The sequence below is a fragment of the Canis lupus genome, chromosome 21, assembly GCF_048164855.1.
Source record: "Canis lupus baileyi chromosome 21, mCanLup2.hap1, whole genome shotgun sequence".
NCBI classification, from domain to species: Eukaryota; Metazoa; Chordata; class Mammalia; order Carnivora; family Canidae; genus Canis; species Canis lupus.
In genome coordinates, this window is record NC_132858.1 from 19,053,571 (window position 1) to 19,170,356 (window position 116,786).

Here is a 116,786-nt window from a genome sequence, read left to right on the forward strand (position 1 = left end):
TTAGATCCCTATCTTATATCACTTAGAAAAATTAACTTGAAATGGATGAAAGATTTAAGTATAAAACCTGAAACCATAAAACTGGAAGAAAAATGAGAAAAAAAAATGAGAGAAAACCTCCTTAACATTGGCCTTAGCAAGGATTTTTTTTTTTTTGAATGGGATACCAAAAGCAGAAGCAACAGAAGCAAAAGTTAATAAATGGGACTACATCAAACTAAAAACTTCTGCATAGCAAAAGAAACAATTAACAAATTAAAAAAACATATAGAATGGGAAAAAGTATTTGCAAATCATATAGGATTAGAATCTAAAATATATAAAGAATTCATACAATTCAACAGCAAAAAAGAAAGAAAACAATCAATCTGATTTAAAAATGACAGAGGAACTGAAGATATTTTTCCAAACAAGACATACAGATGGTCAACAAGTACATGGAAAGTGCTCAACATTAATAAGCATCAGAGAAATGCAAATCAAAACCACAATAAGACATCACTCAACACCTGTTAGGATAGCTATCATCAAAAAGACAGAGATAAATGTTGACAAGGATGTGAAGAAAGAGAAAGCCTTGTGCACTGTTGGTGAAAATATAAATTCAATCAGCCACTCTGGAAAACAGTATAGAGATTCCTCAAAACATTAAAGATAGAACTATCATGTGATCCATCAACCCCATCTCTGGGTACAGATCCAAAGGAAATAAAATCAAGATCTCAAAGAAATATCAGCACACCCATGTTTATCGCAGCATTTTTTACACTATCCAACACAAGGAAACAATCTAAGTGCCATCAATGGATAGATAAGTGATTAAATATATGTATATATAAGCAAACACACATACACACACGCTGGAATATTTCAGCCATATTAAAGAAGGATATCTTGCCATTTGTGATAACATGGATGGATCTTGAGAGCACTAAGCTAAGTGAAATAAATCAGACAGAGAACGAAATACTATATCTCATTTATATGAGGAATCTGTACTCATAGAGAGCAAAATGGTGGTTTCCAGGTACTGGGGGATGGGAGAAATGGAGAAATGCTAAAGGGTACAAACTTCTTCCATTTACAGGATGAAAAACTTTTGGGAACCTAATGTACAGCATGGTGGTTATAGTTATCAATACTACATCTTGAAAGTTGTTACGAGAGTAGATTTTAACTGATCTCACCACAAAATAGAATTAGTAATTATATAAGGTGATAGAAATGTTAATACCACAATAATAATTTTGCAATATATAAATGTATCAAGTCAACATATCATAAACCCTAAACATACACAATGATATGTCATTACATCTCAATAAAACAGGTGGGGGGATTGCCTATCTCAAATATACAACTTGTCTCATGCAGTATTTATCTTTGTAGATTAGTTTAATATAATAAAACAAAAACAAAATGGAAAGGCAGGTAAATCCAAACCCATCATTGTTCTAGAAACAGTTGAAGTGCATTCTATATAAAGTCAAGCCATTTAATAAATTGAGTTAATCTTAAGTAACTACTGTCGTTGTGTAGAGAGCTTTACTCACATACTCATCTAGTTGTAACCAAATCAAAAGATACCATATGTGCAGAGTGTAGGAAAACAGGAAGAATGTGCACTCCCCCAAACACCACCTACGTCATGGTTCTCTACACGTAGAAACATACAGCAATATCATGAGACTATGATCATCCTGTGTATAATTAGAAATTGAACTGGTAGCAAAGAATTTTAGGTCCAGTTCTCTTGTAGTTTTTCTGGCAATTTAATTGAAACTTGCTTGTATATAATGTCCTCTGAGCCTTGCAAGTAATGAAAATTGGCCCCTGGTACTCTCTTGGGTACTGCATTTGGCATGTTTTAACAGTGTTCTGATTCAGCTGTGGATAAAGGGATAAATTTCTACTACCACTTCTAAATAATTTGGGCCCTAATCAAAATGTGCCCATCTCTGTGTGTGTATGCATATGCATATCTTGGTAACTTTTTAATAACTCCCATTGCAACTCATCACCACCAGCAGAATCAGGTTCTTGACTTCCACTTCCTTGTCCAATAATATCCCCTTTGCGATTCTTATATTAGGCCTGAAGCTGAGGGATTTGCACATAAGACGGGGATACAATAGAAATTCTTGAAGGTGTGATGCTTTGAATCTGCCCATCTTGAAAGGAGAGCAAAGATACTAAGATTTAGTCTTCCAAAAAGCTTGCCCTTCAGAAACAAAATTTTCAAGAACTAATGTCCCCAAGTGTACTATTCTGCTCTGTACCTAAGAGCATACAGTTTTTGGTTGGAATTTTAGGATCAAAGGAATTCAGTAAAGACATCAAAACTTCTAGCTCAAACTTATGTTATGCATAGTGAAATTGACGTGTTGTTATTTTGATTATGAATAAACAGTCTGACTTTGATATTTCTCAGGTATATTAAACACTTCGGAGCCAAGATGATCTTCCCAGCAACAGAAACAACAAAAGGTGGGTATTAACTGCCAGGCAGAGGGATGCTGTGTTCAAAGGGATTCCAGAAATGTGGTCCCTTCAGCATGAGGGAAGACATCATACATTTGTTGTGATCCTTTGAGTTGCTTATTACTGAGGCCACCTTGGACAAAGGTCAACGTAAAAAAGGTTTCCAGAGCTCTGTTTTGCCAAATTCCTATCTTCAGACAGACTTTATGAAACATTCTTGTTATATAAAATTAGACCCTCTGTAGGAGACTGAGGAGGGGAAAATACCATTATTTCTTCCATCCTATTTCCATCTCTTCCTTCCCTTCACCCAAACATAGACTCATAATATATTCCATATGAATAACAAGAATAACATTAATATCTACTGAAGGATAGGGGTGCACATTAAATGTATCAACCTTTTAGAACTCTTCACACATAGTAAGCATTCATAAAGTAGTAGCTTTTGTAGCTCCTGAAAATCACGATATCTCTACCATATGTCCTCTCTTGCCCAAATCTACCCTTACTTTTCTCATGATACATTTTACATTTTATCATACATTATGTTTATCAGTTTATGCAAGTCACCCATTTTTGTTAGGCTGTAAACACCAAGCAATGTGTTCCAACTTATTTTTATACCTATGAAGATAAATAAATTATACTAAATAGCAAAAAATGTTCACTTGCTACATATAAAGTGGAGCAAATAAAAATTTATAAAAATTCCTCAGAATTACCCATTATACTGTATTTAAAACAGGCATTATTCTAAAGATGCCAACATCTCTTCTTGCTGTGTGCTTGCTCTTGCTCTCTCTCTCTCTCTCTCTTAGCTTTGATCCAAAAAAGAGTAGATCATTCCTCTCAAAATCATGTCATTGTCCTTATTCTCTCCTCTACACTCAAGCAAGGACCACATCACTTATAGAAGATGAAGAAGTTCTAGAAAACTGCTGTACAACACCGTGCACCTAAAAATTTGTTAAGGGGGTAGCTCTCATGTTTAAGGGTTTTTACCACAATAAAAAAAATTAATGTGATTCTTGGAAATTTAGATTTACATGCTGTCTCAATCTGTTTTCCAATAGCAATTTTTAAATATTTTAAAATAATTATTAAACAAATAATCTGATTAGTATAAAGTTATATTCTCAGTAACAAGTTACCTACATGAAATAACAGGCTACAGATTTAAGAAATTCGACCCAAAACAGCCAAGTGCAAGGAAAGTGACTCATGCCATAAGAGCAACACTGCCATAAGAAACAGAACGACAGAGGTTCCTGGGTGGCTCAGTTAGTTAAGTGTCTGCCTTCGCACTGGGCTCTTTCCTCAGTGGGGAGCCTGCTTCTCCCTCTCCTTCTGCCCCTCCCCCAACTGGTGTGTGCTCTCTATCTCTCTTTCTGTCTCTCTCTCTCTGCCAAATAAATATAAAGAAAATAAACGGAAGGACATCCTTTTGTAGCAAGACGAGACCCTCCTGAAGTCAACAGAATATGTGCCAATATGAACATTAAATTTGTAGACCATCGAAAGATGAATGGATAAAGAAGCTGTGGTCTATGTATACAATGGAATATTCCTCAGCCATTAGAAACGACAAATACCCACCATTTGCTTCGACGTGGATGGAACTGGGGGGTATTATGCTGAGTGAAATAAGTCAATCGGAGAAGGACAAAAATTATATGGTCTCATTCATTTGGGGAATATAAAAAATAGTAAAAGGGAATAAAGGGGTAAGGAGAAAAAATAAGTGGGAAATATCAGAAAAGGAGACAGAACATGAAAGACTCCTAACTCTGGGAAACGAACTAGGGGTGGTGGGAGGGGGGTGGGGGTGACTGGTTGGCGGGCACTGAGGTGGGCACTTGACGGGATGAGCACTGGGTGTTATTCTGTATGTTGACAAATTAAACACCAATAAAAAATAAATTTATTTTAAAAATTGTAGACTATAAATCTACAATGGCTGGAAAACACGTCTTACTTTTTAGGCTTCAGACAGTTCCTTATATTCAATCAATTTGTGCAGAATGAAAAAAAATAAAATTTAAAAGCCAAAATTTGTAAAATATGCTATATAGAGGTCACTACTTAACATACATGCTTATTCTTTCTGAAATGAGTTTTATAGGAAAAGAATTATTGAATGACTGCACATGTGATGATTTCATTTGATCACCAAACTGACTGCAATCTTAAAAAATTGGGCAGCTCAACAAATTGCAAGCACTACAGCCACATGGGCAGGATTCTGAATTGCAGTCTCAGTGCTTAGGAGGAAAAACAAAATAAATTGCTGAGTACTTTCATGGGAAGTAGCTTGAAACAAAAGAGAAAAACAAAATGACTCAATGGAGCTGAAAAATTGCACCAGGGTGAAAGAATTTGCTTTCCTTGGCCTAACCCAGAATCAAGGACTGAGCTTGGTCTTATTTCTTTTCCTGCTTCTGGTATATGTGACGACTCTGCTGGGAAACCTCCTCATCATGGTCACTGTCACCTGTGAGTCCCGTCTTCACACCCCCATGTACTTCCTGCTCCGTAATTTATCTGTTGCCGACATCTGCTTTTCCTCCATCACAGCTCCCAAGGTTCTGATGGACCTTCTGTCACAAAGAAAGACAATCTCCTTTAATGGGTGCTTCACCCAGATGTTTTTTTTCCACCTTGTTGGAGGGGTGGATGTATTTTCTTTGTCAGTGATGGCATTGGATCGATATGTGGCCATCTCCAAGCCCCTGCACTATGTGACCATTATGAGTAGAGGCCGTTGCATTGGATTAATAGTGGCCTCCTGGGTGGGAGGCTTTACCCACTCCATTGTACAGATTTCCCTGTTGCTTCCGCTCCCCTTCTGTGGGCCCAATGTTCTTGACACTTTCTACTGCGATGTTCCACAGGTCCTCAAGCTCGCCTGTACAGACATTTTTATGCTTGAGTTGCTGATGATTTCCAATAATGGACTGCTCACCACACTGTGGTTTTTCCTCCTCCTGGTATCATATATGGTCATATTAGTAGTAGTAAAGTCTCAGGCAGGGGAGGGCAGGAGGAAAGCCATCTCCACCTGCACTTCCCACATCACTGTAGTGACGCTGCACTTTGTGCCCTGCATCTATGTCTATGCCCGGCCCTTCACTGCTCTCCCCACAGATAAAGCCATCTCTGTCACCTTCACAGTCATCTCTCCTCTGCTGAACCCCTTGATCTATACTCTGAGGAACCAGGAGATGAAGTCAGCCATGAGGAGATTGAAGAGAAGACTCATGCCTTCTGACAGGGAATAGATGGGTAGTTCACTCCTTCTCATCACCCTTGAAAAATGTGTGTCCATGAAATAAACTGTATTTAGTCAAGGATTCATAATTAATTTTTATATTTCTACTAAGATACAGAGGACCTTCAAAGATTCTGCTCAGCATGCAATAATAATGTCAAAATATGGGTTCCATGTTACAAAAGAAGTCAAATTGTTAGCCGGGGAGATGCATGTTGCTTTTGCAATGCACCCTTGAAGAAATAAGGAAAACAGAATCAAGATATACTCAAACAGTTTTTATCAATTTAGAATTGTCAACTGTATTGAGGTGTAACTGTATGAAAATCAATACAGGAAACCTCATTTAAAATGGAGTGGGGAAGCCCTGAAGGGAGAGCTTTCACACTACCACTGGCTGTAAGAGGTATACCTGGCATTCCCCCAGCAGGGAGAAGCCTATACTACCCCAGCAGGAGGAGGGAAGAATTTCTCCTTGCCCAGCAACAGCGCAGCTATTGAGAACTCAGCAAAAACAGCCGCTCCCAGCTTCCTCCTCTTATTCTCCTTGCCATCACCTGTTTTATATCTAATGCCTAGTTCCAGAATATTGCAAGGATTTACAGATTCCTATATTTATTTCTCAATCTTAAATCCTTACTATTGCTATTATTAAATTAATCTTCCAAACACCAAAATAAATAAATAAATAAATAAATAAATAAATAAATAAATAAATGCCCCCTCTTCCCACTTGCCTATGGATGGCCATGGTTGGTTTATACTAAATAGCAGTTCCTCAATCATTCCCAAATAAACTCATTTTGCTGGTAAAATAACTGGCTCTTGTGTTTTAAGGCCAGTATTGCATGGTGACCACAAAGGAACCTGAAGGAGATGAATCCCTAAGGAACTAATAACCCCCAGAACCTTGCGAGGTACCCAAATTGAGCCCCTGTGCTCTCTGCTTCCCTGAGTCGTCTTTTCCCTTTTGGTTCCAAACGTCTGCTCTTAGATCAGGGTTCCCTCCTTCTGGCTGAGCTCCACAACTCAGTCAGAAGGATATCTGGAATCTGGCTTTGTATATATATAATATATACACACACACACACACACACACACACACACACACACACTTTTTTTTTTTTTTTTTTTTTACACAAAGGCGCTGCCTCTTCTGGTGACTACTCTTCTGTTTACCGAATTTTTGGTTTTGAATAATGGCATGTGAATCCACTAAATTCTCTCAGGAAGGTCCCCCTTCTAGAGCCCAGTCTGGTTTGATGTTTAAAAACTATGGTCCTGGGGATCCCTGGTGGCGCAGCAGTTTGGCGCCTGCCTTTGGCACAGGGCGCGATCCTGGAGACCCAGGATCGAATCCCACGTCGGGCTCCCGGTGCATGGAGCCTGCTTCTCCCTCTGCCTCTCTCTCTCTCTCTCTCTCTCTCTCTCTCTCTCTCTCTCTCTCTGTGATGACTATCATAAATAAATTTAAAAAAACAAAAAACACTATGGTCCGGGGCAGCCCGGGTGGCTCAGCGGTTTAGCACTGCCTTCAGCCCAGGGCGCAATCCTGGAAACCCGGGATCAATCCCACGTCGGGCTCCCTGAATGGGGCCTGTTGTTTTGTGTTTTTTTGTTTGTTTATTTTTTTATGAAAGTCACAGAGAGATTCGATCCGTGGTCTCCAGGATCACGCCCTGGGCCAAAGGCAGGCGCCAAACCGCTGTGCCACCCAGGGATTCCCTGTTTCTCCCTCTGTCTGTGTCTCTGCCTCTCTCTCTCTCTCTCCCTGTTTCTCTCCCTGTTTAATAAATAAAAAAAAAAAATCTTTAAAAAAATAAGAACTATGGTCCCTCCTCAGGAACATTTTAAACTAATTGGACCAACTTAACCAAAACTAATGTAGAACTCCAATGGCCAGTAGGGGGAACTTTTGATCTCCCCAAACTTGATTTTCTTAGAAGACCACAGCTTTAAAAAAACACAAACGGAATGGGATGCCTATTTCAGCTGGTATCTTGAGGTTTCCAAGTGTGTTCAGGACACTAAAATCTCTACAAAATGACATTTCTAAGGTAACGGAGGTAAACAAGCAATTGAAAAAAGATAAGCTTTGGAGGACTCATTCTCCCCTCTCCCATCTTCTTTATTTCCATCCCCTCCACGTCTCTAACTGAACTTCCCATTTTCTCCAAACCTCTCACTGCTTCCTCCTCCTCTGAACCCATTAGAACCTGTCCCTTTAAGATTAGATCCTCTGGGGGCGCCTAGGTGGCCCAGTCAATTAAGCAACTCCATTTCAGCTTAAGTCATGATCTCAGGTGGGACTGAGCCCCACGGGTTAGGCTCTGCACAGAGTCTGCTTATCCTTCTCTCTCTGCTCCTGACCCCACTTGCGCTTATGCTCTCTCTCTTTCTCTCTCTCTCTCTCTCTCTAAAATAAGTAAAATCTTTTAAAAGAATAGAATATATTAAAATAAAATTAGACCCTCTGAGGATCCTAAACAGTAAGCCCATAATTTCCTGTGTTTCCTGGACTAAGGCTGAACTCTGAGCTGTAGTCAAGGATTTTCCTAGAGTTACTAAAGATCCTCATAGATCGGCCAAGGAGTTTAACAGTGGTTCAAACTTACCAACCAATACCAGCTAGTTCACATGCTCCCTGCCAAGCCCAATGCGAGATGAAAGCAGCTAATTGGAATGATCCTGAAATCTCCAGAACTGCAAACAAGAGGCCAAGCCCCTACCTTCTTATGTGATCAAGCTCAACAATCACTAAATGACTTCAGCTGGTAATCCCTAGGCTTTCCCCAAACCTACTGACTTAACATTCAGGCTTGCGCTCAGAAACCCAGGGAACCGGTGCGTGACTATTACTATCAACTACAAACTGGTCTTAAGGAAAATGTTGGCCTTCCTATGGATGTTGAATCCGTGCAGGTAGCCTTCAGCTCTGTGTTCACTGAAAGGCTGAACTCGGACCTTTCCCTTCCAGTTAAAAGGAGCAGGATGGGGCACCTGGGTGGCTCAGTTGGTTAGGCATCTGCCTTTGGCTCAGGTCATGATCACAGGTCTTGGGATTGAACCCCAAGTCAGGCTTTCCTGCTCAGTGGGGAGTCTGCTTCTTCCTCTCCCTCTACTCCTTCATTCTGCCTCTCTCTCAAATAAATAAGTAAATAATTTTTTTTAAAGGAGCAGGATGGAATGAGAAACTATATCCACTCTAGATTTAGTTAATTTAGCAAATCAGCTCACCTGCGTCATTGAGACCCCCAACTAAAAGGAAGACCACTGTAAGATCCTTAGTTTTCAGTTCCAACAAGTGAAGTCCTCTAAACAAAACCCCCTCCTGGCCTCTGCCATTATTGGGAAAAGCCAAGACATTGCAAGAAAGATTGCAGTAAACATGCTCCCCATGTTTTCAGCCCTCTGACCAGCTTTTCCAAAGCCCTCCCGCAGGACTCTGAGGAACTACAAGGGCTTTCCCCAATCCTTCTTTTAACCAGCTTGGAGAGACAACTCTCAGAATGAAAACAAACCTCCAGGCAGCCCTGGTGGCCCAGTGGTTTAGCACTGCCTTCAGCCCAGGGTGTGATCCTGGAGACTCAGGATCAAGTCTCATGTCAGGTTCCCTGCCTGCTTCTCTCTCTCTCTCTCTGTCATGAGTAAGTAAATAAAGCCTTTTAGAAAGAAAGAAAAGGAATCTCTCCCTGATCTTACTGACACCAGAGACACTCTTACCCACTGCATTTTAAAGGAGGTTTCCCGTATTTATTTTCAACCCTGCTGCTGTTAAACCCCTGCCTTAGGTACTGAGATGGTTCAAATGAGGGGGTCTCAGACCTCAACAGCTTCCTATCTCTAAACCTATCTCCCTTGGGCTAGGTCTCCTAAGAGTTATTCATCCTTTTCTCCCTAGAAGTAATCAATACCCTATAAATAAAGAGGCTCTGCAAGGTATCAAGTCCATAATAAAAGATCATAAAGATCAGGACCTCCTCATCCCCTACTCTAGTCTTCGTGATATTTCTATGTTGCCTGCAAGGAAATCCAAAGCCTGCAGATAAAGATAAGTCTGGGATCTCTGAGCCCTGAACAATATTGTTATCCCTCATCACCCTGTTGTTCTAGCCCCCATACGTTATTAACCTGAGTCCCCATTGAAAGCAAATTTTCGCTGTGATTGATTTATATAGCACCTTCTTTAGTATCCCTATGGATAAGGCCAGTTAGATCTCTGCCTCCACTTGGGGATGAAAGCTATATGCCTGGACAGCAATGCCTTGGGGATTTGCCTAAAGTATTTCCTACTTCTCCCAAACCTTAAAAACAAATTTGGATGATATAAAGTTACCCAGAGGTTCTACTTTGTGATAACACATAGATGACTTGCTTCTCTGCTCCATTTCTGAGGCTTCTTCACTGCAAGACAGCAACCATTTGTTAAAACTTTGAGCCTTTGGACACCTGGGTGGCTCAGCGGTTGGTCACCTGCCTTCGGCTCAGGGCGTGATCCCAGGATCTTGGATCAAGTCCTACATCAGGCTCCCTGTGGGGAGCCTGCTTCTCCCTCTGCCTGTGTCTCTGCCTCTGTCTCTCATGAATAAATAAATAAATCTTTAAAATAAATAAAACTTTCAGCCTTAGTGGAACACAAAATCTCCAAGGAGAAACTTCAGTTTGCTTGAACTCAGGTTTGATACTTGGGGTACCTGATTTCATAACAAGGGTTACCCTTAGATCCAAATAAGCTCCATGGCATCTTGAACTTCCCAAACCCAAAACTAAATGCCAGTCACAAAGTTTTCTTGAGCTAGCTGGCTACTGACAAAATTAGTCTCCAAATTCTTTTATGGCCCAATCATATTTTATTTTATTCCCCCCTATATATTTTATTTAAAAGCAACAACCCAACCCTATTATTTGGGAAGATCAGGATGACTTAGTCTTTAAAGCCCTAAAGGAAAGTTTGGTAAGTCCCCATGTCCTTGGACATTCCAATTATCAATTTTTTTTTCCTTTTTGTATTTGAAGAGAAAGGGAACACCTTTAGTGTACTTACCCAAAACATGGGCCCCACCATCGACCCATAGGTTATTATAGCCAACAGCTAGACCCTGTGGCACAAGGACATCCCCCCTTGGCTCAGAGCCATTCCTGCCAACACCCTTTTAGCCAAGACCTCTGAAGAGATAGCCATGGGATCCTCTCTAAAACTTTGTATCCCCAAGGAGTTGAAACCCTCCTGAATGCCTATTACACTCAACACTTTTAAGCCAACTGTCTCACCTATGAAATCCTCTTGCTAACTGTGCTGCATGTAATTCTTGCTATAATAATCTTAACCCTGCCACCCTTCTTCCCTTCCCTACAGATGATGCTCCTCATGACTAACTCTGACAAATCTCCTGATCCCCTGTGATGATACAGGAAACTCTTTTGGATAACACTGACTTTTCATGGTTTACCAATGGTTCTTATTTAAGAAATGAAAATAGTAAATATTATGCTGAGTATGCTCCTGTAACTCCTTTTGAGGTGGTACCTTTGCTCTTGGCTACCTTGACTGAATGGGATGAATTGTACACTCTTGCTCAGGCCTTCATTTTTAGCCAAGGACAAAACTGCAAATATCTATACTAATAGTAGGTAAGCCTTTGGAGTAGCTCATGACTTTGGGACGCTGTGGAGAGAGTGAGACCTCCTCACTCCCAACAGGGACAAAATTTTAAGTGGTCTTTATGTCCAGGAATTATTAGATGCCATACTCTTACCAGTTACTTTAGCCATTATCAAGATCCCTGGGTATCCCAAAATTGATTCCCTGGAAGCTAAAGGAAACTACCTTGCTGTTATTTCCATGAAGAATGTCTATATACCCCAACAGGAGAAAGGAAGAATTTTTCCTTGCCCAGGAATAGCCCAGCCAATGAGAATTCAATGAAAACAGCCCCTCCCAGCTTTCTCTTCTTCCCTATAAAAGCAAGCCCCTCCCCTCTGTTCCCCAGACTTCCTTATTGTTCACCATAATTTGCTTGTCCCAAATTTTAATTCCTCTGCTATTCCCAGATAAACTCATTTTGCTCGGAAAAAAAAATAGCTCCTTTGGTTTTTAAGATCAACAATTGACAAAAATGGCACATATAGGGCAGCCGGGGTGGCTCAGCCGTTTAGCACCGCCTTCAGCCCAGGGTATGATCCTGGAGACCGGGAATTGAGTCCCACATCAGGCTCCCTGCATGGAGCCTGCTTCTCCCTCTGCCTGTGTCTCTGCCTCTCTCTCTGTGTGTGTGTGTGTGTGTGTGTGTGTGTGCGTGTCTCTCATGAATAAATAAATAAAATCTTTAAAAAAAATCCCTGTAAAAAATGGCACATACTAAAATGTGTATAACTCAATGTTTTGATATATGTAAATGATCATAGGGGGAGACTGTATTAAGGTAGGATCTCTGTTATTTCCTACAACTACATGTGAATGTACAATTGTCTAAAAAAATTTTTTTCAATTAAATAAATAAAATATTTTTTTTAAAAAAGCACCTGTCTGCGTATGTACTCAGATTCCCACTATATTCCTGCCCTCTTACCAGGTAGGTTGCTGAGACACATACTAGAGACACAATGCATCTTGGCACTGGAGTTCTATAATATCTTTCATGAGGTAATCACATCTTTCTAAAGTAAACATGTCTGAATTAAGTTAATCCTCTGACTCTATACTGTTGATAAGTTAACTATTACCAGAAGGTCGTTCCACCTAAAGTTCACATTCCAGTGGTTGAGAGTTGGTGCCTTGAAATTAGTCCAGCTTGAATAAGACTATGAACCTCATCAATTATGAGTTCTGTGACCTGTGCAAGGTCCTTACCGTGACTTTCCTCTGAACCTCAGGCCTGTTGGGCACCTGGTGCTTAGCTCAAGCCAGAACTCAAGGTCCTGTGTCCTATCCCCTCTTCTCTTTCTTCCTATCTTCCCCACTAGGTTTACACTTCACTTATTACTGTATCCTCTGCATCAGCATCAAGCAAAATATAGTAAATAGGCATTAAAAATTGTTGAATAAAAACAACTCAATGATTCCACATTGTTTCTCAATCATTTCTGCTCTTCAAATCATTGGAGGATATGGCTAAAAAACCACCGATTCATTTTTACTCTCAGATAACATGACTCCCTAAAATTGATAGAAACCTACAAAGCTGCTTCAGGTCATGCATATATATCAAAAAGACTGGAATGAAGTAGAACACATTATTTAACATTAACTCAGTACGTATTGGTTTACTCATTATGCTATGTAGAGCTGCTGGAAGGTTTTTTTAGAGCTTAGATCTTAAATTTTTTGAGAAAATTTAGAAAAATATTCATATCATAATATAAATCTCAGTCCACAAATCAGATGTTCAAAGACCCTGAGGCAGAGATTTGCCCAGACCCAGAGCATCTAAAAAATAGCCAAGAGGACTTTGTAACTAGATGAGAAGAAGCAAGGAGGAACAAGGTAACAGTTGAGGTCAGAGAGATCATGAGGCCCCAGGACCCAGCATTAGGACCTTTTAGATCATTGTAAGGACTTTGACTTTCCCATTAAGTAAGATAGAGGGTGTCAAAGAGCAGAATAATGATGTTTTAACAGAATTACTGGGGCCACTCAGATGAATAGACTTAAAAGGAATAAGGACAAAAGCAAAGAGACCAATTAAGAGGTTGCTACATTAGAAATTATAAAGACATCACTTAAGGTAGTTAGGGTGGAGTTGGTGAGAAGTTGGAAAAACTCTGAATGTTGAGAAAAGAGGATTTGCCAGTAGATCCAGTGTGTATTCCCTGGCTACATGAGTATTCTATGAGAATTTGGTCATCCAGCTTGGTCATGAGCCCATCAGTTCCTTCACTCCACCTAATAACCCCATCAACTCCAATAATACTTGTATGTCTTATGTCAAGACTCACCCTGCATGGGTGACACTGCCTGAGGAAGTTGTTCAGAATCCCTAAGAATAGATATTTATTTTCCAACAGGAAAGTTATTAAAGAAAACACTAGGGTTAAAGGGCAACTCTGGCTAAACCAACCTAAGGGGATTCTTGCTGAGGTGATAAGACATGGAGGGTGGAGGATCCTGGCTAACCTGACTTTGCAGTATTGTTGCTAAAACTGAACAATGCAGAGATAGACATGGAGGCCCAAAAGTCAAGTCCTGCTTAAAAAGTTCAGGGAAGGGCAGCCCAGGTGGTTCAGCAGTTTAGTGCCATCTTCGCCTAGGGCATGATCCTGGAGACCTGGGATTGAGTCCCATGTCAGACTCCCTGCATGGAGCCTGCTTATGTCTCTCTCTCTCTCTCTCTCTCTCTCTCTCTCTCATTAATAAATAAATAAAATCCTTTTAAAATAAATAAATCTTTAAAAAAAAAAAAAAAGGTTCAGGGGAGCCTGAGTAGAGTTTGGCCAAGGACAGAATTTTTCTCACTGTTAGAAAATTTTAGGCCCTCACGAAAATGTGTGTTCCCAACTGTGTATATCTAATTATGTCCTAATTACTCCCACGGAAACAACCTTACCATCAGCAGACTTTTCCACAGCTACATCCAACTATAACCCCTCTGATAATTCCCACACCAGTTTTGGGATTAAGGAATTGGTAAATAGGATAGGGTACTGTGAATCAGCATGGAAGAAACAAGAAAATACTACTCCCTGAGTCTGCCCTTTTCCACATAAAGACAGAAGAGGAGCCATTGAAATCACTGGCCTTTAGAAGGGTATGTAACACAATTTCCTGAAGCTGAATAGTTCCCAAGGTTCATGTGAACATAATTTAAGATGGCATCCTTGAAAGAAGGTTGGAGATTTTAGGTAAGAAGTATAATTCTACATGAGTGTGCACCTGTAGTGTCTGAATGTCTACAGATAGGAGGGACAAGTGAGAGTGAGGAAAATATAAATCTATTTGTGAAATGTACTCACAAAAACATTTGACTGAAAGTAATATGATGGGTACAGAAGGTGCTGCATTTCAAGGTTAACCTTCAGTGACAGCACAGATAAGGAATATCAACAACAAAAGGCATTGTGATATGAGACACAGAGAAATGAGTTCAGTTTAGAATCAGAGAAAAGGCATTTTTGTTTTCTGGGACCCCTTGAATTGCACAGAGAGATTTCTCACAGGCCCTATTTCCCCTACTTGGATCTCCTCAGCTTGAAATCTATAGAGGTATTTCTTATATTAAATTTAAAACTAGAGGGAAAAATAAAATATTTCAGACCTTCAGAATAGTTGAAAGAGTTGTACAATAAACACCTACATTCCCTTCCTCAGGCTTACTAAAATATAAAAATTTTCTAGCACTGATTTTCTTTCCATGCCTTCATGCTTGCATCCGTTCTTTCCAGCCAATCTTCCCAGCTATAAGCAACTTTTTTAAAAAATTTTATTTATTTGAGAAACAGAGAGAGAGCATGCACACAGGTGGCAGGAACAGCAGAGGGAGAGGGAGAAGCAGATTACCCACTGAGCAGGGAGCCCAATATAGGCTCCCAGAACCCCAAAATCATGGCCTCAGATGAAGGCAGATACTTAATTGACTGAGCCACCCAGGGGCCCTTACAAGCAACTTTTATATAGTCCAGTGATCCCCTAAAGCTAGAGCTCTCTGGTTCTCCATTCCTATGTGCCGCAAACATAAATGTCACTTTCTCCATGCAGATTTCTTGTAGCTTCTAGTGAGAAATCATCCTTTTCTTTCATGCAGCTCATCTGTCATTATCACTCCCATATTACTATCAGACTTCTTTTCCCACTGGTTGTATTTTCTTTCTCTCAGATAACCTAGAAGTCTGCCAATTTCCCATCAATATTTGCTAAACAACTGAATGGATTAAAAATAGGAAAATGATGGGGGCACCTGGGTGGCTCAGTCGGTTGAGCCTCTGACTCTTGATTTCAGCTCAGGTCATGATCTTAGGGTCATGGGATTGAGCCCCGCCTCAGGCTCTGAGCTCAGTGGAGAGTCTTCTTGAGATCCTCTCCCTGCCCCTCCCACTACTCCCCCCCACACACACTCAGGCATGTGCACTCTTGCACATGCGCTTTTTCTCTCTGAAATAAATACGTAAATCTTTAAAAATAATAAAAATAAAAATAGGAGAAAGAAGGAGAAGCTGGTGGACATTATCCGAATCACCAAAAGTAGTTTGTGAATGAATATAAGACATATTCCTTTCTAACAGGCCTTCTTGGGGTTTGAGGTACCTTCTCCCCTTTTGTGTAGATGGTCTATTATTGACACAGGAGTCCCTGTGGAAGACATTCACAACTAGGATAGATCTCCTCAACAACTATTGGGTTGGGATATTCTGATGATCTTTTTTTCTCTCTCTTTAAACTAGTCAGGATTGACAGCTTAGCTATCACTTAGCTCAACATACCCCATTTGCCAATGATCTTCCAGTATTAAGGTTACCCAACATAGTAAAAATTGTAACAGATAACCAACCTGTATGCTGATACCTCTGAATGTGTTAGTTCGCCTAATCCTTATAGCCTCCCTATAAGTTGAGTATCATGAGCCTTATACCATGGATACAGAAGTGAAGCCTCTCACTTGCCCAAATCACAAAGCCAGGACTTGAGCCCAGAAAGCTCTCACTGCAGAGACCATGCACTGGACTTCCCTGGTTTGCTAAGATGATGTCAGACAAGAAGCCAGATCAAACAAGCTCTCTTCTTGCCTTCATATACTGTCACCATGCTCCGGGCCATTCTTACTACCACTGAACAAGAAACATCTCCTATTTTCCTCAAAACAGTATGTTCTGATGAAGCTGTTTTAGAATACATGTTCTGGGAAAAGAATGAAAAGATTGTCGGACTATTTAAAGATGTTGTGTGTCTGTGAGAGTAATTGACCCAGAGTTTTTCTTTAAGATAACAAACATATGATCACAACTTATGAATTATGGATTAGGTAATACTCGAAGTATTGATGCTTCTGCACAGATTAGTTCATGTAATCTTCACAAAAATCATATGAGGGAGATACTATTGTTTCCAAATACTGATGCAGAGACTGAGGCCAAAGGGGTGAAGTAAATTGCCCGCGTTCGAGTAACCAATAAGTGCCCGGTTGGGATTTGAACTGGCAGGTGGTGCCAGAGTCCCCCAGGTACCCACTGTATGCTACGATACCTCTTATAGCTTTTTCAGCTTTCTGTATTATACTTTGGACAAGATCACACACAGATGAATTAAAACTTGATGGGAATGTGAGCTAAGTGAAAAATATCTTCACTGGAACTGAAAAACACACCCAAAAAAGTGAGAGAGAGGTGGTGTTTACCTTTCTTTTGTTTCTGATTATGGTAAGAAAAAGGAGATAAACTGCAAAGAAAGAAATTAAGGCCCATTTCAAGGATTCGTGAAAGAAAAAGAAAGGAATTCAAAAGCAGTAAGATTATACGGTAAGTATACGCCTCACATTTTAAGAAACTGCCAAGCCGTTTTCACACTTTGGTCGTGTCATTTTATGTTCCCCCAGAAAATGCCTCTCCATTTTTGCCTATTCTTGATACATCTGTCTTTGTTATGTTAGCTATTCTAATAGGTGTGTGCTATGATTTTAATTTACATTTCTGCACTGATAAATGATGCTGAGCATCCTCTCGTGTGTTTATTTGTTATCCCTATATCTTCTTGTTGAAGTGCCTGTTCAAACCATTTATACCTTTATGTGTTATTTGGGCTGTTTGTTTTCTTATTATTGAATTTTAAGAGTTACAGCCACTCTACTCCTGGGTACTTTTTACTTAGAAGTAAAAACATATGTCCACATAAAGACTTGTAAATGAATATTTATAGCAGCTTTAATGTGTAATATTTATTTTTTTCATTTGTTTTTTATTGAAGTTTGATTTGCCAACATATAGTATAACACCCAGTGCTCATCCCATCAAGTGCCCTCCTCAGTGCCCGTCACCCAGTTACCCCTTTCCCCCACCCACCTCCTCTTCCCCAACCCTTGTTCCTTTCCCAGAGTTAGGAGTCTCTCGTGGTTTGACTTCCTCTCTGATGCTTTAATGTGTAATAGCCAAAAACCCAAAAGCAATCCAAATGTTCATCAACAAGTGAATGGATAAACAAACTGTGGTATAGCCATACAATTAAAAGGAAGAAAATATTGGTGCACACAAAAACATGGATAAATTTTATGAGTGAACAAAGAAACACAAAGGAAGTCTATATTATAGGATTCAATATAGAGAAAATTCCAAAAAATACATACTAATGTAGAGTGACAGAAAGCAAATCAGTGGTTGCCTGAAGAAAGAGGGGCAAAAGGAACATATAACAAAGGGGTAACAAACACTTCTGGGGTGATAGATAGGGTAACTATCTTAAATATAGTAATGTCATGGGTATATGGTCATGTCCAAACACCGAAGTATACACTTCAACTACGTGAGTCTATTGTATGTCAATGATAGCTCTTATTAAAAATGCTAATAATTTTTAAGAAAAAAACTAGAACAATGGGCAGAAGAGAAGATTTTCAACACAGAGGGCTTTTGTACCTATAAAAATAAAGGTAGAAATAAAGAAGTCTTGTTAAGTGAGAGTAGACCAAATAGAGAAGAACTTCATGTCTTTAAATTTTTCTCATTTTTCATAGAATTAAATTTGCAATTTAAAAAAGGGAGAATGTTTCTATGGAATTCAGTCCAAAGAGGACCATTTTGCAGATAGGGGTTCTTAAATCATTTAAATGGAGCATGCAATGTGGAAAAAAAAAAAAAAAACAGACACATTGCCTTACACACACACCAAACTGACCTCATTTTTACATCCCTCATGCCCCAACAGACTCTTTCTGAATATTTAACATCCAGCTGTTTATCTTGATGCTTACAATTTCTATACTTAGAACATTTTTATGCCACATTTAAAATATATCTAATTTACAGAAGAATAACTAGATGCATGCTTGTGTTAATCAGATGCTGTTTTCTACACGTTAGCAATAACCTCAGAACAGTTTTTCATGTAGTAATAGCAGCTCACTAGTTTTTAGACCTGATACCTGACTCTGTCTGATACATTAAGGGACAATGAACATTTCTGAAATAATATTTTTCATTTTTCCCAAGCTACGCAAAGAAGAGGAAACATGATTCAATGGAGTTGGGAAATAGCACAAGGATAAAAGAATTTATATTTCTGGGGCTTACTCAGTCCCATGACCTGAGCTTGATCTTATTTCTTTCTTTGTGTTTGGTGTACGTGATAACTCTTCTGGGAAACCTCCTCATCATGGTCACTGTGACCTGTGAGTCCCGCCTTCACACCCCCATGTACTTCCTGCTCCGCAACCTAGCCGTCCTTGACATCTGCTTCTCCTCCATCACTGCTCCCAAGGTTCTCATAGACCTTCTGTCAAAGATAAAGACCATCTCCTATACAAGCTGCATGACACAGATGTTCTTCTTCCACCTTCTCGGTGGGGCAGACATTTTTTCTCTCTCTGTGATGGCCTTTGACCGCTACATGGCCATCTCCAAGCCCTTGCACTATGTGACCATCATGAGTAGAGGGCGATGCACTGCCCTCATTGTGGCCTCCTGGGTGGGGGGCTTTGTCCACTCCATTGTGCAGATTTCCCTGTTGCTGCCCCTCCCCTTCTGTGGCCCCAATGTTCTTGACACCTTCTACTGTGATGTCCCCCAGGTCCTCAAACTTGCCTGCACTGACACCTTTGCACTTGAGCTCCTGATGATTTCCAACAATGGCTTAGTCACTACTTTGTGGTTTATTTTCCTCCTGGTGTCCTACACAGTCATCTTGACAATCCTGAGGTCTCAGGCAGGGGAGGGCAGGAGGAAAGCCATCTCCACCTGCACCTCCCACATCACTGTGGTGACCCTGCATTTTGTGCCCTGTATCTATGTCTATGCCCGGCCCTTCACTGCCCTCCCCACAGATAAAGCCATCTCTGTCACCTTCACAGTCATCTCCCCACTGCTGAACCCCATGATCTACACCCTGAGGAACCAGGAGATGAAATCAGCCATGAGGAGATTAAGCAGAAGACTCACACCCTTTGTGATGGAATAGTGTAAGAATCTCCAACCACTTCATCACCAAGGACTCCTTCCATTATTTTTTCCATAGCGTCCTATTTATATTCTTGAATATATTGTCAATAAACCAAACATACTTAATAGATAACAATTTATTTTCCTATTTAAGTTAATAGATTACTAATAACTCAAGCTTCTGGTGAGCATGAAGTAACTAGTATTATAGGATTGAACTAATTGATGTAGTCCTATTCAAGGACAACTATATGGCAGATAAAGAGATGAATTGTTTCTCAAGAGGAAGTTAATAAAGCCTAGATATGAGTGATTTGCTCAATATCTTATATCAAGTGAATTGCAGAAATAAGTCTTCAGACACCTAATTTATTACTCTTCCTCCATATGTATGTAATGTGTTATATTACCAGAACTGTCCATACCAAACTGTAATCTTGCTCTAGAAAAGATCTTATGATCAGTGCTTCTGTAGCACACATATATGGATACATATGGCCTATCACAGATTAAGAGATTTTCCCAGCCTCGTTAAATTCCATACAAGCTCATGACCAATTTTGAGAACCTCAATAGTACATAATGGTTGTCCTCCTGGATTCCTATCAGTAATGAAGAATCTTAGGAAAATTTCCCCATATGGCCTAAAAGGGTTTATCTCATGCAGAACCAGACATGCCAGATTCACATCTTCAAGATAAATTTAGACAAAGGCAGAACCTCAGGGATCATGCTACATGAAGAGTAATCCATTTTCACTACTGAAGAACTGATTTTCCAGTCTCAGATTAGCTTCACCATTTAGGATTTAAATTCTTCCCACCAGAAAGGAAGAGAGGAAGTGTTAAAGAAGGGAAAATTCTAATCAGTCTGTTTTTCAATCTGTTGATATTTGGGAAGAGGTGGTACAGATTAGGGTTTTATCTGGGAAAACCTGGGAAAAAAAAGTTAAGTATAAAGTAAAGCACTGTGACCTGAATCCAAATCCTAATCTCTGCTATCCATTAGCTGTGTGATCTTGAGCAAATTATTTTATCTCTCTACAGGCTATAGTTCACCATACAAAATACTTACACCATGCATCTCATGGAGTCATTCATGAGGTTAAAAGGTATGTGTGAAACATACAATGCCCAGCAGATAGTAAACATTCAGTGGAATATGTTATTCTCAATGTCACCCTTACTGCTCTGCCTAACACACATTCAATCCCCCATTGGCCTGTTACATTCTTCTCTTACATGGCCCATATTCCTCCTTATTAGGGTGGAAAAAACCTAATGGGATAAAAAGCAAATGAATGTACATTGAATTCAAAGCATCTATCGTATTAAAATTTCTAGCTTTCTGTCATTAAAACATGACAATAGGTTTGCTTGCTATTTATACAGCTTAAAGAGATACCGTGCAGCTGATAAGCTATAGCACAGGAGGGTTTCCTATCAAAAGAAGATAATGAGTCAAAGACTCTAGCTTCGACAGTGAGATAATGAGTCAAAGACTCTAGCTTTGGGAATGAGATAAAGGAGCAGACCAAAAAGTCAGACTCAGTAAGATAGAAGAGAGCCCAAGGAGAGTTAGCCAAAGGATGTTGAATGTTGAGGACAAACTTTATTGGGCTTTTTAATTAATTTTTTTATTTAAATTCAACTTGCCAACATATAGTATAACACCCAGTGCTCATCCCATCAAGTGCCCTCCTCAGTCCCCATCACCCAGTTACCCCATTCCCCCACCCACCTCCCCTTCCACAACCCTTTGTTCCCAGAGTTAGGAGTCTCTCATGATTTGTCTCCCTCTCTAATTTTTCCCACTCAGTTCCCCTCCTTTCCCTTATGATCCCTTTCACTATTTCTTATATTCCATGTATCAGTGAAAGCATATGAGGACAAACTTTAGTTATATCTATCATCAGATCTAGACTGGCCCCATAAGCATTCATGAACTAACTGGCTCAATTATTTGCCATTGCCTGTCACTTGATCAATCAGTTCTAACTTTTTATAGTACTAACCTATCTCCTCTAGCATGAAAATTCTGAGAATAATTCATACTTGTCAAATCACCATTCATAGAGTCCTGCTACATTACTCAGGTAGCTTTGGTCTCAACAGTCCTTAGGCTTTTCTTTATGAAATTTGCTATAAAAGATACACGCCATAAGCCACTTTATAGTCCATTTCATGCAAATGTGTACTTTCCTTTCCTTCATATCGCTGATGACTCACTGAAATCAGATTGTTATCTCTATGTCAGAATTGGATGGCACCAAAGATACATGGGATCTGAATCATTGTATTGCAGAAGTATATTCCCAAAGGGCCAGAACCCAGAAACCTCTGCTCCTGACACCAGCTCAAACCAATTCTAAATGCACAATATAACCTGATTGATAATTTAAGGGAAGGGGAAAGCAATAGTACCTGATTCCACGAACATACATCATTTATCTAGATGACATCAAATCACAACTTGGACTGCATTTTTCCCCCATTTAAATCAGTGTTTATTATTTTTTAAGTTTTGCTGCTAAGAACCATAGAAAACTTAACTGACTCTGGGCATATATATATAGCTTTCAAATTACCCTTTCTTGCATTGCTCCCTGAATCAAACACTTTAGTGATTTATCATCTCTAGGTACCCATCAACCAAATAATATAAAATAATGCTGAAGTAATTAAATTGATGAGAATCAAGAACTGTCAATGTGCTACCTCCCTAGGTTTTAAGTGAACTATGGATCACAGAGATAGAGTAGATTAAGGTAATTGCATGGTGGGGAGCAGGGGGTGCCTGGCTGGCTCACTTGGAGGAGCATGTGACTCTTAATCTTGGGCTCACGAGTTTGAGCCCCACGTTGGGTATAGAGATTACTTAAAAATAAAACAGTTTTTAAAAAATAAAATAAAAAATAAGTAATTGTATAGGGGCAACATACATATTGCATTAAACAGAAACTGCACAGATAAATCTACACTGTTCAGTCTCCTAGAGCTGCCCTATCAGTAGCCACAGGGCTTTGATTTTTCCATTGGTACTCTTTTACTTAAGTTTCATTTCCCAGCTGATTGCAAGTAGATTGATTTTGGTCAGGAGGAAGACTGCACAGTCCTTGGTGTGGTTGAACACAATGCTTTCTTGTTGAGTCAAAAAGGATAATGCACTATCTCACAGGCTTCCTCCAGAGGTCCTAAATGTGCACTGGGACCTCTGCATTATGTGTGAAATGGGGGCAGAGAGGAGATGAGGGAGAGAGAAAGGAGAAGGGCTTGGTGACATTTTAATGACTCCCACAGGAACTCCACTGAATTGGCCACTTAGGTTCCATGTTCATAACCAACAATATTCCCTTTGCTCATTCCTATATTGGGTTTGTGGCTGAGGGACTAATCGACGGGGCCGAGAAACTGTAAGGCAAATTTGAAGAGTCAGTAGGATGTGATTCCCTGAGGCTGCCTTTTCCCATTTGAAGGAAGAAAATAACAAAATTGCTAATCCTGGGGTAGGCTTTCCATTAAACAGAGAATTTCCCCAGAACTTACTTCTTCTAAGATGCAGTTGGAGCCTCATAAGATCAATTTCCCACTTGGAGACTGAAGTCAGTTAGTGTTGGTATGTGTGAACTTCTGAAAATGAAAAGCTCTCAGTTTTGATTTTTCAGAAATTCTACAAGTATATAGAATGTTCCTATTGAAAGCAAAACTCTAGTGAAGCAAATAAAAGTGGTGGTTTTTTTCACTCTTAGGAAAAGGGGAAATAGAGTTTACAGAATACAAGAAGGTGAGTTGGCTTCAGGGATGTGTTGTACTGAGTGGGATATTGAGATTCAAGTGTTGAAGGTAGTCAAGAAGCTGTGACTATTCCAGGATATCCACATATCTCAGGAGGGTGACTACCTCGAAAAACATCATCAAGACAACAATTTCTGAATCCAGTGTACGTTTCCTAGCTGGGAATGAAAGTTTGGAGGCTTTGAGTAAGGTGTTTTAATGGCTAGCTTATCTACTCCCTCAGGTGCTAACAAATATGAATCATGCTTCTAAAACATTTAGGGATTCAATTAAGAGTAGAGGCTTTTCAATATTTGGGAAAGAGAAAACTATGATATGAGATATTTAACTCCATGTAGAGAATGGGGCAGCATTTGCTCAGTGGGAAGCCGGAGTACAAGGGTAAACTTCTGGCTTTAGGCTCTGTCCAACGTGTTTGATGACTTTGTTTCCTAAGGACGGTCTCCTTAGGGATGATTTCTAAGAAATTCTTGTGCTCTCTATCTTGACCTTGCAAAGACACATAAGATTGCATTTCTTTGTCCATTCCCCACCTACACTCTGTATTATGTATGTATTTCAACGCAATATGCATAATTCTATATTTTCTTTTTTTTTTTAATTCTATATTTTCAAAGTATCCTTCTCACTTTTTTAAAATTTTTATTCATTTATGATAGTCACAGAGAAAGAGAGAGACAGGCAGAGACACAGGCAGAGGGAGAAGCAGGCTCCATGCACCGGGAGCCCGATGTGGGATTCGATCCCGGGTCTCCAAGATTGCGCCCTGGGCCAAAGGCAGGCGCCAAACCGCTGCGCCACCCAGGGATCCCTCCTTCTCACTTTTTAAAAGATTTTTATTTATTTATTCATGAGAGACACGGAGAGAGAGAAGCAGAGACATAGGGAGAGGGAGAAGCAGACTCCCTGCAGGGAGCCCAATGCAAGATTCGATCTCAGGACCCCAGGATCACGACCTGAGCCAAAGGCAGACACTCAACTCCTGAACCACCCAGGTGATCTTATCCTTCCCAACTCTTTGTAAAAAGACAGCATCCATTGTAACCCACTAGATCCATTATTTCCAAGAGGAGTTTATATTTAAGGTAATGCTACTCAGACCTCATTTCTGCACCTTCCACTGGAGCATTTTGGACCAGAGCAGTGGATGCAGTTGATGCAGGTTCTTGGAGAGGGTGCCTCTGAAGCCTGCAAAGTCTGCTCTTTCAAACTCTGCTTTTTTTTACCTCAGTCACCCTGACATCCTCTCACAGGAGAGGATGTGCAATCTCCTAACACCCACATACTACTTTTGCTTGATTTGGAAAGATTATTTTTTCTTTGCAGCATTTTCTGGGTAGGGCTGATCAACACTGGGAAGAAAAATAGTTGTAGTAGTTAACAGCGTCAGTCTTTGCAATAAGACAAATCTTAGTTTGAGATGTGGCTCTACCAGCTGTGAGACCTTAAGCAAGTTACTTAGTCTTTCTGTGCCTCAGTTTCCTCATCTGTGAGATCAAGATAATATCTACTTCATGTGGATACTATAAGGTTTGGAAGAGATTAAATGAAGCAGTTGGTATAGCACATAAGAATCACTCCATAAATATTTGCTAAAAGCAAGCAAAAAACAAGCAGAGTAGAGTTCCGTTACTCTGCTCACATTTTCATAATGTGAATACCTTGAAAGTTGCATGGACCCCTACCACCACCCCATCCCCTGCCCACAGAGCCTGATACCCAAATGACTGCCTTTCCAATTGAGGATTATAGTTCATTTTGTACCTAGGAGTTTTTTTTTATATGAATGTCTATATTTACAACTGCATACAAATATAAATATATTGGTGTTTATAGGCAGATATGTGATACAATACTCTGAATTATTTTTAAATATTTTATTTATTTATTCTTGAGAGACACAGAAAGAGGCAGAGGGAGAAGGAGGCTCCATTCAGGGAGCCTGATGTGGGACTCGATCCCAGATCTCCAGGTTCAGGCCCTGGGCTGAAGGCAGCACTAAACTGCTGAGCCACCCGGGCTGCTGACCCAATATTCTGAATTTTTTGTATATACACCTTAGCTCAAATCTCTAAGAAAAAAAGAATAATATCACTACAGGAGAGATTGCATTTTACATTTACGCCAAAATGCTGGGAAGAGGACTTTGAACCAATAGCAACATGAGCCACTCTCAGACAAGCCCCCACAGATGGACCTGGCGTGTGTAAGGAAGAAGCACTCACCTGAGGCTGGAGACACTGAGTAGCCATTGGCAGAATCAGCTTCCTCAGCTGCTTTCAGTTTCCAAAACAGACATATAATCTCACCGCCTCCTTAGAAGGAGCCTGCATATGAGGTAGGTCTTATTATCATCATGTTGCATTGTAATGGTGCAGGCTAAGAACTAACTCTAATACCCTGTGAATCTCACATATATTTGTCATAAGTCTGGTACTATTAATAAGTAACTTGCCAAAGGCCACACCAGCTAGGAAGTGGTAAAACCCAAACTGCATAAGTGTTCCAGATGATTCACCCATGAGTATCCCAAATGCAAGTGTGGGGCAATACTGTTCAGCTGAACTCTAGACAGGGTTTACAAACATTACATGCCCAAATGGGACAGGTTTTTGTGTACACCCCCCCCATGATTTTTTTTGCCCCCCATGATTTCATACCCCTTCACTTTTCTTTCCACTGATTCCACAAGCTACAACAGTCTTACTGTGTTAACTGTAAACTTCTTAAAGAAAGGACCGATACTTGAGTTACTTTTCCCTCAAAAAGATCATCTCAAGGGTGCCTGGGTGGCTCACTTGATTAAGCATCTGACTCTTGGGACACCTGGTAGCTCAGTGGTTAAGCATCTATCTGCCTTTGGCTCAGGTCATGATTCTGGGGTCTCGGGATCGAGTCCCACATCAGGCTCCCTGCATGGAGCCTGCTTCTCCCTCTGCCTGTGTCTCTGCCTCTTTCCCTGTGTCTCTCATAAATAAATTAATTAAAATCTTTTTTTTAAAGCATCTAGGAATTTTTATTTCAGCTCAGGTCATGATCTCAGGGTCATAAGATTGAGCCCCAGTCAGGGTCCACACTGGTCATGGAGCCTGCTTAAGATTCTCCTTCTCCCTCTCCCTCTGCCCGTCCCTCCTACCTCATGTATATGCGCTCCTTCTCTAAAAAGAAACCATCTAAATGTAATCATAATGGTTAATTTTATGTGTCTACTTGACTGGCCACAGGGTGCCCAAATTAAACATTATTTCTGAGTGTATCTCTGAGAGTGTTTCCAGATGATATTAGTTTTTGAATCAATGGACTCAGTAGAGCAGATGAATTGCCCTTCCCAGTTAAGGTGGATGTCTTTCAATCTTTTGGGAGCCTGAACAGTTTGACAAAAGGTGGAGGAAGGAGAAATTTGTTCCTTTTCTCCTGCCTCCCTGCTTGAGTCAGAACATCTCATCTCATCATTTATACCATTGGTTCCCTGGTTTTCAGGCCATCAGACTAGGACTGAATCATGCCAACACTTTTCCTGGGTCTGCAGCTTACAGACCACAGATCATGGGACTTCTCAGCCTCCATAATAGTGTCAGCCAATTCTTCATAGTAATTGTCCTTTTATTTCTATATATCTAGGTACAATATGTGCTTTACATGTACATATTATATATATATATTTACATGTACATATTAATATATATATATTTGTATGGATTAGGAGAATCCTAATACAGTCATGGAAATGGTAGATAAGGAAGAAAATGGATATGGTAAAGAAAAACAGGACAGGAGAGAGAAAGAAGAATGGGAGGGAGGGAGAAGACAAGAGCACAGAAAGTTCTTAGGCTTGTTGCAGTGATTTTTTTGAGCAGATCTGAAATCTATTAACTTAGCATTCCAGTATCCAAAAGAAAGATTCTAGAGTGGCTTGCTGTCATCCATTAAAATATGTTTCTGCATTCCAGGTGGATGACACTCCACTCTGAAATGATTTCCCCACCTTCTAGCCATGGTGAGTACAGTGAGGGGGAATTCTTAGTTCTGGGATCCTGGAAACCTGAAGTCTCCTGCAATAATTATTCTGAACATTTATTCTTGTCATTTCATGTCATACTAAACCCCCAAGACAGGGAGACTGAGATGAATCAGAACAAATGATAATAGAATGGGGAGAGAGCTCTTATGTTTCAATGGAAGCAAAAAGGAGAGTACTACTACAGGGAGAGCTGTGGCCAGTTAAGGATTTTTTTCCTAAGATTAGAAGAGCAAAATAAAAAAGAAATGCAGAAATTAAAACCAGAATCAGAGAAAGAACTATAGGGCAGCCTGCATAACACAAGGATTTGAGAGGACCTAAAGTCCCTAAGGGAGAAAAAAGTAAAAGGCAACTCTCAGGTTGTAGCTAGTAAAGGCTTACAACTACAAAACTCTAAAAGTAACCATTATGAAAATGAGTAGTCCATTTAATGTCACTTTCAATGAAATTCATTCTTTAGGCACAAGATTAAAATGTTATAATCACCACATATTTATTATTTTTTTACATTTTATGGAAGTACCAATGTGCATACATACAAAAAATGCCCATGAGGGTACGGCTCAATGAATTTTCACACACGATGAATATGCTTTTAACAATCACCTTGATCAAGAAACAGAGAGAGCATCATCAACATCTCAAAAACCTCCCTCGTTTCCTTTAGTTTTGTATCTTTTTGTCCTTTGTATGAACAAAATAAGAGAGTGTGCACTCATTTGTGCCTGGATTATTTGGCTCAATGTTATAAACATAACGAGGTTCATTTATACTATTCCACATTCTGTAGATCATTCCTACTGAGGTACTGTGTGGATTTAACATGATTTATCTTTCCTACTGTTAATGGGCATTTGTGTCATTCTCCAGTTTGAAGCAATTACAAACGGAGCTGCTATGAACATTTAGGATATGTCTTGTGGTGGATGGGACACGTGTACAGATTTCCTAGGAGTGGAATAGATGTTCTTACATATATATCTCCATCCTGTGTGATACGTATACAGCATTAGCAGATATAACCCAATAGCAAAGTGGCTGGGCCAATTTCACACACCCTCCCACAGTGTGTGAGGGTTCCAGTTGTCCCACATCTTCACCATCTCTTGGTATTTCTCATCAACTTAGCCACATTCATGTGTATGTAGTAGTTTCTTCCTGTAATTTTAATTTGCATTTCCCTGATAACTAATGACATTGAATTGGTATTTGGATATTCTCTTTTGTGCAGTTTTGGTTTATGTCTTCGCCACTTTCTGATTCAGTTGTCATCTCTTTCTTTTACTGATTTGTAGTTTTTTATTTATTCTGGACATGAATATTTTTTCAGATATATATATTGTAAATACCTCATCCCATTTGTGAGTTATCTTTTAATTCTTGTGATGATATATTTTGTGAACAAAATTATTCATGTAGTTGAATTAATGTTTATTATTTATTATTTTAAGTGTCAGGTTGTATAGTGAAAGTACAATTGAATAAGTTCACAGAACTGTCACCTGTATTTCAGTGTCCACAGTGATAGAACCTATCTACTTGGATAACTGAGTCAAAAACCCAGATAATTTTTCACCTACCTGTGGCATGCTGAATTGCAGGCACAGCGCACACATAGAAAAAGAGCTTCCTCCCAAGGCAAACACCATAACTCAAGGCACGGAAAAGACAACAGTAGATTTTATAACACATTCTTTAACTGCTTTGTTATTTCTTCCAAAGATATACTTGAAAAAGAATCTGTGACCCAATGGATCAGGGAAATTATACGAAAGTGAAAGAATTTCTTTTCCTGGGTATTACTCAGTCTCGAGAGCTGAGCTTGGTCTTGTTTGTCTTCTTGTTTACGGTGTATATGACAACTCTGCTGGGAAACCTCCTCATCATGGTCACTGTGACCTTTGAGTCTCACCTTCATACCCCCATGTACTTCCTGCTCCGCAACCTCTCTGTCTTGGACATCTGCTTCTCCTCCATCACTGCTCCCAAGGTCCTAGTTGATCTTCTATCAAAAAGAAAAACCATCTCCTTCAATGGCTGTGTCACTCAAATGTTTTTCTTCCACCTTCTGGGAGGAGCAGATGTTTTTTCTCTCTCTGTGATGGCCTTTGATCGCTACGTGGCCATCTCAAGACCCCTTCACTATATGACAATCATGAGTAAGGAACGATGTACTAGCCTGGTGCTGGCCTCCTGGGTGGGGGGCTTTGTCCACTCCATCGTGCAGATTTCCCTGTTGCTTCCACTCCCCTTCTGTGGACCCAATGTTCTTGACACTTTCTACTGCGATGTCCCCCAGGTCCTCAAGCTCGCCTGTACAGACACCATCTCTCTGGAGATCCTGATGATTTCTAATAATGGATTAGTCAGTTGGCTTATTTTCTTCTTTCTCCTCATATCTTACACGGTCATTCTGATGATGCTGAGGTCTCATGCTGGGGAGGGAAGGAGGAAAGCCATCTCCACCTGCACCTCCCACATCACTGTGGTAACCTTACACTTTGTGCCCTGTATCTATGTCTATGCCCGGCCCTTTACTGCCCTCCCCACAGATAAAGCCATCTCTGTCACCTTCACGGTCATCTCCCCTTTGCTCAATCCTATGATCTACACCCTGAGGAACCAGGAAATGAAGTCAGCCATGAGGAGATTAAAGAAACGACTAGGGCATTCAGAAAGGATTTAAATTCTTTGAGAATGAAATAGCCCCAAAGAGGTAAATATAGCCATTAAATTTCACTTTCTCAAAATGGGAAGAGATCACTTTAATGCCAAAAACAAAGAGGCATCTACGGATGTCACAGAGTCCTTGAAGAAGTTGGTTCTGTAATATAGTATGTGCTAAGGACCTATAGGTGACACTGCTCTAAGGTGAAGCTCATTAATCACTTCCATTACTTACTTTCAATTATTCATTCTGCAAATATTTTATAGAGCATGCATTATATGCCTGACAGTGCTAGGATTCAGATTGCTGCAAAAAGATTAAATACAGTCACTTCCCTAGAGCCATACCCCAAAATGTTCTAATAACGATATGAGCAAAGTGCTGTGGAAATATGGTAGGCACTTTACCTAAGAGCTTCAAAAGGCACTTTACAGTGAGTAGATCTTTTCAAGGGGAAAAGACAGAAAAAAAAAAAAAAGAACAATGAAAGAAACCAGTATTACAAATGGAGAGAATGGTGTAAGAACATGCCACGTTGCACAAGTGCAATGGTGAGCTCAATGTAGCCATGAAGTAGCACACTCATGGACTGAATACCACCAGTTAACATTTATAAGGAAAGTCAGGAAAGCAGAACTCCATTTGTGGCCTCTTAAGAAATTCAAATCCATGATTTCTATTGGGAAGAGAAAATCTTCAAATCACTTTGAGGCCATTGTTTCCCCCTAGACAGAAGGAGGTAATGTGGTGAGTGGGAGCGTTCATCAAGAAATAACAGATGGGTAAAGGCTGTAGACAGCTCACCTGGATCTGTGCAAGGCTTAATCAAATAGAGATGCTAAGCACTCCCCTGGGAGAAAAACTGACTCCTCATTGCATAGTAGGATTATCCCAATCACAGATGAGTCAGCCCCAAATTCTTCATTGTATCTGCATATATGGACCCCACAACTCTTTAACACTTTCCACTCTGTCCATTAAAAGGTAAAGGAAGGGTCATAAAAAGCATGAAGGTTTAATCATTGGATTTGGGAATTTGCTAGTCTTTGCAGTGAAAGGGATGAGAATGATACTAGGAGGTTTACCTAGCAATCCAACTGATGTTTTGCTGGTATCTATTGATTTTATTAGACTGTGTTTCTCTTCATGATAAAGCTCAAGCCACAGAAGCTGGCACTCATCTGTTAATCAAAGTAGATCAAACACTGTGACAAAAACATCTAAAACCAAAGAACTTAATGAGCAGATTAAAAATTTATTTCCTGCTTGTAGCATGGGCCAATGCTGGTCTTTAGAAAGGGCTGTTCCATGCAGGTTTCTTCCACCTTTAGGTCCACCTTTTTCAAGGTCCTTAGAATCTCTCCATTCATCCAGCAAATGGAGAAAGGAAGAGAGGATTAAGAATCATGGAGATGGGGCTGCATCTGGGTGGCTCAGTTGGTTGAGTGTCTGACTCTTGGTTTCAGCTGGGGTTGTGATCTCAGAGTCATGAGATTGAGCCCCACTCAGGGCTTCATGCTCAGCAGGGATTCTGCTTCCCCTCCCTCTCTCTCCCTCTGCCCTTCCCCCTACTCATGCACGTGTGTGATCTCTCTCTCTCTCTCAAATAAATAAATAAATATTTTTTTAAAAAAATTTAGAGAATGATGGGGAGAGGGGAAGGGCCATTATTGGCCAATCCTGGAAGTGGTATGTTCCACTTCTGATCACATTCCATTGGCCAGCCCTTGTTCATATAATCCCAATTTATTGCAAGGGAATCTGGAAAATGTAATCTACTTCTATTCCCAGAAAGAAAAGGAGAACATGAAAAATTGTGAACTCTAATGATCTCTTCTACATCTATGGTTCGTTGCTAAGAAATCACAACTGGATGAGATTACAAAGACTAAGACTTTGTCTCTAAAGGATTCTCTTAATGTATAGATGTGCTGGAAATACTGCTGGACCCTTGGAATGCACAGAAAACTAAACTGAAATGGAAGAAATTTGTGGAAAGGAAATTTAAAGGAAGGGGAAGGTGATCAAGGTAATCGTGGGAGTTAGAGTGACAGTAAACTGGAAGGTCAGATCCCAAAAGATAAAACGCTGGAGTAAAGTGCCCAAAAAAGATTGGCCTGGTAGACACCCTTTATAGAAGACAACCCTCACTTACCCCTGTAGTTGCCATCGGATAATTGTAAACAACTTTTATTAATCCAGAAGCTCCTACAGAGATGAGTATCTTTTTTCTTTGTTGATTGTCCTTTCCTATATTCTGTTCTATTCCCACCACTCAAAATATGTTCTGAATCATTTTCCAATATTAGACATATTTCCCCAAGCATTAAAATAAAGGCATAAATTTGTCTTTGGCTAGATCCATCTGCAGACCAAGTGACCATTTACTACCTGGCTCCATCTTTGCTTTGGTATCATTGTTCTCCAGATTTTAGGTACTTTTCACAATGACACCTTTTTTTTCCTACCTCTATATTGATTCTACCTTGAGCAAAACCTTTGACTGGGTGGAATTTCAGGTAACCAAATATGTTTACAATCAGAGTTTGTGTTCCCAGATGACAACAACCCAGCAAAAGGTGCCCATGAAGCTGCCTCGGACTGCTTACACATGCAAAACAACCCGATCACACACAGTGAGGAAAAGTATTTGAATTCAAGAAAACAGCATTAAATTTATTTCCTTGCAATATGACATTACATAATTACTAGGATTAATCTATATTTTTCTCCAGGTAGAGACATGTCCTTAGGTAACTATTACATATAAACTGATTCTATCTTATCTTACGCAGGTCATGTATACTTGGTCCTACCACCTGTGACTTTTTTCTATATAAGGAAGGTTGATTTTAAATTTCCACAGTATTTTTTAAACAAATAAACATATCTATATATACAAACCAGCTGGTTTAGGAGTGATCCTGCCATTGTGGACTTCTTTGAGAAACTCAAACTCTTTCAAGTTTGGAAGAGTTGTCAACATAGCTCTTATTCAATAAAGAAGACTATTAGTTCAGTACTGTGTTAGTAATCTATTACTCCAAAATTTAGTGGCTTAAAACAACACATTTGTGTATGTTGGGAACCAGGCATGGCTTAACTAAGTCTTCTGCTTCAGGGTCTCTCACAAGATGACAATCAATGTGTCAGCTGAGAGCTGTTGTCTCATCTCAAGGCTCAACTAGGGAAGGATCTGCTTCCAACTTCATTCACATGATTGCTGGCCAGAACCATGAGCTATTGGACTGAGGGCTTCAGTTTCCTACTGGCTGCTGCTGGAGGCCACCCTCAGGTCCTTGCCATGTGAACCTCTCCAGCATGGCAGCTTCCTTCATCAGAGTGAGAAATCAAGGCAAAAGAATGTGCAGCAAAATAGAAGTCAGTCTTTTATAGCCTAATCTTGGAAGTGACATCCTATCACATTTGCTGTACTCTATTCATTAGAAGCAAGTCACTAAATTCAGTCCACACACAAAAGGAGGGGATTGCACAGGAGCATGAATATCAGGTCCAGGACTGGCAAGTTCTAGAAGTAAATTATGAACAATTATTGCAAATTATGAAAGAAACCTAAAATTAATTTGTTCAGAGAAAGCTACAAAGGACAAAAAAAAAAAGGGTAGTAAGAAATGTCCAAGGCAATTCAGATGTATTGGGCCCTTATGACAAGCAGAATAATAGTGCCAGAGACAGCAAGAGAATTATTTATTAATAATAATGATCAAAAATAATAATAATAATAGTAATGATCAGATCAAAATATCAGACTAGATCAACTTTTTTATTTGCTTTAAAATTTTAAGTATTTAAGTAATCTTTATACCAATGCAAGGCTCAAACTCATGACCCCAAGATCAAGAATTGCATGCTCCTCTGACTGAGCCAACCAGGCACACCTCAGATCAACTTTTTTAAAAGATTTTATTTTTAAGTAATCCCTACACCCAACATGAGGCTTTAACTCACAACCCCAAGATCAAGAGTCACATGCTTTACCAACTGAACCAGCCAGGACCTGCTACTATAGACATTTTAAGTTGGAGGTATGCAATAGTCAAGTGAGACCATCCTTAGATCTGTGGTGACAGACAAGGTTTCAAAAATGATACAGGGAACGAGATGAGGAGCAACCTGCAACTCTCCGCTTTCAGGACCTGGAATCATAGGAATCATAGGGCCTGGAACATGGTAGACGCTCAAAAAATACTTTGCAATTGGATATTTAATGAATGATAGTACCAACATATCTTCTATCTGCTTATATTCCCTCTTGGTATGAGAAGTTTGGTGGGAAACAAGGAGAAAATGCATTTCCCAAACTTTATGATGATTCTGATGATGCATATCAATAGGGCAACAAGCAAACCATCTGCCTAGAAAGAAAAAATTGGAATGATCTGAAACACACTCTACCGGGAGTTCTGTTCATTTTCCCTGAGTTCCTACATCTTTTTTTTTTTTAATTTTTTTTTTTTTTTTATTTATGATAGTCACAGAGAGAGAGAGAGGCAGAGACACAGGCAGAGGGAGAAGCAGGCTCCATGCACCGGGAGCCCGACGTGGGACTCGATCCCGGGTCTCCAGGATCGCGCCCTGGGCCAAAGGTAGGCGCCAAACCGCTGCGCCACCCAGGGATCCCATGAGTTCCTACATCTTAAAGAGGAAGACTCCTGTTTGTCCCCTATGAGCCCTTCAGGCAAAGATATTTGGGCTCTAAGCCCAAGGTCTAGGAGGATTCACCTCCTCTCCTACATTAGGAAAACTACAAAGCCAAAGTGTGTGTGTTTGCACACATCCTCCACTGCATGACTTCTTAATAACACTCAAGGGAGCTTCATCCCAAAAGGAAAGTCTGGCTACTCGAGTGAGCAGTCACAGCCAAAAATAATTCCCTTCGGTGAGCTTCTATGGGTCTGAGGCTGGGAGGAGACTGGTATTCATGTCAGGGACACCACAGAGCAGCGTGATAGGACTGTGGTGGGAAGATGCGGAGGCAATTCTTGGAACTGCCTTTTGCCTCTGACAGTAGGAAAGAAACTGACCCAACCCATCCTCAGATGCACGTCTGCCTTAAAGGAGAATATTCCTTGATAACCAGTGTCTCCTAAGGTCAGTATATGCAACCAAATGGCCAGCTCTACTTCTCAGGTAGGTACTTGAGTTTGGGACCTTTAATGAGGTAATTCTGTTATGAGGGCTCTTTGGTGTGTGCTCATATATCTGACTGTGAGTCTGTGCATGTGTGCCCGTGCACAGCCAATTTTGAAACATCACCATGAATTACAGAAGTGTTCTGAATACTGATAATTATGTATATGAAAGCTACAAGTCATGCTAAGAAGGAGAACTCATTCTTCAACATTAGGAAGGTGACTTGAAGAGGATACCGGGAAATCAGCTTGCAAAGAGATGGGGTGACACCCGCATGCTGGGTGGTTAGGCTGGGGTTTCCCTCAGCTGAGGATTCTGTGAAGCTCAACAAGCCTGTCTACCCAGACATGTTTCTGAAGAAGTGCTCAGGAGTTTGAGTTTGTTCTGGCCAGAAACAAAACCAAAAGCCAACTCATAAACGATACTTGTCTGTTTTCTTTCTTCTTTTTTGTTCCAAACAGACATGTTGATACACAAGGACTCTCTTTTAACCTCCGTGTTTTACTTTCCTAGTTGCACATCCCTTTTGTGCCCAGAAGAGCACCATTTTGGGTCTTTCTTGGTGGTCTGGGTGACTTGGTCATATTCGTGACTAATTTCTGCATAGAACCCCATCCACGTGAGTTTCAAAGCCCATTCTCTCGACCCCTATGACAAATGGCCCCTGGGCATTCTTGATGCCAACCATTTTTCTTACCATCACCCATCACGTTATAGTTAAATATCAAGAAACAACCTGAGGTTTATTGAGATTTGACTGCTGGTAGGCAATGAGCAGTACCCAGGCTTGACTAGTCATAAGGCAATTGAGGCAATATTATTTAGAAATATTAGAAATCGCCCACATCAATGGGTCCCCTTAATATTGCTCTGTGCCATGCAGACCTCGCCTACTTTCAAAAGGACTGAAGGCAACAAATGCTCCCATTTCACTGATGAAAAGACTGACCTTCTGGGGGTTTGCTGTCTTCAAAGATTCCACCATCTCTCTGTGAAGGCACCAGAGCTCCTGCCGCCCCCAAGCTGGCATCTTTCCTCTGCATCATAGTGCTTCCTGCCACCATTCAAAATACAAACAAAACAAAATCCTCCGTGCATTATGTAACACACTGCATTCGTTCTGATCATTTTATCTTTAAAATTTTTTTTTTGATCTTTACTCAGAAGGAAATGTCTGACCCCTTTAAAAATGAAAAAGGTTTGAAGGCAATGAAACTGTCTGAGAGTGATGGATGGGGCCACAGATCAGTGGCAGGAAGCCTAGACCATTAACTTCTGTGGCTTGGGCTTCAAAGGAAAGAGAAGGCGAAGCTGGTGAGGAGGACGTTCTGTTGCAATGAGAAAATGGGGGAGCAAGTACAGAGCGGTCAGAGGGCCCTGCAGAGCCTGGCAGGCCCGCGCTGGCTTCCAGTGAGGACCCAACACGGAAGGAGGGAGTGCCAGTGACACGAAACGGTATCTGTCCCGACATTCCTTCCACTGGGAACAAGGACTGTCCAGTAAGTACTGGCAGCGGGGAAGGGGAGTTGCATCCTGATTTTAACAGAGAGGACCGGGCCCTGAGCAGAGGAGAGTATCCCAGGAGATGGCAAGAGGGCTGGTCAGCGTCACAGAGACCAGGCCTGCTCTGGTCGCTGCTGGCCGGCCATCAGGGAAGTCAGGCTTCGGGGGACCTCGCACACAGACAGAGAGACAGAGGCCGTCCTGCCCGGTGATTACGTTCAGGGGAACAGTTCTCAGGAAAAACTACATTCAGAAAAACTGCATTGCAAGAAATCCATGTGCAAGCCCTTTTTAGTAAGTGCACCGAGAAAGGGCGCTCAGGGGCCTAGGGCATGTGTGCCCTGCAGCACAGCAAATGCTCCTGGCAGCTCTGGGCTCCCAGGCTGGCATCTTAAGGGGGGGCTGGGGCCATCCTAGGGACACGTTCCTCTGCTCCCGGGGCCCTGATAGACATGGGTCCTGTCTCAGTGCAGAGCTCTGGGCAGAGTCGTTCTGCACCAAGAGTTCCACGGCTCTCTAGGGCACGGGAGGCTTTTGGGGGGCAGATGAAATGTTCCTTATCCTGATTGTAGGGGTGGCTTCTAGGTCTGTGTATACGTCAAAAGGCATCACCTTGTGCCCTTAAATGTATGCACCTTATCACATGCAAGTTACACTGTAACAAACCTGATTTTCTTTTTCCTTTTAAGAGAAAGAGCTTTTTTTTTGTTTTTAAGAGAAAGAGTTGCAAAGGGAGATTTTATTGTAAACGGTTGATAAAATCGCAAAAGCCAGATGCCTGTCACCAACCACCCAAAGCAGTACTTATTGTAGATGTTCTCTTTACAACAGGCTGGGAAGCAAGAGGAAAGCATTGAATTCGGATTTACAGAAAGTGAAGCTTGGTAATAAAAGATTTTCCAAAAATGTGTTTCTTTACAAAATGTAAATGTTCTCAAGTTTGATCTGCTTTTTAAGAAACTAATGGATTTTAGTTCTTAGAGCAGTTTAGGTTTACAGAAACATTAAACAGGAAAGTACAGAGAGCTCCGCACATTCCCTATTCCCACCAGTTTCTCCATTATTAACACTTTGCATGCGTGTGTGCCACATTCATCAACAACGGAGGGACCAAGCTGGATACGTTTATTAACTAAAGTCCTTAGTATGCATCAGTGTTCAGTCTGAGTGTTGTGCATTCTGTAGATTGGACAAATGCATAATGCCACGTATCCATGATTTTTAAAATCCCCAAATATCCCCTATGCCTCCCCTTCTCACCCCTCCCTACCTGCACACCCCAGCCCCTGGCAACCACTAATCTTTCTACTACAATTTGGCCTTTTCCAGAATGACATAGAGTTGGAGTCATACAGTGTGTACCTTTTCAGATGACCTTCTTTCACTTACCAATATGCATTTAAGGACCCTCTTTGTATTCTCATCAGGGCCTCGATAGCTCATTTCTTTTTATAACTGAATAATATTCCATTGTATGGAATGTATCTGCTTTTTATATGCTACATTTGATCATTGTTGCAATTATTTCAAAAAACTCTTATAGGAAAAGTGTAACAGCATCTCCCAGATAATGTTGTAGAAAAGACTGGCCCTGCAAAATGCCAGGAGCTTCTATATGAGGGAACATGTAGTCTGGGGACTCAGATTTAAGAATGAAACCAGTCCATTCAAACTTCACAACCTTATGACACAAACATGATTGTACCCACTTCTACTGATGAGACACAAGCTCAGAGTCATCTACTAATTGAGCCACTTGCTCAATTAATACTGAATTTATATTCAAATTCAGATCTACTGGTTCCAAAACCTGTGCTTTTTGCACAAAACTGAAACCTCTACAAATAGTGAGATGAGGGGAAGTGTCATCCAAATGTAGGTGATGCGAAGGGAGGGAGCCCAAGAAAAGACAGCCATTTGTCTGGTGTGCTGGACGATGAAGTGTTTGCCAAGAGCATCACCCAGAGCAGGGACGATAGCTACCACTTGCCAAGTCCCATGGACAAAAGAGAATAAGACACCAAAGAGAAGAAAAACTGAGAACAAAAGCAGCATATGCTCAAATTGTGTTAGCTACTGCAACACAATTTGCAGTTTGTCCTTGGGGGTGGGGGGCACACAGGAAACTGCTTTTTCTGACCTTACCTCAGTGCTCATCATCGAGTACCATGAAATTTTGCACAGACTATGCCCAACAGATTGTCTGCTGTGGAAGATGATGAGAGAAGCCTCTCTAAGCTTCCATGAGAGCCACAGGCTGTGTTTTATACCTCTCCCCTGTGTGTTTCCCACTTCCTGATGATTAGATACAGGAGTATTTGTTGCAAAACAAAACTATTCTCCTCACTTTTCAGACCATCTAGTGACTTTTCAAGAGGGGATATAGAATATGTAAAATTATGCAAGTGTAAAAAAATATTTTTATTTAAATTTAATTAGCCAACATTAAGTACACACTTAGTTTCAGATGTAGTGTTCAATGATTTATCAGTTGCATAGGACTCCCAGTGCTCATCACATCACGTGCCCCCCTTAATGCCCATCACCCAGTTACCCCACCCACCCCCACTTCCTCTCCTTCAACCCTCAATTTGTTTCCTAGAGTTAAGAGTCTCTCATAGTTTTTCTCCCTCTCTGATGACTTTCCATTCCGTTTTACTTCCCTTCCCTTATGATCCTCTAAGAATTTAATAGCATACTGATTTAGGTGCTTCGATTAAGCATCCATTGGAAACCCATTCTTTGGTTTGCTCTAGAAGAACTCAAAAAACACCACTACTGGAGATAACTCACTGAATTGCAGGCATCTCTCCCCAAAAGGAAAATAATTGTAAAAATAACCGCCGAGACACTCCAGTCCTATAACTCAGGTTCCTTTTGTTTTTAATGATATACTTTCTATCTTCGATTTTCTCCCCAGGTAGTTGAAGGAGAAAACACATGACACAATGGAGCAGGGAAATTATACCAGAGTGAAAGAATTTATTTTTCAAGGACTTACCCAGTCTCGAGAGCTGAGCTTGGTCTTATTTCTTTTTTTATTTTTGGTGTACACATCAACTGTGATGGGAAACCTCCTCATCATGGTCACTGTGACCTGTGAGTCCCGCCTTCATACCCCCATGTACTTCCTGCTCCGCAACCTCTCAGTCTTGGACATCTGCTTCTCCTCCATCACTGCTCCCAAGGTCCTTGTGGACCTTCTGTCAAGGACAAAGACCATCTCCTTCAATGGTTGCATCACTCAGATGTTCTTCTTCCACCTTCTCGGTGGGGCAGACATTTTTTCTCTCTCTGTGATGGCCTTTGACCGCTACATGGCCATCTCCAAGCCCTTGCACTACGTGACCATCATGAGTAGGGGGCGATGCACTGCCCTCATTGTGGCCTCCTGGGTGGGGGGCTTTGTTCACTCCATCGTGCAGATTTCCCTGTTGCTGCCCCTCCCCTTCTGTGGGCCTAATGTTGTTGATGGCTTCTACTGCGATGTCCCCCAGGTCCTCAAACTTGCCTGCACTGACACCTTGGTTCTTGAGGTCTTAATGATTTCCAATAATGGCTTAATCTCTACACTATGGTTTGTCTTCCTCCTTGTGTCCTACACAGTCATTCTGACGATGCTGAGGTCTCATGCTGGGGAGGGCAGGAGGAAAGCCATCTCCACCTGCACTTCCCACATCACTGTGGTGACCCTTCACTTTGTGCCCTGTATCTATGTCTATGCCCGGCCCTTCACTGCCCTCCCCATGGACAGAGCTGTCTCCATCACCTTCACAGTCATCATCCCTGTTCTGAACCCCATGATCTACACCCTGAGGAACCAGGAGATGAAGTCAGCCATGAGGAGACTTAAGAGAAGACTTGGACCTTCTAAAAAAGAATAGATACAATGAAGTCCAGACTGAAAGTCAGAACTGAAAAGTATTTTCTCAACACAGAGTAGAAGACCCCGATCCATAGGCCATCTTAGCCAAAGTTCTCCCTTTGTCCTACAGCAGTGTCCCCGAAAAGGGTGGCGGTCCAAAACAATCTTCTCTGAAAGGTTTTCTCTGAAGAGATTGTTGACCACTAAGGGTCTAGGATCCATAACTTGTTAGCTCTTAATGAGACTCCAAAGCTTACATGGCCCAAACACCTCAGGTGAGGTTTACAGGTGAGGAAATAAGGCCTGAGAGAAAGTTACCTCTCAGTTCTTGAGTTGTGGTTGTTGTTGCCTAATCAGTAATTAGTAAAGTGATATCCAGGGAGCAGGAGTCCAGGCTGGAAAGCCCAGCCACCCCTCCCTTTGAGGAAATCATTTTCCATTGTGAACCATGGAGGATCCAGGTTGCATCTTTCTAGGGAAGCCTCTGAGTTTCCTTTGCAGGAGCTGAGGTAAGTTCCATGTTTTATCTCAGGCTCTGAGATATCTGAGCCTCAGTTAAGTGCATGTTTTACTACTCCTGCTGCCTCATTCTGGATTTGATAAGGTTTGAAACAAGCTCATCCACAAAAATTTCTCCTCTATTGTAGTATTACGAAAGGTGCTTGCTTGTCTTTATCTGACCAATGAGTAGATACCTTAAAGCTTCAGGCCCCTCTAAGAATTTCAACATCATTTTTCAGCCATTCATTCCCAGCCACCCTTCCAGAGGAAGGAACCCTATCCTGTATGCATTGCTAGAATGTGCCTGACTCAAGTCCACAGGGAGCAAAGGCTGAAGAATAAATGGACTTTTCATCATCTAGACCTCCTCTTTAAGAGAATAGAATGCAATATTATATTTGAGTTGGTCTCCTGGCAACCTATTAATTTGTCAAGCAAATAGATGAAATTGGTAGTCAACTAAAATTTGGATTGCATTTGGATCCCAATCTTTTCTCCCATGCAATCTCTGACGGATGCATGAAATAAGAGAAGCAAAGAGTCACTTACATAGCCTGATTCTAAGAAAAACACAAGCAAGGGAAACCTGCTCCAAAATATAGCCCATCCCAAATATCTCTATCACCACTTCATAGTCCTCCCTTGATGCTGGCCCAAAATCCCTGCCCAAAATCTCACTTATTTCATAAGTGAGACACAGTTCATGAGAGACAAGCTAGATAGAACACCACAACTTCAGAAGTTAGATATATATCTGGAGGGCTGTGGCAATCTGCTGGTGGTGATGGTGGAGAGGGAGCAGCTCTGAGCCTATTCTCAGTGGTATCTCTATGGACTAGTCAAAGGCACCAGGTGTCCTCCTAGAATAAAGGAGATGTAGAACAGGAAAGCTGCGTTCGGTGCATGTGAGGAGGTGAGTCCAAGCCCAGGCTGTCAAAGGTAGCCCGACAGACCCAGGTTTGGAAGGATGGAACATTTCAGCACAACACAGCAAGGCGGACACGATGAACAAAATTCACATTCATTTATACCAGATCCTCGATGCATGGTGCTTTATTAAAGTGTGAAGACTTGGAAAATCTTTTGAAAATTTGCATTTGCTTCTTTGGGGTGGTTGTGACTTCCTGCCTAGAAGTAAAATCATTCACCTCACTTTTGACTTCAGCTTTGACTTTGGTATCTAATCACTGACACAACAGAAACGGCAAGAACAGTTCAAACTTCCCTTTGAACCAGAATACAGAATCACATTGTGCCCGAAGTCATATGTTCTTATCTACTCTGGATAAGAACATATGACTTCCTTACAAAGCATTTTTCAAAACTTTTATTTAAGTATGGTGGATATACAATGGTATAATAGTTTCAGGGGCACCAACTAGTGATTCTACAATTCTGTACATCAAGCAATGCTCACCACAAGAAGCGTCCTCACCATCTGTTACCATACAAAGTTACTACAGTATTAGTGCCTCTATGCCTTACTCTATACTTTTCATCTCGGTGACGTATTCACTCTATAACTGGAAGCTTGCTCATCCTCCTCCCCGCCCTTACAAATCATTTTTATTACAAAAAAGAAATAATTTTCTTAAAAATTAAACTTTCCCTTCCTTGTATATTTTTTTTAGCATTTAGTCTTTACCTTCCAGAGGCAAATAATGAATTGAGGATTCACAAGACAAAAAAAACAAAAACAAAAACAATACGTATATGTGTGTATGTCCTGTATGTACACATATGTGTGCTTACATATAGACTGTTTAGTGCAAGAAAACAACATATAGCATGTTGTTAATGTTAAAACACACACACACTTACTTTTAAGAGACTATTAATTGATTGTAGTGTTCTCAAGACTATGGTACTTTTTTTTTTTTTAAAGATTCATTTATTTATTTAAATAATCGCTACCCCCAACGTAAGGCTCATACTCACAACCTGGAAATCAAGAGCCATATGCTCTTCTGACTGAGCCAGTCAGCATCCAAAGACTATGATACTTTAGGGACACCCAGGGGGCTCAGCTGGTTAAGTGTCCAACTCTTGATTTAGGCTCAGGTCATGACCTCAGGGTTTTGAGATCAAGCCCCACATCCGGCTCCATACTGAGCACAGTTTCTGCTTGATATTCTCTCTCTCCCTCTCCCTCTGCCCCACTCCTGCATACTCTCTAAACAAACAAATAAATAAATAAAATCTTTTTTTAAGGATTTTTTTTAACTTAAGTTTTTTTTTTTTTTTTTTATTCATGAGAGACAGACAGAGAGAGAGAGAGAGGCAGAGACACAGGCAGAGGGAGAAGCAGGCTCCATGCAGGGAGCCCGACATGGGACTTGATCCAGGGTCTCTAGGATCATGCCCTGAGCTGAAGGCGGCGCTAAACCACTGAGCCACCAGGGCTGCCCTAAATAAATAAAATCTTAAAAAAAAAAAAAGGGACTATAGTACTTTAGAGTCAAGTGGAATATATTAAAATCCCTTTCCCAAGAAAATATGTTTCTTCTCCTTCAAGGTGATGAGCATGTCTTGCTTGACAACAATTTTTTAACATGTGGATTCTAATGTAAAACATTTAAGTTTTTGCTAAATTGTTCAGTATCTCCCACATTGGGAAGCTGTATTTCTAAAGAAGCTCCTCTTGATTTTTAATGAAGCAAAATGTTCTATGTTTCCTTACCCCTAAAGGGAGTCCTTCCATTTCTGTGACTCTCTCTTTGGTAATCAGAACTTAACTGAGATTCTTATTTCCCGAGATGAAGTCTCAAAACCTTTATCACATGTATTTTCTTTCCCCCAAATCTCAGATCTTTCTGAGATCTGAGTTGATCTGAGAAACAGAAACGACGTTGCACGTGAACTCCTGCACAGATCAAGAGGAGCAGCTCTGTAGATGTCCCCCCTGAGTTCATCCGCGGTCATCTTCAAGGCTCCACAGATAAGAGTTGGAAATCTCTGCGAGGAGCAGCCTGTGTCGTTGCAGTGGTTCTGCAACCTCAGTGGGCATCGAATCACTGAGCTGTTTAAGTTAAAATGCAAACATCCCAGGCACCATCTCCAGGAGATCCAAGAGTTGTCATGGATACCAGGAATCCGCACCCACTTCTGGGCGGCCCTGGTGTGAAGGGCCTCTGTCTCACCACACGGACTGCCCCAACTCTAAGGGGTGTGATGTCATTAGTAGGTCTGCACATGCATTTTTTTTAATGAAATTGAATAGTCAAGGGGAGAATAAAAGAGCACAGAATTCTTCAAATAGTAAAATAGCATTGTTTACTCAAAACTTTATTTCAGATATGTCCTAGAGTATAGTGGTCTTGATGTAAATAAAACATAGTTATTTGCAGGTGCTTCAGTGAAAAAAGCTTGAAAACCACTGGGCAGGGCGTACTGTCTGCTTGGACTTTGTGAAGCCCCCAAACCATCAGTTCCAGTTACCAAACCCTCAGACCCATCAATATGGAACAGCATGCCTTGAGCTCGGCTCCAGTCCCTTTCCCACCGCTGCCCAATGTCAGCACGCAGGGAACAGGTGATAGGAGGAGACATGTTCTGAATCCTGAAGGTCAGTGGGCCTGTCTGAATAAACCAGGAAATTCTAGAAGGCTGAAAGTCCACAGAAGTAGGCGACGGTAGGGGTCCCAAAGGGTGGAGGGTCTCCTATCCTCCTCAGCCCCACATGCTGGACCAACCTCACAACACTGAAAAATCACTTTGCAAAAATCCCACGCCTTTGAGAAAGAACTGACATCCAAGGCAACACGCACCTTTGCTAAAGAAATGAAAATGTGCACCAGACCATGTTAAAGCAGTTATTGCTTACATCCTTTTTAACATAGAACTTGTCAAAAGAAACATCAACCCTGAAGACCAAGACCTCAGAGGCAAGTTTGTTAAAAACTGGTACGATGGGTGACACCAGAAGTAACTGCAGAGGACACTCAACACCTCCCTTTACGGTGACATCTCCCTTCTTTGTTTCCTTTTTTTTTGCCTTCTTTCTTCCCTTCCTGCCTTCCTCCTCTTCCTCCATCTTCTTTTCCTTCTCTAGGCTCCCACTGTTTCTCTCTCTCTTCCCTCCCCCTCATCCTTTTCTTTTTTCGTGTCTGATTTCTTCTAAAATTTCTCCTCTGCGTGCGCCTCCCTGCTCACCCCTGACTCAGGATGAGGAGGGGACTAGTGTGGTCTCCAAACTCTGCTTGCTCTCAAGTTAGGGCACTTAGGGCAGCCCCTCAGTGGCCCTACAATTCTCACTTCATTAACCTGTCTTTCACTTCTCACTTCCCATTAATAGTTTGAAAATGATGTGGAGCTTCTGATGCCTTGAACCCATTCCTTCTCCTTATCCCTTGCGAAGTTAATTTTTTTTTCTTTAAAATTACAAAGAAAAAAATTTCCTCTGTGTCTTTAGACACAATCACATAGAGACCTCTTTCTGGATCTGGAGGTTTGACACACCTGCGACTTAGCCTGCTCTATCACTCAGCTTCTATTAGCCCACTATCCCCCAAGAAATGGAAAAAGACTGCAAAAAAAATTATCCAGAGTTCACATAAAACTGTTAACGATCTCAATCTGAATTCCAGTCTCCACTCCATTCTATCATTCCTCCAATAAGTACTTTTTTATGTTTGATTGTTGATTCCGTTTCCATTACTGAAAGCCTGCACAGTGCTAGAAACCTGACATTTTTGTCTATGGAGGTATAATTTATATACAGTGATATTCACCACTGTAAGGTATATAGTTCTATGAGACTTGACTAAGGCATAAAGTCATGTAACCACCATTATAATCAAGATTTTGAGTGTTTCCATCACCTCGGAAAGTTCCCTTGTGCCACTTTGCACCCACACTGCTCTCTACCTCCACAGGCAAAACGTCCTCAGTGACGTGAGATCTTGGGGCATCATGTGAAGTCCTCTCAGGCTCCCAGAATGCTGTCTCTGGTCTGTCTTCTGTGCTTACAGTTTTCCCTTTTCCAGAAAGCCATAAGGCTATCTCCCCATATGGCTTATGCCACTCTGCATGACACTTCTGAAATGTACCCTGTTCCCAGGGGCATCAGGAGCTCATTCCTTCCTCATGTTGATGGTTTTCCATGCCTTGGCTGCTTCCCCTACTCACCAGTCAAGGACATTTCGTTTGCTTCCAGTTTTTGGAGATGATGACTAATGTTGCTATGAACATTTACACGTAGATCTCTGTGTAAACGTGTGTTTTCGCACCTCTTGGACAAATACCTAAAAATCGGGTTGCTGGTAAAATAAGTGTGTTTACTTTTACAGAAATTTCTAAACTCTTTTCCTAAGAGGCGATACCATTTGCATTCCCACCAGCAACATACAGGAGTTCTTAGTTACGTCTCATCCTTGTCAGCACTTCGTATTGTTAGCATTAAGATTTTGTTTTTTAAGCATTCTAACAGGTGTGTAGTATAATTTTACAATGCATTTTCCGAATGGCTAATAATGTTGAGTATCTTTCTATGTACTTGCCTGCCATTTGTATTTCTTCTTTGGGAAAATGTCTGTTCAGATCTGTAACCAGTTTTGTATTAGGTTGTTTGTTTTCTTATTATTGCACCATAAGAGGTTTTTTGTTTTTGTTTTTTAACAAATTCCGAATACAAGAATTATCAGATAAGATTTTGGCAAATATTTTTCTCCCAATCTATGACATGTCTTTTTCTTTAAGAGTATTTTTAGACAAGCAGAAGTTTTGGGGTTAAATTTATTATTAATCTTAGGGACACTTTTCATGGCCTATTTAAGAATTTTTTTGCCTAAACAGTAGTCACAAAGATTTTCTCTTATATTTTCCAGAAAAAAAATACTTGACAGTTTCAGGCCTATAAAAAAAAAAAAAACCTATCTTTTTGAAGCTTGAAATATGGTGATTTATGACAAGACATTCCCCTGCAAGGTGGGTGCTCTATTTAAAAACCTTGAGAGACAAACTTCAAGGCTGAGCTTCCTCTTTGATGGAAAAGTTACAAAGGAAACCGAATAAAATTTAACTCACAAGAAAAGCAAAAATTTAAAATGCCACTATTCTAAAGGCCCTTTCCTTAGAAATACCTTAACTTCAGGGGCACCAGGGTAGCTCAGTGGTTAAGCATCTGCCTTCAACTCAGGTCCCAATCCCTAGATTCTGGGATTAAGTCTGCATCAGGCTCCTCACAGGGAGCCTTCCTCTCCTCCTGTCTATGTCTCTGCCTCTGTATGTGTATGTGTATGTGTGTGTGTGTGTCTCATAAATAAATAAATAAATAAATAAATAAATAAATAAATAAAATCTTTAAAAAAAAAAACAAAACAAAAACATTCAGACCATAGCACCCAGTTAGAGAGATTTCAAAAAGACCAAAAATGTAACAGATAAATTTTAAGTAAATAATAATCTGGAGAAAATATAGCATCATTTTGGAATATAATCTCAGAATAGGGAAACATTTTCTAAGCAAGAAATTTTAAAGCCCCTCCTCAAAAATAAATAAATGGATAATCAATTTGACGACATTAAAAGTCTTACATTTAAAAAAAAAAAGTCTTACATTTCTGCATAGCACAAAAATCTCAAAAGAAAAGGGGCAAACGGTAAGTCTGGGAAATACATTCGCAAAACATCTCTAAATCGGTATTTATGAAAAGCACCTAATAATCAATAAGGAAACATTACCAATAGAGTAGAAATTCGGACAAAAAGATTGAAAAGATACTAGGGTGGGAGGGAAGAAAGGACGATAGGGAGGAAAGAGAATGTTTTGTAAGTATATGAAAAAAATATTCAACCTTACTCTGATAAAAGACATATAAATTAAAACATTTTTCCCCTTTCAAAAGGCAAAGAGGCCCCAAAGCCTGTTAATGCATTTTATCTGAGAGACTGAAGGGAAGCAAGCAGCGTGCTGCTGGCGACCGAGCTCCTTGGAGGTGAAAGTCGCAATATTCCTAGAAGAATGAAAAAAAAAAAAAAAATATATATATATATATATATATATATATATATATATATATATATATATCCAGCAATCCCTTCTCTAAGGCAAAAAAGCCTGCGGAGGTTGAGACTGCTGTGCCCTGCGGGCGTGGCCCTGGCGGCCACCTGGCCTGCCTGCGCGTCTTCCCGGTCCAGGTGGTCCAGAGCATCACCGACCTTGCGCGCTCCCCGCGCCAGCACGACCCCGCCCCGGCACCTAGGCAACACCTACTGGGGGGCTGCTGTGCTTGCTCCTTATGCGGATCCACCCCACAGCCAAGTCCGAAGGAATCCACCACGGCATGGTCTGTAAGGTGGGACAAAGGTCACTGACGGGACACAAGGTCACCAGGCAGCGCCCATCAACCGCCGCGATACATCCCGGCAAGGGGAGCGAAAGGATGCGCGCACTTGCCGGGAGACAAAGATCTCCAGAATATCGTAGGGGCGAGGGGGCGTACCTACCGTACGCTATCTTTTGCACAAAAATCCTAAGTGGCTAATAAAGGGAATGAGCATCTGTACTGGAGGGTGCAAAGCCGCCCCCGCCCGAGGGTCACAGAAGAACCTCCTCGCAGCGGAGAGACGCCGCCGCCACCCGAGCCGGGCGGGCCGCCTGCACCTCCGCAGAGCCGCCGCACGGGGGCAGCGTCGCCGGCCGAGGTGCGCAGGCGCCGGCGGGACTGGGGCCCACGAGGCCGGCGGGGCGGGGTGCGGAGCGCGGAGCCCGGTGCGGAGGCCCGAGCCGGCCCGCGGCGCCCCTCGCCCGCCCCAGCGGAACTCCGCGTCTGGCTGGCAAAGGGGAAACCCGAAGCAAAAAGGCAGAGCCGCGGCCCCCTGGTTCCACTGGGGCTCGAACCCAGGACCTTCTGCGCGTAAAGCAGACGTGCTAACCGCTACACTATGGAACCGCGCGCAGCGGCGGGCCTCCGGGGCGGAGGAAGTGCACACGCAGCCCCCGCCCGCCGCGCCCTGGGCGGGCTGCTCTCCGCGGGGGCCCAGGGGAGGCCTCGCCCAGGCCCCCGGCTGCCCGGCGCGCCCCCGCGCACGCCCCCGCGCACGCCCCGCTCGGCGGCCGGGCCCAGCGCTCCCCCCAGGCGGCCGCGGCCTGGGCCCCGGCGAGCGTCCCGGTCGGCGCGGCGCCTGCCTTGATGTAAGCAGCGCGGAGGGGGCGCCAGTGCCTGGCTCTGTGGCGCAATGGATAGCGCATTGGACTTCTAGACAGATGGAGGCATTCAAAGGTTGTGGGTTCGAGTCCCACCAGAGTCGCTTTTGTTTTGGTAAGGGACAGCAGGCGACGGGAAGCAAACACCTTCACCCGTTTCAAAGTCCGCATCCCACTCCCCCCCCGCCCCGCCCCACCGGGGGGAACTCCCGGCCGTGCCCTCTCGCTCGGCGCTGCTGGGAGTCCCGCCACCTGAGCCTGTTCTCCGTCGCCTTCGGGGCCCCAGGGTCTGTGATGAGACGCGGGAGGTACGAGAAGTCACTGGGGTTTCCCCTCCTCCCCCATATCGCTTTGACGTTAGCAGTAAAAAAAAAAAAAAAACCTAGACTTCAGCAGCTCTGTGTTGTTCACGTTGTCTAAAAGTGAGCGGAAGCTCGCGGGATACCAGAATGGCCGAGTGGTTAAGGCGTTGGACTTAAGATCCAATGGATTCATATCCTCGTGGGTTCGAACCCCACTTCTGGTAAAGACTTTTCTGCCCTTCCAAAAAAATAATAAAAAGAAACCCTTCTCTTGAGTTTTCTCAGGGCTTAGCGATGGTGAACGGTAATTTTGCAATTTTAGGCTGGGTGTTTTTGCGATTTTAGGCTGCAGACAGGATGATGGATGAGAGCAACCGAGAACCGAGACCGCCTGAAGGGTTACTTGGCAATGGCATTTTAATCTGAATGTTAGTATTTTCGCCACAGAACGTGTAGCCACAAATTCAGAGCTGATGGTTTAGAAAACTGAAAGAAAAGGTCTGTGTAAAACTATACTACCTGGGGCGGGGGGGGGGGGAGGGAGGCACATTTCTGCAGTAGAAACCTTCACCCTTTGCAACAGTTAATTAAAATCCCGCTATGTGCGGTGGACTGTTCTAAATGCTGCGGTTATGGGAATGCAAACTTTTTTTTTTTTTTAAGAAAAAGTAAACAAATAAGGACGAGAAAAAAGACAAGGTCCTCACCAGCAGCACTTAAATCACAGTGACAGGAGAGATGGTTTATTAACAAGCAAATAAACTGAATTTCTGGTGGCAATTAAGGGCTATAAAGTAAATTATACAGGGTGGCACAACAGAGTGGCGTAGAACGTTTTCAGGGCAAATTGATCCCATTTGTGGAAATCATTCATCGTGACAGGAGTGTTCTCCTCCTCTCTCTGCCAAACAAAACTTTGTCCAAAGAACCAATTCTGCTGTCTGAGCCTTCACTAAAAGCTTTCCCTGACCCATGGCCCTCATTCATTTCACAGCAGTTTTTGAGAGCTTGATCTGTGCCAGCCACTGACCAGGCATTGGGGACATAGAGGGTCTGTCGGCCTCGCTGCAGACACATTCTAGGAGGAAAGACACACCCATTATGCAGGAGCCAGAGGGATGTTGTGGCAGGCAGAGCAATAATGACAGGTTCAGAGGCCCAGTACCTAACCCCATCCTGAGAGGATCAAGCAGGGATCTCTGGGGCAGGTCCTCATCCCTGTCTTTAAAGATCACAGGGCACTTCCCAAACCAGACAAACTTGGAAAGTGGGAAGAGGATGGCATTTCAAGAGGAGGGAATGGGAGGGGGGGTCATAGAGGGAGGGGAGAACCAGTGGGAAAAAGCACTAAATATAAACAGCTGCAGTGAACTCTCTCTATGCTGATTAAGTCAGTTAACACTTGATTGGAAAAAAAAAAAAAAAAAAACACTTGATTGTATACAGTTTGAGACTTTGGTTCTCAGTCTTTGGTACCTGTCAATTTAGTCTTGTCCTAAGAGAACAGGAAACAAATCCTTGTGTTGTCCCGCACGCACTCAGCAGGCGCCATGCCCCTGGCTCTGTTGTAAGAAGCAGAGGTGAGGCCGGGGGCTCACTAACTCCCGAGGACTGACTCGTGGCCCAGGCAGCTCCTCTGGGGGGGGGGGGGGGGGGGGGCTGGTTTTAGTTTTCTTGGTGGAACCTAGACATGCCATCTGATCCATAGGGAATCCACATCTTCTTTTGTGAAAACTGTACCTTATTCATTTGTGATTTTTCAATACTAATAAGCAATTCTCCTCCCAAACCATGAAACGTAGAGGGAACACCCCACACACACACACACACTGGAAAGAAAATTTGTGCTTTTAACTGCTCTCTGCTGGGATCTGAAGAAAACACAGGATCAGGGATGCTTTGATCTGAAGGGCTGCCTGTGTGATCCCAAAAGGGTGGACTCATGTAACACATTACATTTTTTTTCTTCCTTTATTATGAAAACACATTTTTTAAATCCAGTAACAGACGTACCTAAAGGAAGTGGTAAGAGCCTCCTCTTATACAACTCCTTGCCATTCCCCAAAAAGTAGCCGTTTTATTGAATTGTTTTCTATCCTTAAGCATCTCTTATGACCATGCAAACCCCAAATATACAAAATGTATAATTAAAGAATATATATTCATATAGAGACCCTTGCAGTTTTCCACAAATATTATCCCCATAAGTATTGTTTAGCGCCTTGTGTTTTTGCTTCCATAACATGAATATCTTTCCATAACAGGTGTTACCTGTTTAAACTTTGCTCCTACTTCCCCGATACATTTCATTCCTGATACATTCTCGATCATATACATTTCATAAAAGAATGCAGGCCTCAATTCCTCCCGGGGCCCCTTGGTGGAATGTCTCTGAACTCCAAGGAGGGCTAAAACTGTTGTGAGGTTCCACCTCATAGGATTCCCTTCCTTTCAAGGGATCCTACCCAATGCCTCAAGGAATGACATGGCAACCAAGGAGCAGAATTTAGGAAAAGATTAACTGTGCCCGGGACACAGGTGTCAGGGTAAACAGGGCTGCCAAAAGATATAAAATCCCAACTGATCAAAATCTTTCAATGGGAGCTCCAGCAAAATGTTGAGATTCCCTGGAGAACGTGCGTTCTGTTTGCTCGTCCCTCTGCTTTCCAAGTCTACGGGGGCCTCTGCAGTCACCATTCACAGCTCAGTTCAGGCTTCACCAGCTCCTGGAAGCCTTGTCTGCCCCTTACTTCTGGGGTCAGCCTGGTGACGCTGCAAAAGCCAGCTTCCCACCGCCAAAGCGCCACACTGGGTGCTTCTGGAAGCGTGTCTTGTCGCGGCCCCGAGGACCAGGACTGGGTCTTCGCAGCCTAAGTTTGCTTAAATGCTGAAGAGCGGCATCCACTGGGTGAATGTCTGTTGAATAGATGATTGGAAACCTAATCAATTATTCATAATTCCCACCCACGACACGCTCCGGGGCTCTTCAACGTGCAACGCTGGCATTAAAAACCCGCTGCTCACCCAGAAGCACGCCCAGAGGTCCTAAACCTGAGGATTCCCCTGGGGATGCTCCCCTTAGGGTGATAGCACTTCGGGGGGAGGGGGGTTGCTGTCCAGCTGCGAGGCAGCTAAGGCAGGCAGGTATTTTCTTTACAGTCTCTGATGGGAGAGGACGGGTTGCATTCTGCCAAACACCCACTAGATCTTCATTTTGCAGTTTCACCTCCCGGGGAATCAGTAAAAAGACTCAGAATGTTAAAAAGACAGCGGCCACGTGGCCTATTTCACCGCGGATAGGGCCGGGAAGAAGCCCCTCTTGCGAGCCCGGATAGCTCAGTCGGTAGAGCATCAGACTTTTAATCTGAGGGTCCAGGGTTCAAGTCCCTGTTCGGGCGGAGCTTATTTTAAGCTCCAAGGATAAATCTGAGACTGTTCACACCACTTCTCTTGACGAGCAGGAGGAAGAGATGGGGGATGGGGGGGAGGCGACCCGCGCAGCACACCGGGTCCAGCGCTGGGTAGGCGCGGGTTCCCACGGGGACCCCAGCCCCACGGGGGCTCTGCGCATGCGCACAGCGCCTACCAACGAGCCTTCCAAGCCCAGCACTTTCTCTTCCAACTTTGGAATGTCACTTTGCCCGGAGATGGTTTTTTTTTAACTTGAAACTTCCTTTTACATCCGGAACATCAAAAGACCCATAACCAAGAAAGCCGCCCCCCGCCCCCGTCAGTCGCGATAGTGATGCTCCTGGCGGTTAGTGCGCCCCATTTATTAGAGGCGCGGTGAGCCCCAAAAGCCAAAAATAAAAAAACTGAAAAAAAAAAAAAGGCGCGGTGAGAAAACAGCTCCCAAGGACTCTCGGATCGAGCCGGGCGCTTATGAGTCACATCTCCGGCTGGGAAGCATCCTTTACCCGGTTTCGGACCCGCCGACGGGGCCCGGGCTTTCGGTTCTGGCTGTAGAGACATTATTTAAGGCTGTGGGTCTGCACGTCTGTCGCCTACGGGAAAAACATGCGAGCCCGGCGAGCTGACGGCTCAGGGAGCCCAGCGCGCCGCCGTGGGACTGGGCGCCGGGGCTCCCGGCGGGGAAGGAGCCCTCCAGGGACCCTCTTCCCGGTCGCGCACGCGCACAGGAGGGTACGGGCGCCGAGAACCCCCTGCGCTGCCGCTGCGCACGCGCGGGAGAGGGTCCACGCGCCAGGAGCCTACCGCCCCTCCACCCAGGCCGCTGCGCACGCGCACCAAGAGACCCGCGCGGCCGCTGCGCAGGCGCACTGGGCGGGAAGGCCCTCTTGGTTCTGGGGTGCGTGTCGGCAAAAACCCTGCCGAAACCCGGGATCGAACCAGGGACCTTTAGATCTTCAGTCTAACGCTCTCCCAACTGAGCTATTTCGGCGAAGACGAGAGGTAGTGCTATCCAGTTAAGGAAATTTTTTAAAAGAAAGCAAGAAAAAAAAGCCCCAGAAAACCATGTGAGGAAAATTGAGCATGTTTATCCTCATGCTTTCTCCACCTCTCCCCAGGCACCTCCCTGATAAAGACAGCCTCTTACCGAGGGCCTACTGTGCGCCCGGCGCATGACCCACTTGGTCTCACTCGATCCCCACCCGCCTCACCCCTGCCGTGAGGATGTTCATATAATTTCTAAATGAAATACCTGATGCATCTCAAATCATCCAGAATTGAACCAGAGCCCTCCGGCCCCAAAGTCCAGAAATGTTGGTCAAGACAGGCATAGGGTTTTTTGGGTTTTTGGTTTTTTTTTTTCCTTTTTTCCCCCTTTGATGAAAGACAGAGGGAGTGACCTCGGGGTGAGGAGGGAGGAAGTAGGAGGCCTCCATGATCTCCACCCCTGTCCTCCTCTCCACGTCCCAGCTCACTCTGCTCCTTCAAAGACACTTCACTTTTCAAGGTTGCCAAAGGTGCACTTGATCACTTCCCAAAGGACTCCCCCAGAGCGAAGAAAAATAGCCACCTTGTTTCTCTCCCTGGGGTGCCATCTGAGCCCCTCAATTCGCTGTCTTCAAAGAAGCCTGACTGCCCCCCCCCCCCCAGTGCCCTGCGCCCTCACGTGGATCCGTGACCAGGGCTGACCCTTCAGCAGTATACCAACTGACAGAGTCACATCAATGTGGATAGGCTTCTGATCTTGGGCATGTTGGGAGTATGTTTCTCCAGAATGGTTCCTTACCTGTTTCGAAAGGTATCTTTTGTTTCCTTCCCAGATTGAAAATAATCACAATTCTGCTGAATATTGAATAATAGTAATAATGGTCATTGTTACAATGTATTGAATGTTTACCTTGGGGCAAAACCCCACTAAGCACTGTGCATGCCTTACGACCTCATTAAATCACAAGTTCATAAGATGGATGCTATTTCCCGCATTCCCTTTCTCCTGCTGAGGAAGCTGCGCTTTGGAGAGTTGGAGGTGATTGTGGGTCTGTGTAGGCCCAGGGTAAGGCACTCCAGCGTGGAGGATGAAGGCCTAGGCTCCGGCTTGAGTGCTCCCTCCAGCCTGGCCCTGCCGGGCCCCACTAATCCGGACTCCCTGGGTACCACAGTCCATCAGCTAAGAGGGCGTCTGCCTCAATCAACCTCCACCTCCATCCTGCTAAGGAGATCAAGATCCCCCCTCCTTTGTTGCCTGACGGAAGCAAGGAAGGCTCAATCTCTAGTGAAGCCAGGATGCACCTTCCCTCTACCTCCCAAGGAAATTAGTTTTAGTCTTAGTGAACTGCAGCCTAAGCTGCTCTTGGCTCCACAACCCGGCTTCGGCAATATCTTTCAGGAGCTGAATCCTTCCCTTGTCAGTAGTCGGTGCCAGGGGACTACTGTTTTTCCAACACCAGGACTTGTCCCATTCCAGCCCCTTGAAGGCACTCTGTCCAATAGGACCCTCTACCACCCATAGCAGAAGCTGCCATCTCAGCCTCAACGCCTCCCTGTGTTCAGGGTCACACTTTGGGGGGAGGGAGGGTAGAGAGAAGACTTCCCCGTAGAGGGAACCTTATCACTCCATGCACTCTGTCTGGTGCATGGGTTTCTAGACGGTCCCGTCTTCTGTTTCAGAATGCAAAAATATCCTTTGGAGGTAAAGGAAGGTGGCGTGTAGGTGCAGGACCCACGGCATATCCGCAGACACTTGGCGGGAAGGGAACCCCAGAGGGAGGGTCAGCCTGGAACAGTGATGGGGGCGGTGCCTCGAAGCAACCGTTCCCCTTGCTGTGAATGCAGCCGTCAGCAGTTCGGACCCCGCGGCCCGGCCCGAGGTTGCAGAATAAAGCAGCCCCTTTAACTCCCGCGAGCAACGCACCTCAAGTTTTCCCGGGGCCTTTGCACAAAGGTTCTCAGTGTCCGTCGTCGCGGGGACCAGGCTTTTCAGAGACAGCGGCTGGACTCGCAGCCTACACGCTCCACGACTTTACTGCCTTCTCTACAGGCACCCGATTATGAAAGCTGTTCTCATTTTTAAATTATTTAGGAAAAAGGGAAGCGCCGCCCGAACAGGGACTTGAACCCTGGACCCTCAGATTAAAAGTCTGATGCTCTACCGACTGAGCTATCCGGGCTCGCAGGCAGCGCTCCCCTCCGGTGGCTGAAGGCCTCGTCCTGTGCGCGCTGTGAGCTAACAGCTCCGCGCCGGGCGGGCTCCCGACTCCTCCTCCGAGTGCGCTTCGACCCGTTCCGACCCACGGACCCTGCGGGGAAGGTGTCAGGTCGTTCTTCGGCAGCCCCATGCAGATTCCTGAAATAAGACAACAAAATAAAACGCGCCCCCTTTTATTCAGAAAGTTATTTTTCTAAATAACGAATAACTAAACTCCTTGGCAAGCGTGAATATTGAGCTCTGCAAAAGCCTGCAGGAGGAGAAGGCGTTTACTCACGGTCTCCCCCTCCCCAACCCCGCCCCCGGCCCGCCACGCCTATCTTTGCCCTAAAAGCAAAGGGCATAGGGGCGGAGACCGCAGGTCAGGGTTTAAGGATCAGGTGCCCCTTCTGCCGAGAAGCACCACTTCTGGTGCCATCTCAGGTGTCCACCGCAAAAGAAGTGCGATGCGGATTAGCTAAACGAGACGACGCGGGCTGCTGCCTGCTGCGCTGGAAGCCGCCTCGGCCCGGGGGCTGCGCGGGGAGAGCACGGCCCCTCCCACCCGCCCCGCCCCCTCGCCCTGGCCACGCCCCCTCGCCACGCCCCCGCTGGCCGGGCCTCCGCGCACGCGCAATCCCTCCCTCCTGCGCGGGCGACCCCGCCTCCCCCCGCATCCCTCAGGGACACCCCGTCTGCACGTTGCAGATCCCCTCCTGCCTTTCGGTCTTCCGGGCCTTTACACAGGCTGTCCCCTCTCACAGGCGTCCCACCTCCACCTCCCCTTCCCTCCTCCCCCATCGCCCGTCCCCAGCACCTTTGGGAACTCAGTTCACCCGCCATCCAGCCTGGGAGGTACCTCCTGGTGACCACAGGGTCCCTGGTCCTCAGCTCCCCTGCACTGAGGATCTGCTACAGGTCCCGAAGGCAAGCATGCGGGCGGCCAACCTCCGAGAGCCTCGCACTCGGGGCTCTAAGAGAGGACAATATAAATACTAGAAGGCGGGCCGAGTAGAACCTGGCAGAGAAAAAAAAGGCTGAAAACTGAGTAGGTGTGTGTCACGGGGGCAAGAATGGTGATTGAGGCAGAGACACCCCATCTTCTCCAAGCTTCTTGCTTGTACCCCAAGTGCTTCCCTTGGGAATTCTCCCCTTTTTTTTCAGGCTGCAAACTGAGAAAGCCCAACACTGAGAGTGAGATTTTTTTAATATATAAATTTATTTTTTATTGGTGTTCAATTTGCCAACATATAGAATAACACCCAGTGCTCATCCCATCAAGTGCCCGTCACCCAGTCACCCCCACCCCCCGCCCACCTCCCCTTCCACCACCCCCTAGTTCGTTTCCCAGAGTTAGGAGTCTGAGAGTGAGATTTTAAGGAATTGGCTCACACTTGTGGGAGCTGGCAAATTTAAAGTCTGTCGGGCAGGCTGACAGACAACATTCAGGTAAGAGTTCAACTTCAGTGAGGCAGCAAGCTGGAGACCTAGGCAGATCTTCTATTTACCATCTTTGAAGAGAATTCCTTCTTCATCAGGAAACCCCAGTCTTTGCTCTCAAACCTTCAGATGCTTGGATGAGGCCCAGCCACATTACAGAGGATAATATGCTTCACTCAAAGTCTATGATTTACACCTTCATCACATCTACTAAACACCTTCACAGCATCTAGACTGGTGTTTGATTAAACAACTGGGCACCGCACCACGGCCTAGCCAAGGTGACCTATAAAATTCCCTGTCACACATGCTGGCGTACATCATGCAGACTTTGAACTGCCCAATATAGTAGTACATCATTTTCCTTCCTTTTGACCATCTTCACATTTCATCGAAATGCATCCCTCTACCCAAGAACCCAAAGATTTGGGGAGTCACTTCTTTAGCTAGTGTATTGGCACAGAGGAACAGAAAGGGGACGGCATATAAATAGGTCCCAAAGCAGTATTTCTCCATTTTGTCTTTCACCATACCTAAGGTTTTTAGAATGTGAGGACTGAGAATTTCTTTTCTCTCTTCCCATGTCCCAGCCTGGTGTCCAGCCAATAAAAGGGCATCCCCAAGTGTGTGTTGTTCCTTTGCACTACCTTGATAGAGCGATTCATCTTAACAAGTAATAAGTATAATAATAATAAGTAATATTATATCCTTTATATTATGTATAATATATTATAGAGTATATGTTCTGATAATGTATTATTTATATAATAACAAATATATTATGCAATATTATAGATGTTATAGATTATGTTACTTATATAACATAAATAGAATATAAATACATAAGTGTAATATTAATATGTAATGTTATAAATTATATTTTATATATTATCTATATAATATAAATATATGTTTAATATATAAGTATTATTATACCTATTACTGTTATAACAATAAAGTAGTAATAATAATACTTGTTATTATTACTGTTAGGATCCACCCCAGAGCCTCCAGATTCCCCTGTCGTCCACCCCCAGCCCCCCCAGCCCAGACCAGTATAAACAGCTCTGGAAGCCGGGACCAGGTGGGATGCGGGTTCCCTGGGGGTCTGTGCCATGGTCTGCTCCGGTGCTGATGGACGCAGACGCGTTTTGTACTTGGCGAGGTGTCGGGAACAAGAAACGATCAGTCTGTTCTGGAATCCGGATCGTCCTGACGGTAGTTTCCCAGTGTGTTTGCTGGGGCGCAGTGTGGCCGGGGGCATCGCGCTCGGAGCGCAGGGACGTATACATGCATACACAACAGTGGCTTGCGATTTGGCAAATAAAAATTCAGTAAAATCTCTGAAAAACAAAAAAAAAACAAAAAAAAATCTGAAAAACAACGAGTGTGTACTTTGTATGTTGCACGCAATAATTTGAGACGTACTTATACCCCCCCAAAAAAAAGAAGAAAGAAAAGAAAGAAAAGAAAGAAAGAAGAAAGAAAGAAAAAGAAAGAAAGAAAGAAAGAAAGAAAGAAAGAAAGAAAGAAAGAAAGAAAGAAAGAAAAGAAAGAAAGAAAAGAAAGAAAGAAAAGAAAGAAAAGAAAGAAAAGAAAGAAAGAAAGAAAATAGTTGTTTCTTGGAAATTCTAATTTAACTGAGCGTCCGGTGTTTGATTCGGTGACCCGGGTGTAGACGTGAACCAGACAGGGCTTTCCATACTCACCAGCTGTCCTATAGACAGATCTCTGTTACCGGTAAACCAGCTGGAGCAAACCGAAGTCGAGGGGTTCTCCGGCCGAGAGGGGCCCCGAGCTGCGCCCCGCGCCCGCCCTCCGCAGGTGAAGGCTGCGTGGCATCCTCACGCGGGGCGGGGGGGGGGGGGAGCAGGTGCCGGCGCCCCGGCTCCTGGACCGTGGTGGGAGACAGGGAACCGGGAGGAGCGATCCCGAAGCAAGCGAGCGGCGCGCGGTGGGGCGCGAGTGGTCTCGGCCGGACGCAGGGGCAGGGAGCCCGATTTCCTCCTGAGCACTGGAAAAGCGACGACATAAATCCTTTTTTCCCCAGAAGTGAGGGGGAAAAGAAAAAGGGGGCAGTGCGTCCGCGTCTACCCCGAGCGTGACCCGAGGGCGGCCAGCGGGGCTGGGCCCTCTTGTCTTGATGAGGCCGACGTCGTACCGCACGGGTGGTGACATCTAAAACCACTGCCGAAACCCGGGATCGAACCAGGGACCTTTAGATCTTCAGTCTAACGCTCTCCCAACTGAGCTATTTCGGCTGCTCACGGGCGCCACTTTCCGCATTTCCATAATGAAATAGTACCAGGTGGGTTGTAGCAAGAGGTCAGGGCGAGTGCACCTGGAGGTAAGCGTTCAGCAAACATCATAAAGATGCCTAAGCCAAGCCTCTGTTTACAAGCTAGAAATGATAAATGATTTTACTTTTCTCCGTTGTCTGGACTCGAGAAACGTATGGAATCCAACAGGAAGGCCATTTGCAAAAGGCTTCAGATGTGGCTTTTCAATGTGACCTCCAGGGGAGGTGTGATGGAGTCACTGCCTCTTGTAGGTTAAAAGCACTGTTTTTGCTAAACCAAAGTCTTTAAACTATACTTCGACTTTTGTAACCCCCACCTTGGCATTTTTAAACTTTCAAATATACAGATCACTGTCAAAAAGTGGGGTTGGCTGAGACCTCTCCCAAGCTCTGAGGAGCACACTGTGGTTTAGTGATATCCCCTTTAACAGGTTGCTTTTATCCCACCTTCTCCTATTTCATAATTCTGCATCTCTTGCATTCATATATATGCGATTGAACCAGCCCTAGCCCTAACTGAATCAAGATCTCTGCAGGTGGGGCTCCCGATTGCATGTTTTGTGAATTGACCAGGGGAATTTAACATGTAGCCACTCTCGGCATCCCATTCCTGAGTCTCCCCAAAATGTAGCTATAACCAAGAGCCCTATGTTTTAAATTGCTTACTCAATCTCTTCACCGGCATGTCCAGCTCAGAATGTCCAAAAATGAACCCGTCTTTCCCTCTAAATTTGCTACGACTTTCCATCTAAGTTTCCCAAGGCAGAAAAACACAATTTCCTCCCTCCCTCCTTTCCCTCCACCTATCATCAGACTCAAGTGCTGTTCGTTCCAGTTCAGTATTTCTGGAATCCTTCTACTCCTCTTCACTCTTAAATCTTCTCCAACTTCTTCTTTGGTCTTCCTACCTGGGAATCCACACTGGCATCCATCATCTTGCTTAAAAATCCTTCACGGGCTCCCTAACAGAGCAGACACCAAGACTGTATCTGTGTATGGGCTATAGACTCTCATAACCTGGGCCCTTCCTCTCAGCAGCACGGGTGCAGTGGTCTCTCCTGGACTCTGAACTCCAGCCATTCACGCAGCCACCCAAACCCAGGAGGCTTTCCTAGACTTGGCTCTGCGTCTTTGTCCGTGCTGCTTCCTATACACTGCGCTTCCCCATAGCCCCTAGTAAACACACAACTCTCAACTCAGATACATTCTCCTAGTTCTAGAAGGCCTCTCTGACCTGTCTTTGAGAAGCAAGCTCTACATTTTGATGACAATCCTAAGAGTTTCACAAAGTATACACTTTATGGTGAATAACTTCTAAAGATTTTTCTACACCTCCTTTTTAGGGTTGTTTTTCACTTATCTTGTTGAAAGTAGAGTAGGCCCTGAGATTTAAAGGTTTACCATTTTGGTGGGACTTCAGGGGGTTCCTGACAAGTGTTCTAAATTATAATTTTGCTGGGTCATCATTTTGAATCATGAGTGAGTGTGGCAGGCCCTTGGGGATCCACATCATGACCCACTGGGTCATAGCGGCCCATGAAAGGGCTAAAGGAGGGATTGTTAAAATGTTTCAGGTACATTTGACTGTCTTCTATTGGAGGAAATTATATGGCACAGGGCAGGTCAAGATGCCAGATGCAGCTCTCTGCAAATGGCAAGTGTCCACTGCGATGATTTTTAGCTTGCCAAAAAGCAAAAAACCAAAAAACCCTTCAGGGGCTGAAACTTACCAATGAACCCAGCAATACAAATCAGGCAAATGACTTGAACAGATGACTGGCTTTCCCAAGAACCAGGCTAGAAAAAATAAGGCCTTCCCAAGAACCAAGCTAGAAGAAAACAATCCGGCAACATGGCTAATTCTGTGGACACGAGAGCCCTGAGAAATCAAGGAGCCTGGAGGCTGGCCTTCATGGATGCTCTTTCTTCGGGTGGACTTCCAAAGGGGCGCTATCCACATCACTAAGCCCCTGGAAACAGAAATGTGCGTTACTGCACGATGTGACCTCACCCAGCAGGAAATGACTTCACTGTCAGCTGCCTTCCAACCCAGTTTCTCCCAGAACACAAGGTTGTAGAGGTCACAGACTCCGGGGGTCAAACAAACCCAGCTTTGAATTCCAGCACCATGACTAACCAATTGGCTGTGACCTCAGTGAATTTATTTAAATTAGGGTTTTTTTCCAATGCCTTTGTATTCCACATGACTTTAACATTTACCTCTTAAAAACTGTCCAAGTATAAGCCAGACGGCGCTCAGAATTCCACACTTAGCATGTTGGACGCAGAAGCAGATGGTCAGCCGCAGGGCAGGGCCTGTGCTTGCTCTGATGTGCAGCCTCTCCCCCTCCCCGGGTTCCTTGGACTCCTTTGCCCATCTCCTCCCCTCCCTGAACTCTATAGTAGAAACCTCAACAAGCATCTTCACAGTCCTTAATTCTAAGCCCTCCAAATCAATACTTAATTGTTGGAATGCCTGGGTGGTTCAGTGGTTGAGCATCTGCTTTCAGCTCAGAGTGTGATCCCAGGGTCCAGGACGGGGTCTGGCATCAGGCTCCCTATGAGGAGCCTGGAACTCTATGTCTTTGCTTCTCTGTGTCTCCCATGAATACATTTTTAAAAATCTTAAAAACAAACAAAAAACTTATGTTTCAAACTACAGAATTTGAATCCCTACATGAGACAGCTAAGAATCTGAGAATCTAAATGGGCAAGAGAAACTGAATTCAAGAAAACTTTTATTTTTTGAAGTGAAACAGGCTCAACATCAAAAACACTACAAATGACTCCCCTATGCCAAGGTGGGACACTGACAATTATGTTCCATTAAAGCAGAAGGGGCGTTAAAACTACTCTTCTGTCCACAGGCCCTTTAGAATGCTGTCAAATGGTGGAAACATCTGGAAACCCATGCCCAGTTTTTCTTTCAATTTCTCACCAAGAGCAGCTGCCTGATTCCCTAGAACAAACCAGTCAGTTCTCCAGCCCCTCCCACCACCACTTCTTACCTAGTAGGAGTACAAGTGAATCAGACAAATGATATGACTTTTTAAAAATTATTTAATTTAGTAGTTTTCTTGGAAAAAAAAAACAATAAGGCAAAAAAAACGAAAATATATATAGTTTTGTTTTGATGTGACTTCATTTCACCTGAAGGACTCAAAGCTTCTCCATTAGCAGGAATCAGACTGGGGATCAGGCTGGAAATGTAGTGCAGATGGTGGAGGAAGGAAGGTGGGGGATAAAGCAGAGACGTTCTGTTTGGTTGAGGAATTCCTGCTCTGGTTAAAGCCCCCTGATTAGGTCACAGCCTTTCCAGGCCTCCTTGAAAGAAGCCCCAGCACAATCCCACACTTAAGGTGGCAATTGGGGTCTTAGAGGAAACTCCCCAGTGGATGCCCATCTCTCAAATGCACCACAGCTAGGAAGGGGGGTGGTGAGGAAGGAATACTACTAATTTACCCAGTATAAATCCAATTTCCATGCAGGGATGGCTTCCTCTGGAATGATATTTCCCCCAGGACCCACACTGGCTGAGGCTCAGCAGTTAAGGAAGAGAAATGAAAAACAGTAACAAAAAGCATACAAGGAAGGCACCTCAATTTGTGATCCTCAACCAAGGGCGGGCTGCGCAGGGGCAGATTTCTAAACAAGACAACTGAAACACATACGGAACACACAATGAAGGAAGCCAGGGCCCAACAGGAGCAGTTCTCTTACCCACCCCACATGACGGCACTTTCAGCCCCACATCCTAGGAAGAAGTTTCTTTTGGGAATTAGCTGTATGTGCTGTCATTTGGGCAGACGCAGAATTAAACTGGAAACTACCGTCCTGACACTCTACCCATACTCTGCCTAACAAAAGACGGAAAAAGAGGATTTCATTCTCGAGACTCAGGTAATTAGGAGAGCAGAATTTCGACAGCAGTGGGCACTCCATGATACAGACCCAGGATCAAGGCCCTGTTCAGGAGCTGCTGGACGTGATCCTGCTCAGGTTTTGAATCTGTCTGCCCCTCAAAGGTGGAAGACAGAGGAGGCTCCAGTCCACATCAGTGTGTCTGAGAGAGAGTCCCAGGGAGACAAAAGATATCAAAAAAACAAGATTCTGAATGGGAAGAAGGAAAATCAAACAAAAAAAAATTAGATTTTTCTCTACATATATATAATATACAGATATTTAACACATTATTCGAGAGGTGGCTCCAGTCCATGGGGCTTGAGAGATGGTGGAAACTTTTGTTTCAAATTAACTCCTTCTCTCAAATTCTGAAGTCTATCAGAATGGGACAGGTAATGCTTTGCTCCACACTGGGGCACAGACCCAAACAGGTATTGCGCTGAAAGAGAGAGAGAGAGAGATGGAGAGGGAGAGAGAGAGAAGGGGGGAGGGAAGAGGGGGAAGAGCAAGAAAGGCAATGAAGAATGGGGTGAGGAAGAACTGGGAAAGCAAAGTGGCTAGCAGTCTTTTCCATCCTGCCTTTTGTTCTCAGAAGTTCCCCGGCGGAGGAAGTCCGTAAAACTCCCCTGCAAGGATAACGAAGCCTCCTACCGACCACCAGAGTGGCTTGGGTTGCTGTCAAAGGAGGACAGCACAAGGGGTCTATAGGCAAGTGCACATACAAACTTCTAAGAAACATAAGTCTGAGTATTCCAATCTTACAGAACAGGCCCCTCGCAGTTTTTCCGATACTATAGTTATCTCCAGGCCGATGCCCCATGAGACCGATCCCATGTGTGACCCCATTTCGGGAGACATGCCTAAGCTCCACCGCAGTCATTCACGATGCCTCCATTGGTCAAGTCTTCCGTGCTCCTTCCAGGAGCTTCTAAATTCAGCTCTCGCCCTGATCAGCACCAAAATGGCCCGGAATCATGACCTCACAGACCTTGGCCGAGCAGGATGCTACAGGGGAGGGTGAATGACATCATCTGAAAGTGGGGGCGGGAGGGCGAAGAGAGCCGAGGACACGTGGCTGTGCAGAGGTGGAGCAGCGCTACCTTCTGGCCACAAACACAGGGACCTAGTAAGTCGATTTCAGTTTCAATCAGCTAAGGCAACCAGCCAATCACCACCACTGGTGTCTGCTTCTGGTGATTGATTTGGACAAAATGATTGGTTAAGACAGACAAACTGGAGGAAAGCGCTGGGTCAGAATCCCAAATGCTAGCTTTCCCGCACATCCTCTGTCCTCTTCTCCTTTGGATCCTCCTCCTTTTTGTTGCTGCCATTTCAGAAAATGTCCGGGCATGAGGTCCAGTCCTGTTTTTCTTTACACTCCCAGTATCCTCCCCTATAAATATGGGTTAGCTCCTTGGTAACAGGGTCCTTCTTCCGCTCAAACCACAGCGCCTTATAGGGATCATAGGGTGTGCCTAAAGGGGAAGGTGGGTTAAGAAACACAGAATGAGTGCCAGAAACACACGAAATGATTCTCCACGCATCAAGAGAGTGGAAGGTAGGTTCATTACCATCCTCTGTGGCTTTCATTGCTTCTGCTTCTCTCTTCTTTCTGGAAAGTCTCTGCTTTTCCTCCAGGCGCTGCTTCTCAGCATTGGCTTCATCCCAGCGCCCATTCTCCATCAGTCTCTGGTCGGGCCGCAATCGGCTGTCTGTGGGCGCGGTGCCACTTTCCCAGGCGTTGAGCGTCAGGGCAAGCTCAGAGAAGTAGTACATGTTCTCAGCATTCTTCCTACAAGTCAAGGATGAGAAAGATGAAGGGTGATATCAGCGCCCAGTCCCTTGTTACGAACAACCACCAAGCACACTGCCAAAACATGGCCTCTGCAAAGCTGTTCTACAGATGGACAGACCCGAGGACCAGGTCACGGTCCCCTCATGAAGACACCCAGACCAGACCATTCTCCAGCCCCTCCCCCGGCATCACTCACTCCGGGAGTTTGCTGGGTATGTACTGTACTCTCCGGAGATTAGGAAGGAATTCATTATGAAGAGTGAAACATTCTACTAAATGAAAATTCCTTATTCCTATTTCCTTTGCTTTCTCTTTATCCTCTTTCTGGGATAATCTTGGCTGTTACTATAGACTAAACATATGAGATGACAGGAGAAAAATAGCCTCCATCTCATTTTGGAATTCCTTTACTTGACCTCAGAGACCTTTATATTGCCGCTGGGTCTCAGGCTAAGTTGTAAACAGGTGGTCAGCATGTTTCTTGTCCAGCTGCTTCTGAATGGTTTTGCTTTATTATTATTTTTTTTATTTTTAAAGATTTTAGTTGCTTATTCATGAGAGACATATAGAGAGAGGCAGAGACATAGGCAGAGGGAGAAGCAGGCTCCACACAGGGAGCCTGATGTGGGAATCAACCCCTGAATCATTTTGCTTTAAATTATGAATATTTTGGAGCACCTGGGTGGCTGAGCGACCGAGCATCTGCCTTTGGCTCAGGTCGTGATCACGGGGTCTTGGGATTGAGTCCTGCATCAGGCTCCCCGCAGGGAAGCCTGCTTCTCCCTCTACTTGTGTCTTCGCTTCTCTGTGTCTCTCATGAAAACATAAATAAAATCTTTAAAAATAAATAATGAATATTTTTGGCAGACGTGACTTGATTAGTTTCATTTTTCTTGGCAAAAGCACATTATAACTCAAATCATACGGTGACAGCCTTCTGGTAATCTCTCCAAAGGTTCTGATTTCCTTGGCTTGATTCCTCACGTGCTTAAGTGGGAAGGAAGGCAGCAATGCCATCAGTACTGCTCCAAGGTTGGGGTCAAAGTGTTACCCAGACAGCATACATACTGATACTCACGGTAAAGGGTTCCTTTTCCACAGCATGACCCTGCTTTCCTCTGCCTCATGGCCTCTCTGCCGAGCATCACCCCCATTTTCCCCAACGACTGGCTGTACTTTGAAACAATCCATTTTCTCATCCCATGTCCCCAGAAGAGCAAAGTGAACTTTTCCTGATGGATCTGTCACTTCCCCTGTCACCTACAAGGATGGAGAGCAGGGTTTTGGGTTAGCTTACCTGACTACTCTGGAAACCAAAGTCCTACAGTAAATACTGGTTAAATCCTGCTACAATAAATACCATAGAACCACCCATATTATTCTGGTATATTTTTTTGAGCTGCTTAAAATAAATGAGCCACAAGTTGGAGTTTCATCATTTTGTTGTATAGGGTTTTTTGTTGCAATGATACATGAGGGGTAAAGATCCGACTGGTACTCAGAATTATGGCATTTTCTTCTCTCTGGAAGTTAGAGACAGCCACAAACAGATTTAAATCTCCAACTCTTCTTCACTTGACATCAAACTCATGGTGCAATTGACACAGGACTCACACTTAGACTTCACGGCAGTCAAACTACCCATCCTTCTTCCTGAAATCCTTTTATTGGTCCTTCCTCTGTGTTTCCCATTTGCAATCTCTCCTTGCTCTTGACTTTCACTTTCTTATTGTTTTGATCAGAAAAGACAATGATTTGGTTTAGTAATGCAAAATCTAAGTCCCCTTTCCTGCTGACTTTTTCCTTTACCTCTCCTCCCCCCACCCCGCCAAATCACCACATATTTAGGAGATATATACGTTTAGACTATCTATTCATCTATCATTCACACCAGCCCCCAAAGAGTAGGCTTTATTTTTTTCTTTTTTTCTTTTCTTTTTTTTTTTAAGAGTAGGCTTTCTAAGGGATACACACTAAGGAAAAACATTTAAAACTCCAACTTCTCTTACCTTTCTTGCTACATCACGAGAGAAGTAGCTGTAAGGGACAAATTTAAGATTGCACTTGTCTCCTGTCTTGTGGTTCACAATATCGATTTCACCAGACTACAAAATAAAAAGCATCATTTTATTAAGACTGGAGGACTTGAATATGTGCCAGACCCCATGCCCTATACTTTTCCATCGTACACTCTCAGACTCCCTTGGGTAAGGGTTCTGGTCTCAGCCAACCCTGAGAAGCCATGAAATTTCTTTGAAACCTTGGTAGGCGGTATGATTTGCCTTTCAGCACATATGTTGATATTCACATAATAATTTACCTTTTCACCCCACTCATACCCTTCATGAACTCTGTGCTTAAATCAAAGTACTCTACTCACAATTACAAGGTTATACATGGTGGAACTTTCTATACTTTATTTCATTTTCTTTCTATCTTCTAAATCCCAAAGCACTTGAAGACTCAGCTTAGAGCACATGGGTGGCTCAGTTGGTTAACCATCCAATTTTTGATTTTGGCTCCGGTCATGATCTCCAACTTTTGGTTTTTGGCTTAGGTCATGAAATCAAGCCCCTCATGGGGCTCTGTGCTCATTGTGGAGTCTGCTTGAGATTCTCTCTCTTCCTCTCCACCCCTCCCCTTGCTCATTCTCTCTCTCTCTCTCTCTAATAAATAAATAAATAAAATCTTAAGAAAAAAAAAGATTCAGCTTAATTCACACATCTACTGTGAAGGTTTTCCTGACTTGTCAGACAGTATTCCCCCCTTTTTAAAGATTAGTTATTTATTTGAGAGAGTGAGTGAGAGAGAGAGCACAAGTCAGGGGAAGAGGAGAGTAAGCAACACATTCCCCGCTGAGCCAAGAACATGACTCAGGACTCGACCTTGAGACTCCAGGATCAGTACCTGAGACCAAGGCAGACACTTAATCGACTGAACCACCCAGGCACTCTCCCTTTCTTTTCTGAATTTATTATAACCATTGTCTTAAGAGCCAACTGACAATTAATTAGATGTTATCTTAGTACAGCTTTTATGCTAGTGTATTTTGTTAAATACTTTTGAATCTATACATATTTGTCATGTTATCTCCAGTGATACAATAACTCTTTGCAGGACAATGTCTTATCTAGCTTTTTTTTTAAATTTTTATTTATTTATGATAGTCACAGAGAGAGAGAGAGAGAGGCAGAGACACAGGCAGAGGGAGAAGCAGGCTCCATGCACCGGGAGCCCGACGTGGGATTCGATCCCGGGTCTCCAGGATCGCGCCCTGGGCCAAAGGCAGGCACCAAACCACTGCGCCACCCAGAGATCCCTTATCTAGCTTTTTATCCCCAAGACTTCGTGTTCTGCCTAGCAGTCAAGTCTGATGAATAATGAAAGGTGGAAGATTAGGAGCCATGTTTATTATTTTGTTGTACTTTCATAATAGCCAACACGGTCCTAGGAGAGTAGTCACTGAATGAATGTTACAAATTGGTCATTTACAAATAATAATTCGTGGTATAGAAACTCAGGGGACATCTGGGTGGCTCAGCGGTTGAGCACCTGCCTTCGGCCCAGGTCATGATCCTGGAGTCCCGGGATTGAGTCCCACATTGGGCTCCCTGCATGGTGCCTGCTTCTCCCTCTGCCTGTGTCTCTGCCTCTCTCTCTCTCTGCGTCTCTATGAATAAATAAATAAAATCTTTTAAAAATAAATAAATAGATAGATAGATAGATAGATACATAGATACATAGATACATAGATAGATACATAGAAACTCGGGGATTATGGGGGCGCTACTGCCTGAGAGCAATTCATGAGAAAAATCAGTAACAACTGTCTGGGGCCAGTTCTCATGCCCTTGATACTGCAGAGACGGACCTACGAACGTACTTCTTCTGCACTTCAGAACACTTTGGGCACCTCTGCTTACCTGATCTATCCACAGCTTGCCCACAATAATGTTGTGCACTGTGGTGGTAACCTTCTTCCAAGTGTAGTGGTGCCCAGTTGCATGGAAAATACAGTGAATGCTACCTGGAAACGGAGACAGGTACACAAACAAGCCAAATATTAGAACAACAGCATCACATTAGCTACAAATAACAATGGATTGATTTTATTCTATCAATATTTCTTACTTTTAAAAGGAAAACAATAAACCAAAAAGGATTTATAATCTTCTTAAATGCTGGAAGCACTGATTGAATTTTTTTCTTCACTTATTTTTAAATTTATGAATAAACTGTAACTAAATGATGACCAACACTCACAACTGATAAAGCTTAGCTAGGAAACGATATTCTGCAATTAGAGAAAAAAGAAAGCAAAAGCTCCAATCTTTTCACCAAGTGTGCCTGCCACACGAGTTGCAAAATTTACAGGAACAGGTCAAATCTGCCCCACATAAAAAAACAAAATTGAATTGTGGAAAAGAGCACATGCTGGCAGTCAGGATGGCAGTGGTGAGGCCCTCTTGTTAGTAAGTAGCCACATGACCTTAAGTAACCTGCTTTTCTAAGGGCCTTAACAATAACATAATAGTGGATAGGGCAGAACTAGACTGAATCCTGGCTCCAACACTTGTTAGAAGTGTGACCCTGGATTGTGTAATAAGGAACTGGTCTGGTATTTCTCCATGGTTCCTAGGAGGGGACCTCTAAACCCCTGGAATCTCCCAAGTGAGAGGTCCCAGAGGGGACCTCCAGGGAAGAAGGAGGCCTGAAAACTGAATTCTGTCCAGTGGCCAATGTTTCCATCATGCCCACCTAATCAAATCCTAATAAAATCTGTGGACGACGGAGCTTAGTGAAGCTTCCTGGTTGATGTGTCCTGATTCCATGGGAGAAGTCATAGAAGTTCTATGTCCAGGACACTCGCAGACCTTGCTCTATGCATCTCTTCATTTGGCTGGTACTGATTTGTACCTTTTATAATAAAACTATGATAGTGAGGATAGTTCTTTCCTGGGTTCTATGAGTCATCCTAGCAAATTATCTACACTAAAGCCAGTGCGTCAGAAGTACGTAGGATCTGGGGCCCCCCAAATTGGTAGCTGGCAACTGAGGTGAGAGCAGTCTTATTGGAGCTGGTGTCCTTAACTTATGCGGTCTACATGAATCTGGCTGGTTAGCAACAGAACTGCACTAGAGTACCAGATCCTGCATATGCTGTGATCTCCCTAGGTCTCAGCTTTATCATCTGTAGACTTGGGATAAGCACACCTTGTCACGCAGTACTGTTTATCTGCCAGTACAATGCCTGAAACATAATGGGTGCTCAAGAGATACAGTCTTCTCTTGTCCCTGTGAGTTCATCTTGCATATAAAACCTAAAGTGAGGTGAAGAGAAGTGCTTAGGGATTCAAAATAATAAAAAAATTTAAAGATAAACATACATATATATATCTTTTTAGAAAAAAGATTTTATTTTTTTGAGAGACAGAGAAAGAGAGCGAGCACGCAGGTGCGAGCTAGAGGAGCAGAGGGAGAGGGAGAGAGAACCCCAAGCAAACTCCATGCTCCACGTGGAGCCTGACGCAAGGCTCAAATTCATGACCGAGATCATGACCTGAGCCAGAATCAAGAGTCAGACACTTAACCGACAGAGCCACCCATATATACACCCTATATGTATATCCTTATATACATGTTGACTAATACAGTTACAGTACTGGTAGAAGTCTAAGCTCTCTCTGCAACCACTAATGAACAGAAGACTAATTATGTGTCTTTCTTGTACATGAGACTAAACTAGCCCTGTTGGCTGCAGCAGCAGTGATGACAATGACACCCAGGACAAAAGGAGCAGCTCTGCTGACAGCACCAGTTGTGTCCTAGGCACCGTGCTACACTCTCCTCATCTATTAGCTCATTTAATCTTCACAACACCCTTTCAAATACCTGTGTCATCTACACACATGCTAAGTCTCCTGCTCAATACTTCTTCTACCACCACTGCTGTCTAGAGTCCTCTCTTGCCTGAAGCTAATAACATTGTTTCGGTCCCACTTCCACCATAGTCACCTTCAAGTCTCTAGTCAAAGTGATGTTTAAGACATGTCACGTCAACTTACCACACTGTGTAAAATCTCTAGTTTCTTCCCACTGCAATGAAAACCAAACCCAACTCCTTTCCCTCATGTACAAAACCCTACAAGATCCGGCCCTTGGGATATCTGGGTGGCTCGGCAGTTAAGCATCTGCCTTCGGCCAAGGGCATGATCCTGGAGTCCCAGGATTGAGTCCCAAATCGGGCTCCCTGCATGGAGCCTGCTTCTCTCTCTGCTTCTTTCTTTGCCTATATCTCTGCCTCTCTCTGTGTGTCTCTCATGAATAAATAAAATCTTTTTTTTTTTTAAAGCTTTTATTTATTTATTTATTCATTCATTCATGAGAGACAGAGGGAGAGGGAGGCAGAGACACAGGCAGAGGGAGAAGCAGGCTCCATGCACCGGGAGCCCGACGTGGGATTCGATCCCGGGTCTCCAGGATCGCGCCCTGGGCCAAAGGCAGGCGCCAAACCGCTGCGGCACCCAGGGATCCCCAAATAAATAAAATCTTAAAAAAAAAAAAAAAAAAAAAGGAAAATATCTGGTACTGGCCAACTCCTCAGATTATGCTCGAAAGCTGCTGTGGCCTTTGTGCTCCTTGAGCAAACATGCTGTGCTTATTCCCCTCTCGGGGCCTTTATCTATAAGGGCGTCTCTGCTGGGACATTCTTCTCCAGATCTTCTGATTGGTTCTTTTTATTAGTTAGGTGTCTGCTCAAATGTAACCTTGCCAGAGAGAATTTCCGTGTCCAAGGAACCACTAACACACTCGCTTCTCCACCATTCACCCCATCTCTGCTTGCTCTAGTTCTTCATAGAACTACCACTGTCTAAAATTAAATAAATATAGACAAAAAATAATATTTAAGTGTTTGTTTACTTTTTTGTCTGCTTAAGAAAAGAATGCAAGCTAGGGCGTCAGGTGGCTCAGTTAGTTAAGCACCGACTCTTGATTTCAGCTCAGGTCATGATCTCAGGGTTGTCAGATAGAGCTCTGTACTGGGCTCCATGCTGGGCATGAAGCCTGCTTAAGATTCTCTCTCTCTCCCTGCACCCCTCTTCCCCTGCTCACACAGACACTCTCTAAAAGAAAAGAATGCAAGCTAAGTGAGGGCAAAGTGGTTTTTGTCCACCATTACATACCCACAGCACCAAAAAGAGTTTCCAGCATATAGTAGGCACTCAAATACCTAGTGATACCTCAGCTGCGGGCACTATTACCCCTGTATTTGTTTCTATTGCTGCTGGAACCAACTTCCACAAACTCTGTGGCTTAAAACACAGGTTGCTACTCAACTGCTACATTTCTGGAAGTCAGAAATCTAAAATCAAGGTGTCAAAAGGCCTATGTTCCCTCTGAAGGGTCTACAGGAGGCCCACTTTCTTGCCTTTTCCAGCTACCAGAGGCCACCTGCATTGTCCATTCTGTGGTCTCCTAGTGTCACTCAAAACTCTTGCTTCATCCTGAGCATAAGAAAAATGAGTTTTGTGGCATTTTAACTTGCCCTACTTCCATCTTCCTTTCCCCAGCTTGGCAGTAGCCTTGAGAACCAGCAATCTCACAATCACCGTAGATGTGAAAAGCAGCAAGCAGCTTAGCAAACACTGGTGGAAGCAGACGATATGAAGCTCCCCAAAAGCCCAATCTCCAAGGAACTGTCATTATCTGACCGATTTGGTGGTTCCCAATCACAAGGCTTGCCTTTATTTGACTTGACTCAGTACCTGCTCATCTCAAACAGCCTTTTCCCAGGGGTGACAAGCAAAACACCAATGGTAATTGTTTAACATAGCAGCTGCCTGAGGTGGTGTTCATAATTGGAGCAGTTAAGGGGGCCCCGGGGTGACTCAGTTGGTTGAGTGTCCGACTTCTTGTTATGGCTCTGGTCACGATCTCAGGGTCGTGAGATTAGCCCTGTGTTGGGCTCTACACAGAGTGTGCAGCCTATTTGGAATCCTCTCTTTCCCTCTCTCTCCCCCTCCCTTGCTTGCTCTCTTTCTCGCACTAAAACAAAACAAAACAAAAAAACAAAAACAACTGCTCCAATTGGAGCAGTTAAATAAATTATGGCTTCAAATTCCAAATTTGATGAAAAACATTAACCTACATATCTAAGAGGTGTAACTCCAATAGGATAAACTCAAAGAGCACCACACTGGAACCCATCATAGTCAAAATACCGAAAAAGAGAACCTTGAAGCAGTAAAGAGAAAAGTGATGCATCAAGATAAATGATCCTCAATAAGATTATCAGAAACTTCAGAGGCCAGAAGGCAGTGGGATGACATATCCAATAATGCTGAAAGAAAACAATGATCAAACCAAGAATTCTATATCCAACAAAACTATCCTTCATAAAAAACGTAAGACATTTCCAGGCAAACAAAAACTGAAAGAATTCATAGCTATTAGATCTTTCCTTCAAGAACTATACCAAAGGAAGTCTTTTGGGCTGAAATGAAAGGACAGTGGACAGCAACTTAAATCTACATTAGAAGAGACCAGTAAAGATAACTATAATTAAACTATAAAACAACAGTATTAATGTATTTTCTACTTGCAGCTTTTTTTTCTGCTACATGATTTAAAAGATACTTGTATAAAGCAACAGTTATAAAACTATGTTGATGGGATTATAATATATAAAAATATAATTTACACAAAGATAAAAAGCACAAAGGAGGAAAGAGGTACAGGATCCATATATCTGCAAAGTTTTTACATACTATTGAAATTAAATTGGTATTAATCTTTTTTTTAAAATATTTTATTTATTCATGAGAGAGAGAGAGAGGCAGAGACACAGGCAGAGGGAGAAGCAGGCTCCATGCAAGGAGCCCAATGTGGGACTCGGTCCTGGGTCTCCAGGATCAGGCCCTGGGCTAAAGGCGGCACTAAACCGCTGAGCCACCCAGACTGCCCCTAAATTGGTATTAATCTGAACAAGAAGCTTAGATATTAATTGTATGACCTGGGATAACCACTAAAATAATACCTTCGAAAATACACTTGATCTAGCCAAAAGGCTGAGAAGCAATCCTTCAAAAATATAGTAAAAAGAGATAACAAGGGTATTAAAATGGTAAACTAGAAAAATATCTATTTGATACAAAAGAAGGAACTAATAGAGGAACAACAACAACAACAAAAAGATATACAGAAAAAAACCCAAAAAGCAAAAATAGCAAATGTAAATTGTAACTAATCAGTAATTATATTAGTTATAAGTAATCACTAACGAAGAAGTAGAAACTGGAAGAACGAATAAAATATGTAAGGGGAATTTTTTTACTAAAATGCCACTCTGGAGCAAATTCAAGGTCCCTGGAACCCAATAAGTAGTGTCACTGACAGAGATCATCAGGCTGACTGGTTGTTTCATTCATATTCCCAATTTGCGATTCTTGGGTTACAGAGCTCCAAAACTATAAAACAATATCCCTTTAAATGTGTCTCTTTAGGGAACCTGACTGGCTCAGCTGGTAGAGCATACGGCTCTTGGCTATGAGTTGGAGCCCCACAATCGGTGTAGAGAAATTTAGATTATTACTTAAAAACCTTAAAACAAATAAATAAATACCTGTATATATGAATGTGTCTCTTTTCTTTTTTTTAGAAAGAGAGAGAGAGAGCAGGTACAAGGGTAAAGTGGTGGAGGAGGGCGAGGAGAGGGCTGAGGGAGAGGGAGAAAGAAAATCTGAGAATCCTAAGTAGGTTCCATGCTTAGCAAAGAGCCTGATGCAGGACTCAATTTCATGACCCTGAGATCATGATTTGAACCAAAATCAAGAGTCAGATGCTTAACCTACTGAGCCACCCAGTTGCCTTAAATTGTCTCTTTCACCTTTTGCACTACCACCTGGTTCTAGTGCCTTGGAACTTGATGAGCAAATTCACATGTATTCTCTGCCACTGTTTTCATTTTGCACACTTCCATTATGTTTTTTTTTTTTAGCATTGTTTTTTTTTAATTATTATTTTTATTTATTTATTTATTTATGATAGTCACAGAGAGAGAGAGAGAGAGAGAGAGGCAGAGACATAGGCAGAGGGAGAAGCAGGCTCCATGCACTGGGAGCCCGATGTGGGATTTGATCCCGGGTCTCCAGGATCGCGCCCTGGGCCAAAGGCAGGCGCTAAACCGCTGCGCCACCCAGGGATCCCTCCATTATGTTTTCTAGAAGCACTCTTCTTTCTACATTGCAAGGATTCTAACTTTTCTAGTCTATTTTACAAGGAGACTCAGACTCCTTGTTATACCACCTCCAAAAACTATCTGCTTACAATCCTGTAATCCTGTCCATAAATCATTCTTCAGTGACATCTATTGTTTTACCAATTTACCCTAGGAGAGTAGAGTGCCCTTGCAAATGTGAAAATTTCACTGCAGGATTCTCCTTCCATGTCACTGATCCAAACTATTAAATACAGCCATCTGCAGGACCAGTGCCCAGAAATCCCATTCTCTGTACATCAGTTTCCTGTCACTATGTTAATTCTTTGTTCAATCTCCCTATGAAAGCTGGGATCTTTGTTTTGTTAACTTATACTTCCTGCCTGGTACATGGCAGGTACTCGGTATTTAATGGATTGAGGGACTTAAGGCAACACATCCTGGTGACCTGAATCCTTAAATAACCATAGGAATAGAATCCTATCAAAGATAATTTTTTAACTCTAAAAAGTTAGATCTACCACATATATCATGTTCATATAGTTACTTGCCCCTTAAGGAACTCTAGATTCATCAAATCACAGAGAAAATGTATAGCGGGATCCCTGGGTGGCGCAGCGGTTTGGCGCCTGCCTTTGGCCTGGGGCGCGATCCTGGAGACCCGGGATCGAGTCCCACATCGGGCTTCCGGTGCATGGAGCCTGCTTCTCCCTCTGCCTGTGTCTCTGCCTCTCTCTCTTTCTCTCTCTGTGACTATCATAAATAAATAAAAAAAAAATTAAAAAAAAAAAAAAAAGAAAATGTATAGCATATCACTGACAGATTTCTTGCTATTTATTAGATTTATCGCTACTTTTAAAATGTATACAACCCTCTTTTTTTTTTTTAAGAGATTTTATTTATTTATTCATGAGAAACACAAAGAGAGAGAGAGAGAGCCGGTGGGGGGGGGGGGGGGGGCGGAGAGACAGAGGCAGAGGGAGAAGAGCAGGCTCCATGCAGGGAGCCTGATGTGGGATTTGATCCCGGAACCGTGGGATCACAACCCGAGCTGAAGGCAGATGCTCAACTGCTGAGCCACCCAGGCATCCCACAACCCTCTTTAGAATTAAAAATAACCCATCCCTTTGGAGAGCCTCAGGGAGCCTCCAAAATGTTTCCATGGATGAAAGTCATATTGTAATATGACCACTAACATCCTAGTTCTGAAAATTAGGTAAGAACATCCCAGGATTTACTACTCTTAACCTAATACTTCTGAAATCGTTATCATCAAAGACAGTTAAGCAATTTGAGTCTTTTCTAAGGTCCTCAGTAAACATCAAGACCAAAATCACTCAGTCACCTTTTCATCTAAGAGCCTTTTGCATATTAGCCACGAGGCAGTAGAGCTAACACTCTCATTTCTTTTCTTCCTTTCATATATTACAAACATTCCTGCATTTGTTTTCTGGCTAATTTCTGTTTTCTAGACAATTTCCCATTTCTATACCTGCTACATTTTGTATTTCTGAGAGAAAGGAGAGTTTACTAAAGACAAGGACTCCAGCCCAGCACTATGGCTGCCTCATGATAGACTAAAACGGGAAATGGACCACCACCAGGGGCTTAGGCAGTTACTGTCAGTTCTGTCTCTAGGGAGCTACTGAGTTTCTCTCTGTCTGCTTTGTGTTTTTCAGCAATTACTCTTCTAGACACACATGGCCAAATGTGGCTGCTCTGGTTCAAGAGAGCCTTGAGATCTCTACTACACTTGGCGAATAATCTCATTTCCCTTAAAGTACAGACTCCCCAACACTGCATATTAGAATTCCTATTCCCAGGCCTGATCTTTTTGATCTTGGTGCACAATTAACTTGTCATGCAAAAAAATCTTTTAAAATGAAGTTTCAACTTACCTGGAGTTCAGCCATTATATAAATGATACCTCACCCTTCCCAGTGGTAGAAGAGAGAGGCGAGAAAGGAGAGAAAAAGGGGAGGGACTGTCCAAAAGACCTAACCTTGCAGTCACAAGAGCTGTGATTCATGGAGTGAAACTGATAGCTCGAGTAATGGGGACAACACCACCAGCTAGCAGTAAGAGTTTTAAGCATGCTAGATTTTATATTCTAAAATCACACTTAGAGATTTATTAGAGATAGCTAACAAGAAGCATTTATGACTGAAAGGCTCCTTAAAGACTCTCAGGCCTCCTCACTCATTTGAGAGCTGAGAAGTGAAATGACCTGCCCAAAGCTAGCAAGTACAGTTCAGTGCCCCAATCAGACTTCCAGTCTCTTGATTGCTAACCCAGTGACCACTTTTTTCATGCCAGAAGATCAAGATCTTTCATTCATAAAAGACGGCGGCCTTACCGAGGGGCATGATGGAGAGGTATTTGCCTCGGAACTTGCTGGTGATTTTGATTTCCTGTCGCAATGTCCAGCCATTTTTGGACTCGGCATGGTGTGCAGCAGCAGGGGGATGATGACTCACCTTGAAGAAATCAGTGGTTCAGATTCAGACAGAAGGAGAAGGAAAAGATACTGCCTCTGAATTGGTATGATAAACACCCAAAGTGCACACTTGACAATTTTATATTCACAACAGTAGGTGAGTACCAGGGCCTCCAGTGTTGAAGCCCTAAAGGAAAAGAAGGCAGTCTGGGGTGACAGGCATGGAATTTCTACAAACAGTAACCCCCGGGGGTAACAACCAAAAAGACATCTCTTTCTTTAAAAAGTAAACGTGTCACAGTCCCGAGGCTCCTTTACCTGCTCACAGAGGGAACGGTACCCATTTTCCTCTAAGCGGTCTAGCTCAAAGGTCTCCCCAAGGAGTGGGTTGAATGGCTTGCTGGTACGGAAGACAGTAGTGGAGTAGGAGGACACGGTAAAAGCTGCAACATAACAGAGCTGTTCTAGAGAGTTCTCACATTTTGCAGCTCGGTCTAACAGCTCGTGGTATTCCAGATCTTCAGTAAGGCGCTGAAGCATGGATAAGGGCTCATTAAAGTTCACCTGTCAGGAAAAGAACAGATTTTAAAACTTTGCCCACACATCTATAAGAGACAGCTGAATATCTGCAGGTGGAGAGATATATCGAGATGTTGAGATGATAAAGCAAATCACTGGGAAGAAAAGAGGCCTTTGCTTTGCTCAGGAGACCACCTCTAAGATCTAACCTATAAGTAACACACTCTCCCTGGCCAACTGTCCATGTCAATGAGCGGTATAAATCAGTTTTCATTTATTTCACTAAGTGTAAGCTCTTTGAGATCGGAACCGTGCCTCTTTGTTCGTCACTGCATGTTTGAGAGCCATCGATGCTTTACCCGTAGGAAACTGGTATCAAATAGGTATAGAAAGAATGAAATAAAAGAAGAAATGTATTTTAGCACAAGTATAGCCAGAGAGGGAGTGAGGCATTTAAAATTCTTGAGGAAGAAAATAAAGGATAATAAGTTATAAGTAGAGGCTTATCCTGACTGGTGAAAAGAAAACATTACAAAAGTTAGCTTCTATTCCTGGACAAGACAATTGCTAATGATTGTTTCAGATCTCTATCAGGGCAGGATTCTGGTTTCTTCTCTCAGGCTGGACAGTTGTGTTCTGGACTGGAGTGCTCATGACGGGGGTTGACTTGAGTGTTTCTGCCTTTCACATTTCAAAGCCAACTTAGGGCTTTCAACTGCAGGATAAAGCAAGTATGTATGTGTGTGTGCTTCTGTTGGGGAGAAGACGTTCATTTATACCCTTAATTGAGTCCTCATGTGTACCGGACCCTATACTACCCACTGGGTATAAAGAGATATGAACATAAGAGACACTGTCTCTCCAACTCCCCCCAAAAAGAGTTAGCTTCTAAATTGCCTATTTGAAATTTAAGATGACTTTACTACTTAAAAAATTACTGTAAAAACAGGTTAGGTTCCCAGGCTAGCCCACAAAGCTTACTTTAGCTTTACAATACAACAATCTCGCTGAACAAGCCTGCATATCATTAGCCTGAGTCCTGAATCCAGAGAACAGAGGAAGGAGGAAAACAATTCCCTTTCTATTGAATAGAGCTGGCCTAGAGCAATATTTCAGCAAAAACAAACAAACAAAAACACTTCTCTTTCCTACGATCCCACCTCTTTTTCTGCATTTTTGTCCAACCTCCTACCCACCAATCCCTGAACCACATACTACCCCGTTCACTGCCCTCTCAATTGTGAAGTATCTTGTAATTTCCACTATAACAAACTTTACAAAGTATAAAGGAAAAAATTTATCTGAGATGCCGTTACCCAAAGATAACCATTATATTTTCATGTTTGTTTCTATGCATTTATACATTTAAAAAAAAAAAAATAGGCTAGAGTCTGCTTTTTCTCTGAGAAACACACCCAGCATTTCTCCATGAGAAATTTCCCAGTGAATGCAGAGCCACTGCACCAACATTAGAACACAACATTAGGACCTACCCTGCTTCAACTAAAACGGGGTCACACTACAAAATCCCTCTCAATACTGAGAGATACTTAGAGAACAACAGTGGAAGAAAAAATGCACACAAAGGGTAATGGACTAATACGGCTCAAATCCTCAAGAGTCTTTTTACGGAAGGTACTTAGAAACTACGCCAACAAAACCTCTCATTGGCAGAGTTTCAGGCCACGTGAAGTAATGCTTGCACGCATGTTGAGGAAAATGGGATGGGTATGTGCTCCATGGGTGGCTACAAGACATATGGGCACAGCCTGGGCCTAGAATCAGTGCATCCTTAAGCCCTAGCTCTTCTTCACACTCACACAACACTCACACACACACATACGCACTCTCACACACACACTCACACACTGCCCTGGCCACCAACAACTGTTTCAGGAACCCAAGTTTCTCTAAAGGCACCAAGCTTTTCATATTGGTTATTTTATCACCCAGAGGCCCAATAGGGAAACAAATGAATCCGCGAATTAAAGCAGAAGGAAGGAAGGAATTCATTACACGGCTGATGGAGACTTAGCCGGCCGAGGAAGACAATTTGGAGATCACAACAGCAGGAGGCCATGAGCATGGGGCTGGAGGAACAAAGAGAGGCAGTGGTAGAACCATGGCGCAGAGGCCAGAGGCCAGAGGCACTCGGCAGTAGCTGAAGCCTCAGGGGGCCTGTCCAATGGAAACCAAAGCCACACAGCCATTGCCAAAGCACTGCCCAGGAGAGAAGGCATGGCCAGGGTCCCCCGCAAACTCCTACTGGTGCCTCACCCTGATGGAGCCCAGCCAGGTGCCAAAGCACGGAAGCCTGAGAAATAGCCTAGAGGAACCAGCTCTCCCGTGATGCATCGCAGTGCAGGCAGAGGGCGAGGACTAGAGCTTTGGGCAAACAGACAGAGAACCGCACACCTGCCATGGCAATGTCAACAAGGAACTAGTGGTAAAGGAGACAGCGAGGTCACCCATATTCAGAAGCTATTTCTGAGCAGGAACTGCCTTTCCTGCTCACCTCCCCACTACTTTTTGTAAGACACCAGGAAAGTGGGGCTTCTTTTTAGGCCCCCAGTAAACCAATGCTTTTATGTGTCTATAGGGTGCTAACTCATGGCTTTTTCTTGTTAACAGTTTTCTAACAAAAGTCCTACACACTTCCATATAAATCTATTTGTTTTCTAAGACCTAGTTAATTAATTACTTCAACATTTGCTAAATAGTATATATGTGCCAGGCACTGGCTAAGCATCAAAGATATGAAGACCAGGGCAGCCCTGGTGGCACAGCAGTTTAGCACCGCCTGCAGCCCAGGGTGTGATCCTGGAGACCTGGGATCGAGTCGCACGTCGGGCTCCCTGCATGGAGCTTGCTTCTCCCTCTGCCTGTGTCTCTGCCTGTGTGTGTGTGTGTGTGTGTGTGTGTGTCTCTCATGAATAAATAAATAAAATCTTTTAAAAAAAAGATATGAAGACCAGTAAGACACAGTCCCTACTCATGAGGAACGCAGTCTGTGGAGAGACAGAAGCCACGTTGGTCCCTGAGACCCAAGAGGGGAGGAGAATACTTTCTGTATGCTACGCACCCCCCCCATTCTTTCCTCCTTCTGCAAGAAAACAGAACCCCCCGATGTTTAACTAGGCCATGCCACTGACAGTAGGAATCTTCCTTTCCAGCTAGCTGTGGCCATATAACTAAGTTCTGGCCAGAGACTGAAGTGAAACTAGTTCATGCAACTTCCAGGAAGCACTCGTAAAAGACAGAGCATGCCCTTCTCTTCCCTTCTTTTTGCTGACTGGAATGAGACGCTGATGGTCCCAGCTGGAGCAGCCACTTCAGACTTAGAAACTGAGGCCACAGATAGCAGAGCAACAGGATAGAAAGAAACCCAGTACTGAGAGTGTAGAGAATGGTACCAGCCCTGGATCCCCGATTTCTGGACTTTAACATGAGAATGAGTTAAGCTAGTATTTGTTTAAAGCAGGGGTTGGCCAGCTTTTTCTGTAAAAGGTTAGATAGTAAATATTTGTATGGCCCTCAAAGCCTAAATATTTACTATCCCATATGACACTACCATATGGTCTCTGTCATAGCTTCTCAACACTGCTATAGGATGAAAGCAGCCACAGACAATAAAGTACATGAATGATAGTCACCGTGTATCAACACAACTTGAGGGGCACTAACATCTAAATTTCATGTAATTTTCACATCATGTCCTCTTTTCCATTCTTTTGAAATATTTAAAAATACAAAAACCCTTCTTAGTTTGTGGGCTGCATAGATAGCAGCCAGATTTGGCCTTGAGGCCCACAGTTTGCAAACCCTGGGTTTAGACAAACAGATTTTGGCTTTGCTTCTTTAAATTGATACTATGTGTAACAGACACACTGGTACAACACCAGGCAGACGGTAGGCACTCAGTAAATGCTAAGGTAATGAGTGAGCAATGTTGGAACACAACCTGTTGGAACACAAGACAGAGCCAACTCACCCTGACCGGATGCATGGGTGAAAGCTGGCTAAAGAGATAATGGTAGAACTGAATCCTGAAGGCTATTAGCCACAGGAAAAGAGAAGCGGCAAGGATGAGTGGGGAGCTGATGAAAGTTTGGGCAGAAAGAGCAGTCTGTGCAAATGCCCTAAGGGGGAGAAAAACCAAGAAGCCTCCGCATACCTGAACGTGACTCTGAATGACTAGATCACCAGTGTAGGTGGAGCCCGGTCCAAGGGAGGAAGTACCAGGCCCACTAAGGAATCTGGACTACTCTCAAAGCCAAAAAGGATCCAGTTAAGGATTTTAGGCAAAGGAGTAACATGACTAAGTTTGTAATTTTAAAAAGGTCATTTTGGCAGCAGTGCGGACAGACTGGAGGAGGGCAAGATGGGAGGCAAGGAGGTCAGTCCAAACACCAACTTCATCATGGAGATGGTCCTCATCTTCCCATAGTGAACGGACTGTTTTTTGCTTCTATGCTTCTGTGCTTTCCCAAGCTGTGTATGGCCAGCACTTCCCATTAGCGCTACCATAAAGAGTAAAATTCTGTACCTGTTTGCACTTCTGTTTTCAGCTACATGCTTTTAGAAAAACATAAACTGTGCTAGATTTATTTGTATATGCCCCCAGCTTAGGACTCTGCTCATATATAACTGCCATTAAACAAATGCATCTGATTCTAAGTGATCTGGAAACACACCAGATCTACAGACTACATTAAAGCGGCTGATTTTCAGGCACAGTTTATGATTGCAAGGGTAACAAAGGCCATGCCACGCACAAACCGCCTCTCAAGTGCGTGGGACCGTCACGGCAGCACTCTTCCCACTGAGGCCCACGAGGCCCGAGAGGCTCTCTGGGCAGGCCCAGATGTGCAGGAACCTCACCGGCATGGGGATCTTTGAGAGTTCTTTTCCAATGCAGTTCTTCATGATGCTCCATAAATTGAGGCTATAGTTTGGCTTGTATGGTATTCTAGTTCTCTTTTCCTTCTTGGTCTCTTCCAGCTGATGCTTGTACTAAGGGCAAAAACAGAGCCATTCAATCATCCACAAGGAACAGAATACCCAGTATTTATAACCTTCCCTCCCACCCCCCACCCCCCGTATTAAAAAAAGAATCAGTATCTCACAGTGCCTTATAAGCAAATCCTTGGGAATCACACCCACATCCCTCACCCGATGGCACCCAAATGAGAGTCACCTGTTCATCCAGGCTGATGTCACTGCTGGCCCCACTGATGTTGCTGCCAGTACGTCTACACAGGTGGGAAACATGTGAGAATCAGAACAAAGATCAACAACTATAGTTGGGTCCTCGCCAGGTCTCTACAAAGCGGAACGCAAAGCACGTTGTGCAAACTTCAGAACGGGTGATTAAATGACAACACTTAGAATATGCATGAATTTAAACATCTGTGGAGAACCTGCTCATGTAAACAAGTTGGCAGTTTTCCACTCATTTAAGGAAGAGTCCAGATCTTGGTTAACATTGACAACTTCAACAATCCCACTGAAACATTTCTCAACCTTGATGGTCAAGATGTGTTCATTCTGGGGTGAGTCACGGACAACTTACTTGTGGCCCAAGTTTTCAGGCATGGTGATGATCTCAGGAGCATCAAAAAACTCATTCTCATCATCTTCATCACTCATGTCTCCTTTGCCAGAACAGCACTGATCTGCAAGGAGAGGAAAACCATTTGTTTACTTTGGCTCTGTTTACCAAAAACCCAGCAGGATCTTTACCATGCGGACTACCAACATGGCAACACATGGTAGAACCAGAAATAAACAGCTCTAATTCCCTGGCACAGGTCACTGATCCTGGAGAGTTTGCAGTTCTTCTATCAACAGCAGAAAACCACCTGGCTCATAGCGACCTACCTTTTCCAGAACCAGCACTGCCAGGAGTGTTTGCTGGCAGCACAGTGGCCCCCCGGAAGGCCCTCTCCAGGTGATTGTGTTGCTTTGCCAGTTGCTCCAAAGTCTCTTCCAGCCGGATACGCTGGTCTCTTTCGTACTGAAGGGACTTCTGCCATTTCTTACTATGGGTCTGGGCTAACATGAGGAAATCTCTACAGGCCTGTGTGGAGAAAGGGTTGTGTCAGCTCAACGCAGCTAGTCAGAGATTTCCCTCAGGTCTCTGTCAGCCCATTAAGTAACCTTGTTCTAGGAACTTTAGCAAATTACAGTAAAAGACTCCTTGTTATTCTACAGTATCAGGGACAGCCAGCTCCGTGATGAAATCAAGGTCAACGCCAGAAAAAAAAAAAAAAAACTGAACATGGTTGTCATGGTTCTTTTATATATTCCTGGTCATGGGACTAAAAAATGCCAAGTGAGCAGCAAACCCAGACAAAGTATTTGTGGCAACATCGCAAAGGACAACTATGTGAACTGAACCAAAAGAAGCAATACTAACTAAAGGAAAAGATGAGGAGAAGCAGAGGGTAACTGCTTTCAGTATATTCTTGACCACACTCAGGTCACAAAGTTGATGAATTCAGATGCTGAGAACAGGGAGTCTGCCTTGAATTAGATCAAAATGGGGAAAAGTAACTGGTTTTTATTTTTGAAGAGAGACAGGTAACCTTAAAAACTAGAAGCCTACCTGAGGCATCAAAGAAGGAATCTACAGACAAAACACAGACCTGATCACATTATCCCCTTCACTGGCTCCCCACTGAGAACCTAACTCTTGGGTTGAATGTCCAGGGCCCTTCAGGTGGCCACCCTTGCCTTGGATCCTCCTCCTCAGGCAGCCGGACCTACCCCTGCACCTGATGGTGGAGCCACACTGACTGGCTCGCCATCTCCTGGACACACAGTTCTTTTGGGCCTGCTACTGCACACATGTGCTAGTTGTGTTGCCAGGAATGCCCTTTCCTACCCACTTCCTCAACTTGGCCAAGTCCTCTCCATTCTTTAAGATCTATGGCAAATGTTACTTCTTCAATGATTTCGTAAGCTGCCAATCTCTCCTGTGCATTTCCATAGCACTTTGTGCACACTTCTGTTTTAAATCATCCACAGCAGTATTGTGACTGATTTTGTCTCTCCAGGTGGATTATGAGCGACTTGAAGATACCATTTATACCCTAATTATATACATCTCTCCAACTCCGAACTTAGTTGCTCTGTACATACTAGGAGCCTGACAAAACCTGCTTAATAATGAAGGAGGCAATGTAAGCTTAAAAGTCTATGCCCTGTTATGGAGAAACTAAAAGGTAAACAGATTATCTACTCCCATGGTTTCAACCTTTGCCTATAGGCTAATGATTACAAAATCAGTAATTCCAGCTCTGCATTCACAGAGACAGAATATCCAACTGTCTGTCCAATGGTTCAAGGTGATCTCAAAATCACTGGATCCCAGAGTGAACTCACCACGTTCCCTTTCGGACTCTGCTTCTCCCTTGGGTGTTTACTCTCCATGCCAGGAACAGTACCAGGCCCTTTCCCCTGCCCAAGCAAGTAAACTAGGAGGCACCCTGGATTCTTAATTTTTCTTCCCTCCCCACTTCCGATTATCAAGTCTTATTGATTCTTCTTTAATATTTCTGGGGTCTGTGTACACTTCTTTCCATCTTCCACACCCAGAGGAGTTCTACTTGTGTTGAGGCTGTCATCACAGCTCCATCCAACTATCTAGCTATGGAATTTGGGGCAAGTTATTTATTTAACCCATCTGTGCCTCATTTGTAAATATAAAATGATGGCAACTATCTCAGAGTTGTCGCTTTATGTGTAAAGCACTTAGAAATCTGAGGCTCACAGTAAGCGTTCAATAAGGTGTTAGCTATTATAATTAAGCCTGCATCAAAATCGGTCTTATCCTCTTCTAATCCACTCTACCAAGCCCATTTAGTAGGATCTGCAACCCATCCCCTCCCCCACACTTAATCCCTGCCAGCCTTATCTCTAGCTACTTCCTTGTTCTAACCCTCAATTAGTCACTTCCAGACTTTGGGAGAGAGGAAAGGGATCCACATAAGCCACACCTCTACCTAGATCAATTCTTCTCCTTCATTTCTTTTACGGATGCTGACCGGATACTGACCGTAACTAAAGTTTAGTGAAAGACAAAAGACAATGATACGTTAGGCACTTTGCTGAACCCTTTACAGTAATTGTCTAATAGAAGCCTTTCAACAATCCTTTGAGCAACTACTGGTATCATCACCATTTACAGAAAAGGAATTGAGTTCACAGAGAAAGCTGGTTATGTAGATAGTTAGCTAAGGCAGCTGGACTTCAGGGCCTCAAGCTCTACATTGTCTTTTTTCATAGGAAGACTCTCTCGTCTTTCAGAACTTAGAGAAGGAGTAACCTTCTCTAATCTGCCTGGTCTGAGATCAATACCTCCAATGTACCACGTCATCGCAGCCTGTGCTCCTTTCTATCATGGCACTTGGCACACTCTATAATGGTCCGTTTATTTCTCTGGCCCTTCGCTAGAGAATAATCTCCTGGAGGGCAAGGGCCACAACCACATTTGCTTTCTATCCCCTTGCACAGTGCCTAGAACAGAGATGGTGCTCAACAGATGTTTGCTGAATAAGCAAATAGGTACACTAACAGTATCAAATTTACTTCCCTGGTTAGACTTTTAGATTCTTCTTAGTAGTAAGAACAGCTATGTCCTGGGCAATCAAGAAATTGAGTGAAATGTATTCCTCCTTTGATAAAACTGCCTGTTTTGAGAGGTGAAGTTAGCATGTCAACATTGAGGCCTTGGCACTATCACCTAAAAAATATCAAGGAAACAACACAAGGATAAAAAAAACATTTCAAGCAGCAACCAGCTCTGAGGGAGGCAAACGCAGTGCACTGGAGAGAAGAGAATGAAAAAAACAGAACTTACCTCTGATTTCCAAAGGATCGTTATCTTTTTTTTTTTTTTTTTTAATTTTTTTTTTAATTTTTATTTATTTGTGATAGTCACAGAGAGAGAGAGAATGAGGCAGAGACACAGGCAGAGGAGAAGCAGGCTCCATGCACCGGGAGCCCGACGTGGGATCCGATCCCGGGTCTCCAGGATCGCGCCCTGGGCCAAAGGCAGGCGCCAGACCGCTGCGCCACCCAGGGATCCCTCTTTTTTTTTTTTTTAAGATTTTATTTAATTATTCATAGACAGAGAGAGAGAGGTAGAGACACAGGCAGAGGGAGAAGCAGGCTCCACGCTGGGAGCCCAATGTGGAACTCAATTCCAGGTCTCCAGGATCACAACCCCAGGCCGCAGGCGGTGCCAAACCACTGCGCCACCGGGGCTGCCCAAGGATTATCTTTGACATAAACTCTAAACATTTACAACATGGGGAAGAACAACTCCCCAAGGAACAAAGATGGAACTTTCTTTGAAAGAAAAATCCAGACTGAGTTTCAGTTTTATGAGAAATTTTTTAATCAAGAGATGTTTGAGTTAGTTAATTTTTCCACATCAGAGGAGAAGAGGAACTGCCATGGAGCAGGGATAAAGGCAATATCCAGTGTCAGGAGACTGTTGTCTCCTGAGCTGTTCCATTTAAAAAGTACCTTTATTTACTATTGGTCAATTGACCTGTCTGATTTATGAGGTTCTCCTGATCATAAGAGGACCTGAAAAACAGGCACACAGTCACTGAGAAGTAAGTGGGACAATTTGGAAAAAGAGCACATGATTAGGCATTAGAAACACCAGCATTTGTGCTGATCGGCAGACCAGTCCTGGGAGATAGCTGAGCTTCCTTAAGTGGACAAAAATGATTAGTCTCTTCTACCTGGTGTGTGAATCAGAGCACTGAAGAAAACGTTCAACATTTCGGCAAATGATATGAAAGTCAAGGTCATCACAACTTTCTATTAACAAAGGGGTTTTAAGTGTGAAAAAATGAATTTTCCCCTGGTCACAAGACCTTTGATCTCTAGAAGCCACGTGGACTAAACTAGTTCCAAGCAGACGTCTTAGTATCACTTCCTGAACAAGGGAAAATCTGGCCCCAGTGAAGTAATATCATCCCATTTAATTGGACAGGGGAAAAACCAGCATAACTCCTTTCTCAGAATACTCTTCTCACTTGCCTTAGGACACATCCTCTGGTGTTTTTGTGTGCAAGTTAACTGAAACAACTTGCCAGGTGAGAATCAGTCACCAGTAGAGAAGAAACAGTGCTGTTTATCTTATTTTAATTTTTTAAAAAGATTTTTAATTTATTTGAGAGAGAGAGAAAGTGAGAGACAGAGTACAAGCAGAAGAGGAGGGGTGGAGGGAGAGAGAGAAGCAGACTCCTCACTGAGCAGGGAGCCTGACAAGGGCTCCATCCCAGGATCCCGGAATCATGATCTGAGGCAAAGGCAGACACTCAACTGACTAAGGCACTCAGGTACCCTGAGACAGTAGTGTTTTATTAAACTATGTATTCACTTCATACCTATCAGCCAGTATCTGAAATATATCCCAGATGCCCGCAGTGCTCTGAGTTTACCTAGAGCCCAGTGCTCAAGCAACTGAAGCATTCCATACGCCACCAACAGCCACCCGAAGCTGGAGTCATGAGGAGGCAGGACCACCGGTCCCTTCTTGTTGAAAGCAAAGTACCCAAATTTGAGCACTTTGTCCAGGACCCAGAACTACCTCTGAAATCAAGGACTACAGATGGGACTAACTAGTATTATAAAGTTCTCCCTAATACCTGGCTGGCCTCACTTACCACACTGTAGGCCAGAATGCACTAGCAAAGTACCTGCAGCTCACACACGGCAGTGGAAGGGATCCATGGAGATCACTCACATCCAAAGAACAAGTTAGATAAGATAAGAACAAAGCAAGTTAGATAAGAACAAATAAATAAAACCACAACCCACAGAGGTTAGGAGACTCTACTCCCATCACCATCAGAGGTCCTGCTGGCTGCAGAAGTAAGGCTAGACCTCCGGACTCCTCACTCATTCCCAGGCTGGAGTGGACTGTCAGAGCAGAGTGTGAAAGTTATTCCATTGGTGCAGCCTGTTCTATTTCATGCAACAAGAAATGTGACTCGAATCCCCTGAGCAGTGAAGCAGGACCTACTGTTCTGTGCTTTGTCAATGACAATTTTCCCTGGCATCCGGGGAGAATTACCCTTGGAAGAGGGAAAGAATGAAAAGGCCACACAAGCGCCATCTGCACTTACGTTGATCATGGCATTGGATGTTATCCTAAAGAGTGTGGCCCGTTCGTTGACCTGCTTGATCTTCTCGTTGCTCTCAGCAGGCAACCGCAGGGCCTCCAGCTCGCTGAGGGAGCGCTGCAGCGCCGTGCCGTGCTTGGCTATCAGGTCGTTGCATGTGGTCAAGTCCTCCACTTTGCTGGACAGCGTCCGGAGGGTATTCTGGAGCTCCGTCTTATCCGTTTGTGAGACAGACTCTTCATCTCCTGACTCATCTGTAGGAGCCAAAAGGTGAGTGATAAGGCTCCTTAAGTGACTCCAGAGCTAAGAGTCAGACCCCGCCAGCTCTGTCCACAACTAAACCAGCAGGCCTCGTGCTGTGCATTCTGATCACCTGAGAGCTTGCCATCACCAGACAACATGACTAGGATGCGGTCCACAGCCCACCTGTACCACAAACACCCAGGGTGGTCCTTCCTTTTTGTCCTCCAGGGCACACAAGTGCAAGCATGTATTTCACTCATGCTTTTCTTTTTCCTTGCAGTTTTACTGAGTCATAACTGACATACAGCACTGTATAAGCATAATGATTTGACCAACATATATTGCCAAATGATGACCACAAAAAATTTACTAGCATCCATCTTGTCATATAGACACACACAAAAAGGAAAAAATGTTTTTTTCCTTGTGATGAGAACTTCTACAATGTACTCTCTTAGCAATTATCAAATATACCATATAGTGTTAACTGTAGTCATCATGTTGCATGTTACATCCCCAATATTTACTTATAACTAAAAGTCTGTCCACCTACATTCAATTTCCCCATCCCCCACCCCTGGGGATCTTCTTCAAGGTGCCAAGGCTCTGGCCCCACCCCAGAAATCGATTTGGCTGATGTGAAGCAAGGCCCAGGAACCTGCATTTTGAATAAGCTGCCCAGGCCATTCCAATGCACACTGATGTTTGACAACCAATGATCCCTGCAAGACAGAATGGAGAAGCTAAATGGCTCCTGGGATTGGAAATGAACAGATGAGCCTTGTAACTCAAGTCTGAGGATTCCAATCTGGTCCAAGCTGATCATTACTTCCAAATCCACCACCATCCATTGGGTGATGGGCAAGCCCTGTATGAAGTGGGTTGAGAATCACAGTCTGGCTCTTTGTAAATAATGTCCACATCACCAAAAGACTCAGTAAATTTACCTTCTCCAAAGGAGACCTCAGGAACGTTGTGATGAATTCATTTGACACTAAAGCCACCCCTGCATTGAAAGCAATGCAAGGTTCTCTATGAAAGGACCCTCCAAGTAGTATGTCAAATAGAGAGCTATGTTGTACCTCTCGCTATTACATTTATACCCAACACTCTGCAACTGCAAAATGCTCTTTTAGCAATGTCACTTCCTTTGGGGGAGCTAACATCGGCACTCAAACCAAAACAAAAGAAAGAAGAAAAGGCCTTCCCTATCTGCTAGTCCAAGAGGCAGGACTAAAGTCAAAATACAACCCATTACTAAAAAACCTCACAAAGCAGTGAATTTTCCTTTCACTGTTTAATAGATATTAAATACGGTGTGGGAGAGGACAGGGGATAAAAAAACAAGAGATGAACAAAAACCAGCAGGTAATCACCCTGGTCAGTTCTGAGTGGATGAGCTCAATGTGATTAAACTATCAATAAGTGGGGCACTACTTATTGCCTATTCCCTATCCTACGGGAAATCCTACGATTTTCCTTGAAGAAAAATCAAAACCTGGTTAGATAGCTCTTTTTCGTGAAATTAAGGTAGCAAAATGAAGAGTTTTCATGGAAAGTATCCCATATAATGTTTCTTGCAATCTACAAAGACTGTCTGTTTCAACTCCATTAAAAGATCCTTAAGTAAGAAAACACCATGAGAAAAAGAAGTAAAGATAGAACCAAACCATGAGTTGTAATAATCATAAGATGGCCCTAGCAATAAAATATTTCTTTCTCGAAATGTTAAGATAGTCAAATGGCATTAGCCAAAAGGACAACCATCATGGCTCTAGGACAGAGTTTCTCAAACTCGGTACTACTGACATTTGGGCCCAGATAACTCTTTGTTGGGAGGGCTGTCCTGTGCACTGGAGGAGGCTTAGCAGCCTCTCCGGCCTCCATTCACTGGAGGCCCAGAGTACCACCGTCCCTCAGCTATAACCACAAAAACACCTCCAGACACTGCCTGATGACCCCTGCAGGACAGAACTGGCCCCAGGTGCACACCACCAACCCAGGAGAAATGTTGCATAATGAGGAGAAGCCTGAGTCATCTAGGAGATGGTGATAGTGTCTAGGAGGGGCAAATAGGAAGCTCCCTACCCGATTCTGCCAGCATCTTCACAGCCTTCGCCTTGGCCAGTTCCAGGGCGGTGACCCAGCGCTGCCGCTCCACTTCCGAGCTGGCCTTCAGATGGTAGGTCTGAGCGCCCCCGTTGGAGATGATGAAGTTGCACGAGTCTTCCACGGTGATGTTGGCTGTGGCAAGGTTGATGGTACCCCGGCAGGTGTGTCTCATTTCAGCCTTTGACCTGCAATAACGAGACAAAGGCAAGCCAAGTGGAAAGTGGATGGGTGGTTTATCCTTCCTTGTCTTCTCGTAGCTCTAAGCCTTCCAAAAATACAGCAGCCTTGGGAAACAGCAAGCTCTACGATTTCCCTTACACAGCTCCCTAAAGTTCCAGAAACGACCAGTTGGGATTTCCTTTCACAGACATTAAGTGGGGTTTCTGAGTCAGACTATATTGCTCTGCTGTTCCTCTCACCCTCGGCTTTTTAGAAATAGCCTTCACAGAAGTTTAACGACATACAATGTTAATTCAGCAATTTTAAGTGTATAATGCAGTGAATTTTGACAAATGTATACAATTGTGTCACCACCTCCACAATCAAGATATAGAACATGTCCATCATGCCATAAAGTTCCCTCATGCCCTTTTGTAGTCAGGGATTACTTCTTATTTAGCAAGTTATAATTATAAAATAGAGGTTTATAAACTCATGCAACATAATTTTTTATAACAATCTCACTCCCTCAGAGGAAGAATAGCTCCATTTTACACACACTGAACCACCGCGCCCCCCTCCCTAACTACAACTCAGCCCAAATGAGAACTGTCACACTATGCTTAGAATTATATTGCATAAGCATAAAGAGCACTGAGATGCTCAGGGTACTAAATATTGACTACAGCACAAATGATAAGAAAGAGGAAAAACTAGCCTTCTGGGGGAGTTAAGAAAGAATAATCATAGAAGAGTCACCAGGTAGTATAATCTTTTGGGAATATATTCTTTCCAAAGATCCACTGACCTCTATTGGTAGGGACTCCTAAGCCATCCTATTAATAGCTAAGAAAGATTCAGCAAATCTGTTCTCAGAGGATTGGGTGTAAAAATTTTCCCCATCTCTACTGACAGTTCTATTAATAGACTAACTTTTGAACTTTGCATCACTACTTGGTGGCAACAAGCTACTTCACATAAAATACCAAGCTGTTAGCACAATCGAGTATACCTTGCAAACTGAGCTGATTTTCCCACTACCTGCTGGTTATGCCCAGAAACCTGCATGTTGAGACCACAGTTTTCCCTGACCAACTTGGAACATAAAGAGGTCAAAGTCCTTTGCCAACTGCCAAAGTGCAGAGCAGAGCCATTTCCCTTTCACTGGAGCCAAGTGGCCCAACACACCTGGCACATCCAGAATTCCTGCATGCCAGAAATGACACACACCCCATCTCCAGAAACTAAGACTTGGTATGTCTGAGAAAGTGTTTACTGTGCTTAGGAAGACAGATTTCCTATTGTTCAGTGTGTCACATGAAACTGGTTTTTCTTCCCCAAATGCACAAATGAGCAGTATGGGATGGCCGGGGGTGGGGGTGGGGGGTCCTCAATGGCCTGAGCCATTTTCTACCGTCTGCACCTGCCACACTGTAATGTGAATCCGTTTTTTTCCTATTCTTACCTCCCCTCCCCCCCACCCCCAAGCTTCAGTTACATTATGAATAATGCAGGCCGAATTTCAGATCCGCAGCTGACAGGCCAGCTCTCCCAGGCTTTCTCCTCCAAAGGTGCTACTTGGACTTTGTACCACATTCCTCACAATCTGTTGGTACTTTTCACAAGCCACTTCCTAGGGAATCTCTTCTGCCTGGGTCATCTTCGTGAACCCAAGGAGCTTCTCAAATCACATAAAGTCCGTAGCAGTTTTAGAAATACCAAGGAACCCTAGAAGTAAGGCAGGCTTGACTCAGGGGCTCTTGGGTTCAGGCAGATACACCTATGTTTATAAATGATTAGTGTACGGGCTGGAAAGGTATGATTTTCAGAGTGCAAGGTAAGTTCTTCAGGCACTACAGTATTAATTAAGTGGTACTTTCTGACTAGAAAGCACCCTTAAAAGGCCAGCCAAATTAATAACTCAGTCTCCGGAAGCTAGTCAGGAAAACGAATGCTAGGGCTCTGTCACCATGCATCTGGGAAAGCTGGAATTGTACATATGGTTTTTAAGTAATGGGATATCCATGTAACTGTGTACATAAGGAAGACTAGGATGGGTAAAAAGAGGGAAGTGGCCCGCCAAAGCCCATCAGGACAATTCATCACAGGATAATGGGTCTTGGAAGTACAGGATGTCAGTTAAAAAGAAAATAGTATTTTGTAAAAGGTGAATGGAGGATATGACAGGTTTTGGAGGCATGAAAGGCAGGAGGAATGACAATTTAGCTAAATAGCCCTAAGGAGATGGGTACCTGAATAATTCTGTTAAGAAGAATAAACTACCAATATTGTTGGTAGGAAGCACTTTGATGTGATTTTGAAGGTAGTACACAGATTTGATAACTGTTTCCTGTTGCCTGGTTGGTTTGTGGGTGGAACCATCCTAGCTGGCAAAGACAGGCCTATGCACATTTCCCAACATGTGGTTTGGTGTGCTTTAGAAGGAGCTTGATCTGTAGTCAGACAGGTACCACTAGCTCTTGTAAGAGAGAAGTTGAAAGTGGTTACAAATACATCAAGAGATGGCAACATGTAAGTTCTTAATGTCCAGCCAAGATCAATATTGATTAAGACTGGTACTGATCAAAGAATCAACTGGCCTGAAGTGGATCTGGTAAGAACTTGAATGAGGAAATATGACCACACAAGTAAGGCCCTCAGCTGATACACAACTTCTAAAGATAAGCAATCAATGTTAATAGTGACTTAAAAGATAAGTTAGGATATGAATCAATTGAACATTAGAATGATGGCCAGTGTAACAGGAAAACAGGAACTTAGGTAGCGGAAAACTTTGGAATACACTAAAAATATTAGATTAGATTAGATTTGCGATCTAATCTTAAACTGATCATCCTGGATGAGTACTTAGAAAGGTTAAAATTAAAATCAGTTCTGAATATAATAATGTAAATGATACAACTGTTCACAATGTGGCTGAAGCTGTGAGGACGTGCTAAGGCGTTTTCCACTGTCAGACTAGATAAGAATGTGTTCTTACTTCAACTCCCACCTTCAATTTCCCCTCAAAATTCACTAAGAGCTGATACGATGGAGTTGATGGAAGAGACCCATTCACCCTAACTCTCCTGGCGGTAGAGTAACTACCTGCAGAAGAGGAGAAATAGGGCGAGGTGTTCTTAACAACGTGGGGTCTCAAACGGAATGGTCTTTATAAAAAGACTTCAATGAGAATGCCATGATATTAAGAAGTCTCTCTTAAAGGAGACTTTTATACATTTTGTATAAAGTACACATTGTAAATGTGATCTAGAAACTTACTTGCTATAGGCAAGCAATGATCTCTATTATCTGATTGATTCATGTAACATTAACCTGGGTTTTAGGTTATGTTGGTGTGAAGAGAACTAGTTTCATTTTTTTTTTTAAAGATTTTATTTATTTATTCATGATAGTCACACAGAGAGAGAGAGAGGCTCAGAGACACAGGCAGAGGGAGAAGCAGGCTCCGTGCACCGGGAGCCCGACGTGGGATTCGATCCCGGGTCTCCAGGATCGCGCCCTGGGCCAAAGGCAGGCGCCAAACCGCTGCGCCACCCAGGGATCCCGAGAACTAGTTTCAAATCCTGACTCCTTAAGACCTTGGGAGAAGTTGCTCAGCTAGGTCTCGGTTTCCTCATCAGTAAGATGGGAATGTCTCCCGACTCCCTGGATTATCCTTTGGAGTCAGTGCAACCATCCACACTGTCCAGCACATGGGAAATGTTTATGTCCTGTCCCCAAACCCTGTATCCTGTCTCTAGGAACACGAGTAGCCAAAAAGCATGCTCCAGTTAGGGCAAGACTGTGAGTCACCATAAATATATACGAAACATTCCAAAACAAACACCGTAGAACAGAAGTCACTACACCAAAGACATGGCTTCTTCTTTTAATAAAACTTAAACCTAACCCACCGAAGCGACTCCAGAAATAACTGGATAGACCATTGAAATCATTCCCACCGGCGGGGAGGTGGGATCAGCGTAAATAAAAGCGGCACTAGAGTGCACATCTCCACTCCGGGCCGGCCAGAAGGTGAAAGCAGATGCCAAGTCTGGGAGAGATAAGGGAGACCAGGGGTGGATACCGAGGCCACCCTGTGCCTGGCGTCCTTGTGCCTGAACGTGGAGAGAGCAACGGCGGGTACATCAAGGGCTGCTGATAACCTTGAATTCTGGAGCCTGGGCAGAGACAGCTAAGGCTTGGGACTTTGCACAGTTAAGTTCCTTGAGAGCCACGCCTGGGCTTTGCTCTCCTCCACGCGCCCCTTCGCACCCGCAACAGCGCCTTCCTCGCAGAACTCATCATTGCACCGCGGTGCCGGTGGAACACAATGGGAGGGGAGACGCTCTCCGAACAATCGGAAAGGCCAGGGATCCAGGGGAAGGTACTGCACCGAGGGCGGGTAGCCCAGCCGAGGGGGAAGGCCCAAGGCGTTCGCTTTCGCGAGGGAGGGCTCGCGTCGCCCGCTGTCAACGCGCGCAGGTGGCGGACACGGGCCTGGGGCGACCTCGGCGGCGGGCCGGCTCCGGGGGCTGCGGTGGGGTCGGCGCCCCGGAAGCAGTTACCTGTAGTAGCTCAGGAGCCCGTTGCTCAGCACGAACCACCGCCGCTGGTAGCCTTTGATGTAATTGGTCCATTTGAAGAGCCAGCCCTCTCGAGCCGAGCCCGAGCCCCCGGCGCCCGAGCCGCCGGAGCCCCCCGCCGGCGGCGCAGGGGCCGGGCCCGCAGCCGCCACTCCCCCGGCGCCCGGGCCCGGGCCGCCCGCCGCCGCCGCCGCCGCCGCCGCCGCCGCGGTCACCGTGCCCAGCGCGGCCCCGGAGCCCGGCCCCGAGTCTCCGCGGCCGCCGCCGCCGCCTCCCACCACGGGGGGACCGGTGCCGCCGCCGCCCGGAGCCGCGATGGCCGCCGGGCCCGGCCCCACCACCCCTCTCAGCTCCGTCGCCGCCATGAGCCGCCGCCGCCCCGAGACACAGGACCGGAACCGCCTACGAGAGCCGCCGTCGCCGCCCGGAGCGCCCCACACGGCTAGCGCATCAGCCGCGGCCGCACCGCGTCCCCGCCCCGCCAGGCCCGCCGCGGGAGGAGGGCTCGGCCGCCGGGAAGGAGGCAGCCGATTGGCGCCGCGGAGCGTCACTTGCGGAGGGCCCCCAGGACATTGGCACTTCTCTCGGGCCTGTCAGCGCACGCCGCCCAGTCAGAGCCCGGGGTGGGACGCGCCCTCCAGGCGCGCCGCTGATTGGCTTCGGCGAAGGCCAATCAGACTCGCGTGCGAGCCCATTGGTGCTTTCCCGCAGTCGAGACCGCAGAGTGTCCGGCCAATTCGGTCACCCATTGGCCAGGGCTTCCGCCACTCATTTCAGTTTGTGACCCCGTCACTGCCACGTCACCCCCTCCCGTCGCTCTGCGCTGCGTCCCTGTTTCCGCCCTTACGGATTGGTGGTTGGTTGGTGTCAGCGGCTCAGCCTTTGCTGCCATTTGCTGGACGAGCTGAGGAAAAAGGGAAGGCGTCTCGCTGCCACAGCCTCACTTGCCTTTCTCATTGGTTGGCGTGCACGTCACTCACACGTTGGCGGAGAGCCCGGACGGGGTTGGGAGACGATTGGTTCCGGATACTGTCTGTGACCGCCGAAGCTTGGCGCCGCTGACCAATAGCAGAGAGGGGCTGGCTGGAGGCAGCCAATAGAATCCGGGAAGCCCGCCAGGGGGCGTGCCCGCTCGCTCCCAGCTTGTCTGGGTAGGTCGAAAGCGAGTCCTGTGCCGCAGAGCGATCCTTCCCGTAGGCGGCGGTGTAGGGGTCGCTGCTCCAGAGTTAAGACTCCCCGGTGGTTTCCTGTTTGGAAGAGGGACTCTCGGCAGTTAGCCGCGGCCTGTGTAGGGCCGCCTCCGGGCAGCCGGCTGGGAGCTGGAGGCCCGGATTCCTGCGGGGTCCACCGTCAGCTTCCCCGGTTCCCTCCTGGACCCAGGATGCACCGGACTCCGTCCCGGGTTTGCTCATCAGCGCACCACACCCCTTCCCTCGGGGCCCTGGACTGTCCGCAGGCTCTCGTTAGAGCCCATTGGGTTCTAATAGGTACCTGGAGGCCAGAAAAGGGGAAGTCGCGGCCAGCGCAGCTGTAGGAAAGGCAGAGCCGCTTCCGGCCGCACTCCCAAAACAAAGCCACAGGAAACCGGATCAAACCAGACTGGCCCCGGCTGGCTGACAAAGAAGGCTGGACCCCCCCACCCCGGCCCCGCTGTCACCCCCGCCCCCCGCCCTGCCCCGCGACCCCAGCAAATACAGAAGAAAAGGCGTGAAACCCTGCTTTCAAGAAATCCCCGCCTCGTTAACTGTCAATAAACGGTAGAAACCCAAGCCCCGGCGTCGGTCCTGCCTCCAGCCCGCCTGCTCTCCCAGCCGCGGAGCGTGCTTGCAATCGGGTAAACTTTGCTGCTTGCACGGCCCATCCACCGTGTCTGGTCTGTCCTTGAATTCTTTCTTGCAATGAGACCAAGAGCCTCCAGGGACGTCCTTGCAGCGGGCCGGGCTGAGGCCTCAGGGCCCCGGGCTCCCCAGTGCACCGGCGGCGCCGTCTGGGGGAGCAGGCGGGCGGAGGTGACGGCGCCCAGCGATGAGTGAGTCCCCACCGGTGAGTCCCCAGCGCCCGCCTGCCGTTGTGCTGGAGAGCTGCTTGGTCCATCACCATTCCTCCTCGGCTCTGCTGCTGCTCTGGTCTACCTGGGAACCCGATGGTCTGCTAGCATTTATGAGAGACTCCTCTTCAGCGCTGAAGAATAAAGGGACACACTTGCTCCTTGCAGTTGAAAGGCACTCTTAAGTGACCAAAAGTTGCATGGACGTGTCAGAGAGTATTTCCCAGGACGTGCAGCAGCCCCAAGGGTCTTTCCCTCTTACTGGTCATTAAAACTTTGGCTCATCTGGGTATGTACATACAGGGCGGAGCCTCCATGCTCCCAGCCCTCTCGTCTTAGACTTCCAGCAGAAGAAATGGAGATATTTAAGAGCGTGCTCCATGGTCACTCGTGCAGGTGACACAAACAGCACACCGCGAGCTTCTACACTGGTCCCTAGGCGACTGTCTGGTATTCCTAGGCCGACTCTGTCTGCGGGAATCTGCCTCTCGGTCCATCTTGCCTAGCTCCAGCTGCTTCCTCTTGGACCTTCTTCTGCACTCTCCGCTGTTGGTGGGGGACGGAGACCTATGAGACAGTCTGTCCCCTATCGCAGAGGTCCCGCATGACTGCCAACTCAGACAGTGATCACCATAAAATAGCCACAAGTCATTTACTCCCTGGCAGAGGACCCCACTCAGCGAGATCTCTCCCTGAGGGTATGCCTTACTTACCACTTAATTAAATGTGACCCTACCCCAGTAATTCAGGGATGCAAAGAGAACTGGAAAGTAGAGGCTAGTCTCACCATTACTGAGCACAAAGTGGGAGAAACCAACAGGTCATACAGGAAATATTTAGACAGTCAAAGGGACCCCCATCCCTGGTGGCTATCGTTTGCCACCAACAGTTAAGAGGCCTCTCAGAACAAGAGAAGTGGGATTTTCAGAGATCTTGAAATCACGATGATGCCTGTTCCAGAGGGATCCATCGTGGGACATCTGGGTTAATTATCAGGCATAGTCTCTATTGGAGTCTTCAGGAAGTCTGTCACTCCTGGGATTGCAGGTGTGGGAAAAAGGTTTGGGCTCCAGGGAAGCCAGGGCTGCTGGGTCATCACAGAGCATGCTGGCCACAGGTATGATTACAGAGGTGAATGGACAGCAGTTTGGGAATGCCCACAGTCCACTTGCCATTGGAACTCTCTAGAAGAGTACCCATTTGAGCTATCAGTTTCCTTAGAAACTTACTTCCCTCAGGGAAATAAGACTCCAGGCTTCTGAAAATAGGAACCCTGGTTTAGTTGCTCCTTTACTTGTTATAGGAGTCAACTCTCCCTGAAGACAATGGGAAATTCCACCTCCATCCTCAAAGGCTTCCCTCAAAGGCTTCCCATCCTCAAAGGCTTCCCTCAAAGGAGCCCAGTATTTTGAGACACTGGGATCAGCTCCCATTAGAAACCTAAATACGAAAATGCTTATTTTCTTTCATAACATTGCTTGGCCAGCATATAAGCTAGAGGTGAGGTCTGATCAGAAAATGATAGCCTTAACTATAAAACCATATTGTAAGTCTATCTCTTCCACAAGAGACAGAAACGTAGGTAGAGATCCCTTACATCCAAGCCTTTATGGCTCTCCGAATGACCCTGACAATGTAAAACATGAATAGTGGGAAGGGGTCATTTAGGCCTTGGCCCCAGAAAGAAATTCTTGCAATAGCTCCCCTCAGGAAACACCCCAACACCGTTGGCTCCAGCCCAAACAACCAATCCCCCACCCTCCAATTGATCTACCCTCCTTTACTGGACTCAGGCAAGAAGAAAAAGTTCCTCTGTCCCCTCCAGCAGGTGGTGGGTAGACCTCAGGGGACCACAGAGAGCCATGTTCGCTTTTTGATGTCAGACCTCAGACAGTGCCATGAGTACTTAGGCCAATTTTCTGAGGATCTTAGCAAATTTTATTAAGGAATACAGGAGCCCGACTCCAATCTTTTGATCTAACCTGGAATGACCTGGGCATTCTCTCTCATTGCTGCCATATGGAGGAAGAGGAGCAATTCCACATCTGGGCAGAAGAAGAACCCTGTATATGCCCTTCATGCTACCCAGCCTAACAGATATCCAGTTGGAATGACCGCCGTACCTCAGATAGACCCTAATTGTAATTATCAGCCTGGGTAGCAGGGACTAGCCTTCGGGGATCACATGGTACTATGCCTCCTGGAGATCATAAAGAGATGTATCATCAAGCTAGTAAACTATGATAAGGTGAGGGAGATCACCCAAGGACCTGATGACAATCCTATTCTTTTAGTCCCATCTGGTAGAAGGGCTATGAAAGTTCACCAGTGTAGATCCAGATACCCCAAAGGGCTGGTTGGTCCAGAGACCTCATAAACCAGGCAGCTCCGGATATTCGTAGAAAACTCCAAAAGATGCCTTTAGGACTCCAAACTCCCAATACAGGCAGCTTTACTTCTTCATGGGCCAATCTTCCAACAAAGGCCCCAATATACAAAAAGGAAAATAAGTTGGAGTCAGCAGAAAGACTACCAACTATATCCCAAGGGACGGCGGACACAGGATCAGAAGATGGTGTATCCTCAGGCATCCCAATGGAAAATCATCAAGGGATTCTCTCATTTGGAAGAGACACATTAACCTAGTTTAATAGAGTCTTGTCAGGAATTGTCCTGTCATGGGTGATCAAGAAAGTCACCAGGACCTGTGACCTATGTCATAAGAACCCCTCTGGGGGAGGGCTTAGACCACTTTCACTTCTCCAGCCCATCCAAACACAAGGCACATACCCTGGAGAGGATTGGCAGATAGACGTCACTCAGATGCCCCCATCTCAGGGATAGAAATACCTCCTGGTCTTTGCAGACACCTTCACTGGTTGGATAGAGGCTCATCCTGCTTGAACAGAAAAAGCTCAGGAGGTAATTAAAGCTCTAGTAAAGGAAATTATCCTATGCTTTGGGCTTCCAAAGTCTCTCCAGAATGATAACAGCCCATCCTTTATTGCAAGGGTGATTCGAGCCGTGTCTTCTGCATCGGGAATTAATTCATTATCACCTTCATGCTGCCTGGAGACCCCAATCCTCCGGGAAAGTCAAGAGGGTTTATCAAACACTCAAAAAAAAATTGGGCAGCCCGGGTGGCTCAGCGGTTTAGCGCCGCCTTCAGCCCAGGGCCTGATCCTGGAGACCCAGGATCGAGTCCCACATCGAGTCCCACGTCGGGCTCCCCACGGGGAGCCTGCTTCTCCCTGTGCCTGTTTCTCTGCCTCTCTCTCTCTATGTCTCTCATGAATAAATAAAATCTTTAAAAAAAAAATCTTTGCCAAACTTTGTCAGGAAACCTCAGAACCCTGGACAAAACTCATGCCCTCTTGAGAATGAGAATGGCCCCACAAGGAACCTCTCCAACTCAGCCCCTTTGAAATGCTATATAAGAGGCCTTTCTTAATAGCAGATCTGCTATTTGATTCAGAAACCCATGAATTTTTTTTAAAGATTTTATTTATTCATGAAAGACACAGAGGCAGAAGAAGAAGCAGGCTCCATGCAGGGAGCCCAATGTGGGACTCAATCCCGGGACTCCAGGATCACACCCTGGGTGGAAGGCAGGCGCTAAACCGCTGAGCCACCCAAGGATTCCTGAAACCCATGAATTTATAAAGCATTTAATCAGTCTAGGACAGGTAATCGAGTTATCATAAACTATGGCAATACAAATTTACCGGTGTCCAAGAAAGAACCTGTCCCTGCCCAGACATGGTTTTATTAAAGACCCAGAAGGAGGGGTTTACCTTCAGATCAATTAGACCTCAAATGGCAGAGACCCTACCAGGTTCTTCTTAGCACCCCAACAGAGGCTAAGCTTTAAGGCATAAAACTAGCTGGGTTCATTTGTCTAGAATAAAACTAGTGGCTTCAGAGTAGTCACAGTTGAAGACTGAGGACATTCCGTCCTCTTCCTTTGAAGCCTGTGGGAAATCTATACTATGTCTTTGTAGAGATAAGTGACCGACATCCTACTATGAATATTTGGTTCATACTGTTAGCTATGATCTGGATTTTCTTTACACTGTTTCTCCTCCTTGCAAACCTTTGCCTACTTGGATCTCTGAATTGTTTTTCTCACCACCCTTGAACCACTCCCCTCCTTCAAACAAAACCAACCAAAAAACATCTTTCCTATTGAGTCTAACACTCAGACATGACCCTTAAAGTCTTATTTTTTCTCATTCTCATTACTGCTCTAACCTAGGCAGGTCCACGGAGGGGTTCAACATCATCTCCCAGGGAAATCACTTTTCCAACTGCTGGATTTGTCATTTACATCCCCAAGAAGACTCTTCTTACCCCTTGTTTTATCCTGCTCATTCTCCGAATATAACTCTCCATCAAAAAAACTATACTGGTCCAAGTTCCCCTTCCCTAGAAGGGAGTCTCATCAGCCCTAATTGGATCTATGTTGGCCTATCTATTCTCACCACCCCAATATTTTCAGGTATTGGATCCCAATTAGTCCTAAGCTCCAAGGCCACGCTTCCAGATAACTCCAATGATTCAACCCATAAAAACAAACCTAAAGGATGACCAGCTGCCCAATAGTATCACCTCTAGCGGTAGTCTGTGGACCTCACGTTGCCAATGACCCTTGGACCATCAGACAATTTTCCAGTGTCTCATCTCAGTTCCAAGCATGGAATGTGGCACGCTTAGCCTGCTTAGGATGGGTGTGTGCCAATTCCACCCTTTCAAATAAAACCCTAATATATCTGTGGTGTGGATCATGGCCTAGCTGGTCACCACTCAGCATTACTGTTTAATTTCTCCCTTCACAACCACACTTTCTAGTTCCCTAGGATACAGGTGGGGGGGCCGGTGGGGGACCTCAATTCCTCAGCTGCATGCATAATAACTCTCCCAGATGGGCCCAACAGCTCCAGGAGCTGGGAACAGCAAATGAGTCCATAGCCTATGTGCCCCTCCCAACTATCTCCTTATCTGTCGTCCTTCTCACAATCTATAGAGGCCAATCTTTACTTTGCCCTCCTTGGCCTGAGAGTTTCAATGCGCTGATAACCTAAAACATTGGGGCGCTTGCTCCCTGGAGCCTAAGTATACAATTCTGCCCACCCCCACACGAGAAGCAGAAGGCACTAGAAGTTCTATTGGCTGGAATAGCAGCCTTAGCTCCTTGGCGACTTGCATATTCAGACACCACCCTGCAAGATCTGATAGTAGGCTAGCTTTCCCCACTGCATCGCATTTCTCTGATCTCTCCCAAGTCCTATCCATCTTTAGCCAATGGGGTAGTAGACGACAGGCTGGCTTTAGATTATTTATTGGCTGAACAAGGTGGGGTATGTGTTGTCGTTAACAGAACACGTTGTACTTACATCTATACCACTGAACAGGGGGAAGAAAACATCACAAAATTATATGACCCTAATGGCTACGTCCAAGGGCCAAAGGGGCTGCCACCGCTCATGATATTTGGAATGCTGTACATGAGACCTTTCCCTCCGTAACCTGGCTCTTGCCCTTCTTAGGACCACTAGCATCTATATTATTACTTTTGCTTTTTTGGATCTTGTTTGTTCAATTTTCCTGTCAAATTTGTCTTTCCCAGACTCCCCATAACTTCATTTACAAGTGATAGTGCCCCAGGGGTTCCAACCCATCCTCTGTGAAGATGAAACCTATCAATACCTTCTGCACCAAGCCTGTGACTTCCTTCTACTACCCACCATTCATCCAGGTTTCCTAAAATTTAGACAGCAAGGACTTCTGGAACCCTCCAGCAGACTCCCCAACATCCCGTACCAGCATGTTGCACTTTGCATCATCACTCATGTTCATTTAAAATATTTTAAGGGCCCAGAGTCCTTGAGGTGAAAAGTGTTAGTCTAGGCAGCTAGCTAGGTTCTAACAGGTTACCTGGAGACCAGAAAAGGGGAAGTCGTGGCCAGTTCCATTATTAAAGTCAGAGGCCTGTCCTGGCAGCACTCCCAAACCCACAAGAAACCAGATCAAACCAAGCTGGTTGACAAAGAAGGCCAGAAACCCCTGACCAAACAAGGAATAAAAGGTACGAATTCCTGCTTCTAAGAAATCTCTGCCTCCAGTAACATTCCACCCCCTAGCTAACAGCTGTCAATAAAGGACACACAAACCCCCAGAGTGCTTGAGCCCACCTGCTCACACATCTCCAGAGTGTAATTTGCACTTTGAATAAACTTCCCTGCTTGCACTGCTCATCCCCTGTGTCTGGTCTGTCCTTGAGTTCCTTCTTGTGATGAGATCAAGAGCCTCCAGGGACGTCCCTGAGATGGGCCAGGTGGAGGCTTCAGGGCCCGGGTCTTCTCAGTCCATGTGGCAAACACTCCTCACTCTGTCCCACGAGTTGTTGGCCCCGCTGTGAGGAGAACGTAGACTCAAGAGCCCTGCCTGTATGTGTGCTTCTACAGGTGGGTGTCTCTTCCCGACCTAAGGGTATTTGGCATGGCTTTAGCATTATTGACTTTGTTCACACGTTTGTGAAAGTCACAGATTCAAAGCTTATTGAACAAGTAGATGGTGTGAACTCTTGTTACAAACCAAGCTTTGGGCAATCCAGTCACCTGTTACATTTTGCTAGTTTAAAACCCACAACAGAAAGCCCTGTTAAAGCTCATAAAACAAATTGCTTTTCCTTGGCATTGTGCTCTCTAGTATCAAGAACGTAAAGAATACTATTTTTCAGAAAATGTGGCTATAAAGGAGAGAAATATTGAATTATGGAGACAGAATATACTTGGAAAATCTGCAGTTAGATGTAGGCTATTTGTGATGATGTTTTTAAAAAGATTTTATTATTTATTAGAGAGAGAGCACAAGCAGAGGGAACAGCACAGGGAGAGGGAGAAGCAGGCTCCCTGCTAAGCAGAGAGCCTTGACGTGGGGCTCCATCCCAGGACCCTGGGATCAAGACCTGAGCCAAAGCCAGGTGCTTAACCCACTGAGCCACCCAGGTGCCCTATTTGCAATAAATAAGTAAGTAAGTAAGTGAGTAAATAAATAAATAAATAAATAAATAAATAAATAAAACATTTAAAGTGAACCCTTTTATGCTTGAGTCCTGCTTTTGCTGCTTACTTTGGTTCGGTCACTTTGGGAAAGTCATTCAATCAGTCCAAGCCTCAGCTTTCACTTCTCTTAAATAGTAATAAAACCGTACCAGGGTGCTGTTGTGATTAAATGCACTTGAACATATTTGCTAAAACTAAACAGCTACAAAAATGTGACTTGCATTGCCAAGCACATCCCTCAGATTATTTGCCAAGCATAAGGGAGAATGAGATACTTTTACAGTAGGGAAATGTGGCTGTCCCCGCCTTAACCCAGTTATCCAGCTTCGCATCATCCACCCTGGGACCATCAATACTGTTATGAGGTTCCTGGTGTGCTGCAGCATGAATCACACAGCATTGCCTAACGAAGTTTTCCTGCTGTAAATGCTGACTCCTGAACACAATCAAGCCTTCAAATCTAACCTTTGGTTTATAGAAGCTGGAGGAACTGGTCAAACAACACCTCCAAGGAGACCATCAGATAAACCAAGAATGTGAGGCATTCTACAAGACAACTGGTTTTCTAGAAGACAAGACTTAAAGATCAAGGGAAATTGATGTCATTAAAAAAGGGCCAGGCGGATGATGGTCTTAAATTTTGAAAAGCTTAAAGGACAAAACCACATGCTTGATTAGGTTCTGGTTCTGGGGAAAATAACAACAAAAATAGCTTTTTAGACATTTGGGGGAGAACTGGGGAAATCTGAAAATGGATTGGTAGTAGATGATGTTAGGCAATTATTAGATTTGTTCAATGGGATACTGATATGATGACTAGGAAGGAAAAACACCTTTAATATTTGGAGAAATGATTGAGAGTAAAGAGTCCTAATGTCTGTAACTTCCTTTGAAGTGGTTCAGAAAAGGAAAGAAATATTAAAAAAGAAAGAGTGAGCCAAGAAAAAGTAATTCATATTTTGAAATGCACACACACACAGTTATATCTACATCTCTATTTTATGTATCTGTATATCTCTATATAAAGCAATAAGGCCCAATGTTAATTGTTGAATGTTGGTGGGAAGCGTAGGGGTGTTTATTGTACTATTATTTCTTCCTTTATTGCATATCTGAAAAGAAATGTTTTTTTCCATGTTTTCAAAGGCTGGGTTGAGTCATTGTCTGCCATCACTGCCTCCAGAACACGGCCCCCTCTTAAACGAGGTCCTCGGCAATCCAGTGTCACTTTTTCAGCCAGTCTCTTGTCTTCTGTTTTGATGTATTCCATGCTCCAATTAAATTGGTCCACACGTCTTTTTGCACGTTCATCCCCCACTCTCCCACATTGGTGCCTTTGAGTAGGCTTTCCCTTCTTTCAATGCCCGGCACAATATTCTTCCCACGCAGCCTCTCCTCTAATTTCCCTGTCTAGAGGTAATGCTCCCTCCTCAGGACTCGAAGAATTGGCCGTGACATTCGTTGTCTCGCCTTAAGTCATTTGTGTTCCCGACATAGCACAGCTACTATAGGCCGAGTTCCTCTGGCACGTGGTCTGTGGATGCGTATCTGTCATCTTCGGCTCCCTCATGATGGTTAGCACACAGCCTAGCCTATTCACTCATGTAACAAATATTTACTGAGCATCTACGATACCATCTGCAAGCTTGACCCAAGTGTTGGGGACAGGGCAGTGAATGTACAGATAGGTTCTAGTTCCCATGGAACATAGAGGATCTTGGGAAGAGGTAGGTATTAAATAAGAAACAGAAATGAATATATATATAGTATTTTCATGGAGAAAATATGTAACCCTAGGCAAACATACAGTAATGTGAAGGTCAACCAGGGTGCTATGAAAGAGAATAGCAGGTGTAATCTGATTCAAATAGGGATGAACTCACTTTAAGAGATCTGGGAATGGAGGAAAGTCTTTTTTTTTTTTTTTTAATTTTTCATTTTTAAGTCATCTCTACCTTCCCAGAGATAGTCTCTTTCTTTTTTTAAAGATGTTTTATTTTTAACTAATCTCTACCTCCAACATGGTGCTTGAACTCACAACTCTGAGATGAAGAGTCACATGCTACTTGGATTGAGCCACGGCCTAGCCCTGGAGATAGTCACTCTTGTGTGGAGTCCTGAGGAGGAGAGGAGGGGAGCGGAGGGGGGGGGCATTAGCTGGCGTGGAGGGGTGAAGGGTGGGCAGCACACACGTACAAGGCCTGCAGGGCTTCCTGAGGGGTCTGGGTTCTGTTCCAGGTGCAATGGGAAGTCATGGCAGCCATTAGAGATTAAAGTGACCCTCATGTTTGTTTAAAATAGTCTCAGTGGAGTCACAAGAGGGGAGAAGAGCCAGCAGTGGGGGAGCGCGTGCAGGTTTTTAGAAGAGACGCTGGAGCCCGAGAGGAGGGTGGCGGCGAGTGGACGCGGTGCAGAGGCTCAGGGCGGGTGGGCACCAGAAGCCTGGCCGAGGGGACACGGGGCCCCCAGTGACCAGCGCCGGAGCTGGCTGCACAGCCCGGGCCGCCGTCCGCCGCAGGCTGCACCCAAGAAGGGGCCCTGCGTGTCCCTGGGGTGAGGGCGGCTCCCAGAGGGAGGCAGGCCCAGCCCAGAGCCCCGAGCCTCCGACGGTCAGCAGGCGGGCCTGCGGCCTGCGCCTACAGGGGGCACGTCCCAGGCACCCGCTACAGCCCAAAACCGTTCCCCACAGTCAGGGCTTGGGTGGTGCGGTGCCCTCACCTGCAGGAGAGGAGGCCAGAACGCCTGGCCGAGGGGTCAGGGCTGGGTGATGGGTCCCCCTCACCTGCAGGGAAGGAGGCCAGGCCGCCTGGCCGAGGGGTCAGGGCTGGGTGACGCGGTCCCCTCACCTGCAGGAGAGGAGGCCAAGCTGCCTGGCCAAGGGGTCAGGGCTGGGTGACACAGTCCCCTCACCTGCAGAGAAGGAGGCCAGGCCACCTGGTCGAGGGGTCAGGGCTGGGTGACGCGGTCCCCTCACCTGCAGGGAATGAGGCCAGGCCGCCAGGTGGAGGTCAGGGCTTGGGTGACAGGGTCCCCCTCACCTGCAGAACAGGAGGCCAGGTCACCTGGTGGAGGGGTCAGGGCTTGGGTGACGCGGTCCCTTCACCTGCAGGAAAGGCCAGGCCACGTGCCCAAAGGGTCAGGGCTGGGTGACACAGTCCCCTCACCTGCAGATCCTGCACAGGGCGTTCGCCTGTCACTGTGATCGCGTCACCTGTTCACGCTTTGCCCCCACGATTCCTTAGGCCCAGTAGTTTGGGTGCTGCACTGAGCGTGGAAAGGGGGAATGGTTCTCTCCGAGGCTCCCGAGGAGTGGTCCCCCGGTGCCCCCCACCTGCCGTCCGACTTTTCCAGAAGCAAGCACTTCATCCTGGCCCATTCTTCTTCCACTTCCACCGCGTGTGTGCAGCCGACTGGCCTGAACCCGGGAGACGCCGAGGTGAGGTGGGAACCGCGGGGGCAGGGGGCACCGGGTCAGGGCCTTCAGCAGACTCAGCGGAGGCCATGTGACCTCTGCTTTGGGGCCTGGAAAGCAGGACCACATTCTGCACGTACTGGGCAGACGATGGCACAGGAAATAATGGTCTGACCCTGCCTACCGCCCGGGAGACCCCCTCACGCGCTGGCGGGAGGCATCATTGGCTCCCGGGCTCTAGAGCACGGCCATGAGTTGGGCTCAGGCCCCTGATCGCTGGGGTCTGCTGTCTGCTTGAGCTGAGCCAATGTGCTCTTGGGTGATTTACTTACTTAACCTCTCACCGGTTTCCTTATGACCCTATGATAGCATCTATTTCTCAAGATTTGGGGAGAAGGATACAATGAAAAGGCCTGGATGAAATCTGCCTGTCACATAGTAAATGATCAGTGAGTGATTATTAATTATGCAAGACTATCTTGGCCCAGCAGAGCCAACCCAAGTGGGACCCAAGACTTCCTTGGGAGTATTACACACGCCATCATGAAGCCTAGAAATACTGGGACTTTATATAATGCAGAAGTGTGTGCATATTGTGAAACTTTACTAAAGTGAATCAGCTTTTACTAATTGTCAAGCACACTCACACACAGATATAATCGCACTTATTCTTTGTCACAACCCCAGTTGTTTTAATCTCTTTTACAGATGAGGAAATAGACTTAAAACAAGTAGGTAACTGGTTCAGGCAAAGCCGGCGCCCGCAGATTTGAATAGGCTCGCAGCTGAAGGGGGCTGTCCTTTATTCAACAAGGACTTTTTTTTTTTTTTTAAAGATTTTATTTATTTATTCATGAGAGACACAAAGACAGAGAGGTGGAGACACAGGCAGAGGGAGAAGCAGGCTCCACGCAGGGAGCCCGATGTGGGACTTGACCCTGGGACTCCAGGATTCCTGCCCTGGGCCAAAGGCAGGCGCTAAACCACTGAGCCACCCAGGGATCCCCAAAACAGGGACTTTAAAACCTTTTTCTCTTCTAAGACCTTAAATGATTCAAACAGTTACAGCAGGTGTCCTCAACACAAGGACATGACATTTGGTTTCCTTTTGATACCAAAAAATAAACATAGTTTCGTTTATTTTTATTTTTTTTTATTATTTTTTTTTTTATTTTTTTTGAAGATTTATTTATTTATTTATGATAGACATAGAGAGAGAGACAGAGGCAGAGACACAGGAGGGAGAAGCAGGCTCCACGCCGAGAGCCCGATGTGGGACTCGATCCCGGGACTCCAGCATCGCGCCCTGGGCCAAAGGCAGGCGCCAAACCGCTAAGCCACCCAGGGATCCCCAGTTTCGTTTATTTTTAAAAAGTATCACCAGCCTGCCCCTGCTGCTGTTCCTCCCAGGAAAGATACCATTTTTGCCATCCCTCAAATTTATAATAACTTTAAAAAGGATTATTCAAAACTGCTTTTCCCAGGGCACCTGGGTGGCTCAGTTGGTTGAGCATCTGCCTTTGGCTCAGGTCCTGATCTCAGGGTCCTGGGACTGAGCACCACATTGGGCTCCCTGCTCAGCAGGGAGTCAGCTTCTCTCTTTTCCTCTGCCCATTCCTACCATTTGTGCTCTCCCTCTCTCAAATAAATAAAAAATATATTTTTAAAAACTGCTCCTCCCCCCCCCCGCCCAGGGGCACTTAACTCTAATACCAAAAGGCTGAAAAACTGTGTAATAATTAGAAATTGGTTTATTTGCAAGTAACAGGGACTCCATTTGTCTGGGTTTAAACACATAAGAGTTTATTCTCACATATGAAAGAAATCCAGAGGTAGGCAGCTCAGGCTGGTGGAGTAGGTCACCTAAGTCTTCATGGACACAGACTTCTTTATCCTCCACTGTGAATGGTTTCTGATGTTGACATTAGCTTTTGCCTCAAGCTGGCTCCTGGAGCTCCAGCCATCACAACTGCATTCTAGGCAGCGAGAAGAGGGAAGGAGGGGAAAAAGGTTCTCTTCCAAGGAGCGATTTTTGGATATCCCACACAACATGCCTGCTTACTTCTCTGTTAATGGAGAAGCAATGGGAGATGGTTGTATATGTAATTCAGGTTTTCTTTCTCTGACCCTCCACTCACTGCATCCTTGACCAAGTCATATCCATGCTCTCTTTTTTCTCCTTCAAGAACAAACCTATTATATATTCATCATAAAAGATATGAAAGGTTCAGAAATGTAAATACAGAAAATGAAAATCCCCCATCATCACACCTTTCAGAGATGACCGTTGTTAACAGTTTGATATGTATTCTTCTACAATCTTATGTTTTTTTTTAAAAATAATTTAAAAATTGTAAAGATATTAAAATATTTGACACCTCTACTTACTAGTTTTTCAGGGCTATTATAACAAAGACCACAGATGGGGGAGGCTTAAACAAAGGAAATGTCTTTTCTTCCCCCTCCTTTTTTTTTTTTAAATAATTTTACAGCACTATCAAAGTTTGATTATTGTAAGTTGACAAACCATATCATTTCTTAAGAAGTGACTGGGTTTTTTTAGATTTTTTTTTTTTTTTTTTTTTTTTTTTTTTTTTTAGAGAGAGAGAGAGAGAAGGTGAGAGAGAGAGAGAGCACAAGCAGGGGGAGCTGCAGAGGAAGAGAGAGAAGATGATGCCCCGCTGAGCAGGGAGGCTGATGTGGGACTCAATCCCAGGACCCTGAGATCACAACTTGAACCAAAGGCAGACTCTTAACCGACTGAGCCACCCAGGTACCCCAGAAATTTATTTTCTTATGATTCTAGAGGCTAGAAGTTTGAGATCAAATGGCAGGTGTGGACAGGATTGGCTCCTGAGATCTCCCCTTCCCTTTTACACGGCCCTTCTCTCTGTGCCTGTGTCCTGAGGTCACACTGGGTTCAAGCCCAGCCTAATGGCCTCATTTTCTTTTTTTTTTTCCTATTTCATTTTATTTTTTATTTTTTAATTTATTTTTTATTGGTGTTCAATTTGCCAACATATAGCATAACACCCAGTGCTCATCCCATCAAGTGCCCCCCTCAGTGCCCATCATCCAGTCACCCCCACCCCCTGCCCACTTCCCCTTCCACTACCCCTTGTTCGTTTCCCAGAGTTAGGAGTCTCTCATGTTCTGTCTCTCTTTCTGATATTTCCACTCATTTTTTCTCCTTTCCCCTGTATTCCCTTTCACTATTTTTTATATTGCCCAAATGAATGAGACCATATAATGTTTGTCCTTCTCCAATTGACTTACTTCACTCAGCATAATACCCTCCAGTTCCATCCACGTTGAAGCAAATGGTGGGTATTTGTCGTTTCTAATGGCTGAGTAATACTCCATTGTATACATAAACCACATCTTCTTTATCCATTCATCTTTCGATGGACACCGAGGCTCCTTCCACAGTTTGGCTATTGTGGACATTGCTGCTAGAAACATCGGGGTGCAGGTGTCCCGGCGTTTCATTGCATCTGTATCTTTGGGGTAAATCCCCAGCAGTACAATTGCTGGGTCATAGGGCAGGTCTATTTTTAACTCTTTGAGGAACCTCCACACAGTTTTCCAGAGTGGCTGCACCAGTTCACATTCCCACCAACAGTGCAAGAGGGTTCCCCTTTCTCCACATCCTCTCCAACATTTGTGGTTTCCTGCCTTGTTCATTTTCCCCATTCTCACTGGTGTGAGGTAGTATCTCATTGTGGTTTTGATTTGTATTTTCCTGATGGCAAGTGATGCAGAGCATTTTCTCATGTGCGTGTTGGAATGGCCTCATTTTCACTTAACCTCTTTACTTTGAAGACGCCATCTCCAAATACAGCCACGTTCTGAGGCCCTGGGGGTTAGGATTCCAACATGTGAGTTTTGACAGACACAATCCAGCCCCAACAGACACAGAATGTGTATGATACACAAAAGCTGTGAAACACAAGAGTGAAATGAATACCCGCCAATCCACCACCCAACATAAATACAAAACAGCCAATTTCCTACATCTTCATTTGAATCCCATTCCCCTAAACTCCCAAAGGTAAGGGCTGTCTTCAATCTAATTAAAAAAAAAAATAAATAAAGATTCTCTCGGTCACTGCCTTCTAAGGCTCAGTCTTCTGCAGACCAGAATAGTGCAGTGAGGCCCTCTCCTAAGTGGCCCCTCCTCGTGCCTGTGGCCAGCTCCACTCTGCAATGATTTTCAAAAACAAATCAGATTCTGTTTTGTTTTGTGCTTTTTGCTTAAACACTCTGCAGAGGCTTCCCCTTGCAATGAAAGCGAATCCCTCCAAGGCCCCGTGTGGTCACTCTGTCCCCCCTTCATTCCAGCAACCTCAGCCTTCTGTGGTCCTTGAGGTTCTCATCCTCCTCAGGGCCTTGGCGATCTTCCTTTTGCCTGGGGATGCCCTTCCGAGCCCTTCACACGGCTGTCCTCTTGTCATTACTCACATAGTGCCCGCTCAGCAAAGCCTTTCCTGACCACTATCTAAAGTACCAATCGGGGCACCGGGGTGGCTCAGTCGGCTGAGCATCTGCCTTCCGCTCAGGTCACGATCCCGGGGTCCTGGATGGAGCCTCACATCGGGCTCCCTGCTCGGCTAGGAGCCTGCTTCTCCCTCTCCCTCTGCTGCTCCTCCTGCCTGTGCTCTCTCTTGGGCTCTCAAATAAATAAATGAAATCTTTAAAAAAAAAACAAAAACCCACCACCAACAAAGTACCAATCCTCCCATTACTCCACTCCATTGCCCTTTGTTCTCTGGGCAACCCATCATTACCTGTAAGTACCCTCCTGAGACCACAGGCTGCACCAGAGCAGGGCCTTCCTTTGTTGCAGATTGTTCCTGACCTAGGGGTTGTGGCGATAAAGTGAGTGACAATGTAGTTTGAAGCAGGCATCACACAGGCAGACCGATTGTTTCCAGTAAAGGACCATGCAGATGCCTGACAGCTGTACCTCTCATCCTTATATAATGCAGCTAGCCTCATAATGACCACCTCAGTTGCCCCATTTTTTTGATGTTGCTGAGAGGCAACTGCTTGGTTTTCCTGAGAATGAAGGCGTTAAAATCCCCTCAGAAGACTTTGCAGATGTGTCCTTAATGCTTGTAGCTTTTCAGCTGCTCCTATATAAAGCATGGATTAGGCACAGGAGCCTTCTAGTGGCCAGGACACTAGATGTGCAGCCTAGAACATAAAGTTTAAATCCCAGTGTCAACCCTTACCTGCTGGATGGTCTTCTGTGCTACAGGTTTGGCAGGGGACCCTTAGAATGGCCCATCCCACTCCAAAAGGTTGTAGGGAGGACTGACAAGAAGATGAGTGTGAGTGTTGTTTGTACACTACAAAATAGCTGTCAGGTGACATTGTGGGTTTACGTTTGTGTGCTGCTGGATGAACAACGATGAAGAGTATCTGATGACTGAATCCTGTTAATAGGGGAGCAGTTAAATAAACGATGGTTCAATGGCACGCAGAACACTACACAACTGTTGGAAAGCCAGGGTGGCTGGGGCACCCACCTGGCTCAGTTGGTGGAGCATGGGACGCTTGCTCTCAGAGTCGTGAGTTCAAGCCCCACATTGGGTGTAGAGATTACTTAAAAAAAAAAAAAATCTTATAAAAACAAAACAAGAGAGCTCTTACATAGTGACATAGAAAGATGTCCATGATGTATTATGGAGAAAAAACAAGGTAAAAAAATTTGTAATTCTGACTATGCATGCATATGCATAGAGAAGTCACTTGGAGGATGATATACTAAACTGTTAGTGGTATGTTTTCTGGGGGGAGGGTGGAATCTGAGATACTTTCCCGGATTTCTCTGTTTCTTTAGATTGGCTCAACATCTAAGCAATTTAAGAGCGTTGTACTCACAACTGGCCAAGGACAAACATCAATGATTACCTAGCTTCCTTCTGGAAGTTTCGTGGCCCTCAGGTCTGAGTGAGGGTATTATTGCCTTGGAGAACGAAGGTGGCTGAGGTGGGAGCTTGCAGAGTCACAGACAATAATAAAGACAGGCTACTCCAACAGCCTCATGTGCAGCATTCCGCAAAACAAAAAGCAAAGCAGAAGCTGTTATGAGACCCACAAACGATTCACAGCTGTGCTTCTGCAGGAAGAAGGGTCAAAACCATGCTGTTGGGCAATTTTCAGATGCTGGTTCCTCAGATTAAAGACCTGCTTCCTACACACCCTCATGGTAGTCTCCCCAAGGTCACGACATTCATATACTTCAAATGTAGCTGGGCCCAGAGGAAGAGAAGTTGCTCTCAGCTCCCCGCTTGCCCTCCCCCCGCGGTGGACTCCTCTGCCCTCCACGAGCAGATGGCAGAAGGCGGCCAGTTCTCCGTATCAAATTCAGAGAGTCACGTCTTCCTCGTGACAGACGGGCAACTTCGGGGCAAGCCAGCTGGCTGACACTTCATCTTTCTGGAGATGGAGCCGGGATCCTTCCTGATTCAAGCTAGTTTGGGAACCAGTGCAACTTAACCAGGAAGCTTCTGGAAGATCCAGCTTGGACACATGGACGCTCTGGCATGGTAGGCCTTCTTAGAGGGAGATGACAGCGTTTCTCAGGGTGACCGCCTCGCTCTCACATGACGGTTTCAGACCCGGGCCACATTGATCCACTGCTGCAACGTCAAACGCTTTGGCTCTGAAGTCCAGCACGACCGCATCAGACGCCCTGCTGTAACTTATTTTCTCACTAGGAATAGAAGACTACTCGTATTTTTAGTTCTTAGAGAGGAATCGAAGCACCCTTTTGACTAGAATAGCAATACATGGTCACTGAAGACAATTTGGAAAATATGGAAAAAGGAATAATCACCCCTGCACACGATCCTCTGCAAACATCTCCTTAAAGGCCACCACTGCTACGTTGTCACCTTCAATGGCATTTTTCCCCCCTCCATACATATTAAATCACACACATACACATACAGAACCTATTTTACACTTAACACTGTATTCTTAATATTTTCCTGTGGCAAAGTTACTCTTCAAAAGCAATTTT

At 44.4% G+C, this 116,786-nt stretch overlaps 5 protein-coding genes, 1 long non-coding RNA gene and 7 other non-coding genes across 14 annotated transcripts; 7 read left to right on the forward strand and 6 right to left on the reverse strand.

Moving 5' to 3' along the window:
* Nucleotides 1-4,826: 4,826 nt before the first annotated feature.
* Nucleotides 4,827-5,762, forward strand: LOC140613464 (olfactory receptor 4D10). Its single transcript, XM_072791981.1, has one exon. It carries the CDS (start codon nt 4,827-4,829, stop codon nt 5,760-5,762), a length of 936 nt encoding a protein of 311 aa, XP_072648082.1.
* Nucleotides 5,763-18,908: 13,146 nt separating this feature from the next.
* Nucleotides 18,909-19,844, forward strand: LOC140613233 (olfactory receptor 4D11). The gene has a single exon (XM_072791793.1). The coding sequence runs from the start codon at nt 18,909-18,911 to the stop codon at nt 19,842-19,844; it is 936 nt and encodes a 311-aa protein (XP_072647894.1).
* A 9,546-nt stretch (nt 19,845-29,390) lies between these two features.
* Nucleotides 29,391-30,326, forward strand: LOC140613468 (olfactory receptor 4D9). The gene has a single exon (XM_072791983.1). It carries the CDS (start codon nt 29,391-29,393, stop codon nt 30,324-30,326), a length of 936 nt encoding a protein of 311 aa, XP_072648084.1.
* Nucleotides 30,327-36,710: 6,384 nt separating this feature from the next.
* Nucleotides 36,711-42,858, forward strand: LOC140612816 (olfactory receptor 4D9-like). Of its 2 annotated transcripts, XM_072790942.1 has the most exons (3): nt 36,711-36,961; nt 37,797-37,849; nt 39,886-42,858. In XM_072790942.1, the coding sequence occupies exon 3, from the start codon at nt 39,914-39,916 to the stop codon at nt 40,847-40,849; it is 936 nt and encodes a 311-aa protein (XP_072647043.1). In that variant the 5' UTR covers nt 36,711-36,961; nt 37,797-37,849; nt 39,886-39,913; the 3' UTR covers nt 40,850-42,858. The 2 variants fall into 2 exon arrangements, with proteins under 2 accessions (XP_072647043.1, XP_072647045.1); XM_072790944.1 differs by lacking the exon at nt 37,797-37,849.
* A 6,292-nt stretch (nt 42,859-49,150) lies between these two features.
* On the reverse strand, nt 49,151-49,223 carry TRNAV-UAC (transfer RNA valine (anticodon UAC)). The gene has a single exon. It is a non-coding gene; the product is annotated as a tRNA-Val (tRNA).
* Nucleotides 49,224-49,495: 272 nt separating this feature from the next.
* Nucleotides 49,496-49,581, forward strand: TRNAR-UCU (transfer RNA arginine (anticodon UCU)). The gene is given in 2 exon segments: nt 49,496-49,532; nt 49,546-49,581. It is a non-coding gene; the product is annotated as a tRNA-Arg (tRNA).
* Nucleotides 49,582-49,920: 339 nt separating this feature from the next.
* Nucleotides 49,921-50,003, forward strand: TRNAL-UAA (transfer RNA leucine (anticodon UAA)). Its single transcript has one exon. It is a non-coding gene; the product is annotated as a tRNA-Leu (tRNA).
* A 1,669-nt stretch (nt 50,004-51,672) lies between these two features.
* Nucleotides 51,673-57,526, reverse strand: LOC140612817 (uncharacterized). The gene is made up of 3 exons (XR_012013939.1): nt 57,192-57,526; nt 56,102-56,533; nt 51,673-52,695 (listed from the first exon to the last, which is right to left on the reverse strand). It is a non-coding gene; the product is annotated as an uncharacterized lncRNA (long non-coding RNA).
* On the forward strand, nt 53,105-53,177 carry TRNAK-UUU (transfer RNA lysine (anticodon UUU)). Its single transcript has one exon. It is a non-coding gene; the product is annotated as a tRNA-Lys (tRNA).
* On the reverse strand, nt 54,109-54,181 carry TRNAF-GAA (transfer RNA phenylalanine (anticodon GAA)). The gene has a single exon. It is a non-coding gene; the product is annotated as a tRNA-Phe (tRNA).
* TRNAK-UUU (transfer RNA lysine (anticodon UUU)) lies at nt 56,285-56,357 on the reverse strand. The gene has a single exon. It is a non-coding gene; the product is annotated as a tRNA-Lys (tRNA).
* A 2,476-nt stretch (nt 57,527-60,002) lies between the features above and the next one.
* TRNAF-GAA (transfer RNA phenylalanine (anticodon GAA)) lies at nt 60,003-60,075 on the reverse strand. Its single transcript has one exon. It is a non-coding gene; the product is annotated as a tRNA-Phe (tRNA).
* A 3,080-nt stretch (nt 60,076-63,155) lies between these two features.
* On the reverse strand, nt 63,156-97,685 carry OSBP (oxysterol binding protein). Its single transcript, XM_072790950.1, has 14 exons — nt 97,216-97,685; nt 92,462-92,670; nt 90,134-90,384; nt 84,864-85,062; nt 84,556-84,658; nt 84,181-84,235; nt 83,865-83,996; nt 78,783-79,028; nt 78,384-78,504; nt 69,735-69,838; nt 67,821-67,916; nt 66,890-67,071; nt 65,588-65,808; nt 63,156-65,491 (listed from the first exon to the last, which is right to left on the reverse strand). The coding sequence occupies exons 1-14, from the start codon at nt 97,596-97,598 to the stop codon at nt 65,349-65,351; spliced, it is 2,445 nt and encodes an 814-aa protein (XP_072647051.1). The 5' UTR covers nt 97,599-97,685; the 3' UTR covers nt 63,156-65,348.
* Nucleotides 97,686-116,786: the final 19,101 nt, after the last annotated feature.

What these genes read in the sequence shown, in the direction of transcription:
- LOC140613464 (XM_072791981.1), top strand. Translation starts at nt 4,827, where the DNA reads ATGGAGCTGAAAAATTGCACCAGGGTGAAAGAATTTGCTTTCCTTGGC.
- LOC140613233 (XM_072791793.1), top strand. Translation starts at nt 18,909, where the DNA reads ATGGAGTTGGGAAATAGCACAAGGATAAAAGAATTTATATTTCTGGGG.
- LOC140613468 (XM_072791983.1), top strand. Translation starts at nt 29,391, where the DNA reads ATGGATCAGGGAAATTATACGAAAGTGAAAGAATTTCTTTTCCTGGGT.
- LOC140612816 (XM_072790942.1), top strand. Translation starts at nt 39,914, where the DNA reads ATGGAGCAGGGAAATTATACCAGAGTGAAAGAATTTATTTTTCAAGGA.
- OSBP (XM_072790950.1), bottom strand. Translation starts at nt 97,598, where the DNA reads ATGGCGGCGACGGAGCTGAGAGGGGTGGTGGGGCCGGGCCCGGCGGCC. An exon ending in CTCGTGATGTAGCAAGAAAG is followed by an intron (nt 67,072 to 67,820) that starts GTAAGAGAAGTT and finishes CCATCCTTGTAG; the next exon opens with GTGACAGGGGAAGTGACAGA. An exon ending in AATGAAAGCCACAGAGGATG is followed by an intron (nt 65,492 to 65,587) that starts GTAATGAACCTA and finishes CTTCCCCTTTAG; the next exon opens with GCACACCCTATGATCCCTAT.